The 107,627-nt window shown below is 33.3% G+C and overlaps 2 protein-coding genes across 7 annotated transcripts; one reads left to right on the plus strand and one right to left on the minus strand.

Annotated features, from left to right (window-relative positions):
- Positions 1-12,684: 12,684 nt before the first annotated feature.
- On the plus strand, positions 12,685-62,513 carry LOC143256945 (FAD synthase-like). Of its 6 annotated transcripts, XR_013031635.1 has the most exons (6): positions 12,685-13,245; positions 19,030-20,156; positions 34,916-35,179; positions 39,823-39,983; positions 46,871-46,961; positions 47,993-48,026. XR_013031635.1 is itself a non-coding variant. In XM_076514857.1 (5 exons), exons 2-4 carry the CDS (start codon positions 19,042-19,044, stop codon positions 39,953-39,955), a joined length of 1,512 nt encoding a protein of 503 aa, XP_076370972.1. In that variant the 5' UTR covers positions 12,685-13,245; positions 19,030-19,041; the 3' UTR covers positions 39,956-39,983; positions 57,915-62,513. The 6 variants fall into 6 exon arrangements, 5 of the variants coding, with proteins under 5 accessions (XP_076370972.1, XP_076370970.1, XP_076370971.1 ...); XM_076514857.1 differs by lacking the exons at positions 46,871-46,961; positions 47,993-48,026 and adding an exon at positions 57,915-62,513; XM_076514855.1 differs by lacking the exon at positions 46,871-46,961 and having other exon boundaries at positions 12,686-13,245; positions 47,993-48,130.
- Positions 59,658-106,260, minus strand: LOC143256946 (mitochondrial inner membrane protein OXA1L-like). The gene is made up of 9 exons (XM_076514858.1): positions 106,102-106,260; positions 101,235-101,444; positions 89,755-89,959; positions 77,745-77,888; positions 73,674-73,759; positions 67,968-68,132; positions 65,927-66,031; positions 64,165-64,330; positions 59,658-59,925 (listed from the first exon to the last, which is right to left on the minus strand). Exons 1-9 carry the CDS (start codon positions 106,213-106,215, stop codon positions 59,762-59,764), a joined length of 1,359 nt encoding a protein of 452 aa, XP_076370973.1. The 5' UTR covers positions 106,216-106,260; the 3' UTR covers positions 59,658-59,761.
- Between the last annotated feature and the right edge of the window lie 1,367 nt (positions 106,261-107,627).

Consider the following 107,627-nt stretch of genomic DNA (forward strand, 5'->3'; position numbering starts at 1 on the left):
TCTCTGTACAGAAATGACAGGTTGTGTGATGGTCGAGTACATGGAGGGGTGGCACTGTTGGTTGATCAACACGAGCCCACCCTGTCTTTGTCACTCAACACACCCTTGTAGGCTGTAGCCATCCGTGTTTCCTTGGGTCATACCATCACTGTTTGTTCTCTGTACCTGTCCCCTGGAGAGACATATGATCAATCAGATCTTGATGCTCTTGTTGAACAATTACCATCTCCATTTCTAATCCTAGGGGATTTTAATGGACATCATCCCCTCTGGGGAAGTGCTATTATTGATGGGAGGGGCTGATCTGTAGAGTGGATGTTCTCTGATCACAATCTTTCTCTTTTCAATACTGGTTCTTCCACTTACTTTCATGCACCTAGTCAGTCCTTTACCGCTATTGATCTCTCAGTTTGCTCCCCTTCATTATTCTCCCATTTTTCATGGAGGATTGACAGTAATCCACTAGGCAGTGATCATTTTCCGATCCTTTTGAGAGAGACTGGCCGTGGTCGATGCCACCCTACCCGCGTGCCCCGGTGGAAGCTGGATCAGGCAGACTGGTCCACTTTCACTGCTCTCGCAGAACTTGATCCTGCCATCATAAATCAGCCATCAATAGACGACTGTGTAGCAGCGGTAACTGACTGTGTTACACATGCAGCTGCTCAGTGTATTCCTAAAACCTCGACACGTTTTCCGCGATATCCTCGTCCGTGGTGGAATCCTGCTTGCCACTTAGCACGGAAGGCTCAAAAGCGGGCCTGGGATACTTTTCGTAGATATCCCACACTTTCAAACCGGGTTGCTTTCCAACGGGCCCGTGCACATGCTAGGTGGGTAAGACGTCAAAGCCAGAAGGAATCTTGGATTAAGTTCACAACCAGCATATCTTCTACCACCAGTTCCAAGATCATATGGGACAGGATTCGAAAGGTTAATGGAAACTACAATTCTATCCCCCTCTCGATCTTACTCTCTGTTTGTCAGGAGGTGACTGGTATTCGGAACATCGCTAACACTCTAGGTGAAAGCTTTTGCCGGGTATCTAGCACTTCTGCTTGTTCCTCCACCTTCCTGGCCATCAAGACTCGGGCAGAGCGATCACCTCTTTCCTTTCGAACTGACTGCTTCTTTGACTATAATTGTCCCTTTACCCTGGTGGAACTAAAAATGGCCCTTCATCGGTCTGCCAGTACGTCTGTTGGACCTGATGATATTCATTATGACATGCTGCACCATCTATCTCCTGCTTCTCTTGATGTCCTTCTGATTGTTTTCAACCGGATCTGACAAGAGAATGTTTTTCCTGATGCCTGGGGCCAGGCTATTACCTTACCTTTCTCTAAGCCAGGGAAAGATCCCAAGATTCCTTCACACTACCGTCGGATTGCTTTGACGAGCTGTCTCTGTGAGACATTAGAAAGGATGGTTAATGCTTGTCTTGTTTGGTTACTTGAATCAAACAACCTCCTCTCGCCCACCCAATGTGGATTCCGTCGACAGCACTCCACCACAGACCACCTAATTCTTCTCGAAACATCTATCAGAGAAGCCTTTCTCAACTGCCAACATCTTGTATCAATATTCTTTGACATAGAGAAGGCTTACGACACAACATGGAGGTATGGCGTTTTGCGAGACCTCCATACATATGGGTTACGTGGCCATCTACCCATGTTTATTAAAAAAATTTTAATGGACAGGAGATTCCAAGTTCGTGTGGGTTCGACACTTTCCCGTTCTTTTGTACAGGAACTTGGAGTCCCTCAAGGCTGTGTATTGAGTGTTACACTCTTCAGTATAAAGATAAATGCCATCACTGAACAACTCCCTCTCACTGTTGCGAATGGGCTGTATGTCGACGACTTTCACATCTCATGTCAGTCGTCAAACATGAGATATATTGAGCGGCAACTACAAACTGCCCTCAATTGCGTACGGAAGTGGACTCTGGCGAACGGCTTTAATTTCTCTCTCTCCCAAAACTGTATGCATGCACTTTTGCCGTTGACGGGGTATTCACCCTGATCCTGAACTTCATATCGCTGAAGTTTTGATGCCAGTGGTACAGGAGACCAAGTTCTTGGGGCTTATCTTTGATCGTAAACTGACCTTTATACCACACTTAAAGCAGCTTCGGGTCAATTGCACAAGAGCACTGAACATCCTCTTTGTTCTCTCTTCTACCAGTTGGGGGGGGCAGATCGCTGTTCAATGTTAAAGGTATATCGTGCTCTTATTAGATCGAAACTCAATTATGGATCAATGGTCTATGGCTCTGCCAGACCCTCGGCCTTAAAGATGCTGGACCCCATTCATCACCAAGGACTTCGACTCTGTACTGGGGCTTTCCGTACCTCTCCAGTTCAAAGTATATACATTGAATCTCATGAACCTTCTCTACACCTTTGCCGTTTGCAACTATCTTTACAATATACTTCGAAACTTCATTCCTTACCAAAGCATCCCACCTGGAAATGTGTTTTCCTTCTTCGGTGGGCAGTACTTTTTCAGAACAGATGATCTGTCATTGCTCCGTTTGGCCTTCGCATCCGGGCGCAATTGGATGAATTGGGTCTGTCCTTGGATAACATTGCAGATTCCACAGGTTGGCCCATCCCACCATGGCTTATTACAGCCCCCAAATGTGACCTTTCTTTCAGTCACCTAAAAAAGGCAGATACTCCAGATTAGAAGTACCGTCTTTTATTCAATGAATATCTTTCAAACAATCATTCAGTTCCCATACAGATGGTTCCAAATCAGGTAATTCAGTGGGCTCTGCTATGGGTCAGTAGTTGCGCGCAGAATCCCTTCTACAGCTTCTGTGTTCACTGCTGAACTGTATGCCATATCTCTTGCCCTGGATCATATTGCAGCTGAGCAGTACTCCAACTGCACTATTTATACTGAATCGCTTATTTCTATACTTGCCTTGGAATCACTACACATTAGCTCACATCCTATTCTCGCTGATATTCGAAACCGACTGGCCCATTTCTCATTAGCAGCTACTTCAATCCAATTTTTCTGGATACCAGGCCATGTTGGTATTTGCGGGAACGAGCTTGCAGACATGGCAGCTAAATATGTCTGCTTCAGCACCATCACTCCTATGCCTATTCCGTACATGGTGTTGTCTTCAAGGCTCGGCTCCGTGCCAGCTGGCAGTCCACTTGGAGCGAGCAACGTGACAACAAACTTTTTCAAATCAAACCCAAAATTGGACTTTGGCCATCTAGCTTCCGTAAAGTTCGGAAGGAGGAAGTTGTTCTCACTAGGCTACGCATTGGTCACAGTTTTTTAACTCATCATTTTCTTTTATCTGGAACTGATGCACCAATGTGTAGTTTGTGTAACACTCAAATCACTATCAGCCACGTTTTACTTTCTTGCCATCGTTACAATTCTCAACGATAATTTTACAACGAGCATTTTACAACCTGCAAAAAGGGATGGTAAATAAGATAAATAAACAAGATTGCAAATAACTGTATAAAGTTATTTACTAAAGCTACAAAACCTATTTTAGTTTCGAGCTGTAACTTAGAATTACTTTTGGTGGAGCCAAAATAGAGTTTTATAGTCAGAAAATAATGTATGCGGTATCGATAATATAAATGACAGAATGTTACATTATTCATTTTACATATGTTTAATGATAAGTCTGGATATATGAATCGGGAAAGGAGCTTTTTATACTATTTGTAAGTTGAGCGCAGTGTATAGGAAGTCATCAAAGAACATGTAGTAACCTGAAATAAAAACATGGTATAACATGCTCGATGCAACAAGAAATGGCATATTTCTTCTTACTAACCTTTATATGATTATTATTAGTTGTGGTAGGTAGTTACAAAGTTTATGAGGTCCATGATGAATGACATAAACTTAGGTACTTAAAAGATTTGAGGTACGAGAATATTCGGCATTTCCGTTTGATATCGATCGTAGTTTTCTGTTCTGGTTTCTCTAAACAACAACTGGAGATTTGAAACACAAACTCCATGTACCATCGCCTTGCCACTCCTCTAACTTGAGCTACTTATGTTTTGTATGTGGTTTATGCAGTATTTTTTTCAGTCACGACTCTTAGTGTTTTGCACACTATACATGCATTAAATGATATTGAACATGTCTACTTTCTGTCAATATTACTGACAGCTCATCGATCGTACAATTATTCACATTTTAGGTTTCGTATCGTTCGTGGTATATTTTCAGTTTCTATTTCCTTTTATAGTTGTTTCTTAATCCTGACAATAGTGTAACACGATTTTGAGTTTTCATTCCATATTATTTTGTTTCTCTCGTATAAAGGTATATGTTAATAACTTAAGGTAACGTGCATGGGCCGTTATTTAGTACAAGTTAATATGTGGAATGCATATTAACTTTAGTCTGTATTTTTTGTTTATTAACGTTTATTCTTACCATAGAACAACAGTTGTGACGTAGATGTATTTTACTCGGATCACTTCATGATATATCATAAGAATTTTGTGATATATATATATACACATACATACATACATTTAAATGCTTGGTGTCGAATATAATGTATATTCTTTATTTCTTATTATAAAAGCAATTAAAGTGTAAAAATTAAAAACTTGTTAGATTGTATAACGAATAATATTTATTCTCGAGGTATGATCGTGCGTTACGTCATTCAATACGGTAACGTAACTTACGTGTTTCGCAAAGTGGATTGCTGAAATTTTAGTTTAAAATGATTTAAAGGACAATAAAATTAAGTATAGATGAATGTATACCGTCACGGGATTGAAGCTACTTAGGATAAATAATTGTATTTTCTAGTTACAATTTGCAGTCATTCTACAAACACAAAAAAGGGTAATTTATTTTGTATATTTTTATAATTGTTACAAAGTCTGTCAAATCGACCAAGTACGTATAGAGTTATAATATTAAGTTTCTCTGAAAAAAGAAAATTTATTTAGAAGGTTTTAGAAATTACACGAATGAAATCTGAAAGTTTTCAGGTGAAGAAAAATGTTTAACATAAAAATCACTCCACACTCAGTGCAAACAACAATCTGACTCCATATTTTCACAGACAAACTTTAAAATACTTCAGTGAAAATTCTATTTTTTGTTTGTCTTCAAAAGACTTGTAATGTTTACTAGAAGTTTATAAGTTTTGTCAAGATACACCAAACATGTCAAATGTTATACAATGGAAATTTTGAGGGTCACTTTGAAGTTACATGGTAATATAATCCATTGAATCAGTAGAGAAAGAGTTTAGTAGTCAAGAGCAACAAAAATGTATCGATAACCTTTTGCAGTTTTTATGAGTTGACCAGTAATACCCGAGGGTATCCCCTGCTAAGGATACCCAAGAACTCTCTGTTGGACTTTATCCTTCTCAATTTTTTCTTCTGGATGGGATATACCTTACAGCACTCGCAATAACACTGAGCATTTTAACTCACTCACAGACATATGACTCACACTCGAAAGTTAATATAAGTTTGACTTACAGTTGATGACCTTCAGTCATTGTGTTGTGCAGAGTCTATACTCTATAGAATTTCTTGCACGTGTGCTAGATTATTGCTTTTTAGCTGTTTCTCACAGGGATCCTGAAACATTTATTTTAGCATACATCCTCAAGTCTAATATTATACCTCATTGCTTGCATTCTTTTTGTTTGAAATCACCATGGTCTTAACATAGGTCAGAACATTTCACAAATTGATAGTGTTTTAAGTTATGATGAAATAGTCCATTTATGATTCCATGTTTTGAAACAAGGAATTATAACAAAGTCAAACTTTTGTAACGTTGTTACCCAATGTACTGTCATTTCCATCTTAATTTCTTTAATTTACTATCTACTTAACTGAGAATGATCCAATCTAAATAGTAAAGTTTCCACAATTTTACAAAAATGACAATTGCAAGTAGATCTTTTTATATCATGCAGCATCTGTATATAAAAGTCATGAAAATACGACTAACATATGCAATTAAACATTAAACTGCAATAACACTGCTCTGGCTCTATTGTTGCTATCATTAATAGTTGTTTAACGATATCTCACAGTCTTTACTTGGATAAGCCAGCATTATAGAATACAGTTAAACAAGCTAAATGGAACTGAAGTTTGTTCATATTCCTTGCTTCATTCAAAGTGCAATTCTTCCATAAGAGATGAAAATGATATAGTCTTTAAGAGATTGCCCACATATTACAAATAATATGACACAAAAACAATATTTTTAGATGCAGAATTAAGTGTGGTCACATACCGAAATATGAGTGATATAACCAAGTATTGCCAGTTAATAACTCGTACATTACACACATCAAATGGCACAGCTCAAAATTCATCTTGTTCGAATTACAAGTATATAGATGTCAGATTCAAGGCCAAAGGAAACGTTTTTACATGTTCAGATGGTCATATATTTAAGTTAAAGGAAGGGTGTCCATTCGAATTACCACATTCATACATTTAAAATCAATATAGAACCGTGACGTATCTTCCTTTTTTCTGAAAATTACTCTTGGAGAAGACCAAGCACTATCAGAAGAAAGTGTACTCCATCTTGCAGCATCACTGTTTTTCTACAGTTGTGATATTTCTAGTGCTCCACAAAAGATTGCACATCAATTACTTTATCAGACATACATCACAACTATCTTTGTTGTGTTAAATCAATAATATTAACCCATTCAACTGTACATTCCTATAAATAAATTGGTATATGCACCCACCAAATCAATGTTTTAAGTCTAGTTTGTCATCACAACCCTCAACTAAATATCTCAAGAGTAGTGGCAACCCTGTATTTTATTTTGGTGGTGAAGTAATGGCTGAAAACCTAGTATTACTGCTTCTTTCAACTACATCTACGTTGTTGATAGCACTTAGAACCTTTCCAACATCCAACGTGACAGCCAATCGCCCATAGTTAAAAAATACTTCATTCCTTGTTGGATGAATAATTATGTAAGCTAATGGTGTCTTTGTTATGGACAGAAAACAGTTAATCTCGTATGGCTTCTATAGCTGTATTACATAGCACCGATGCATAATACTGTATTTGATTAAACTGCAGAGCGCTATCTCTGTACATGGAAATACTATTATCCCCTTTTCTATATACACTCATCCAATTCACTGTTCCTTGCAGGTTGGCATTGTATGATCTTTTAATAGAGCATCATTTCTGTTATTGCATAGGAAATATTGATGGACAAGCTCTGCAATACATCAAAGACCACAAATGACTACATTAATTCTGTGGCTGCCTTCTAACTAGACTATGCTGGAGACCAATATCTCCTCTAATGTCGTCTATCACCATTTGCCAGAACGAGGTTATGATCACTGGCTGTAGAATTGGTCTAAGTCAGAGGACTTAAAATTGCAAAGCTTACTCAGGTTCTCACAAATCCTGTGTCAACTAGGACAATCACTTCTACTTCTTCAGTATATTAGTTGGCAACATTCATTCTTCTTTAGAACAGAACTCTGTTGAGCTAAATATTAAGATGGCGAATTATAACTGTGAATAAGAACGTGTTTCAATTCGAAATGAAACTTTATATTCTTTCTTTTGTGAGGATGTCTTCACATGATTGTTGTTCTCTCACATCATTCATGGGATGTAACTTACAGATATAATTTACTTGACTAGCAAAGTACGTTGCAGTTATTGAGTTTTTACTATTTAAGCAGACAGGAACAACATCTCCTCAAAGTAAATATTACCTACCATAGAGAATAAAGAAATAAAACAACTAAACAAGTAATTTTGTCATGTGTTTATGATAGAATTGTATAGAAACTTAATATATGATTTTTTATTATTATGTTACTAAAATCAGTAAATAAAGGTATAATAATATATGCATACATAAACTTATAACATATTTCTATCTTTTTACGTTAATACAGTATTATTATGACTTTATAAAAGTGCGGTAATCATGAAACACATGATCAATAAAGTTATTAAGTTAATGTTTTTCTAGCTTCTATTGCTCCTTCTCGTTATATTGAAGATCTGTTTTGCTGATAGGAGCATTGGTTTAATGCTGAATGTTGTGCAAGAGTAGGACATCAGTGTGCCTTCAGTGGTATTTTAAGTGGTGTCTCAATGTTATATCTCCTCTATGCTTAAACAATAATAACTAATCATGTTATAATACAAGTCATTCTGAGAAAATCTGATGTTACCTGCAAATTACGAAACTTTGAAGTTAAATAATCTTATATACAATATCAAAGAAGTTAGTTTGAAGAGAATAACAAATCAGCCTGTTCATTTTTCTAAGAGCAGCTGGAAAACAAATGCACCAGCTCTTTGGACTCTCATCAGGGGGTGGGCTTGGGTTTGTGGGACAGACAGAAATTGGGTTAAGGGTGCTGCAAGATTTTACATAGAAAGATAATTTACCTACACAGATAGGTTTTCTTGAAGGCAAGTAATTTACCTATGCAGGCAGGGGCTCATCTAGACAAATAATTTACTTGGCTCAAGCCAGAGTGCCACCATCAACTACGTCAACGACTTCATCTCCAATAACATGAAGGCGTGCTACCCCTCATCTGTCCAAGACCTAGGTGAAGCTCAACCCTATTTCAAATGCTTTGGTTATTCAGGAAGTGTGATGACCTGGGTTGCAATCAATAGCGCTTTGTCCTACATCCACTCTTGGACTTTCAATACATATGTTCACCCAGTGATCCTGGCCTGTTTTGGAAAGAATTTTGATGAGTGTGGATGGGTCCCAACAGTGTTGCTGAAGTATCTCCAAGACAATAGGCTCTTGACTGACTGAAAGGTCACTGAGGTCATCATCTCCTTTAAAACAAAAGGAAGTGTGACTTTCTGTGGACAGGTACCAGAGGTGCAGCGTTATTGACAACTTTATGGTGCAAAAGCTGATGGTAAGCATTTTACCCACTGCCTGGTTACACATCCTAATAAACTTGGCTAACTCATGCACGATACCCATCAGGGTGGTACCTTTGTAAGCATACCTGAGAGGTGGACCCCGGCTCATATATATCTAACATATTATAATGGCTCTCAACCCGTGTACAATCACCTCTATGTCAGTATGTTGGCATATGTTCACATCAACATCCTCTCCATGCTGTAGCCTTTTGATTTTGTCCAGATAGTGACCCAAAACATCTATGTGAAAAAACTGCTCTCTACAAGCTTAATAATGTGGTAGGTTACCAAGGAAAGCCAAACTGTGGGTGTTGCATTTATGGGTCGTGTATCACATGCTACTATGATGGTACAAAATTTAAGCCAGTTCCTCTTATCCAGTGGTGCAACAGGGGAGAAATCCTTTACATATCACAGTACCATGCAGCACATTTTCCTTTGGCAAAATATTGGCAGCAGGCTAAAAACATTCCAGTTAGTACGGTGCTCCATAACGATGATCCCTTAGCAACTCACAGAATGTCCTATCTCAATGCTGATGGACGATCAGGCAAAACAACCCCTGCAATTGAGCTCTTTAATGCCAGAGACCCTCTGGTGTTTATCCTAGTCCATCCCTTGGCAAAGAAAATGCGAGAAAAGGGCATTAAGACTCATGCTTTCCACAGCTTCTTCTGATGGAATGGACAAAATGATTGGACACTGAAGTGCATGGGGCAGAAATCTTTCCCATGAATCATAATCTGGGACAAAGTTGCACAATACTCCATCCAATCTTTTAAATTTCAGTAGACTAGCTGGAACAGAAAGGGCTCCAAGTCATATGTTGTGGTAACTAAAGCTAGCCACCATTAATTGCAGACAAAATGCCACATGACTGGTTGAAGCAAGATGTGGATTAATACAAAGAAGTCGACGTCGACCACAAGCCAAATATGAGCCCTCCAAAAACTTAAGAAGTCTAACCACCTCAAGCAAGACCGGTTTCAGTGCCAAGAAATGTGAAAAAAACTCTTCCAAGTTGCTCTGGGTGAGTCCAGTTTGTGAGGCAGTGGGAGCCAGGTGACCACATTCTCACTAGCTCCAAAGCTATTCATGATCAAGCTCAAAATATCCTTCTGCTTTCCAGACGCCCCAATTCCTCTCTTCTGTTATCCCAAGGACAATAGGAAACAGAATATCCTGGTGATAGTCCCTGGGACTTGAAACAGAGAAGAACTTGTCACCAGTTATGTTGTTCAGAACACCATAGAAGCAGTTTAACTGGCCATCAAGACCAAGAACTAGTACCTTGGCTCTGCCCTCATAGTGCATTCTTCCAAGGATCTCACTATCAAAGCCCCTAGAATGTCTGGACAACTGATGACTACTTTAAGCAGTCTAAGCTGGCTTACCTAGCCGTATTTAGGGTTGAGTACATGAACCAACTCCAGCAGGTTACCTTTTCCCCAAAGAGCTCATAGAGTAGAACATGAAAATTTTTAGGAAAGCTATTCAGAAAAATAACAACCTCTTGTCTTACAAACGCCAGGACTAGGCCAAAGTATTCAAAAGGTTCAATCAGATGATCAACTACATTCTTCACCTGAAAGAAAGCCAGAAAAATTGCTGTGTTGCATGTAACATTGAAATGCTGTGGGTCTATGTGCCATAGGACATGCAGCAGTTCAGTGTAGGCCGACGAGTGTAACCAAAAAGAGGGACTACATCACTTAACACGTGAATAAACCATCAGGCAGCAACACCGTCTGACTAGAGACAACCAGCAGCTTCTCATGGACAAAATCACGAGCCAACCCACCTGGAAGATAGTACCAAACAAGGTCTTCAGGTTTTGTAACAGAATACACAAGCCTGTACACCAGGAGAGACTGGTACAGGTAGCAAACACTCACATCAGAAGGCAGATTTTATCTTTAAAATTAACAGAGCGCCTAGCAGAAGTAGTTGGCTTTTCTATTCTCTTGGTTGGTGTTTCCCTTACATGCAGTATCATTTCATGATACTTTTATCAAAGTGGGCATATTTGTGCCTGAAAGGTGTTCTTCTACCATGTGGTTAAAACTTTCTACAATCGCCTGTCTCTGGTGGGCTTCTCTTTCTTTATGCTTGACCTAAAGTTTGTGTCTTGCCAGAATTTAGGACACAGAACCCACGGACTTACACCCAAGGCCACACAAGATGTTGCCACCAAAAACTACTTAGACTCTTGAAAGCCATATATCACTGTCTGGGCAGGAGAGAATAGGTAAGGTAGTGATAATGCATGTGAGTGGTCCTTCAGCAATGGGTCAGATAACCATTCCAAGTGTGGTTACAATATAATGGATGCCACACCACTAGAGTTATGGGACCAAATCAACTTTCAGTCAGTTGTATCACTCCTAACCTATCAGCCTGAGGAAGTTTATTTCCTGCAAACCGGTATGACTGTCTAGATTGCTATTATTGCAACTCTAGTCATTATGGGCATGAAAGTAGTAGCTCTAGCCTTTGGGAACACGACATGGCTGGTAAATTTGTTAAAGCCAAAAAAAGTATGGCGAGATTTGGATGCTGGCAGCGGCAAAACTAGACATGATCACAGACCACGTGTCCACTGTTCTAGATGATGGGGAAATCACAGATCAAGATTTCTGGCTTATCATGGACAAGGTAGACAAGTATCACCAAAAAAGAACCAGGTCCGAGCTTGTGTGCATCAGGCTGTGCAGCTGGATGAGATAACGTTAAATGGGAGATGAACAAAGTCAGAGCATTGTTCATAAGAAAAGTTTTCTTCACAATATAATTCTATTGTTTGTTGTCCCAACCTGATTTGAGAGAGTCAGTATATAATAGCCCGTCCAAATACATCCTACAGTATACCTTCTCTTTGCCACCATACTTTGTAGTCTGACTTTAATAGGTAGAGGTGAGAAGAAGAGCAGGCTCGAAAAAACTTCACGGTACCGTCATATTTAAGTGAGCGTTTTAATTGGTATATTCAAGTTGGTAAGCATAATAGAGCCTGGGATAGTGATGAGGTGAGCATTCCCTGGGACTTTACATTGTATTTGTTGTTTGTTTGGGAAATGGTACTGAGAGGCGTGTCTCAAGAGGTGGTCTTCTACCCCTTCCCCCACTACGTCTTGAGCCAAGTAAATTATTTGTATTTGCGAAGTGCCACCATCCGTAGGTAACCAATCTGTCAACGTGGAATCTTTCAGCACCTTCCCTTAATATCTGTCTACCCCAAGAGTACCATCCAAGTCCCGGGGACAAATTCTAAGAGCTAGTACATTCGCTCCTCCCTTGCGGCTCTAAGCAAGATACAGATATTGTTTGAGGCTATAGTCACAATCAGGTTTTTGCTTGTTTTCAGCCTCCTTATTTAATCTCACAAACTTAATTATTCAGCGTTTTAGTACTATTTTTAATAAATATCTTGTCGAAAATTCTGATATTAAAGTAAACGGACCTATTTCATTGTTTTAAGGTTAACTAAGTTTACCTGAATATACCTCAGTTATAAGCTTACATGTGTTATGTGTGTTTTTTTTATAGCAAAGCCACATCGGGTCATTTGCTGTGTCCACTGAAGGGAATCGACCCCTGATTTTAACGTTGTAAATCCGAAGACTTACTGCCGTCCCAGCAGGAGATACAAGCTCGCAACCTTAATTATTACTCGTAATACACTCTAGCTTAACTCACGTTTTATAGTGTTTGAAGTGCTTCCTAAACTTTTAAGACATTTCCAGTCATTAAGCTATATCCGTCAGATGACGTCAAATCTCATTCGGCCAAACAATAAAACAAATGTCTAAATTTGTAAACAAAAAATAGCATACAGCTTAAGCCGTTGTGGTTCCGTTTAGATAAACTTAGAATATGGATATTGACCTTTCCTATTCGGGGGCAAACTGGGAGTGAGATATAAGTTGACTTAGATATAACTCCACTCCGTCGCTCCTACCTCGTTATAGGTACTTAAAAATGCAAGTGAAATAGGGCACAATTTCAGTATAACTCATGTACTACAAATGTGAAACGCTTTAAGCAGATGGTACTGGTTTACATTTTGCGATGTTTGAGAAGTACCAACTTGGTCTCATCGAGCATTCAAATTTTAAAAAAAGATGTTAAATCCACGCTAGTGAATAATGTTAAGCCTAATTAAGTATACGTGTATGTAGGACGACTCACCTTTAGGAAAGTGTTGTGTGAGTATAACAGTATAAACTCAAATAATTTGGATATGTAATTGTCATGCTGCTCTGTTTTTTTTTAAGGATGTCACTTCAAATTCTCATGATGTTAAAGGTGTGTATTTGTTTTATTAATATGCCATTGTTAAATATGCAAAAGGCTTTTAATAAGATGTTACGCAGACAACTCGTCGGGTTAGGTTTAGAGAAACTTAGAAAGATAGCTTGATTATATTTGTATTGTACTCTTTGTGTTATAATGTAACTGAATCGCGAATAAGAGAAAGTAGAAATTTATTTGTTGATCCATTAAAGTATTATTAGTAAATTAACATTTTCATGCATGAATGAATAAATTAAATAAACTTATTGAAAAAGATATTACTATTTCTTTATGCTTATTTGATACATTTTTATATTTATCATAGAATATTTTAATAATTTTATCAAATCTATTAAATATTGATTTTTATATCAGTGTTTCAAAATCAATAATAAAATATTGTAAGTTATTACAAATTTTACAAAGTCTGAATATGGTATGGTACATTACTATTAAAAAAGGATAAACCATATACTGGAAAACAAAATATTTTCTTTATGAAAAATATTTATATTGAGAGCATTATCAATTATTTTAATTTCTAAATCTAAAGGTATTGATTTAATCTATTAGGTATTGAAGAATTTTGAATTTCTATGCCTACCAGATAAACAGTGTTAATAACCTTATTTATTTCAGAATTATTTATACTAATTAAATCATCTACATACCTGTAAATTAAGCAAAAATATCTGGGTTTATGCAGTTTTTGATAAACCTGCTTCATAAAAATAAAAATATAAATCTGCAATACAAAAAGAATAGTAAGTTCTCATTGGAACTTCTATTACTTGCTTTAAAACCTGGTTATTGAAAAATATATAATTATAAAGTCAGAAACTTAATTTAGCTCCAAAAACATAAAATATATATTTTCTTTTTTCCAGTTCTATGAAAGAATAACAGAACTGTTCTATTAATTAATTTATAACAAAAATTAAATATTTCAATGGAATTGTGGTGTACAGTGTGGTGAAATCAAATGTTTGATTATTTTAAGTTATCCAAACTTATGTTTTTTATGATTAACACTTTTATTTTTAATTTTATTAAATAAAATATTAATTAATTTTAATTAATTAATTAATATTGATTAATTTATTTAATAAAATAGCCAGTTTAATAATTGTTTTTATTGAACTAACAATAAATCAAAATTTAATTGATGATTTATGGAGTTTAGGAAAACCATATAGGAAAGGTAAATCTATATAAGAATTTGGTTTAGGATAAAGTTTTTGTGAGGTTTAATGAAATTATTAATTACTGTACCATTAGGTTGGTTAATAGGTTTAAATATTTATGTACTAGTGATTTTTTTATCATAAATAATGCATAAAACTTTTCACAAATGATACCAAAATTACAGTTAGCCTTATCAATGGGAACTATAACACATTTTTCATCTAATTCTTGAATCTTAATTTTTAACTGATGAAACAATAAATCTATTAGGTATTTCTTTGATTTTATATGGGATAATTTAAATTTTATTTTTTTAAGTACATAAATCTTCAAAAACCATCTAGGTTGATATTCATCAGTATTGTTTTCAATAGATTTTAGAACATTTTGCATATTACATTTTTTGGCTTTTCTGTATTTAGATCCTTTTTTAAGTATTTCACGTAATAGTTTATCTCTTTTAATTTCCAAGTTACCAGTAACAAAATATTTATGAAAAATATCAATAAATAGTTTTCACGCTCACAATTAGTTAAAATATTTTATAGTAATATAATAGTGGACCAACTGGAACTTCATATTTATAACTAAAAATTATAAATTAGCATAGTGATATCATAGGATTTCACTATAATTTATTAAGTGTAGCAACTAAGATTTATTTAGATTTTACAAAAATATGAAACTTTGAATAGGCTAAAGACAACCTATATTCTTGAAAACTTGGATTAAAATAATGTGATACCTTTTTCAAAGATTGAAATGACTGAGAAAACTACTCTGGGGATATTCTAAAGTGTTGATTGGTTATTCACGTCATATACTGTAGTAAGAGTATGTAAGGGACCATTTCAAAAGTGGAAAGGTGTTGAACGGGGCCACCATGTTTGATTCTTTACATAAGCCATATCTCAGCAAAATAAAAAGATGCGAGGCTCTTGTTTTATATTTTAGCTTGCCAATAATAGTAACTTGAGTTTCTAAATTGTACAAAATTATAGTTTAAATATTTTGACATTACAAACATTTAATTGTAAACAGTGCTGCATTCAACGTACCACAAGACTCACTGAAATCTATATTTTAAATGTTCTTTTAATATTTACTTTTAAATTAAGAAATTAACTCGTGTATAATATTAAAGTTTTAATTATAATCTACAGTTTGCTTTTAAACTTATTGACATAAATTGATAAGATAATAGTTCAGTAAAATTTTGAATACAAGTCAACAAATTAGATGCCATGTCCTTTGAACCATGACCAGTTGTGAAAGGGTTAATAATAGCTTAATTATTAACTTAGTTGGCTTACATAAGTTAGGTTTGACCTAGGTGTTATTGATAATGTTTTCCAAAATATATTTTTTACCATTTTTTGTTTAATCTGTGTAATTTATTTGTTTCTGGTGGCCTTTTTTTTTCCATTGTCTTTATTACCTAGGTTTGAAACTTGTGTATTGTGGAGATGGATAATGTATCTTATTTGCACTTAGAAAAGTATGAGGTGGTCTTATTGAATTTTACAAGACTTCAGTAGATTGATTAAGCAAAGGCCTTTGCTTTCCTTGCACTATATTCCGAAGATAACACCATAAGAGGACCCAAGTTTTGGAAAAAACAATCTAGGTTCCAGTTATGATGGGCTTTCATTGTTGTTTTTTCTAATAGAATTAGAATTTGATAATAAATTGACAGTGTCTATAGGAGTTTAAGAATTGAATAAATTAATTCCTGAAAAATAAAGGGTGGGATTAAAATTTTTATTTTCACTTCTCTTGTAGGGTTGTGTATGTATGTTTTAGAGGACCAAATGACCATTTGTTGTTCATATTTTGTATCTATACAGATATTACTGTAGTTTACAGTATAGACTCTACTGTTATCGTTAGTAACAGTAATGATAGTGCCAAGTTACATGAGAAGTATTCAGTACTTTGTACTACTGTTGAAAGGAATATCAAACAATGGGGTCAATGGTGTATTGTTAAAACTGACAGACACATTATGAAGTTTATTTGAAATTATGCAGTAAATATAGGAAATTGTTATACAGAATGTTAAGTATGTAATACATTAAAACAATTTTGGGGCCTCACCATCTACAGTCCATCTCTATCTGATGGCTTGATTATATCTGTAAGACTGCCATGATCAAACACACCACTCTTTTATGCATGATTTTTGTAATCAATTTAGTTTGGAGAATGACAGATTCAGTTGCTTTTTCAACAATGAATTTATAAAAAAATATGTAAGTGCTGCATCCAGTGATTTGACTGGTATGTCTTTGTAGAAATGGCATGAATACTGCTTTCATTCTTTAGCTGTTTGAAGTATAAAACTGTTGAACAGGTGGTATGACAGGAAGCCTTATCTTGTTGAACCTGTACCCTTATGGCCTCAATGCCAGGTAGAGATCTTTCTTTATTATGCTGTTTATTGTTGTTTGGACTAGATGACTAGAAGATGGCTTCTGCCATTGACCTTTATACTTGTGAATTCTCACATGTTATAAGAAACCACTCCTTTTGATGGTTGGGGTATAACTTGTCTCTTCCTTGATGACCCTGGTGCCTCAAGTTGATCTATATACCTTTGTTTTACCATGTGATTAAGTATAAGGATATTACCACTTTAGAAATTATATATTCATAATCTGAACACATGGACATATCAATGCTTTGCATTGAAAAGAACTATTATGCATCCTTCCCAGAAATTAACAGTTTTTCATAGCCTCACTTTACCCACAAAATGTTCAAATATGTGACATTCCACTGTGTCTTTTTGTTGACTGTGAATGTCACATGAATTGTTGATTTGCATATATAGTATATTCAATCCTATAAAACTTCTTTAAGGTGTGTAAGAAGAATATGTAGTTTTGGTTCCGTATGATAGAAAAGCTATCAAGATGCTATAATAGGTATTAAAAAAATAATTTGAATGAGAAGTTGTTAAAAATATTAATTGTAGAGAAAGGCTCCAGTGCATTTATTGTTTCTCTAAAACCATATAAAAATAAGAAGTTATATAATTCTGTTTAAAATTATTACCAGTAGGGACTTGGAGAATATAATGATCTGTTTGAGTGGTAAAATGAAAATGTTTGGGATCACAGTATTGAAATTTAAGGGTAACAGGTGACAGACTAGATCTAGATTTGTTTTATAGAAAAAACTAATTCTTTCAGAATTAGAAACTTGAAAAGTCATTTGCCTAAGAAAAATGTGGTGTATTTTGTAAGTTTAAATGATTTTAAAGTTGTGTTAGATAGATTTACAAATGTATATATGAATAGCTACTTTTAGTTTTGGGTAGATCTGTTGTTTTGATGAGTGAAGAGGTGGACACCTGGCACCTTAATGTTTGTTTTTAACTCCAGCAGCTTTCAATAAAATTAACTGTAAGCAGTTATGCTTTATATGCAAACCGATGATTAATACTGGGCACCGTTTTGATTTTCACAAAAAAAGATTACAACAGTCTGTCAGTGTGTAAAGTTAGTGACCTTACTTTCTTATTGGGCAACTAGTTAATTGCTTTAGCCAGTATATAATTTTGTTAGGATTGAGTCTGGAGGTGAGTAAATGCAGATCTATTACCGTAATTAGTAATTAATAAAATAAATAATTTTTCTTCACTGTATTCACTATTTACTACTACATCAGAGATATCATTGGTTTTGATGAGTTTTTGTTTGTGAATTTTAAAAGAACATATGTCCAGAGTTGGCTGTAGATATTCTGCTGCTCTAGGTAACATTGTAAAATAAACATCTGTAACATTACTTCTTTATATTTGTAACTTGCATAGTTTTATGAATTTAATAGAAGCTTGTTTTCTGTTTATATTGAGTAATTTACTATTTCAATCAAAGTATGTAAAGTAAGTGTGAGATAGTCAATTCTATTGAAAGTCAAATTAAAACTTTTCTTTATTCTACTACCTTAGGCAGTTGCCTACCTGCTAAAAGCTGGTCTGTGTGAATTGAATGTTTATCTTTATTTAGAACCAGTGACTTGTTATTAAGAGTTATTCATGATTATTTATCAATTGAATTAATTTTAAGAACTGTAGATATAAATTATAAAGTGTAATATTATGTAAAAAGGTAATATTCGAGATTTACTCTCATGCAACGTTGAAAAATTGTGCTCAGTATTACTTAGCATTTCTTTTTTGCAGAATGTAAAATGTAGCATATCTAACTTCACTTGTTGAAAGGAGACATATCAAATGCATATTGTCATTAAAAAATAAGTTGTCATTGAAAATGTGCAGAAACCACAAAGTTTTGTAACTTTTTGCAACCCTGTATGTTTTTAGTGTTTTACAACAATATTTTTATCCTTTTATAAAGCCAAAGTAAGTTGAACTAGAAATGTTTTTTATATAAATGTTTAAAACAAAATTATTGATATAAATACAATTCCATCATATAGCAGTCTTTTTTTATTGATAGTGTCGATAAGAATTTACAAATATTTCTCCCTAAGACGTTACAGAATAAAATGATTCTATTGTTTCCTAAATTAGATACCCTACATACTGCTAATTTCAAATTGTTACGTACTAATCAAATTTAACCAGAGCTGTTATTATTACAGGACTTGAGGTAAATGGCTGCAGGTGAAGAGCGCATGTCTCGTGATACTGCATCTATTGTTATAGTAGGGGATGAGATTTTGAAAGGACACACTCGTGATACAAACTCGCATTTTTTGTGCCGTGGATTGTATGACATTGGAGTTAAAGTTCTAAGGATTGTTATTGTACCTGATGATTTACCAGCAATAGCTGCAGAAGTTTCTTTTTGTGCATCACATTATTCTTTTGTTTTGACTTCTGGTGGAATTGGGCCTACTCATGATGATGTTACTTATGCTGGAGTGGCTAAGGCATTTAATGAAGAACTTGTAGTAAATTCAGATTTAGGAAATATTTTGGGCCAGTGGTGTGAAGGTAATGGTTTGGGGAAAAATGTTGTTCATAAAATGTCATTGGTTCCTCAGTCTTCCAAACTTCATTATGTGTGGGATAATGAGCACCCTGATTTAATTTTCCCAATAGTTTCTGTTAGAAATGTTTTTATTTTTCCTGGGATACCAGCATATTTGGAACATTCATTTAGGTTTCTGAAAAACATATTTTCACCAACAGAAGCAAAACCATTTTTCAATAAAGTTTTGTATTTATCAACCACAGAATTCACAATTACAGAACCCCTGAGTCAGGCAGTGAGAAAATTTGAAGGCCGGGTAAGTTTTGGATCTTACCCTGAAGTAACCTTTGCATCCTATCAAAACAAAATTACTCTAGAAGGAGATACAGAAGAAATTGTTTTGGAAGCTGAAGGATTTCTTCGCAGTCTTCTACCAAAAAATTCTGTAGTATCTCCTTATGTTCCAAGTTCTGAAGATAGCAAGAAAAAGCTATTTTCACTGGCTGACACTAATGGGTCAGGAGAGGAAAAAACAAAAGTTCAGTTTGCTAGTTTGCTGAAAGATAGTATAAACAAACTTCAAGAATGTTTTAATCGTTATTCTCAAGAAGAAGTGTGTTTGAGCTTTAATGGAGGCAAAGACTGTACTGTTTTGCTTCATTTAGCATACACTGTACTGTTGGACTGGACAGTAAGAGAAAATATTCCAGTTAAACCTCTGAAAACATTGTACATTTGTCCAAGTGATCCATTTCCAGAACTTGAAGATTTCATTGAACAGTCTGTTAAAAGGTAATTTGTTTTTGTATCGAAACAGAGAACAGTGCAATAATATTAAAATAAGAGTTGGAGATTTAAAGAACTTCATTGTTATTTAGGTCATTTGACCCATCAGTGTTATACCATGACCTGTCAAAAAAAGAGTAAGAACTTAGAAGTCCACAATGAATGTAACCTCTATCAAGTCACATTTGTACAAGGCTTGTGCATAACTCCTTTTAAGGGAGTCAGCTGGGCCCCCCAAAACATGCATTTTTATGGAGTAATCTCATAGCTCATTGTAAATGTACTCTGTAGTGGAATTTGTCAGAAAATAATTGCTGAATGTAAATAGTAGATGTTATGTAAATTGAAAGGAAACTAAGGTTTTCAATATATCTTTACTTTGTTGTGAACTTGTATTTCATGAAAAAACATGAAAGTCAAATGATTTTTTTTCAGACCATTTAAAAGTTTTTATTTTGTGAATGATCTTTAATTTCTCTCTCAAGCATGGTATAACAGTAGCTTTTTGTTCCCTCTTAAGTTTTTTCGGATGATATACCATATGACTCCTCATTAGTATTGTACTGTGTATTAGTTCATTGTTTGAGGTCTCTAAAGAGATCATGAAAAGAAGAGTGACTGGAAATTTGGAATGCCCCATTTCTTTCCAATAAGAGGTTTCTGTCAATTGTTTGTCATGTATGTCATTATAAGAGATGTCACCATAAGCTGAAAGTGGTAAACAGATACATATGCACTTTACAAAATAACCAACCTATTGGACAGCTATGGAGCATTCATTTTATCATTTGATTCTAATGGAAAACACTTTTGTTGTTCATAAAAAAAGGTACAGCCAAAAAGAATCAAGTGTGCAAATTAAAAGAACAAAATCAAAATTGGTGGCCAGACTGGTAGCTACATTTTAAAGCATTGATAAGAATTTTACAGCAAATATTTATTCACTGTTTTGCTGATTCATGTATTTTGTTTGATTCATCATCATGGCTAAGTTGAAGAAAAAGTGTGACCTGCTAAGTAAATAATGAATATTTGCTGTAAACTTCTAATCAGTGCTATAAGTGTAGCTACCAGTTTGGCCACCAATTCTGATTTCTTTCTTTTATTTTGCACACTCAGTCATTTTTGTCTGTACCTTTTTTTTGAACACCCAAATTGTTTTTGATTAGATATTATGATTTTTTGTAAATATATGCCAACAAACCACAAAGTAAGAAAGTGACACTTGATAGTAACCAACATTAGCTTTAGGATTGTAATCATATTATTTGGAACAAATCTATATTTTACAGAACCAACTAGGTTATTTAAAATATATGGTGGTAGTTTTTCCTCTCTAAAAGTGTTAATAATTTCTTTTTTTGTAATGCCTAGAACCTCTATTAACAGCATTACCCACAAATGCTCTGTCCAGCCATATCAGGCATCATTATTTATGATAATTTCTTAAGCTAATATCACATGATGGGAAATGGTCTTTATTTTTTTTTTAAATAAAAAACTTAGCAGATTTGTGTTTAAACGTTGGTAATGAATAATGATTGTCAACTCTTGAGCAGGAAATTGCTAACATTTGGATTAGAAAGTGGTTTGGTTCCAAATATGTAGTGATAGCAAAAGTCTTGGAACTTATAGATGAAATGAATGATGAATTTAAACAATAAAACTCAAGCTCTCTCATAATGGTCACATAACATAATGTATTGATCACATGTTGGCCACAGGGTCAGTTCCAATTTTTATATATCACGCATACAAACAATATAAATGTTACATACAGTAAAGTTTTCTCCAAACAGCTTACAAGTTTGAAGTTTTTATTTGCCTGTTTTTGAAAATGTTGACAATAAATAACTTGTGTGCATCTTTCACTTGTAAGAGTCTTCATGCAGGCTTGGCATCATATATGAAAAGTTAAAAAGTAACTTTCTGATTGAAAACAGTCATCATCTTTATAAAATTTCATATGATCACTATATTTCAAATTTTATATATATCAGTTTCATAATGCTGATACAAGTGTTTGAGTATTGGAAAAATTGATGACATTCTCATTAATAATAGTGAATTTACTTTGAGAACACGTATGTTCATGTAATGATGTCTGTGGATTCTATCTGTAAGTGTTTGTAAATTTGGGAAAGTCCATTCATGGTTTGTCATGAGTTATGCTTGGTTAAGAAATGCTTAGATCAATATATGTGTAATTAAACTTCTAATGGCTGTTTTGATTTTAAGGGGCCATGCAATTTACTTGGCAGAAAATGTTTTACAGGCCCACTGAAAACTTGTGGGGAATTGACTCTCAAGCCCTCACTAATTTAAAGGCTTACTGTATGTTAATTCATGTAAATTTCAGGTAGTGTCATGTGCTGCTTTATTAGGTAGAAAACTTTTTTCTTAACTTCCAATATTAATTTTATTGACAAAAACCTGAATTTAACTTTAAACCCTATACCATACCCTACATATCCAGATATATTATTTGTAGTAGTAGGGAGGATCTTGTATTCATTATCTTTATACATTAAAGCTCTTCCACAGCCTCCTTTGCTGCTTCTTTTCTCAAACAGTACTCTTAACTATGCTGCATAGGTGTTTGGTGTTTTTTGTATCTGTATCCCTGGTCAAATCTTGGAGACTTGACAACTACGATGAGCTAATTTTTTATATTACTCCTTACGGGTGTGTTCAGAGATGTTTGATGGGATTAAGAAGTGGGTGGGCCATTTTAAAATGTATTGGTTGTTGATAAACAGGTATTGGCTGTGTATATGCCTTGGGGCAAAGTGCATTAACATTTTGACATACTGCCAACCAAAATGTCTACCATAGCTCTTGGAATGTATTAAGGTCTCTTGATATTTATGGCTAAGTAGACATTCAAAATACTTTATAGGTAGGACATACATCCAATGACAAGTAAAGTCTATAACATAAAATATTTTACCTCAGTGTTTCACACTTACAGTAGTGTTAACATTTTGGTAGATTCATTCACCTGCCTCTAGTTTCTTAATCACTCTTTATTTAAACTGAATGAAGTAGTTCATATCACTTCACAAAATATAAAACCAATCAAGTATTTTTGGGGATAGTGTACAAGTGTGTATGCTCCATTCTTTACAAATTACCCATATTTGTGGAAGGTACAAGGGAAAGATAATACCTCTTCACACTTTGGATTAGTAAGCTCATTGAGTTTATAATACAGGTAATTTCTACTGTATTAACAGGTTAGTGTATTTGCTACAGTTCCAATAATAAAATTGCCCATCTTGGATTTGTTTCATATAGTTAAGTACTTAATGTTATTGAATTGTTTCAAGTAATGTGGATGGTGTATGATCCAAGTACTGTTATTTCTTATATTATGTATTTATCTTCTTTCAAATTTACTTAGTTCACAGAATTTTGACATCTTGAATACATTTTATTTTTGTAAAGTATTCAAATTAAGTGAGATGAGTCATGGTAATTTTAATGAAGCAGTGTGCTTTCTTGTATTACCACAGATATTCATAACCCCATTTTCAACCTCATCATTTTAGTACTAAGTATTTTAAGTTTTCAAAGTTCTGGGCTCTACAGGAAAATTAGGACTAATTTTTGAAGTGTTTTTCAGTAACCTCAAGTTTCTTAAATGTTTACATTCAAGAATCATTCTAGCATTCAGTTATGAACAAGTTCTTTGTACCTTAAAAATGTGATGGTAATAAAGCTAAATACATATTAATATCATATGGTGTTCTAAATACACTGTATATTGTTCGTGAATATGGTAATATAATGAAACATACCTGTTTAACTTTATCCCAATAAAAGGATATCTTCTTTGCCTGTCTAAGCAATGGTATGAATTATATTTCACTTGCTTCAGTCTTCGTATCCCAATATATTGCCCTTAGTGATATTAATTTTGTGACTCTTTCCAGTTATGTCAATGTGCTCTCTATACCTGATACATGTATAAGCTTCTTGTTGTTCTTTTTTATTCACTTTCTATCGACAGCCCAAATTATGAAGATGGTCTTGCATGATTATTGCAGGTTTACCTTCAGCACTGTTTTTGCATTTGCAATATTTTATTTTTAATTTTTTTGTCTTTTTTATGGAGTTTGAGTTTGTTATTAATTTTCTTGATCATATGAGGACATACAGTTCTTTGTGTGTAGAGAGGTAGTCTTTAACTGTTGTCTGAGACCTATCATAGGCTCTATGCTCAAATTTTGGAGGATTGTTGTTATTTATTGGCTTCATTTAATCAGGTTATAGGCCTTTGCTCTCTCCTTGATATATTGGTGTGTTGCTGGGATCTTTTAGAGAGAGCTGGCTTATTGGAGGGAATTTGCCTTTATGTACTGGCCCTTAGGGTTCTAAGAGAAACTTCTTTTCTCAGCCTTTTTATGCAGGAATTCTAGCATCCATGTAATTTTGAGTAGGTGTGGCCTGCCTACATTCTTTATTTTCTATACTAACTGAATGCTTATTGCATCTTCTGTTTGTTTCCAGACCTCCTGCTTCAGTGCCATGAACTACTAGAACACAAGGATGATCTGGACCTTACTAGTAGGGACCCTGTTCCAGGATGGTGTGCATATTTCAGCATTGGCAAGGCTATCGTATGTTGTCTCCTCTCAAAAGGTTCTTGTCTGTATGGGAGACATACACTATAGATCATTAAACTTCTCAGAAGAAGACTGGGCATTTAGTCTACATCTTCTTCTCCTCTGTCTTTCATACCAGTTGGCTCTCCACTTCCTAAAGTCTCTCTTGCATCCAAACATCGAGCACAGGCTATTCGTGATTTTCTGCACAAAGAGGCCACATAGCTTATCACCTACTTTCTTGAGGATTTTTGTTCTTAGCTGTTTGTCGTACCAAACAAAATGATTGATTGGTAACTGGTCATTGGGTTTTTCATCTCGGTCACTTCCTCCAGCCTCTTTAATTTACAATGGTCATTTCTTTTCTTTCACTGGCAGTTTTCACCCAGACTATGAATGACAGAATTGATATTGTAGGTGCTTATCTTCTTCTCCTAATCTTCAAGACATTATCTCTGTTTCATGCAAATGCTCTGTATGTATTTTACCAGATAGTTGGAGCTTTTTTTACATCAATTTCACTCCCTCAACATTAATACTAATCATTATATAAATAACTGGCTTCTTCTTATCCTTTTATGCTATTTGGAAAAACTATAAGCTTGGCATTTGGTTTCAAAAAAAAGAAGTTTATTCTTACTCCTACACAGTACCTCATCTATTCACGGGTGTTTTTCAATTCCATACTCATTTAGGTTGTGAAACAGGTGGTTCTTCAAATACAGTTGTCTCCTTCCAAAGCATCACACACAATTTATTTATTTTAGGGATGTGGGAATCCTTGGAATCATTCATTCCTTTAGGTCAGGTCTACATAAGTGCTCTTCACTGGTTATTACAGGATTATTGGAACATTTGTTCAGATGTACTGGATTATCCAATGAGATTAATGGATTCCAGTATGCTGGTATCTTAGCAGGTGGTTGATCAGGGACAACACAGTTGTACGCATTCCTCTACTATCTTCATAGCCAGAGATACATCTGTTCACTGATACTTCTTTTCATGATTGGGGTGCTTGTATAAACAATATGGAATTCAAGGTGATAATACTTCATTCAAACAATTCTATAATAGTCTAATCCTTTTCAAAGTAAGGGTGCACTCATTCCATATCTGTTTTTAAACAGTAGATTTTCTCCTTTGAGCACACAAATAGCAGATTGTTCTAGCTTGTTATGTTTTGAAAGGTTATGAATCTAGTGACTGACTATATAGGAAAGAGTACATTAGAGGAGCTAATTAATAAGTACAAGGGATTTATAAAAGTATTTGAGTATAAAGACCATAAATTAATTGCATCATGGAAACTTCCAATAATTAATTACAGAGATGAAATTTCAAGTGAGTCACAAGGGTTAAATGCTAAGGATGAGCAAGTTCGCTTGTTGGACTTGTGGGATCAGTTCAGTGGGAGGAGGAAACTTTTTTAAGTGAATGGTTTACATGTAGATAGGAAATGGTCTGGTATGTTTGCAAGGGCTGTAAACACTTAGACTACATACTAGTGAGGGCAAAAATAACCTTAATGAAAAAAATTGAGATGTAGAGTAAATTTTGGCATAGGAAATTAGTATGAAAGTAGTTATATGAATAGGTTTAACTGTTACTATTGTAATGCTAGAAGTACATGAAACAAAACAGATGATATTAGGTCACTGATAGGCAAAGAAGATTTTGATATAATGGGAATAACTGAAACATGGTTAAATGTAAATGATTGTGATGACAGAAATTTGTTTCAAATATGTGGTTATAGGTTATTTACTAGGGACAGAGTGGTAAAGAGAAGGGGAGCAGTGGTTCTTTGTATAAAGTGCAAGTTACATCCTGTTGAAGTCAAGAATATTAATGACAATAACAAGGAGAGATTGAATCAATTTGGGTTTCTGTTAATGGATATCAAGGGAAAATGCTCTTAAAAGGAACTGTTACAGACCACCAGTGAAACTGATTAGATTAGTAACAAAAAAACTACAGTGAGATTAAGATTTCAGCTGTTAGTGAAGTCATAATTTTGGGTGATTTTAATTGCAGACATATTGATTGCAAAATGCTAGAGTCAAAACATGAAAGAAAAGTTTCTGGAAACTGTTCAAGATAGATTTCATCATCAATTGGTCAAGGAACCTGCTAGAACAATGCTATTTCAGGTTTAGTGTTAGCTTCTAATATAGAAATTGTTGAGGGTGGAAATTGGGGAATAACTAGGTACAAGTGATCATCGTTGTATTATATTTAATGTTTTACTCCATATAATGTTTTGATTACAAATTTCAAAAAACATTTTGATGTGATGCAACAAAAATTATCTGCTATGAATTGGGCAGCTGAGTCATTAAGAAACACTGAGCTAATGTGGAAAATGTTTAAATAGAAAAATTCATTGTTGCAAAACAAACATGTTCTTTATAGAACGAAAAGGGTAGCTGTAAGTAAAAAAACAAAAAACGTTGGCTTACAAAGGTATAAGAGATAAAGTTAAAGAAAAGCATCACAAACTTAAGAAATTCAAATTGGCTGATACTAAAAAAGATTTAGATGATTATAAAAAATTAACAGTAACATTTTTTTTTTTTTAAAGTACATTGAGGGTAAACAAAATGTTAGGATGGTGATAGGACCCTTGTAGGATGATAAAAGAAGGCTTATATCTGATGGTTTATGAAATGGTTAGGTCATTAAATTCTTTTTTTTTCAGCTTTTACTAATGAATACTTAAGAAGTATTCCTCATCCTGAGCAATTGATAGATGAAAACAAAATGGACAAGTAACAACAGATTGGTAATTAGCTAATGTCACTCCTATCTTCAAGGTAGGTAATAAACGTTCTTTCAGTAATTATAGGCCCATTAGTTTTACATCAGTTGTGGGAAAAATTTGGAAAGTCTGATAAAAGATGCTTTGCAAATACATTTAACAAAGTTTTAGATTTTCTCAGATAGTCAACATGGTTTCACATAGGGAAAAATCTTGCATAACAAATCTTTTGATGTGCTTTGAAAATGTTACTGCATATTTAGATGAGGGAAAAAATGTGGATTTGGTGAAACTGGGTTTTCAGAAAGCACTTGACATATGCCACATATATAAAAGGCTTATAAAAAAAAATTTATAGGTGTGGAGAATAAGCTATATAACTGGATAGAAGAATGGCTTGATGTAAAAAAACTTGTTATAAATGAAGTTAAGTCACACTGAATTACTGTTGCAAGTGGTGTACCTCAGAGCTTAGGAACCTTGCTGTTCTTGATTTTTGTTAATGACATAGATGAATGAATGATAAATAAAATACATTTATTGATGATTTCAAAGTCTTGCATATTGCTGGCTGTGAAGAAGATGCTGTTGCTGCTTTACAAAAGGATTTAGATAATTTAGTAAGTTGGTCAAATAAATGGTAGATGGGTTTTAGTTATAATAAATGCAAGATATTACGTGTGGAAATCATTATTTGACTTATAATTTGAATGGGGATAACCTTAAGAGTGTTATGAAATAAAATGATCTTAGTGAAGTGGTTGATTAGCTTCATAAGTTATTCAAGCAGTGTGCTGTTGCCAGTTGTAGGGCAAATAGGATTTTAGGTTATATCAACAGAAATATATAATACATGTCTAAAGAGGTTATAACTTCTTTGATAGATTGTTTAGGCAGAGTATTCATGATGAAACTTTGTAGAATGGACGGTATCTAGTTAGGCTACATTTGGAATACTGTGTTCAGTCTTGGGCTTAGGAAAAACATTGAATTGTTGGAAAGGGTTCAGAGGAGAGCTGCTAAAAGGGTACCTGGGATGGAGAGGGAGTTGTCACATGAGGAGATATTAAGATCCTTAAAATTGTTTTCCCTTGAGAAAAAGAGCTAGAGGAGATCTGATTGAAGTGTTTAAGATTGTAAAAGGAATTTGTAATATTGGTGCATTAACATTTTTCATACTTAACACCAAGAATTATAGAAAGAGGGTACACAAATATAGGTTTAGGTCAGGTAGAAGCTGTCATCAGCTAAGACAGTTTTATTTTTCAAATAGGGTGTCTTCCTGTAGAATGGGCTGCTTTCAGATGTTGTGGAGGTATTAAATTTGAAAGAGTTTAAAATAAAGTTTGATAGATATGTAACATAAGGACTGGCTTTCATTTTTACTTTAATGGTTTTAGTTTGGCTTGAAGGATGTGACAGCTGAGATGGACCAACAGGTCCCTTGTTGTCTCTAAACATTATTATGTTATAGGTTAATTAATGGATGACCAATTATTTCATTCCAATAGAACTTTTCCTAGAGAATGGATACTCCTCAAACTTTTTTTTTGATCTGCTCTCATCTTGGGATACCAGTGATTGAGGTTTTTGCAAAACATTGGAATGCTCAGCTTCCATTTTTTGATCTTCATTACCTCAACTTCTGGCTTTAGGAGTAGAAACTCTCAGCCAGGATTGTACTGCTGTTCCATCTTTATGAATTCCTCAGATTCATCTACTTTCATGGTTCTGGCACTGATTCTCTCCATGTCCTGTCAAATTCTTTTGGTGGTACAATATTGGCCAGGTAAGTCTTGATTTTCATTCAACCTCTTACCCATCCTATCTGGCCATTTCTGTTATGTCAGCCTTGGTCAGACTTTTTTGTCTAACAGTTGGTGTTATTCTATTTTGTGTTTGGCTTTTATGTTGTCTGTCATACATCATCATAGATTGACATCTCAAGTGGCATTCTTATTAACACATTCCATTTCACATTCTTTGGAATTTAATCAAAGGAAATGGTTTAATGATCATCAGTGGTCACTCAGACATGGGTATGACCCTTCATATCTCACTGTGCAGCATGTCTGAATTTTTGACATGGTTCTTTGACAGAAGTTTGGTTTTGACCTTTGTCTGTGGTCCTGTAAGGTCCATTATCAGATAAAAGTTTTTTGGTCCCAAGCATTGTCATTAGTTTTCAAATCATTTCATGTTATTTGTCTTTATTGGTCTTTTCAGGTTCCTTACTTGGATATCACAATAGTTTTTCATGCATAATCACATCCACCTTTTGAACCTTAGGGGTCATGTACACTATATCATCTTTCACTTAAAACTTGTTTTCTTCTGTTATTGGCTAGCTGAGTTGAAGTTCAGTTGTGTTTTTATTCCATATTCATATGACGTTGTCCCATTCGTAGTATGTTCTGCTGTATTCAGATAAGGTATTTTCTTCCTAAAAGTGCAATAGCCTGGAAGGGACACAAGGTTTCTTTCCTGTTCATCTTTCCTCCGTTTCCCAGTTATATAACCTTTTGGATTTGTATCATCTTCTGTGCTCCCGTTTGGGCTCTCTGATGTTATCGGACATTCGTTGAAGAATTTTGGGGGATGCATTACATTATCTCTTTATCTATCAGGATCTGTTAATTTTTTGCAGTTTATCTCCTGGCACTTTGACAAGTTTGATTCATGAGGCAATTTAAATAGCTTACTGTGGTATTTCAGTGGAAAAGCAGAGACTTCTTTGTGTCTCATCTCATCAAGTTTGACATATATCAATGTCCCTGGCAGCTTGGTTGTATTGCCCATCATAGAAAATTGTAGAAGCTGGTATGTTAACCATGTTTAATACCTTTATATCACTCTATTTACATGATTTAGGTAGTTTCATCAGGTTAGATTCTGAAGCTGTTATAACACTCCAGCATGATTGTGACAGAGGTAAATAACATATTTCTTTCCTTTTTGTGGACCTTCTTGTCATTCTCATTTGGATCACATTCATTTGTGAGTGTTGCCTAATAAGGTATGCTTTTTAAAATCAGCAGTAGCTACCACTAGACTGTTAACTAGACTCTTAGTAACAATGAGCTATGTTGAAATGGGGTATTCTGTGAGACCATCTTGGCACTTTTCCTGTGGTGAACTATTGTTCTATATCAAATATCACGTACAGTATTGGACTGCCTATCGTGGTCTTTCATGAGTAAAGCATAAGGGGACTTTACTTATCCTTGCTAACCTCTATATTGAACAAATAAAGGTTAGTTTGCTTTTTAAGATGAGGTATATTGTTCACCTAATGCACTGTCTCTGGATCCTTGTTTCTTAGGGCTCAGTACTACTTTCTCCCCCCTTTCTCTTCTAGTGGTGCAAAGGATCCCTTACCACTCTCATTTCCAGTTGTTGGAATGATGGACAGGGGTATATTCTTCCTGAGTTATGTTTGTACTCTTTATTCCATTAAAGGAAAGGATAGTGAAACTGGTTATCATTCCACATTAACCCTGGATGGTTTTTCTCAGGTGTTGAATGGGGAGTTGGTACAGCCTACACAGGAACCTTCTTGTAATTCCATTTTAGAGACACTTTAATATCTAGTTATGTGAGCATGGCCCTTCTATTTGGTCATTATCTTATTTTTCATGATTCTGGAAGAGGATTCTCATCCATCATGTCTATGAGCCATTGGTGGAAGTTTGTTTGTTCCACATCCTCCTCATAATTATTGGAGCAAGAGATGTTACCTTGTCTTCTAGGTTGAGGAGTTAGGATTTAGTTTGTAATCCTAAGACCTTTCATATCTGTTTCTTCAGCTTGGTGATGTGAGACTTTGCTCTGTAATTCCAAATTCTGTTTGCTGCATTCTGATTTTTTTGCATGTTTGAAGTTGGACTTGTCTTGTTGGATGTTGCTTGCCTTCCCTTTGTAATTCTAGTTGCTCACATGCGACATCCTGTTACTTTCAGGTTAGGTTTCCTTTATATCATATTTCTGTTATAATGATATATCATATTGCATTCCCCATGTCCTAGCCACTGCACCTTGAATCTGGCTTTGGGTCCACATCCCTGTAATTCTAGTGAGGAGATGTGGAACCTTGTCTGTGTGGTTGGGGCCTAGATGAATCTCGTGATAATGAACAATATTGGTGATGTGGTTGGTTGACCTTTACTGCCAATGTTTAGATTTCACTTGTTAGATATTATAATTTGTCTTAGGAGAGTCTCTGATTTATTTAGATTATGTTTTGGGGCTTCAAACAGCCAGAAATTTTAATTTTAATTTATAAGTTAATTAAATCTTTATGTATTAAATTTATGATATTTGCCGACAAGATTGATACATGGAACTTTCTTTCTTAACACAAATATACAAACAACAGTGCAGTTTATAGTAACATTTATTGCAAACAATGATCTATATATGTAAGTTTTGCAAACTTACATTCTTGACGGTTCATGAAGTGCAGATTATTTGTATGTACATAATAGATATACTTCATTGACAGTAATGCTAACTAGCTCTATTCTTCACATGCAACTTTCTTCCCGACAAAAATAGCCAATGTCCTTATATAAATACTAATATTCAAAGTTAATTCACTGAAATTTGTAATGCTCAAAACCTATAAATGTTCCTGGTCAAATATCTATTTTTTTTTCCAATTAATAAGCATTTGTCACAATTATAGCTTTTGAGGCATAGCATACTGACTGTTGAGACCCAACAGTATTAGATATAACTGTCTCTTTACATGTTGATTTATAAATATTTTTTTTTAAGGTGACATTCTCGAAAATTCACTTGGCAACAGTATTTGAAGATATGCTTGTGCTTTCACAAAATATATATCATTCATTTATCTCGAGAATCTTCTACAAATTTATAGAACAGGTGGGACTTGTGCAGTACACATTTAACAGTATACATTAAATGCATTTCTAATATATATTAAGCTGAAAAACATTGATATTTAAAATAAATATACATTAGTAAATCTTATCTGCTATCTAAGCAAAGAGCATACCTCCACCATTGTGCTTTATTATATTTCAATTTTGCACACGTTTTTCTACACAAACTCTTTTTGTGTGGATCTTGCCCTCACTGGCTCCTCAGTCTCATTATGTTGGATTCAAGCTAAAGTGTATTTCAGAAGTTTACACTGTACTATATAAAAAAAAATGTATTTCTGATAATATTTACTTTTAATGTTATGCCCCTCTTCCTCCCCATGATAGCTGATGTTTGAGTCTCATAATCCTGCCATTCTCAAAAAGTGAATAAGAAAGAATAATTGGGAGCTTATTCATAAATTGGGCTAAGAGGGTACATTGACACAAGTGGAGAGAGTTACAAAATTAAAATCACTGGAGGTGATGTAGTGAGGGTATAAAGACTGAAGCAAGTGAGATAAAATTCATATCATTACTTAGACAGGCAAAGAGAACCTTTTGTCAGGATAAAACAAATGTGTGAGTTATATCAGAAGTACATTTTCAGTATAGGAAAATGTAAACTTTTATATCTTGATGATTTTACACAAGTTTACTACTATTGGTTGATGTGAAATTTTACTTCAAAATCTGGAAGTGTGTATGGTTTTTGAAAATAAAAATCTTTAGCCTTACAATGCATGACATCACAATTAATAGTTGTAATGTCACTGACATATAATATGATATCAAAATAGTGAACACCTTTCGCTTCATACATGTGTCATGTATACAAATGTCCTTGAATAATAGCAGGTTCAAGATTCAGTTGTATTGAAGGTTAGCGTATAAACAAAGGTAGAAGAAAGGAAACAAATGTCTCAAGTCTGTTAAACACTTAGCATACAAAATGTTAAGTTTTTTAGCTTATATGTGAGCCTGTGAATTTTACTGTTCCTCCCAGTCATGTGCTAATGCTTTACTTATGGTCAACAATAGTCAATTTCCATCTTAACATTCTGGTAAAATACTGGGCTTTTTATATTTACGATCCTAATTCATGTTACAGTCATCTCACTTGATTAGAAAAATTGTCTTAATTGGAGCCTTGTCTTTCTTTTCCAAATACTTGAGCTTGTATCCTCTTGTCATATTGTCTTAAGAATTCATGATAAATAAACTGGAGGTATTAATCAATATACAAATAATCTTACAATCATTATTGAGACCACCTCTTACCCTTTCTCAAGTGAAAATGAGTTAGAGATCTTAATGTATCCTCATACCATACTCTAGAATCATAGTAATAATACTCCTTTAAGTCCTTTCCAATATGTGAGATATTTTCTTTGATAAGGAAACTAAAACTATTCTAAGTGAGGTCTGACTAGAAATTTCAAAAGAAAAATTACCCTTATCTTACAATCAATGTTTTTAAGTATTACCATAAAATCCTAATAGTTTTGCTACAAGTAACAGAGCATTTCCTTGATGACTTCAATGACTTCTCCCAAATGTATCCAGACTTTTTCCTTCTGCCATGCTATTAAGCTTCCACTTCTGTTAAATGTGAGATTCATATTATGATTACCTAAATGCATTTCTTTTCACTTATTAGAATGAAAGGTAATTTGTGATCTATCTTTCAAACTTATCAGCGAACCAAAGTCATTCCATAGTAGTGTAATGTTTTAAGTGCAACTTTACAAATACCCAACAGCCTAATGTGTTAATAATATTTCTAGTTTTATTGCTCTTACAATATCAATGTGATTATTGGAAATGAGGAAAACCAAAACCCCAAACAATGACTTCATAACTTCTTAAGTTGCACACCAAGCCACTATTCTATACAAACAGTATACCCCTAAGCCATACCAATGTGATTTCATTAGTAATCTTTGCACCAATTTATCAAAAGCCTTTTGAAAATTAGGTGCACCAAATATATATCATTTACATCTAGCATCCTAAAAAAAACAAAATGAATCAATAGAGCAAAATTTCTATTTGGTGAATTCATTTACAAGTTATTTGAGTCGAATCCATGAAACTAACAGTTATTATTTATGTGTAAATATTTCAGATTCATATGTATTACTGACTAACATGTGTGATTTTTAGAATACTATATTTTATAAAATAGATTGTATACATTTGAAAGAAAGTGGAATAGTTTAATAATTAATTCTTTACAGTAGCTAATTTATATTAAAAGTATAGAATCTGGTATCTTGAAGCTGTCAGTTTTAGATCCACTACATTTCACTACTTTGGTAAAATTTAATTTTAAATTTTAAACTTTTTCACAAATATTACAATGCAATATTTTTATTTGATTTTAAACTTCTCATTTTTCTATTTTAATATATCAAGAATATAGACAATATACCATTTGATATTTTGTTTCTCTGAACTTTCTTAGATCATCTATGTGACTATAACATAAGACATTTATGTGCTTCTCAGGTATAATCTTAATGTGATAAAGTTCTCGGGAAGCATAAAGGAATCACTGTGGAAACTTCACAAGGAACATTCTGAAATCAAAGCTGTTTTGATGGGGACAAGAGCAACTGATCCTTATTCCTCCCGTCTTAAAGCTTTTCAAGAAACTGATCATGATTGGCCCCCATTTATGAGAATTAGTCCCCTGTTGCATTGGGGATATCATGATGTTTGGGGATTTCTTCGTACCTTGCATATACCTTATTGTTCCTTGTATGACCGTGGGTAAGTTAAGAGTGTTGAATAGCATAGAAAATTAATTGAAGAAAGATTTAACCAACAGAAATCTCATCTGTGGGGATATCTTTATAATATTATTGTGGTTGGTGTGTAAAATTCTTCCAAAAATTTTAATAGCTCATTAATCTTTTCAACCTTCATTAAATATTTTCATAAAAACAGTTAATCATGGATGTGCGCACATGGAATTGGGCTTTCTTTTTTACACTTCAGTCTGATAATTAAAAAGTTGGAGCTTTCTAAACATACCATTTTCTGAATAATGTGCCAGAGACTTCCTGACAGACAAACAGTTTTAAAATGGGAAAATGTGTGAGCTATGTGACTACAAATACATTTTTATTATGTTATTGAAGTTGGAAAAGAAATTTGTGTTCTGTGGCTGTTGATGATTGTACAGGCATATCCTCTTGCTTCTCGTTGAGTGTGTAATTGTATATAGTATTAATTCTTTCACAACTGGACCTGATTCTTTTGTGTATGTCACAACTTTTTACAGTATTGCATTCAAAATTTGATATAATAACTTTATTATCAATGTATGTCAACAAAGTTTGTATTAAAATGTAGTTTACAATTCAAATTTCAATTTTTAAATTTCAAAAGAGACAGTTAAAAAATTGTAGCCTTCAATTTTCTGTATCATATGACATGTTTGAGCTTTAATTTCTCCTTACAGAATTATTTTTTCACTGAAAAAAGTTTTATATTAATTTAGGAGAGTCTAGTAAAAACTGTAAGATTAAAAAATTATATTAGAATGAAAATTACCATTCAGTCACATTGATTCAGAGAAGGTTTTAGAGAATCACAGACAAACCTTTAGTAGAAATGCTTTATTAATGTAATATTTACTAAAACTTGTCCATTTTTATGAAGAGAACATAAAATATAACGTAATGTTTAGGGACAACAAGAGACCTGTTGGTCCATCATGGCTGTTCCATCCTCTAAGAGAAACTTCAACTGTTTAAAACAAAAATAAACCCAGCCTTCATTATTCACGTATCTATCAAATTTTTTTTTAAACTCGCTCAAATTTACTGCCTCCATAACATATGAAGGCAATTAATGCCATAAGTCCAACCATCCTATTTGAAAAACAAAATAGTCTTAGCTGAAGATGACTTCTGCTTTGCCTAAATCTATATTTATGTCCCCTAGTTCTATGACACTCATTCATTATTAAGTATGAAAAATTTTGATGCATCAACATTATTAGTTTCTTTTATAATCTTTAACACTTCAATCAGATTTTAACTTTTCCTTCTTTCAAGAGAAATAATTTCAAGGATCAAAATATCTCCACATATGACAACTCCTCCATTGCAGGTACCACATTAGTAACCTTCCTCTGAACCCTTTCTAATAATTTAATGTCTTACCTAAGGTAAGGAGCCCAAACTGAACACTGTACTCCAAGTATGGTCTAACCAGTGATTTACACAATGAGATTATAATCTCTTTAGACTTGAATTCAGTATTTCTGTAGATGCAACCTAAAATCCTATTTGTCCTACCACTAGCAACAGCACACTGCTTGGATGGTTTAAGAAACTGATCAACCATTACACCAATATTCTTTTCTTTCAAGGCACTCTTAAGGTTATTTCTATTTAAATTATACTGCAAGTCAAATTTGATAACTTGCATACAAAATTTTCATTTATCACAATTAAAACCCATTTGCCATTTTTTTGCTCAGTTTACTAAATATTCTTTACAGCCAGCAACACCCATGACCTTGATATTATCAGTATTTAACAGATTCAGAATTCTAACTAATGTTTGTATTTTCTCGCAGTTACTCGATTAATTTGACAGTCATTAGATAAATGGTTGATTTGATACTGAAGATTGAAATAACTGTTTAATGTCCACTAATTCCTTAGCTCATCACAGCTTCTTGAAATTCATATTCACACCTTAAATTTTGATACAGACATCTTTAGATTAAAAACAATGGTAGTATTTCACAATCTGTAGTAACAATTTCCATATCCAATCAGTTTGTCTCTGGCCATTCCCATGACCTGTGTTTACTCAAGCTAAAACCTTTTATGATCTAATTACAATTTACTTGAAATATGTTGATTGGCATGTGCAGATGGATCTGAAATGACACAATCTTAGAGGGTTACATTACAGGACTTTCTAACACATATATGTAGATCACTTATTCTGTGTTTTTAAAATTATTCAAAGCATGAAATTTTTACATTTTGAAATATACTGGTTAAGAAGTGGGAAGAAATGGTTACAAAGTTAGTGAAAATAACTTCTAACCCAAGAAATCTGTAGGCTGTTTCAGATAAAATATGAAACTTCTGAAAACTGAGAATAAGTTAATTCATAAAAGTTTAAACCTACAAACATCAATCATTATCAAAGCTTCTTCTAAAGCACAACCGAACAGAAGATCAATTATATGAATGGTATCTGAAATGTTGCAAACAAAGTATATTTTCTTTAGCTTGGCAATTAGTTGTATTTGATAATCAGTTAATCATCAAGATCATTCATAGATTACACTCAATTAATTGTTTCTTTCTTACAATATGGCTTATAAAAAACAACAAGAAGGAACATTATTCCATCATTATCCAATCAGATGGCTAAAAAGAAATTATATCACTCTAAAAATCAGGTTTCAGTACCTGTTATTATAGAGTATGGATAACCTGTTATATAGCTTTATGCTTAACAACAAATAAACTTAATGGCAATATTTGATTACTTGGATAATTGAAATAAAGGGAACCTTATTTATGATTAGACTAATATTCTTGAGTCATGAAATTAATCATAATTCCAATTTTTGTGACTAACTGATGTAATTCATGCTGTTAGGTAATCAGATTATATTAAATGAATCACCAACTTTAATATTCCAACATTAGACAGAGTACATCTTAAGTTCTTAGGAAATTTGTTATGGTCTTGCTAGTGATATGACATTTGAAAAACTGTTCAAAACATTTTCTAAGTGATTTATTGTGATTGCAGGCTATAATTATAATAGTAGATCAAACATTCAAAGCTTTGATAAAAATCCCAAGATTAACCTTGCATCCTAACATTCTGGCATGCTGTCATCACTGTACTTTGAGGAAATACTACCTATGTACATTCACACATTGAAGTAAACATACTAGTTTCTCTATAAGTCATGGAATTTATTCTGTGCCTTACATAGACACTTGAAGTTTTAGGTCTTTGCTTTGATCAAATAGGTATTTGGAAGTTGTCTGCATGTTTGATAAATCGGAAAGTATACACAAAAGAGGGGACAAAGTTTCCTCTGTTAAGTGCTAAAGCATCTTTTAGAGGAAGTGTTGCAAAGCTATAGTCCATAGCAGAGCAATCACACAGGAAATTGTATGTGTTTGTAGTATTGAATTAAGCACTCGTTTATGTATCAATTTTGATGATCATGAACATCATTCTGTGTTAATTGTCTAACAACACAAAACTCAGTCTTTAATGTTACTGTCAGAGACAGGACTTTCATCCAAGTATGGGTATACTCTACCTTGAAAGCAAAATTGAACCACTGAATTTAAAAATTCTATGTAAAAAATAGCCTTGAAATTGTATATTTACAGGTTTAAAAAAATTCAAAGTTGAAATGTATTCAGTAAGAAAGTTTCATTTATTAATTTTTATATATTTACATAAAAATTACTAATTTGAATTTTGGGTTGATTTGTGTGAACTTTGAATTAAATAATTAGTGTTTGTAAGTTAGCATAATTTTTTGTAAGGATGAAAATCATGATACTTTTGAACAATATAGCACTGATTTAACCTAATCTATTGGTTTTTAGCTACTCACTGTTTTGGTGAGATATAACTACTTATATATCTGTCTTATGAGGTCACAGATTATTAATGTGAGCTCTTTTTTTCCATTTTCAACAGTATGTAAAAGAACAGTCTTGATATTAAGAGAGACTTTGCTTTTGCAGCTCGACAATTCTGCCACGTTCAAACTCTGTCAACTTTTTAGCCTTTGCTATGTTTTTACCCAATGTAACACAGGAGATTTCAGTGGGAGATGTTGACAATGCTAATGCTTGAACACAAATGACTAAATTTTGTTATGTTTACCGATTAACTATTTGTTTGGAGTATGGTCTTAAACTTTTGACCAGCTAGTATTTAGGCTAATTTCATAGTGTTCACATTTTCCCTATTAAATGCTGAAGTCTTTTATATTTATTTTCCCTTTTCTTATTTTTATCTTTTGAAGCTCTACTCCAATAAGTGGTTGAGTCTAACAATGCAAAATGCTTATTTTTTCTTTATGTTCATTGGCCTTAAGATTTTGACAAGCAGCATATATTAAGTCATAACAATTTCAGTTTTACACTGTTTTGAAGTAACTTTTGACAATTCGTTAATTTAACATTGCATGAGTGATGTAAAGCAAAGCTGAAATCACCATTTGTAAAAGGTATATATGTGAATCTTTAGTGAATTTAAAATTCAATGAACATTTAGGATCACTTTTATTTTTATGGTACCTATTAACAATAATGAACTTTTCAAGTTATGATTTATTGAAAATGGTTTTGCTTTTAGGAAAAGTATAATTTTTACTATATTTTTGTTTAATTTGTGGTCAGGTATACATCTCTTGGAAATCGAGCTAATACTCGTCCAAACTCTCGACTGTTAGTCCAGGAGGACAATCATTCTAGGTATCGTCCAGCATATATGTTAAAGGATCCCAGTGAAGAAAGAGAGGGGAGGAATTAAATATCACAGTTTGTTACAACTTTGACAGGTTTGTGTTATTTGGACTCAAAAAGTATTAACCAGCATAATTCTTAATGTCTAACTAAAGATGATCAAATGGAGATAGTCCAAAGTTATGTTTTATTTATATTAAAATCTCACTCAGTAAAACTTGTTAAGCCTATTTAGGTTTGGAGAGTACAGTAGGTGATGGCAAAGAACTCTGGTGATTGAAATCTTTATTTTCAAAACATACATACCATCCACTGACAATATGGCTATTTTTTTATCTCCAAGATTTTCACTTAAATATCGTAGGCAAATTCTAATTTGCAAAATTATCCACCAACTTCAATACACCCACTACCTGGGTACTGTATATATAAGACCTCATTCAGATAATGTAATCACTTTTTCTCAACAAAGCATTCAGCACAGGTTTCTATCATTAGGAGTGTTATGATTATACACTATTTACATTGTGATTTTGAAGGCAGTTGAAGTTTTTGTATTTATCATTTATATTTATAAATTACTTAACAAAGAAAACTGACCAATGGGTATATATTCCTAAGTTAATGTTTCTACTACAGAGCTCAGTTAGACCTCTTTTTTTTATACCTCTGCTATCTGATGTTTGTTAACAGTCAGGGAAGGGGCCACTCTCAGCCAAAGCTGTCTGAGATATGATCCTTTGCGAGATGGAGACATTTGTGGACCAAGGGTGTTTCTCCTCAGAGTTCTGAATTTACTTTTGCTAATGACTCAGGAATGACTGGTGAGAATTTAAACTCACTTTAGCTGGCTTCTTTTTTTTTCTTTTTTTTATGAACTGGGTTTCAAACGAGAATTGTTTTGATTAGCCACCTCCAGCTCGTTTTCTTCCATTGATTATTTGGGTTTATGAGGTAATAACAAGAGGGTCTCCTATTGCATTTGACTCTACTACTTTCTTGTTAGGAGAAATTATGGCAAGTGACTACTTGGTGTTTCCTCCTCCTTTTATCACTGTTCGTATGGGGAGATTTACTCTCACAATTATGCAACAGGATAGCTATGCTTTGTCTCCCATGTTTATCATATCAGCATACTTTGGCTTATCACTGCCAGGAGGAGGCCTATTTAGGTTCTTAACGAATGGCTCTTTATGGATCTAATGAGGTACTAGATTGGAATCTGCATTCACTTTAAACATATCACGGTTTTCTTGAATTTGTCTTACTGTTATGACTGTTCTGAGTATTTATCATGAATTCATCTTTTGTCTGAAGCCTATTAATGTTCCTCTCAGCAATGTGAGGATGAGTTGGGGGATTTTGTTAATGTCTACATCAGTCAGATTGTCTTCTTCAATTTTTTCTTTGATTTTCTGGCTGGTTTGTTGTTGGGATTTATTGGGTAGAAATGCTATGTTAGAAAGTGTTAATTTACCATCTTCTGGCCTCAGAGAGTTGCAGGAAGCTTCTTTTCTATGTCCCATGTTATTTGCAGAAGTTCTAGGGACTTTAAAATCCCAAATTGGTATAGCCTATATACACTCTTCTTTATTATTATTGGCTTTTCACTTTTCTGTAGTTAATTTGGAAATATCAGCTCACGGTGTTTCCTGACTCTTTCCTTCTTTTTCCTGGTCTATTGTTTTCAATATTAGGGTCTTATCAATATTCTTGATGACTATCCCATGAGTGACCAAGCAGTGAGAGTATAATTACATCACTACCTGAAGATCTGGTGTTTTTTTCACCAGGGATCCATGGGTACTTCATGTTCTGTCTTTAGAGTTGGTCATTCAATTTACATCATCCATACCATTGTCTGCTCAACTTGTTGTCTTTTCACTTCCAACAGATCTATGGCGAGTGGAGCTTTGCTTACAGGCCCTAAGAGAATTGTTAGTCAAAAGGATAGTAGAGAATTGATTCTCTTCATTTGGGATGTTATTCTTGTTTATTTGTTGTACCCATGAAGACAGGAGATTAGCAATCCATCTTTAATGTCCTAACTCAATCAGTTTTTAGATCCTCCTTCCTTTCCAATAAAATCTTTTTTTTTCAACCTGTGATTGCACTTTGTGCCAGGGCTCTGGATGACCAGATTCAATGTTAACAATGCTTATCTCCATATTTCCTTAGCAGAATCTTCCAAGAGGATTCTCAGGTTTGTGTTCAAGGGTCAGGTGCTGCAGTTCAGGTCTCTACCTTTTGGTCTTGCATCAGCACCTTACATCTTTTGCAGAGTTGTTCAAGATTTTTCTTGTCACTTGCATTCTTTGGGCTTGTGCACACATCATTATATTATGACTGGCTCCAATCCATCAATTAGCAGAACAACACTCTTATATTCTTCTTTCAGCAACCATAAAAGCAGGCTTCCTTATCAGAGTGAAGAAATCTATTTTGTCACCAATGCAATATCTCATCCATCTGGGTGTGTTTTCCAATACTCAAGTCATGCTTTACCAACCCCTATCAGGCTTCAAATCTTGGAGGAAAGAATCATTAGATATATAGATGGTTCTCTTTCTTTTGGGGATGTTGGCATCCCTTGAACTTCTCAATTTTTTTTTGGGACAAGTGCATTATTTAAATTATAAAGGGTCCCTTTAATGATTACTGTGTGATTGGTAGATCTTTTGAATAATCCTGTATCATTACATAGGAGAAACTTCATCAATTGTGAATGATGGTTGGATCACAACAACTATTCATTTTACTAATCAGTGATGTGGTTAGCTTCTGGTCAGTTACATCTTTCTTTCTTTGTGAACCTGATGATGACCGAAGAAGGTCGAAACGTTGTTTGCTTCTCTATGTAAAATATTTTCTCAACCCAAACAAGCCGTTTTTACATATATATTCATTCTACTACCTTGTATTGAGATCTATCTGTTCACAGACATCTCTTCAGGGTTGGGGCACTTATCTTCAAGTTCAGTAGTTCCAGGGTATGTAGACTAAAGACAAGTCTACCCTCCACATCAATGTTCTCAAAGTCCTTACAGTACACCAGACAGTGGTTCAAAGCTGGTTGCTCTTGAGGGAGAAAAACTGTCCTGATACATTCAGACAATTCCTTGGTGGTATCTGGGATTTCCCTTCAAATAGGCATACATTCTTGAGACCTATGTTTTCATAGCTTGAATTTTCTCTGCTGGGCTTCTTCCCATCTTATCAGTCTTTTGAGCTTGTCATGTTCCAGGGGTGATGAATTTCATTGCAGATCACTTGTCTTAACCTAACTGAATTTCTCTGACAGAATGGGTATTATATCATGAAGTATTTCAGTGGATTTTTTCTCAGTTTGATCTTCAACAAATGATGCTTTTGGGACTCACTAGAATTCTCAAATGTTTGCAGTAGATGTGTTCAGTCAGGGCTGGACAGGTTTACATCTGTATGCCTTTTCCCCAGTTCAGCTAGTGTCCTGGGTTCTGACTATGGTTTGTTATATTCCCTGTTGAGTTCTCTTAGTTGCACTTTATTAGCCAGCTCAAGTATGGATCTCATTTCTTCAGTATCTGCAGGAATGTCCACCTCTACCTCTTTCACATTGGAAGTCTCTGTTGCAACAACCTTGATCAGACATTCTCTACCCATATGTTTTTAAAACCCAGCATTCATGCCTGGAAATTATAAGGACCTTTACGTGGCATAAGGGTTTAACTTCTAAGGTTCCTCTGTGCTTAATTAAATCTCTCCATGGACCAACTACAATTGTTTATCAATGGAAAGGGAATATTTATCATCAGTGGTGTTATTAAGAGGAGGTTAAACCCTTTTCATCCAAAAGTATCTATTATATCCTGTTTTCTGACTTGGGTACTTGAGAAGGAACCTCCATCATCTGTGGTGGTTTTACATAAGACAGCTTTATACAATATTTTTAGGTATTTTAAATACTGGAAGGTCTTTGAATCCCTAATTCTATCAGATCTTCTCAAAGCCTTTCGTGTTATTCGACCCAAACAACCTTTTCAGTTACTGAATTGGGATTTTACAATTGTTTTGCATGCATTAACTCATCCTCACTTTGAACCTTAGCTATATGTTCTTTATTTCACCTCTCTTTTAAATTATATTTTTGTTGTTGTTAGCTTGTGGTTGTCATCAGAGTTGTTTGCAATCCACTTGCATAGGACTCTGTCTTTCCACATTTGTCCTGCTCTATCTTGATAGGTCTTTTCTTCCCAAGACTCTGGCAGGTAGGTAAGGGGAAATATATCTCACTAATGCATTTGCCAACCATTTCTCACCTTTATGACTGCTCTGGTTCTGATCAGTTATGCCTTGTCAGGGCCTTCAAAAATGATGTGGCTCATGCTAACTTCTCTTGAGGAATCAATTATTCTTTTATTGAAATCCTTCTCTTTTCTGTGACTTATCTTCCATTACTCTCATAAGTTGGCTGCATAAGTGTTTTACATAGTCCATAATGGATTATTGTTACAGGAGAGGAATCTTTTGCATGCCACATCTGTTTAGGCTTTAGCCAGAGGTGTTTTCTTAGTTATATACTCCTATTTCAAGGGTCCCTTTATTTTTCACTGGTCCTACTCTGTGACAAATATTATCCAGGCAAGTATGCTTTCTCTTCTCGATTCTGCACTAGCAACCACTTTCACTATAATAACTACAGGTGGTATTACTTCATTATGGACTGTAATTCATGGACAATCATGAGTAACACTAAAGGGGATATTGTATGTCCCTTCCAATCTTCAAATTGAATAAATCATGATCAGTTTGTTTTTAAAAATGTAGGAAACTTGGTTCACCTATTGCACAGTTTTCAGAGCACTTTTCCTCAAGATTCCCAAATGCATTTTTCCCCTTCAGATTACTAATGGAGCTGAGGAGTCTTTACCACTCCTAGTTTTCTGTCGTTGAGGTGGTGAACAGAGGCTTTTTCCTCCAGAATGTTTGAATGTGTTCCCCCATTCTTGGAGGAGAGGGTGAAGTTGGGGATCCTCCAACTGGATTCTCTGGATGTTTTTTCTTAGATGTCAGTAGGAGTGGCACAAACCTCCATGAGAGCCTGCTTGTAATTCTTGACACTTAGCTATCTGTTTGAGGAGTGCATGGGCCTTCTTTTTATTCAAGGTTATGTTTGTCTGTTGTTTATGAAAAGAGGTCCACTCTCTCCTCATAATTCTAAAAGCAAAGTGGTCCCATCTTAGGCCCTTGGATGAGCACAGGCTCCTTGTTCTCTTCTTAATTTCAGAGGCAAGTGAAATACTCCTTGTGCACATGGTTGAGAAGTGAGGATGAATGTCCATAATTCCAGACTGGTTGAGTCCTATTCCTTTGGTTGAGTACCCCATACATGAATCAGTTAATCCAAGGCTATAGTATTGCCTTTTGAACTTCTTTAGTTGCAGAAGAAAATTTGTCCCTCTAGGTATTGCTTATTTTATCATTGTAATTCTGGTGGTATGAAATGCATCGTTTCAAGATTACAGGTTAGGATCCTGTCAAAAGTATATATATATCAAAGACGTGTGTGTAGTCCAATGAAACAAAGGAAGCCGTGGTTCCCCAATATTTGTTTAAAAAACAAAGGAAGCCGTGGTTCCCCAATATTTGTTTAAAAGAAAATTTAACTTTTAAGTATTAGCTAAATATGATCTTATGAACCTGTAATTGAATCATGTTGAAGCACTCTACTACACCATACAAATCTATAATCACTTTGTACTGGTGAAAGAACTGTTGGGAATAACCTGGACTGCAACTGTCAAAATGCTTCGTTTTTTGTCTCTGCATGTTGATATATAAACTTAAGATGGGATTTTTCAGAAATTTAAGGGGCAAAAATATAAAACATTTTATTTTTACACTCAGTAATCTACAAGTTTAGAGAACAGGTGAGACTTGCACAACACATGATTAACAATATGCATGCAATAAACTGAAACAAATGTAGATATTAAAATAATATTAAAAATTACAATGTATAAAATAAAATGTTTTTTCTGATTTAATGTTTTTGTATTTTGAGTTGTATACAAAAAGAAACATATATAAAAAAAATTAGGAAAAAATATAAATTTATGCATTTTTGTTCTAGAACTACAGATTATAACTTAAACATAAATGTTTAGAGTAAATAATTAAATCTTATAACATTATACATTTACATATATTTATTTGTATTAGTGATTTTTCAGCCATTTCTGGTTAATAATGCAGAAGTTACAATGATGCAACATGCATGCATTCGTATTGCCATATCTAATAATAAAAAACTGACGTTTAGTCTTTACAAAGTGACCTGTCTTCGCTGTATCTTAATAGATTGGTATTTTGTAAAAGACGTTTACATTTCAATTATTTTACATTATATATGCATATAGATTTATTATTTACAAACAAGTTCTTAAACATATTTTTCTTAAAACATATAATAATAAATAAAAAAATACAAGTTAAAACTTTTGTACTCTGTTGCTGTTTGCCATTGCTTGCTAAGCCTCAAGAAATTTTGCACACAGAGGATATGAAACAAAATATTTTTATTAAGATTTAATATATAGGTTTGAATAACCAAAAAATAATAAATTACTATATTTATAGTATACAAATTTATTATAATCTATCAAGTTTAGTAATTAATCTGTATTTGAAGCTAAAAAAATATATTTTGAAGGCTAAGGACTTGACTTACTTGCATGAAAGGTTGTCTTGAAAGAAAAAGAGGGTAACATTATATTTTAAAATGGCTGAGAAAGCTACCAGGAGAATGTTCTGAGCTTTGGATTGGTTATTCACATGTCAGTAAATGTATATAAGGGACCATTTCCAAAAATGGAAAGATGTGAGCTAAGTCACTGCATGTGATTCACTACATGACTAATATCATGGCATATAGAAAATTTAGGAGGCTCTTATTTTATATTCTAGCTTGTCAGTATCAGTAATTTGAGTTTATTTTATACAGAACTATGGACTTTGTATTTTGACATCACGAACATCCAATTTAAACAGTTCTGCATTCAACATCCTCTGTGACACACAAAATCAGTATTTAGGTGTGTTTTTTAATATTTACTTTTAAATTTAGAAAGTAAATAGTATATAATTTGAAAAGTTTAATTATAATATACAGTTTGATACCTAACTTAAGGAGATATATTCATAAAATAGTAGTGCAATAAAGTTTTGAATGCATGTTAAGAAATGCAAAGACATGGCCTTTGACCCTTGAATTGTCTGTAAAGGGTTAAGTGTTAAAGATTGAACAATTTTGCAAAACAGTAGTAGGTTACAGACAGATTTTATGTTCTTTCATAACTAGCAACTAAATAAGCTCTAGTGAAATGTGCCACAAAGAAATATAGTTTACCCATGCACTAAATAGTGTACAACATGTGTTAGTTTTGATCAAAGCAAAGTGTGTGTTTGTGTGTAGTTCCCATATATACTATACCAATGTTGATGGTTTTAATGTATTCAAACTTTTTAGAAGGTTTGACTTATTTTAAACCCTGAAAATAAAACATAAACAACTTGCGCGATCAAATTATTACATGAAGGATGGCAAAAAATTGTGAATTTGTACAATATCCTTTTTCATACATCTGTAGTAATTTTGGGGCCTTTGGTTTATCTTTTTTACTGTTTTCTTTGCAAAAACTGATACACATTAAACCATTTAATTGGCTCCCCAGAGTTCCTTGTTTACTTCCAGTACAGTTAAATTTTGCATAAGAATGTATTTGCTTTGTAGAAAAAGTTATAGCTCTTTTATTTATCGAATATCTTCTGACTAAAATATGTAGTGAACTTACTGTTAAGTTCTTTAAGCTATAAATATTAGCATATCTTGTGAATTGCTTTTCAATTCATCTTTTCATAGTGAACATTAGTGGCACATCCTTTATTAACTGAAACTGAAGTTTGTAATTTTGGTATTGTTCAGTTGTTAAATAGTAAATGCAGACTAGCTTAATAGAGTAGGTGGTAAAATTGGTGATATGGTAATCAGTTTTGGGGGAAACTTGTGCTTTAAGTTTTATAGTGAATTTTTGTTAATAGTTAAAAACATTTTACATTTCTGTAGGAATAATGTCAGCAGTAACTGTGAAATTCATTAAGCATCTTGTTGATTACATTGGTTCTTTGATGGAAAAGTCGTATGGACCTTGTGGACGATCATCTCTCTGTGTATCAGCTGTAGGTCAGATTGAAATCTCTAGTAGTGGCATTTCCATCTTGGAAGCAGCTAGGATTAATCATCCAATAGCAAAAGTTATTCATTGTGCTGTTAAGAATCATCATGAAATTGTAGGTGATGGAACTAAAACTTTTGTCTTACTTTTGAAGGCCATTTTTAATGAACTCTCAAAGTACATAACTGAAATTAGCTATATCCCACAAAAGCAAGGAGCAAAGGAAATAAAAACAAAAATTAGACTGGAACTTAGTAACTTGTATTACATATTACCAGAATACTTTGGGCAACTCAGGGATAATAAAATGATACAACACCTTTTTCTCCATGAAAATAATTTATCTTTAGTTAAATCTTGTGTTCAGAATTTGCTGAAAACATTTTTGACAGGAAAGTTTGGACAACTTGTTACCCATTGGCTGGTGGAACTGTGCTATAACTTGATTTTTTTCAGTGTTTATAATATAAGCAAGTTCAGTGAAGTGATTCAGTATTTAATTACAAACTTTCACCTCTTGTGTTGTAGGATAAATGTCTTACCCATCCAACTTTCTAGGATTGTGGAAGGGTTTGTTCTGACTCGTGATTTTACTGTCCCATGGAAAGGCTACACAAGTAAGGAGGAAGAATTGAATTTCATTGTTATTCTTCCTTCTGATGACAAGCAGTCCATCTGTAATGAAGTTATTTTAAAGATAACACAGCCACAAGATGTTGAAATGTTTCTGTTGTCACCATCTTCATTTTATAAATCAGCCATAGAAACCTTGCAGCAGCATCAAATTCAGCTGATTTTATCTCATAACAGTTTACCTGAAAGTTTCAAAACTTTATGTTACGAGGAGGATATAGCTGTGATTGCAGGTGTTTTGAGGGAAGAGTTGTTACATCTAGTCTCTCTCTGTAGAATTCAGCCAGTAATATCTCTGCAGGAAACCTTGACTGCATCAAAGATTGGAAAGGCACAATTTGTAAGACCATTAGCACTAGAAGCTAAGTGGTATATTCAGATAGGAATAAAATTGTCTGACATAGATATGCTATTAGTTCCTCATTATCTGGTTTTGTGTGGTCCAACAGAAGGAATTTGCAAACAGTATTTTAGTGAAAGTTTTAATTCCCTTAAGGTAGTTGCTTCTTGGATAGACAATAACTGTCACCATACTTGTCATGGAGTACAGCCATTTTCTTCAACTTATTGTTGCCAAGAAGATTCTTCTGAGAATGATGTATCATCTAAGTCTATAAATTCTTGTGATATTTCAACAAAATTTAATGTTCCTAAAGAGAATAATAAAGTTAATCTATCCTTGTCAAATTTAAGACAGCAAAACAAGATAGGATGGTTTGAAGAAACTTTTATGAATGAAAACTGGAAAATTCGTGTTACGTCAAGTTCTGATGAGCATTCTTTACAAACTACTTTAAGGAAATCTGGCATTGAAGATTATCCAGTCACTTCAAGAGAGCATGGATATAAATTAACAAAAATGGTTGAACCATCTTTGTGGAACTATGATCAAGGGGTATGTTGTCCAGGAGGTTCATTCTGGGAGTTGGCACTCATTTCCTTACTTAGAAAGTCCCACAAAAGAGATACAGAAAGCAAGAATGCTATTGCCATGGAAGTTCTTACATCTTCTTTACTTTATATTCCAATCTTATTACATAAAATGTCTCTTAAAAGTAAACAGAATACTATTCACGTTTATCAAGAGTTGGAAGACAGTTTGCAAAAAAACTTGGTAGTATGTATGGATGGAGTTTCTGGTTGTGTTATTTCAGTGGAAGAATGTACAGCAAGAGAGTCTGTGGCATCTAAAGAATTGCTGCTATGTAGTGTGTTGAAATTGGTTATTCAGCTTCTAAAACTTGATTGTATTGTCAACATTCCAAAATTACCAAAAGCACTGGGTGAGGATTAAATATATTATACAACTCCTATTATAGAATTGTTGACTACATTTTAATTTTGGAAGTACCACTTAATTGCACTTTATAATGAATAATATACGCACTCACGCACAAATTTAGGCCATACACCTATGTCAAACCTTGTGTAATACTCTAGAAATGGAATATAGCTGGTTGCATGATAATTTTAGATATAGTTTGGGCTTCATAAATATATTTGTTTACAGTTATCTAGGTATTTGTCATTGCAGTGAAGGTGAAAGTTCCAAATTTATTTAACATTCAAAATAAAAGTACTTTTTAACAATTGTAGATCATATCAGTAATTAAAGAAAACATTGTCATTGTATCCTGTCTCACAGATAGTTTTGATAGTGATTGACTTTTGTTATTCTTTTCAAAGTATAGTTTTTTTATTTTATTGCAGGTTTAACTGGTCAATATAACACAAATTTGACCTTTACAATATGGTATTGTACTTGTAGTGAAATAATGATGAAAGGAATACAAGGATAACACACTAAATGAGTTAAATCTTTTAACTTTCAAATTAACTAACTTGTTTTAATAGCGTCTATCATTAGTGAGGTATTATACTATAATGATTCATTTCATGGTTTTACCTGTTAGAACATTATGGTTAAAGAACTGAACAAAAGAGTTTGGTAAAATCACTCAGTTTGTATGTAAACTATATAGGAAACTCCAGAAGCAATAGTAGGATTGGTTGCAGTACTGGTGATATATTTATGGTGTGTGTATTTATGTTTCTTATTTGTGAGATTTCTATATTATTAGGAACCCTGTAATTAATAAAGCAGAGGTTGTTTTAACACACTTTGTGTATGTTATCTTGTTTGTGTGTAGCAGTACTCTCTTTTTTTTTGTCACCTCTTAAAGTTTTTTTTACACTCAAAGAACTGCATTGTGCTCTTATTTTTTGGTAAAAAGTTTGCAATTTGAGATCCTTTAACTAGTTGCTGTATACAATGCTGATGTGAACTCACAGTTTATAGTGCATATTTGAATTTTTGCATTTGTGCTAATTACAGGAATTTTCTGTGAAAAAGGTTTTAATGCCTAAAACTACTTTTAAACTGCCAAGTGGGTTCATCTTACTGTAGACCATATGGGTAACCTGATGATAATTGCATTGGAATTTTTTGTCAGACTATGATCAGGCCATTGAAATCTACTATAACAGATAAGCCATCAAAAGTATTAGTGAACCTTCCAAACCTCAAATTGAATTTAGGGTAAATCAGTATTTCCCAAAGTGTGGTCTGCGACACAGTACCGGTCCATGAAAAAAAAAAACAGTCCACAGAAAACTAAAAAAAATTAATTAATTTTAACTCGCTACCAACTGCCATTTTTAAACTTTCTCCAGGCTTGTGTTTTATTTTAAAGAAAAATGTAATTAAACCATTTAATATAACTTGGATTTCTCAGTATTTCAACTAAGCTAATATAAGAGGAAGGAAAAGTGAACGTTTGTACTTAAGGCTATGAAACTATAGAATTCACAAGTTGATGGTCACCTTTATACCTTCCGTCCCTTGAGACTTAAAATGTTCTCAATTAGTGCAACTTAAAGAGCTTAAGATTAAGTCTCACCATGTTTATAACTTTGAGATTCTTGTGAAATGTTGTAAATTTAAACCACATGTTAACTAGTCACATATCCTGCTAAGTCCAAACCAGTCTTACCCTGTCTGCAGGTAAGATCAAAGAAAGGATTTTATATTGCATAAAAGGACCATTTGTTCATTCAAGTTAACTGATTCTTTGATACCAAATGTGTTAAATTTGCTTACTTTGTTAATGGAAACTGACAGGCATGTTAGACCTGAGTCTTTCATCTGGTAGTGCCAGGTGGCAGTTGCTGATGGCTGGTATTAGAAGTGTCAGTTTCTTCTGAGAAGAGAGAGACTTGTTTGTGACTTAGATGCACTAGTTAAGATTTTTTAAGTTGCTCATTTTTAAGAAAACTTCTCACCAAAATGGAAAGATGGCTGAAGAAACATGCATCACACAAGAAAGCCTCAAGTGATGCACAAATGCAGCCTGGTTTCAGTGAAAATAATATGCCTAATTGTAAATGTGTAAGTGGTATGCAGCTTGGTAGCAAAGAAAAGAAAACAAAGACCTACTGGACTCAGTAGTATTATGATGAATATTTGAAGTACGATTATATAAGTGGTGGTAGCAGTAATGACTTGCCTCTGTGTCCTTTGTTGTTCAACATTATCAAATGAGAACAATGAAACCATCAAAATCAAAACACCATTTGGATATCAGACATCCAGAATAATTGAGTAAGGCAATAAATTTTTTCATAAATAAGAAAAATGAAATACTTTTTTTTCCAAACAAATAATTTCACACACTTATTTCCACAAGATCTTCCAATGAAGACTTTGTTATTGCCTCATATAAAATTTTGAAACTAATAGCCAAGACAGATTATCTGCATACTATTGGGAAAACATTAATACTTTCTGCAGTAAAAATAATAACATTTCAAGTTTTTATAAAAAACAAGAAAATTAGTTAAACTTACTGCTGCTATCTAATATATTATGCAGTGAAGCATTGAATTGTGGAAGTGTCAAAAAATATTGAAGAAACTCTTATATGTCGAGTTCGCTGTAGTCTTTTTTTTTTTTTTCATTACAAGTGGATGAACACAGACATGGCAGATAACGACAATTTAATGGGCTTTGTAAGATATGATTATAAGGACACAACTCATGAATATTTATTGTTTTGTAAACTACTTTCAACAAGAATGATGGCTAATGAAATTTTCAATTTAATCAATATTATGATTTAGAGTGGTATTCAATGGAAAAAAATTGGTTGGATTGAATACCAATGGCAAGTTCCCATACAGGGGTTTTCCAGAGGATCTGAGCAGTGGCACCAGACTGTGAATGCTACAATGCTGGGAAGAAAATGCCCTTACTTTTGAATTCAACTATACAAGAATGTTTCGAATTCATAAAATATTTAAAATCTAGTTTGTTGAATTCCAGAATCTTTACTGCTTTGTGCAAAGAATTAGGAAGTGAACACAAGCATCTCCTATTACATTAAGCTCAATGGTTATCAAAAGGAAATGTCTTCAAAAGACTCATTAAAATGAAAAATGAAGTTATTTTGTTCATGAAGCAACATACCCATCAGCAAAGGATGCACTATTTGAACTTAGAGACAGGTTTCATAATTTGCATTGGTTAATTAAGGTGGCCTATTTATGTGACATTTTTGGCTTCTTAAGTGCATTAAATCAAAATTTACAAGGTGTTAACATAAATATTTTTAAAGTCCAGGAGAGGATAGAAGCAAGTATAAAAATTAATTTGTGGGTACATCAAGTTGAAAAGAGAAATTATAAGTTTTACTTTACTTTAACAGAATTACAAAACCAAGATGAAAAGGTAATATTCCAGATGAAATTTACTCAACAATTGAAGAGCATCTTTTGGTGCTACAATCAAGCTTGAAGGAATATTTTCTTTGAATTGACAGCAGTAAAATGTAGATCAGGAACTATTTTTATAGGGAAGAATGAGGAAGGATTAGAACTCGGTGAATTAGATTCTGTTATTGAACTGTCTTGTGATGTTGCACTGAAAGACCATTTTAGTCAAGCCTCGTTAATTAATTTTTGGCTGAGCTGTCGTGATGAGCATCCATATTTATCAGAAAAAGCAGTGAAATTTCTTATGTAGTTTGTCACAACTTATAAATGTAAATTGGGCTTCTCAATGATACTTTTATTAAAAGCAATAACAGGAACAGATTAGATGTTGAGCCAGACTTGAGAGTCAAACTGACTTCTTTTCCTTCTGAGTTGAAGTTTCTGTGTGATGAAAAACATCTTCCTTCTCATTAGGTACATTTATTTCTTAAAAGAGCATTAATAAATATACAGTAAATGTAAAGATTAAATTCCTTTTTTACACAGTAGTACTCTAAAACACCTATATATATTTTATAATTTATGATGTCTTGATAGAACTATTGCTTTCAGCTTGATGTTAAGACTTAAGTCATGTCTTAGTACGTTATTTAATTAGGTATTTGAGGAGGCCAGGCCTCATGAAAAAGTACAAAATTAAACTGGTCCCTACTTGGAAGTTTGGGAAACATTGGAGTAAATAAATAAACTGTGTTAAAATTTTCTCCTTTTTTTTTAAACCTTTCTCTGATAATTTTTAAGCATTATATATGTATGATTAACATGTCTGCAATTTTCTGTTGCTTATGTGTTCATGGTGCATATCCCTTAAAATCCTAGCACAATCTCTGATAAAGTCGTAGACACATTAGCAATTGGATGCATAAAATTTTAGAAAATGTCTTAAAATTTAAAAAGCCAGTTGGTTTATATAGATTTTGTTGGTAATTTCTGAGTTGGCAAAAGCTTTTAAAAAGTAAAAATGTACAACGTTTTATTTAGTATTTGTATGTGTGTGTTTTCTTATAGTAAAGCCACACTAGACTACCTGTTGAGTCCACAGAGGGGAATCAAACCTCTGATTTTAGTGTTGTAAATCTGTAGACTTACCATTGTACCAGCAGGGGACTATGTTGTATCTCTGTGAGAAATATTTAAATTTTTTGAAAACCAGTGTAGAAAATAATGATACATATCCAAAATATAAAAATGGTTTTGATAACATATCATGGCTACTCACTGATAGTTACTTTATAATGTAACAAAATACTCATGGACAGCATTAAAGAATATTATGACGAAAGTTTTATTATTCAATCTAGAATAGAAAATATCAGTGAAAATACAATTTTTTTATTCTGGAAAAACCTAAACATATTCTTTAAGCCCATATTTTAATCTCTTAGAGAAAAATAGAAAGTCTCAATCTATCATAAAATATAATAATGTGAACAGCTATTGAACCCATTTAGTCCCATGAACTCATTTGTTTAAATATTTAGATTTTGTAATGAGGTACAGTACATTACCACTTAGATGATTTCTAACAAGATTTTTTTATAGCAGTCACACTAAAGAGCAATTCCGGTGTAGCGCTACACACAAGATTAGTTATTCTCGTTTAGTGCTGCCCTCTATATGCGATTTTTTCTTTATGATTTCACAAGCCTTGTGCATTCCCATTGGAAGTACAATTCAACACATTTCACATGCAAATCATCATATATAATCTGTTAATCAATAGTAGCATTGTGTGCTCACATGTAACTCTACACTCTATCAAACCTTCAATTTTTGTTTAGCAGCTTTAAGTACCAATGGTTTCTCTGGTGTTTTGTGGTTTCACTTGTGACACACTTTCTTATATTCGATTATAGTTTTATTTTTGGTTGTACACAACCACTTTTCTCTCAGTCTGTCACTCTTCTGCACTGTTATTTTTGTGCAGTTTAGAAAATTATGAATTCAGAAGTCAACATTACTACTTCAGGGATTACACCAACTACAAGTCTTCTGTCTTAGGCCTCTTGTACGGGTGACTCGACAGTGGATCTTTCTGGTTTTGTCCATCAGGAGATTGAATGATACTTCGGTCATCGTTTATCCCCTGAAGTCATTCGAGCTCCTACTGATTCAACTGATGTTCTTAAACATGACAATCATATTGTCTTTTTTTTTCTCCTCCTGAGTATGCTGTTCCTTTTCAGTTCTAGTCTGAAGATTCCAGTAGGCCTTCCTTGGCTTTCACAGCTTTTGTATCTCAGGTTTGTGGCTTCATTCTGAACAGAAGTTGACTAATCACACTCATCAACTCCTTTCTGTGACAGCCTGAGGGGCATGGTTGATAAAATTGGAGAAGTTGGTCCTTTGGCCCAACCAACATTTAGTGCATTTAGGGATCTTCTATACCAACATCAGTCAAACTCTCCCTTTTTCTTAAAACTTCAATTATATGGAACATTTATTTCACCATGCCATCTCACCTCAGTCACTTATTGCTCAAAAAATTCTGTCAATTATGGAAATGTGGTCTTCTATTGCTGCATTAGCCTCCTTGGTTGTGCCCACATAAACTTTCTGCAAGAGGCACTTCACGGAGTCTTGTATGGGATCCTCTTTCTGCCACCATTTTCCTTCTGCCTTCCCAATAAACTCATTTGTTTATTGATGCATCTCTTCAGGGATGGAAATGTGGGTTGATAACCATGAAGCTTTGAGCCACTGGTCTCCAGATGAACTGGTACTGTATATCAATGTTCTAAAACTTCTGATGGTTCATAGGTCATTGTCTCACTTTCTTTCTCTCTTCCATCACTGTGTGATGAGGATTCCTTTTAAAAACTATCCAGTTGGCAGCGCATATCAATCACAAAGGGGCACCCAGTCCAGATATCTTTGTTTCCAGATTTAATATTTTCTATACAGAGCCCAGGAACATCATGTTCATCTTCTCCCATGTTGTGCTAGATGCTTTCAATCTGACAATGGATCGTCTTTCCTGTATGGACCAAATGTAACCCCACAGAGTGATCATTAGATCTGATCGTTTTCAAAGACTTTTGCTCCATTTGCATCCCCTCCAATGGGATGCATTTGCTGTAGGCCTCATTGCCCATCTTTTGTTCTCCTGTCCCACATACACAGGCTCTGGCTGTGAATTCCTTCAACCAGGATTGATCCCCAAATACTTTTATGTGTACCCTGACATCCATTTGTTTCATTGGATGATTTCCTTGGTACATTACACTCCATGTCAGGTCATTCTGATTGCACCCCATTGGCCAGCACAGCTCTGGTTTCTACTCCTCTCACCACTAGTCCCTCTTTTAAAATTAGATGTTTGTGATGTCAAGACACTAAATTTATAGTTTTGTACAAATCAGGAACTCAAATTACTAACATTATCAAGCTAGAATATAAAATAAGGACATCAAATATTTTTATTTTGCTGTGATATGGCTTATGTACTGAATCAAACACTGTGGCCATGTTCACCTCTTTTCATTTTTGGAAATTGTTCCTTATACACACTTATTTCGATATATGGCATGTGAATAACCAATAATCAGCTTAATATGTCCCAAGAGTAGTTTTCCCAGCCATTTTAGTCTTTGAAAAGGCTTCCACATTTTTCAATCCAAGATTTCAATGAAGTAGGTTGTGTCTTTAGTCTGCTTGAAGTTTTATATTTTTTAGAATCTAAATAAATCTTTATTGATAAGCATAATAAGTTATAGTAGAATTATATGGCATCAATGTAGTTACTTGTAATTTAACTGTACATATAAAACCTAAAAAGAAGTTTGTTTGATATCATCCATGTGAAATTTTAAAAGGCTTAACAACCTACATCCAGCAGCAACTGAGTACAAAGGTCATAGTGAAAAGAAATAACTTTGCTTTACTTTGCAACTTACTATTCTATATTTTGAGAAAAATGTTTAATAATTTATTTCTAAATAGTAATAACCTATATCCATATACATAATGTATAATAATTAAAATGTGACTGTGTATTACAAAATACTAGTTTACTAAACCTATCAACAAAAGAGAGAGGACTTAACTTAATAAAGGTCAGTTTTATATTATTTGATAAATGAGTGCACATGCACTGCATCAATGCAAGTTATATAAGTTATATATTCCAGGCATGACTGGAAGATCAACATAAAAGAAATTAATAATTATATAGTTATGAGACTTAAGCTACTTAGACTAAACATTTGTATTTTTGTGTTATAATATGTAGTCATTATAGCATGAAAAAGAGCATAATTTATATTTATTTCCCAATTTGTTTGTGGTGTTTATGAGGTTGGTCAAATGACAAAAGACATATAGTTAAGAGTATAGAAAATAAAATAGAGTCTTGCCAAAAACAAACAGTTGAAATGTATTTAGCAGGTTTTAAGACTACTTCTGTTACAGGTGCCAGTACAGAAGCAGCGAGTTTCACTGAGATGTGTACAAATTACAAATAGTGATCTACCCCACAAACAAGCCATTTCTCTGGACCTTATGCCCGTGTTGTGAAAAACGTGTTCAAAGACAGACGCATCTCTTTCCCCCATCATAATAAAAATGGACAGAAAAGCATTATGTTTGCATAAAGTTTTGTGTAAAAAAGGGTAAAGGAAGAACAGAAATCCTTGAAATGTTAAGAACTGCCTCTGGTGATGACTGTTTAAGTAAGACTGTTGTTTATCAGTGGATAAAATGCTTCCAAGATGGCTGGGAATCGGTCATGGATAACCTAGATTCTAGGCGACCGTCGACATCATCCACTGATAAAACTGTCGCTATGGTGAAAGAAAAAATTTGAAGAGATTGACAATTAACTATCCCTGAAATTACTGATGAATTAGACATTTCCTTTGGATTGTGTCAGATGATTTTAAATGATAAATTCTGCATGCTTCAAGTGTCTGAAAAGTTTGTTCCAAGGCTGTTGACGGATGACCAAAAGTTTCACCATCAACAAGTGTGCGAGGATCTGAAAAGATAACTAGAAATTGATTGTAATTTCATCAGTCATTATTACTGGTGGTGAGTCATGGGTATATGGTTATGACCCTGAAACGAAACTTCAGTCATTCCAGTGGAAGTCTCCCTCATCACCACGTCTGAAAAAAACACAACAGTCTCGAGCAAGTGTGAAGACCATGTTTTTTGATGTTTGAGGTATTGTTCATCATGAATTTGTACCTCATGGCCAGACAAATAACCAGGCCTTTTATAAAGAGGTCTTAATTCCCTTGAGAGATAAAGTTAGAAGAAAGCACTGCAAGCTGTGGGAGAATGGTCATGGTTTCTTCATAGTGCTGTGTCTGTTCAAGAACTTTTGGCAGGAAAAAAACATTCCTGCCCTGTGTGATTTTTTTCTGTTCCCAGAAATCAAAATTAAGATCTGATGACATTCCAACCATCCATAATAATGTGAAAGCAGAACTTAGTCGCATAACAGTTGAAGACTTCCAGCATTGCTTCCAAAAATGGCAGGAATGTTGGAACAAGTGCATATCAGTTGGGGGAGATTACTTTGAAGAGGATAGCATATAATACTGATGTGTGGACGTTATTCTTCAGAATAAAAGTGAAGTCTTAAATTTTTTTATCACACCTTATACCTTTCTGTAGAAGTACTTTTGTTTATCTTTATGGTTATAATCCTTTCACATAGAAGGGCACTGAATCTTTTATTCCAGAAATAACAAAATCATATTCTTTGTTCACCTTTGGATTTTCACTTCTTCACAATTACATGATAATGTACTATTCTCAAAGTGGACACAAACTCTGACCTCCTCTATAAGTATCCTAATGCTGAAACCATTCAGATTTCATGAAAAGCAAAGTGAAGAGATGAAAAAACCAACTGTAATACTGATATGGTAATATAATAGTATGAAGGGAAAAAAAGTATAATCTGAAACTGACTGGATACCAAAAGAACAACATAGAGTGGTAATTAGGGTTAACAGTGTGGTTAATTATAAACTATAACCTGCACATACTTTCATAACTTTCAAAAGATTTGCATTTTGAGTGGAATGAGTAGATTATCTAGGCAGAAGGTTAGATTCTAGAAGTTTTTAAATTCATCAGTTATGTTTAAGGAATTGATGGCTCACTTTAACAACAATGAAGTTGTCATTCAAACTACTTCAGAAATGTTTTTTCAATAGCAGACAAGATTTATTTTAATTTTTCTATTTACAGTAAATATTCTATAACAAATTAATCTATAATTTTTTATATTTTTCTTGACATAAATACTATCTTTTCTTGGCTGCTTGAGTGGCTCCACTAGTAGGGTTTGTAGTTGTAGGACCAACAGAAAAACTTTTATTGGTGGATGTTGGCCCTGTTTTACGTAATGTGATCTCATCAATTCTTTTACGATCTTCCAATTCCTGGGTTATTTTAGTATTTTTTATTGCTGTAAAAACAAAGTATAAATTATATGTTTTTTAATTTAAAAAATAAAAAGGGATTTCAAAGTCATTTGCACTATTAAATTTCAAATAACACATTTGTTCTTCTATTCTATATCACTGCTAAACAATAAATGTAATCTATTCAAGGTTTTTCATGACACAGTGTAACTGAAAAACAAAACATTCATTCAAATTATTACATGTTAAGAATTTTACATGATATTGGTAGTATTGAATAAAATTTACATATGCATATAAAATGACACGGATTTTGAAACCAGTTCCAATACACAGCTGAAACTACATAGTCTACCTGATAGAAAAAACAATGTAACATTCTTTAAGTGGTTGTAAAAGTTAAAACTATAAAAAACAACAACAACAACTTATATATGTATTCTACCACTCCTGCTGATAAAGGATCACTTATCAATTTCAAAGTTTTGTTAGCCATATACCAAAAATTATAGTCTTCCATTGACACATACAGTAAATAATGTAATAAAATAAACTTGGTCATGCAATACAGTTAAACAGTCAAGAGTATGTTCAGACATCAACAATGCAACAATTAACTTTTACAAAAGTGATTGTAGCAATTAGATAAAACTGAACAACACATACAGTTTAATATATGAAAACAAACACAAACACGTCTGTGTGTAGGTACTTCTATATTTTTTCAATACAGACTCTTAAAACTACTTATAGAAAACAAAGTTCATATAACTATAAAAGCACATTTTTCACATGCAGTTGTAGCCTTACACATTTTCCTTTTAAGTATTGCTACAGGAAGGTCAAAGTGAACATGTCATGACCTTTTACAGTTACATTCAAAATGTAATTAAACTACTTCATTATCATCATATACAAATAATCAAACTGTCAAACATAGATGATACTTTAAATTCTATTACAAGTTTTACATTTATATTTTTATAAGAAAATAATACTAAAATCCTCACAGTATGAAAATTCTGAAATTCACTCTATAAGTCTTCCCTCTTCTCCACTTTATTTACCACCCCTCTAAGAAGTACAGAATTTAATATAACTTACTTAACTTAATATAGTTATTACTCAAAGTATACTTTTATACCCTTCAATCTCACTTGGTTACAGAGCCATAAACTAATAAATCAGACCTACTTGCCATAATCACATCTTCTCTTTCACTAATTGACAATAGTTTTCTGGCACTTGATTATTTATAACCAATAGAAAATTAAGGTTTTTAATCTATTATGTTATATATTGTTTTTGTATAGAAAATTGTATATTTCACTTTCAGTTCAAACCCCATTCCCATGGGAAACACATTGATGAGCTTAGCTGGATTTTTAATTGCTCTTGCCATATAGTTAGAAAGCAAGAAAAACTGTAATAGATATGATACATTGTCTACCTTTTGCATATTATTAATCCATGTCCTTTATTGCATGATTCCATTGAATAAATAATTATTTATTGCAGTAGTACCATTGTATAAAAAAGGTAGCGTTAAGTGTCATCATTAGCCAGTAACAACAAAAAATATCCAAGTATTTTAATTGTTTTTTTTTCATGTGTATTTGTTATTTATTGTTATAAAAATAACTCAAGTGTAAAATTAGAAACTTTTTAGGTTAGATTACATAAAAGTAAAAAATAATAATACTTTTTCATGACGTACACCCTTTGAGTAGCCTGTGTTTTATAATAATTTGATAGAATAACATGAATTTCATAGGTTTCTTTCACTTTGTATCAAGATGTCTTGCTGTATGTTTCTCACCTCATGATTAAACTCCACGTTCAACAACAGATTCACATATTTTATAGTGGATATATTAATTCAGATGCAGTTCAAAGGGCAATAAAACAATACAATTTAAGAATAAACAGTTGTATACTGTTATGAGTTTAAAGCTATTTAAGATAAACAAATGTGATTTCTTGTTACAAAGGGGAAAAAGGGTAATTTATATTTATTTCAAATTATTTTGGTGGTTAGGGTTGAGAAACAAACAGACAAAATATAGTTTTGCTAGAAAATACTTTTTTGTAATTATTTATGATGTTTTAGCAGTTACACAATGAAATTTGAAATCTTTGAGATATGTAAAAGTATTTTTAATCTTAACATAAAAATCACTTTGAAAAATTACTTATTTGTATATAACCAATAGAAAATCAAAGTTTTTTAACAATCAAATAATGTATTATATTATTTTCTGTATAGAAAAATGTCTGTTTCACCCACTGTTTGAAACCTTTCTCACAGTATACAGTTAGAAAGTCAGTAAAATTATGATAGTTACAGGACATTATTTGTTTTGTGCATATTAATACTGTTTTTAAATGCATTATTTAATTATATAAAAGTTATTTAGTGCAGTAGTACCATTAGTATAAAATAGTAGTTATTTTCATTGACAATATAAAAACAAGATGACCCAGGTAGGTACTTTATTTCTTGTTTCTCACCTGTGTTCTTTGTTATTTATAAAAGTATCTAAAATGTAAAAATTACAAGTTATTGGGTTAAAAAAGGTTAATTTAAGTAAGATAATGAAAAAACAATAATAAAAATTCTTTATGAATTATGCTTATGAGCACATTGTGCATTATGTAATCTGATATGGCAATGCAAGCTACATGTTCACAAAGTAATTTACAATTTGTGTGGCAGGATTATTTATTAGTTCAATACAAATGAAAGGGCAATAAAACAATAAATTTATGTATAAGCAAACATATACAGTTTCAAGGTTTAAGCTACTTAGAATGAACAATTGTAATTTCATTACACTTCAAAGCCATTTTAGAAAGAAAGAAAATGAAATAATTTAGAGTTGTTTCATATTTTTATAGTGCTTTTGAGGTTAGTAAAAATTACCAAATGGGTATACAGTAAGGGTAAAGAAAACAACAAAGAAAATATAAAGTTTCACTGGAAGAAAGTTTGATATTTGTTTAGAATGTTTTAAAAGATTATGCAAATGAGATTTTAGTATTTTCAATTAAAAATATTTTAAATCTTAACATGAAAATCACTTTATATTCAAAGCAGTCAACATCCTGATTCCATATATTTATAGACAAATAATTAAAATATCTGATTGTTTGTGTACAAAAAGTCAATGTTTACTGAAAGTCTGAAATGTAACAAGAGAATTAAGTTTCTTTGCATCTCTGAAATTAATTTAATTTGCTATTACAGATATTGTATCACTTTATATAAAAACTTGCTTTAAGATGTTCTATTGCACAGCAGTTTATCTCACCTCATAAAAGTATTAGTGAATTAATAAGTAAATCTAAAGGAATACATACTAGACATTTAATTAACCGATGTTTCTGAAGTAGTTTCAACTAATAATTGTCATATAACAAATTATACATCCCAAAGAGAAACTCATTAACTCTCTAGATATGAGTATGAACAAATTAAAATTAGCCAAGTTCATAACTGCAAATTGACCTTCACAGTTTCCATACTAGAAATTCTAATGGAGTATTTTCACTAATGATTTTTCCAGGAATATATGGAATCAAAGTAATTTTCATGTTAAGATTAAAAATACTTTTCTGTATGTGAAAACTATCAAATTTCATTTGCATAACTTCTGAAATCTCCTAAATAAACTTCAATTTTTTTCCCAGTAAAACTTATTTCATCTGTTATTCTCTCTGCTCTTAATCCCACACAACGATGATCAATTTGTCACTGCAGAAACCACATTTGTCTCTTCCATCTCTCTTGTTGTAAGTGTTTTAACAGTTGATGATGTTTTATGTACTATATTCAAGTGTCCATAAGTCTACAGTTGTCACTGCAGAAACCACATTTGTCTCTTCCATCTCTCTTGTTGTAACTGTTTTAGTTAACAGTTGATGATGTTTTATGTACTATATTGCAGTGTTCATAAGTCTACAGTTGTTACTGCAGAAACCACATTTGTCTCTTAAAGTAAGCAAGCAAAAAGTTTTTTGTTTTTTTTTTACAGTTAGAATCTATTAGCTGTCCAGCCAGTTTTCCTTGATGTTATTTTATTCTATTTCAAATGCACTTGTCCTGAAAATGAGTTTCTCAACTTCATTTTCTTCTTTTGTCTTCATCTGCTGTTAAACCTTTTTCAAGATATTGAAGTTTTTTTTTAAAACCTCATTTTGAATTTTTCAAAATTTTAAGCCCTTATGAATCCTGGATAAATTAAAAAATCTAAACTGTATAAAGTTACAAAAGCAATACTTACATTCTTTAAATCCTTCAATAAATCCCTTTTGCTTTATGGGTAAATCAGCTGGATTATAGCGTACCAATTTGGGGATTTTAAACATCTTCCGAACTGGTTCAATCTTGAGCAATGTCACTTGTACCAGTGAAATAAAATTACTTGTAGTCCAGTAACATAAAATAGCCTGGAATACACATACATAAAAGGTAAAATAACTTTTTAGCTTCATAATTTTTATTTTGGAAAATAATGAAAACAAAAATTCATATTCTTTTTTTTCACATCGTAACATTAGTCTCTAACTTTGGTAAAACGATCATCAATATTTTAAGTCTCCTATCTCAATGCTACACAGTTAGTAAAACAAAACAACACTTATTAATAATTTTGAAAGCAGCAATGTGATCATGCATACTGAAAGTGTAGAAGGTATTGAACTGTTTTGATTAATTATGGAAAATGTTTGATACTGAAGAGTATTTTGCAATGTTTTTAATGATAAATTCAAATAATTACTTTATTTAAAATTCATTGAAATGTAACTCATTTATCTATGGTCTGTGTGACTTACAGTAATATTTACTGGTGCCAAGCAGGTTTAATATACTAACATTAAATTAAACCTACTTGGACAAGTTAGAATAGGATATAAAATTTATTGTAAAATAGACTAAACTTCTGTTGTTGCAGCTACTACAAGAAGAAAGTAATGTTCTACTCCTCATGTACATAAATTGTGCTGTTTTAATTAAACACTAATTCAATTTTCATTCTAACAAAGATTTTCTTAAAATTCCAGGCTGTGCAGCATAAGTGTACTAATGTTCATTATCAGTGCATTTGTACAATTATTATTCTTATTCACAAAAACACATAAACTGTCTAAGTAAAAATTAACTCGTTCTGCTGGTATCATTTCTGTTAAATTTTACACATTAAGTTTTACTTAGAAGTAGCTTGAGAGAGAAAGATCCTGAGAGACATGTTGATGGAAACCATACATACACATACATACCTTTGCATATTCAGTGTTTTAAAAATGTAAGAAACTGAGGTTTAATAATTTAAGATAAATATATCAGAAAAAGAAATTCTAAAGTGATATGGGATAGAAACTTTCCTCCCATGGTTTAAAGTGGCAATATTAAATAAACATACTTGTTTTATAAAAGTTAACTCTTTCTAAATGTGAAGTCTGGGACAGCATGTAATTTTATTATTTTTTACACAACTTTTGACCAGTGTTACAACCATAAACAATATGTGTATTTATTAAAATAATTATCTGTTTCAAGTTTTTTAATTCACAGATGTTTCTAACTACTAATGTATTTTTAGTTCAAAATATATCTCATTTAGATTTTTTCACATGCATACATCTTTTAATATTGTAACTCATAGAATAAAATTACAAAATTTCATCTCTTTTATTGCAATCTATGAAAAAACATCATTAGTATGTAATCTAAGTATATATGTAAAATCGGCTCATTTGGGTTGAGAAAATATTTTACGTAGAAGATCGAAACGTTGTTCGCTCTTCTATGTAAAATATTTTCTCAACTCAAACGAGCCAATTTTACATATATATTTCTCTACAAGTGGGTTTTCTCAACATCACTGAGTATATATTCTAAGTATGTTGCTGAAAACAACTATTGGATGTTTGGTAAAGACCATTCCTACAGTTTTAATTCAGATCATCTTATTGTTTCTTTTTACATTCCTTATTTACTTTGTTAAAATATGTTTTAAACCAAAACACAAAATCATCACTTACTGCTGGAAAATTTATAGCAAAAGGGAAAATTATCAGAGGCATGGCTCGCATAAAGTACCTCATAGCTTGTAAACTGTCACTTCTCATTCCTCCTTCAGCTCCAGTCTAGTCAAATCAACACAGTTAAAATAATGACAACAAATAACAGAAAATTATCAATATAAATGAATCATCTGCATCTGTAAAAATTACTGATAACTCTCTACCTATGTTATTCCTCATAAAATCCAACACTGAGGTATGTTACAATATTTAAATTTTTCTTCATAGTTTAGAAAGTAATACTGGTATACAGGCTCTATAATTTAAATACAGGTCTTTAACAGTTTATTAGAATATTTTCTCTGATAATCAGCAAATTTTTCTTCCCAAACTGATTCAACATGTTAGAAATTGCTGACACCTAAAAAGAGTACTGTTTCAAAGTAATGTTCAAACAAATTGAAATTTATGAGTTCACAGTGATAAAGATTCTTGAACATTTTAAATAACACTTTGAATTTAACAATTTCAGTAACTGTGTGGCAAAAATTTTAGTGACAGTTGTTTTTAATAGATTATATAGTCTGGTCTTTAGACAAAATCTCACCTGGAAACAAGTGGCAATTATATCACCCCCCTTCTTTCACTTCACGTCTATTAAAAATTAAAATGGGAAAGGAAAAAAAAATATATAAAATATATAACTACAGCTTTAAGTTCATACACTGAATCATACTGTACACACATAACACTCCTTGGAAATAACAAACTGTGTGCATAGCACATAGATACTGGATGCATATTTAATAATGGCCTACTTAGAAAACTTGGTCAGTGGTCCAGTAATTAAATAACACTAACAGGGTTAAATATATATCAAGTTCCACATCTTAAATTGTAATGTAGAGATGTTAAAAACAATACACGTCTCTTAAAAGCCCATCAGTAATGCACAAAGGCAATAATCACAGTGTAACAGTTGTGAATCAACCAAAACTTAGAAACAGTGACTTTCTTTCAGTCAAACATTGTGTTCTTTGGCTGAAATTCTGAAATTTCAAAGAAATTCCTAAAAAAGGTAAACATGTGCTTATAATAATTAAAAAAAGTACAAATAAATATTATTATTTTATATGAATTGACTTATACAACTGCAATTTAATGGTGTAACTTATATGACTGCAGTGCAACCTTCAGATAAAAGGTTTGAACACAATGTCAAATATTTTAATAGTGATTTTCACACTTAGACAAAACATTAACTAGTTTTAAAATTAACCACAAAGCTTAAAATGTTTTAATTATTATTATTTCTTTACTTTATTTTGTTTAATTTCTTACAAAGCTACTTGAGGTATATCTGTGTTAGCTGTCCCTGATCAGAAGGGAGATAACCAGTCAACACCACTCAGTCAGTTCTTGGGCTAGTCTTTACTGCTGAATAGTTGGATTAACTGTCATATTATAATGCTTCCATAGTTGAAAAGGCAAGCATGTTTGGTAATGGGATTCAAACATGTGACACTGAAGATTGCAAATTGAATGTCCTAACCATCAGACCATGCTGTTTGGTTGTTCTTTCACTAAATCTACCAGAATAAGGATGAATTACAGAGTAATATTTTGGGATTAATCTGAGCTTTTTTTAAAACAGTATACCTTATGCACAAATATGTTGTATTCATTTGTTTGGATAAATCAACTACAAAAGCAATATAAGTTCAGAGGAAGACAACAGTCCAGCAGAAGCTTTTACAGTAAAATGACCTGAACATGCTTCTGACTCAAGAATCTATGAGATTTTTAGATGAGATATGACTGTATTATCAATCTTGTAATCATACTTGTTCTTTTAGTGTGTATGAGTGAAATGCTTTGTGTTGTTGTTGTTGAGTGGACTTTTAATTTTTATCAACTATTATCTGGTAACGATCTGTTATTACAGTACCACTTTCCTCAAAATCGATATATGTTGCAGAAACACCTTTCCCAGCATTTATTATGTAACATTCATACAACAAACTGTAGCTTCAGAAAAATGTAATATGTGTTATTCTACCTCAATTATAACGAAAAGAGTTGCACAGGTTATAAGTGGTAACCCATAAAATGGGTCAGGGATGGTCAGATCTGTAAACCACATTGTTCCTCCAGTTTTCATGCTTTCCAAAGGAAGATTGGCCATTCCTCTTAGAGCCATAAAAAATGAAATAAATACTGGTGCCTGAAAAAAATAAAAGGAAAAATAATTAAAAAAAAACATTATTGAACAATAATTAGTGTGGCAGAACTCAACCATAAAAATACTATTTTTTTTCATAATATAATGTATTTTAATAACATTTTTAAGACTCCTCTCACAGTTATAGTTACAAATTACAAAATTTACATGTACCAGTCACAGTACTGTTATACTGTAAAAACACTGCACATCTTTCATGCTCTAGTCTTCTTTATTATAATTCAGAGTACAGCAAAACAGAAAATGCAGTAAAATTCAGTAGGAAAAAAACCAGCATTTATCAAAATATTAATGTAAGAACTAATCAACTAACTGTATAATGTTATACAAAATCATAAAACTATTATTAGCACAGTAAAAATGGCCCTCTATATATTCTGTAAAAAATACTTTTATGAATACGTTAAACCTTCAAACTCTTCTTACTCTTAAGTGACCAACTTGGTATCAAAACAAAATTTACAATTCAAATATTCATATTATTTACGGTCTTACTTTCAAAAGGAAATATTTAAATTCATTTTTCAATGTTCACTTCTCTGTGTCATATGATGCCTCCATTCTCTGAATTACCCATTATCTTTCTACTCCTATTTATATTTTTAAGTATTAACTTAATAAGAAGCACATACTAGAGGTATTGGTAAGCCAGAATATAAATTTAGAATAATCAATCTCCCTTGCTTTACTAAGATATATACATATATCAAACTCATACGACACTCCCCTCCCACATCCTTTTGTCTTTCACAAAATGTCAATAATTCTCATAGATATTGCTGTTGCATTACTTAGAACCTACAGAGAATACAATTTTTTCTTTAAAAGGTTTCTTGTACTATTATTTCATTTTTTGCACCATAAATAAGTATTTAGCCTCAATTTCATTATTTGTAATCATACCATTCAGCTACAAGTAGCTAAAGGAATTGTTTTGACGTTCATAGCTTAATTAGAAAGCTAGTTAAATTACAGTAGCTTTGGAAAATTCTATTCTAGTAGACAATATATTTTTTGCATTCAAAATGGAAAATCAAAATAGCACAAGAAAACCTGTGCTAAGGAAGTATGCTCTCAAGAACAAATTGCTGAAATAAGCTTCAACTTTAACAGAAGTCCAAAATTTCTTGTTTTGTATGTATATTTGTTATTAACCGTAACTAAAATGTAAAAATTAGAAACTTATTATGTTAAATAACACAATGTACATAAAAAAAAATTAAATTTAACAAGCCTAGCTCAAGCTAACAGCATTACATGATTAACTCCATCAGTTGTTTACAATAAGATCTTCTGCTGTGGTTAATTACCTGCCACTAACTTAAATGAGGTCTAAAGAATATTGTAAATAACAACATTAAAAGCAAACATGTGTAAAAATGTTACAAAGCTGAGCATTTTTTCAATAAATAATTGTAATTACCTGTTATAATCTACAGTCACTGAACAAAAAAAAGTATTATTGATTTTATTCCTTATTTTTTTCATTCTGTACAAAAATGATTTTGCTATATTTAGCATTAGGGTTCAGAAAATACGAGATAAAAAATAAAGTTTTACCAAAAAGCACATCTGATGTTCATTTAGGAGACTTTATAGGTTAAACAAATGAAATATGAAACTATTTTTTACTCTTATCATAAAAATTGTATCACATTCAGATTGACTTATTAAAAGCTACATAAATTCAGAGAAAAAATCCTTAGTGAAATATTTTACTAACCCATTGAATGTTGGTTTGAATGAGAGTGTGGTGCATACAGTGTATAGTTCACTAAAGTTCTGCATGCATTTTCACATTTTACTTATTTTTATATCAATAATATGCACAAAACAAACAATGTTTTATAATTATTATAACTTAACTGGATTTCTCACTAAAACAAGAGAGAAGCTTAAAATAATATACCTTTCTGCTTGACCTAAATACCATAACATAAACTTTTAAACTGAAGACAAAATTGACAACACTTTGTACTAAAAATTATGTAGCATTATATATTATTCAACAGATTAAAACTTTGCTTTCCTATTTCTTCTAAATAATACAAAACATCAAAAAGAATTACTGGTGATGTATAAAGAGAATATGACAGGTTGGCATGGCAAGTGAATCTCATTTTGTAGTTTATAACTGCATAAATAAATAAGATTGAAGGTTATAAAAATTAGATATTGCTTTAGTAATATCTCTATTATGATGAGTAATTTACAATAATTATGTACTTTAGACAGGGGTGGTAAATAAATGAGAGAAAGTGAGAAGATTTTATTTCTTAAAGGAATTGAACCTGAATTTTAGCATGGTGAGTTTAAAGGAAGAAGACCTAGAGAACAAATATCATGATTCTTATACTTGGAAAGATTGAGGATATTTTAAATATTTCTTTATATAAAGTAAGAACTTAAATCTTATATAATATTAAAACTTGATATATTAACTACATTTTGATGACAAGTTTTTTCATATACATTGGTCATACTGTATTTCAATATAAATTTAACTCCCTTAATACTGTACAATGAATAAGCATTAAAGTAACGTGAATTATAACACATGTTAATAATGTTTTAAAATATCTTTAAAGTAAATAGATATTAGTATACAAAGTGATTAAAAATTATGAACTCAAGTACTTATTTAAAAAAATAGAGATACAAACAACACTGATATGAAAAATATTCTAAAAGTGATAATTTATTAATCATTATGTAAATAGCATTTTGAAGCCTGTTACTTTATACATTTCATTTGTAGTTTTATAGTCTACCTGAAACCCTTATCACTTTATTAACTTTTACTTGACAGGGGTTAAAATTCTGATTAAAATAATGTTTTTGATCTATAATGGCTGAGCAATGAGAATGAGTAATTATTGTTACTTAATACTGGGGCTGCATTACTTGGTTTTATGTTGTCAAGCAAAAGCAACTATTCTCAATTCAATAGCTATGGCTAAGTTTTTTGAGTAAAACTTAAATTTTAACTTGAATTGCCATTAACTCATTCAAGATGTTCTGAAACTTACCAAGAATGTAAGTACATACTTTTGATAATTTAAAACTGGTGAATCATCACAATATACAAGAGTGGATTAATTTTTTTATGGGTAGAGTAGAGGTCCTCAGAACTAAACCTCATAAATAAGTCAAATACAATTAGTTTTATTCATTAACTACAGTTTGAGAAATTCATAAACACAAGTAAATAAATAATATGCAAAATATTAAATCTAATACCTGTAAACATAAAGTAATCACAATCAAATGTTTTATTATATTGCTAATCAAGTACTCACAGAAAAACAAGCTGCAGGAACATAGTTAATAAATATTTGCAAACTAACAGGTTTATATGAAATGATTAAAATTACTGTTGTCATAGTGACATAATTACGAACACACTTTTCAATGTGACATCCTATTTCTGAATAATTCATTTTCATTCTCTGTAATTCTTTAGTGATTTAAATAGAATTTTACCTAATGCAATTTCCTGATTAAATTTCATTAAAGACTAATAAACAGATGCCTGAACTTCATGATGTTACTTCTTTTTGTTAACCTGAAGATGACCTACATAGGTTGAAATGTTTTTCTCTACTTTATTTTAATACTCATACCAGCTGTCAAGAGATACATAGATTGTCTGTACTCAAGTTTCATTGCTTACATTGAATGACCATTTCTGTAGGATTATGGTAATGAAGTCAAACACACATATAAAGGGATTGTAATTCAAACATTTTGAAGGTAATATAACAGTTTTACTGTGTTAGCATCATTTTTAACCATTTAACTTAAATAAAAAATGCTGATAGTTTAATTATGTTTTATTAAGATCAAATAGAAAGTAATTCAAAGAAAAATTTGGACAGAATTCCAGTAATTGAACTATGAGAATATATAAATTCCTTGATTCAGGAAAAGTTTTGAGACTGCAACTCCTATTCCATAATGATGCATCATATTATTAATTTTATTCTAATAGAATATGTTTCATATGTCTTGCTTTTTTACAACTTTTACTTAAATTGTAGTCTTTCAATATATATGTTTTGTATCAACAGCTTGCACAACTGTAATATGAAGTTTCTTAACAACTAATAGCAAGGATTCCCAAACTGGGGGACACTGCAACATTTCAGCAAGGCTGTGAAAAATACACACAGTACTTTAAAGATATTCTGTATCCACACATTCAGTGGATAGGGGCATCAGTCAACTTACAGAATGTTCGTAGGAGCCTTGTACTGAGAAAGTTTAGGAACATCTGCTTTACGGTATTGTGAATGTTACACAGCATAGTCTCATGTACTGTCCCTTGCCTATCAACTACATATTGCTATTCAGCTAAAAGGTTGTCAAGCTAATCAGATTCAGTTCAGCAGTAAATTTCTTTGATTACAGTGCAATGAAAACTTTAAATCTTGAGAATACATTATCGCTACTGTTTATTGTGAAACCCTAACACAGTAGAAACTTAACAGTTTCTAATTCCTTAAACATACAGTGCAGGTTAAGTATGTAAAATGAATTTAAAAAACAAATATCAAATGTCTTTTAGTTAGAACTATACAAATGCAAAAATATTAAATGAAGAAGGCAGCTTTTAATGCATTTTTCAAATTAAAACTTTATAAAAGTAAAAACTATTAATAAACCACTCGACTTTCAATTATTTTAAATTTTCTGATTCCTTTCAAATAAATTTTAATTTCACACAACTTTAATACTAAAAATTACAACAACAACTAAAAAAATTGCTACAAAGTATTATTACCCAGAAATAAATACTTAAATTTTTATCACTGGAAAAGATCATGTACAAATTTACATACTGAGTAATCATTCCCTTCACCATTACAACAGCTTTACAACTTACACACCCTGACAACTTTTGCAACTCAGTTGCAAGTACTGACATTGCCTACAGCAGTTACAGAATGCAGGTCATTATTTTCTTTTTTTGGTGGTAACATGGAACAAATGATAGATACATTGTCCAATATATTAACAAATGGACAACTGTCCCTTTTTTTGCACATGAAACATATTGTAGTAGTATGAATTTAACTTTTATTATACACATTTATGTATTTAAAGAATTAAGCCTAAGTGACAATTATTTACAACTAAGAGAAGACTGATACACTCCACATTCCATTCATACATCTTTTTTAGATACAACCTTCTATTTTTATTTATAAGCTGACAAAGCAAAGTTTGCTTCCAAAGTTATAACACATAAAAACACAGTTTTTTTTTTGTTATTCATCATTTACTACAAGACAAACACGTTCAAAATGCACAGATTGCATTTAAGTACAGTCATAGAGATTCTACTCTCCTTATGAACTAAAAGAAACTGATAATAATAATATTGTGTGAAATTAAAACTTACAGCTAGTCACCTTGCAACAACAATATGTATTCTACCTTCTTTGCTCATAAACCAATCTTCTTTCAAAAGTTTTCTATTTTTATTAAATACAATTAATTACAAGTAGAGGAATTTCCTACCTGTACTAATGGGACTAGCAACCCCTTAAGAGGATTTACATCTTTTTCTTTCATGAAAACCATCAACTCATTTGCATATCTGGCAGCTAAGAAACACAGCAGAAAAGTTTCATTAAAAGTTTCTACTATAAATAAAGTAGATGTGATAAACTACGAAAGTTAATTGAATAAAAAATTCATGATAAGAATAAACAGGAAAATAAAACAATTCGGGTTGTCTTTTAACCCTTAAAAATGACTAAGGTAGTTTGGTTATTTTAAACTTTGAAATGACTTTAGACTAACACACCACGTTATCAGTAAACTACTGTTACCTTCTAACTTTTGCCTTAATGATAAATTGACTTTTCAACCACAGAATTTCTGGAGACACAACACTTAATAGCTCTATGACATTATGAGTCTTCAAGTACTCTTACATACAATTTTTAGCCATATTCTCTTCATGGCTATGAACAAGATATCCCTACTAACATCCTTTTTTTTATTAAATGTTTTTAAAAGATAAATGACTTTACAATTCCTTATATCTTAAAATTTTTCATCATTGGATGGATTTACAGTCAAGTCTCCTAAAACTACACTCTTTTAATACACATATATTTCTACTAACAGAATAACTAATTTGCCTCATCACATCCTTAATGATCAAACAGTACATACACAATACCACTAAGCACCTTAATCCTCCTTGCATTTGACCTCTCAACCCAACTATTATTTACATGCTTACTAACTGCCATAATAATATTACATTACTCATATGCATTCAACTTATTTCTCACAATCAAGATAACCTTCCTCTTTTAACTTGTGATATTCACAAAGGGAAAATAAGTTTATAAAAGCTTTAAAGTCACATACTAGTAATGCTCTTCAACCAAAATCCAAAAAATCCAATCTATATGTTTACTTCACAGACCACTAAAAACCAAAGCTCATTTCAAATAACTTTTTACAAATATGTCTAATACTAATGAGAATGTACTTGAGTTTGTTACTTTTGACTTCTACTGATTTATTAATACGTTTAAACATCTTTTTGAATAATATGAAGAAAAATTAAAATCATATAGAGAAAAAGTGGAATATTAGAAATAAAAATAAACATGAAACAAAATAATCAATAACAGTTTAATTCTATAATAACATTAAAGAGCTTAATAACCTGTACTACAATACTTGCAGTATTCTCAAATAAAACGTAAACCAGCAAATTATTCAATTTACAAGACTAGAAGCACAGAAAAAATAAACACAGATAACAAAGGAAAGACACAAGAAAACAAAGAGATACACACTGGCTTCTCCTTATCATTGTAAGAATACATATATATGCTTTATTATGACTTTGTATTCAATTATTTCACTATATATATACACACACACACACACCCATACATATTTCTTCTATTTTTTGTTTACCAGTAGGTACAAAATATTTTTTATTTTTGGTAAGCTCGTTTAAAAATCAAATACATTTATAAGGCCTTACAAAGAAGTCAAAGCTAACCAAATATCAGGTCATTCCATAAGTAATGTCCAAAAATTTAATACAGAAAGTGCATCATCATTTTTGTCTTTCTAGAAGGCTTTAATGACTAAAATATGTAGTAGAACGTGTAAAAATGTTCAGACAAATAAAAAAAACTAACCCAACTCCACTTTTTTAGATCATTAATCAAATAAGTCCTCATGAAGAGAGATGTGTCTGAGGAGCACATTAAGCATATAATGCTTTACGAGTTTAAAAAAAAGGCTATAATGCAGCAGAAACTACACGAAACATTCAAGGTGTTTATGGTGTGGAGTCTCTCAATGAAAGAAAATGTTGAAGGTGGTTTCAGAAGTTCATATCAGGTGACTACAGCTTAAGTGATGCGTCACATTCAGGTTGTACTGTTGAGTTTAATGATGACTTGCTGCTGGCTGCACTTGATGAAGATTGTGCTGTAACAGTCGAAGAACCAGCAGAGAAGTTTAATTCAACCCATTCAACAGTTCACCGTCATCTGCAACAGCTTGGAAAGGTGTCAAAACTTAGTAAATGGGTCCCCCATAATTTGACAGAAGCTATTCTAAGAGCAAGAGTGGACATTTGCACTTCTCTGCACTCTCGTGAATGTAACTCACCTTTTTTGGACAGGTTGGTGACTGGAGATGAAAAATAGATATTTTACAAAAATGAAAAGCACCGTATACAATGGCACAGTGCAGGTAAACTGGCTAAAGCATGGCCCAAAATAGACCTCCACCCTAGGAAAGTCTTGTTAAGAGTTTGGTGGGATATTGTTAGTGTGATCCACTTTGAGTTGCTGCCACATAACTTAACAATAACATCAGACTTCTATTGCCAACAGTTAGATCGCTTGAATGTTGCAATGAAAGAAGAGAGGCCTGCTTTGATCAATCATAAAGGTGTTTTATTACACCAGGATAATACATGGCCCCATACAACAAGGATCACATCTGCAAAGATTGAAGAGCTAGACTGGAGAAAACTTCCACATCCTCCTTATTCTCCAGACCTTACTCCATCCGATTACCATCTATTCCGAAGCTTGCAGAATTATCTTGATGAAAAAGAACTTGAAACACAGGAAGATGTCAAAACTACCCTCTCTACATTCTTTTCCTCCAAACCCCAAGAATTTTATAGAAGTGGCATTCAGAAGCTTGTGAATCGTTGGCAGGAAGTAATTAATAATAATGGAACATATATTATTGATTAATTAGCATTAAAAGCATTTGAAATCCTTTCTCTTTTTCTGAACCTAAAATCGGACATTACTTAAGGGATGACCTGATACATATATTCTAACCTTATGTTCATGAACGAGGGCCAAAGTATACATGCTATGACCTTTTACAAAGTATGATATTATGTATGTAATGTCAAGGTTATCAACCTTCATTTTTACCCTAAATTGCTGATTTAGTAACTAGTGTAGAGTAAATTCCAGATACAATATAACAGAATACTGAAAAAAAAAAGAGGCAGATATGCATTCTGGAGGTTCTAGAGGTTGCACAAATATAACATGTGAACTGTACAATGGACAAAACTAATTTTATTCTTTACATAAACACCATAATGCACTCAAATTTCAAAGTCCAAGTCAGACTGACGTTATCATTTCATAGATATATCATGAGTACAAATACTCATTTAACACATTTTAATTTTTGAGTACAACAGTCTTGCACACTTTACTACAAGTATGCCATATTCTGTACAGATGCAGATAATAGTTTCGAAATTATAGTCAACATATGGGAAACCATACCCAGTTTGCCTGTGAAGAAGAAAGGTCCACCTTTCAGAATCACTCGGGTTATAGGGTTTTTATTCATTTCTATGAAGTCTTGAACCTATATGTTTCTCTATCACAACGTGAATGTTTTAAAGGTCATTTTTACTATGTTATGGGAAACCATACCTAGTTTGCCTGTGAAGAAGAAAGGTCCACCTTTCAGAATCACTCGGGTTATAGGGTTTTTATTCATTTCTATGAAGTCTTGAACCTATATGTTTCTCTATCACAACGTGAATGTTTTAAAGGTCATTTTTACTATGTTGTCTAGGTACACTGATAAATGAAGAATCTATCACAATGTTTCACATACAAATGAAAAGGATTTTGAGGATATACCAATAGCAAGTAATGTTTTTTTTTCCATTACTGATAAAACAATGTTTTTTTATTTTTATCACCTGAAAAAAAAATCTTTATGAATTTATAACCAGCAATAAATAGGATGATAATAAACAGTAAATTAGTTGTGTAATAAAATCAATACATTAAAGCTTACAAGCATTTATTTCTTAATATGTCAAATGAATGTTCATGTTTAAATTTCATTCATAGATGAATTATGCAGCAAAACAAAAACAACCTAAATCAGTACCTTGTGGCTGTACCTTCTAATACTTTTCGATAGTAAAAAACTCATTCTCACACAAAGTAAACACTTTTTTAGATTTTTTTTTTTCCCCCATTGACAATACCAGGGTAAATAAAGTACTTCAAAAATTCCCAATCTCATACAGTTACTCCAATCTACTCTTACCTTCCATAGAATTACCACTTTTTCTAGCCTCAGTAAGCTTCAACTGCAGAATCTGCATTTGGGGAAGATTATTATTCAACTTGGCAGCATTCTGCTGGGCTTTAATCATCAAAGGGAACATCAAAGTTCGAACAACCAAGGTACCTAACAATATAATAGTAATTAATATAATTTTACATCAAGAAATATATTCAAACAAGATATATATTATATTGACAAATAATAATAACAATCAATTCTAAAAACACAAATAGGACATGCTCTCAAAAAAAAAGGCAATAATTAAAATTTATAATAAACAGGAAAGAATAATAAAAGTTATGCACAGATATCAAAATATTCTATCCTGCAGATGCAGTAAAAAATCACATTTTTAAAAATATATTTATACCTCAAACATATATTCAGTAAAATGCTAGCTCAAGAAAAGTCACATTCAAATTATTTGGTTAAGGAACCATAAACTATGAAATCACACTTCACCTATCACATCTTTTTCACAAATTACCAACTGTGATCTTTGATGTATTATACTACATTATTTAAAACAAATAAAAAGCCAGTTTTAATCTATCATATGACATGTTATGTTGTTTACTATTCAGGGTATTTAAATTTTTTTTCTCACAGAAATCAATTGAAAAGCTTAGTTGAGTGGTTAAGAGCTCTTATTGCATAATTAGAAATCCAGTAAAATTATAAAAGTTATAAGATACTGGGTGTTTTGTATGTTTTTAATTAGACAAAACATTAATTAAAGTAGTAGTATCATTAGTATAAAAAAATGGTTTGAGCTTCATTGACAATTGAAAATAAAGATAAAATAGACCCAAGAACTTTATTATTTTCTTATGCATATTGTTATTTTCTATTATAAAAGTAACTAAAATGTAAAACTTCAATCTTAGAAAAGATAATGGAAAAAACAAATTATGAGGTATGGTTGCAAGCAGTTTGTGTGTTGTGTCATTCAATATAGTAATCTGAACTGAGTGTTCATTGAGTGATTTTCAACTTATATGGCACGATAAATTATTCAGACATGCTTCAAATGTCAAGAAAAAATATACATGTATTTTACAAGCTTTATGATACTTTAAATAAATAATTGTGGTTTCTTGTTACAATACACAATCATTCTAGAAAGAAAAATTGATAATTTAGATTTATTTCCTAATGTTTATAGTGGTTACAAGGTTGGTCAAACCAATTGATCCCATATATTGTTATGGCAATAAAGAAAATAACAAAACATAAAAGTCTTTCTAAAACAATTACTTCATATTTATTTAAGAGGTTTTAGGAATTACACAATAGAAAATGTTTGGATTATGAAAAGTATTAATAATATTAATGTAAACATAAATTAGCACTTGAAGTAGTCAGTACTCTCACTCTATGTATTTACAGACAAATGTTTAGCAAAAATATTTTAAAATTTGATTTTTTGTTTACTAAAAATCTGAAATGTTTATTGAAAGCTTTCCAACTTTTGTGATGATACAATAAGTACTTTTATATCATTATGGTATTTGGTGGTTACAAGATTGTGTGAAATACACATCAGTCGTAAAATGGTTAATCAAGACATACATTTAAAGTTAACATTTACCTTACCTGAAAATATATTTCCAATACACATTCACTCTTTCACACAATTTAGCTGTTTTTCTCATGTATTTAGTGAAAGATATTTGCATTTTACCAGCTGTGTGAATACTCTCACCTAATTTCATGTAAATATGCACTACTGTATGTTGATATGATCATGCAACAAAAGTCCTCTACCTATAGAAGTGCAGCATACATTCATGCACAGTAACTATCCTTACACTTGTGAATCCTCATTCACTGATGAAGCAAGTAAAAAAAGTGGGGACGACAGGGTTGGGAATGTGTGTATGTGTATATATGAGTATCCATTGGAAATATACTTTCAGGTAAGAAGATAATTCATCTCTGCACACAGTTTAGTTAGAAACCTGTGGCAAGACTATGGAGGGACTGGTGCAGAATTTACTTAAATTAGCCCCATTCAGAAAGTATCTAAAGGAAGTCAACTGGGTGTGACATCTAATGGCAGGGGAACACCTGTGGGAAACTGGATCTCATCTCATCAAGAGTATACTCTGTGCTTGTATAGGAAAAGGCAAAGAAGCCAGAGTCCTATTGCAGGAACAGTTGAAATTGATGTATAACCAAGTGAGTACTTGAACAGAAGTTGTCAGACAGCCAATATATTGGAACAGAGCACTTATGGTAAGCCAGACTCTATTGGCCTAACAGGAGAAGGATATGTTAGAGATACATCACAGGTATGTAAGGAATGCTAAATTTAACTTCTAAACAGACTATTTCCAGGAGAAGGGCACAACAACTTATTGTATGTTTACCTTAACTCTACTGGACAAGACTAATGCTAAAGTAAGAGGGCATGTATTGCATGAATTATGTATCTGGGTTGTATGTGGAAGGATTTGCATTACACAAAAGGTATCATCACTGCCACACTTTTCACTGTATTGATACCCCTTGTTCCAGTGGTTAAGTTTCAGTTGATAAGAGCTCTCTATGGTCCACCACTGCATAGTTAGGAACTGGTAAATGGGAAGGGTCTTTGTACCCCATTCAATGAACAAAGGTGAATAATTTATATTAGGAGACCTTGTAAAGGTGTCCAGATCTGTATTGGTCCTACAGTCCATCAAGGATTTCTTTTTACTGGAAACAGTGCAAATAACTGCAAAACCTTATTTTCATTATTTGTATATATATATCACAATAACATCTTGTAGAATACCCTATCTCACAGTCGGCACGTACAGAGCCATGGCAGATACTATGAGTGCTTTGCATTTTGCATTATTCTGGTTTAAAGCAGACTTTAGATAAATATACCCTGGGAGTCACTGAGTGGGATCCTATATACAGGAAATAAAATGTGTATCCACCTGTATAAAGACAGTCAATAGGTTATAAAATGGCTAAGGATGGAAATCGAAAGCCTTCCAGAGATAAGACAGCTAGATGATGAAGATAGTGGATGACAAAGGAATATGGGGAAGTTCACATGCCAGCCTGGAAGATTTTATCATCAGGTTGGTGAAATTGTGTGGCAGGTGAATGTCTAAGATGTCAAATCTGATCTGAGAGATGTTAAAGAACCTACTAGTGTCCACTTGTATATCAGACAGAGGAGTTGGTGGATCCATCCTGTGAAAGTGGAAGGAGAAAAATATCAGGAAAAGAATGGGTCTTACAGTATAAAGAGGTGATTACAGGAACTCCAAAAATTATAATTTACCTATACTGAAAATGTATTTCTGATAGTTACTTACCTCTGCTCACAAGATTAGCAATTCTTCTTCAGTGTTGCTCTTTATACGCAATCTTTGTCTTTATGCATGCTACGAGCCTTCTGCTCCCCCTATTGGAAATTAATGATTTCAACATATCTCTCATATATATCATGCATCACTTCTCCACCAACAGCAATACAATTATTCATATCATGCATGTGTCTCCCTCTATACTCCTCTACCAAACTATCACTTCAAAATTTGGCAGGAAACACAAGTACCAGAGGAAAGTGAGGAGAAAAGGGGAGGAGTGTTAGAGGTGTCCTGGATGAGGAGGATGCAGTGGGATGCTCACTGATGTATGGGCCATGTCCAAGCAACAAGTCACTTTGTTTATCAGGGTATGAGGATGGTTAATAGAAGCTGCCAAGAAATCCTATACAAGGTTCCATTGATTGTGAAGAGCCTACTAAAGGGATCACTTATGTGCATGACTGAGAGGGACCACTGACATCAATGAAGACCCCATCATCAAGAGTGATAGAACTGTGTGAGCAGAAAGTAGGAAAGCTGAAAGGTTATGGTGAACTAAGAATTCCATAGAACAAAATCACAGGAGAGAAAGTTAAGCTCGACCAAGATAAGTGTCAAAAAAAGGAATTCAAATGAACAAGATACTGGGCAGGACATAAGAAGAACATCCCAAATTTGATTAATCAGCCAACCCTAGCAACCACTTGAAGAAGATGACAAGTATGGCTGACTGACTCCAGTGTGGGATGAGCCAGAAGAAGCCAATAATGCATATAATGATGGAATCACAGCCCCAGAGCCTGAAGATGACAAGTAAAAGCTCTGATCACCCAACAAAATGAAAAATTATTCCATGGTAAAATGGGGCAGTGGAACAAATTTACTGAGGCATGACAACTCAAGGAAAGGTCTCCTGTCCATATTTTTGGAGTTATGAGGGTAAGACAAATGCAAGAAGTTAGACATGGGTTATATTTACAGGAGATTTAGGGGGCTGTACTCCAAACAGGCAAAATTAAATCTAATAATTGTTGGACTATAAAAATGACAGTCTGCACAATGATATGCAAACTGATCCAAAGCCCATGGGGCATGCTAATTCTATCACTTAATTGTGACACAAAATGGTCAAGATGTATCTGAATATCAGGGAAAGGGGGAAAAACACACAGGGATAGGAAGAATGGTCATGTGGTAAAGAAAGAAATGGTTCATGGGAAATAGAGGTAAGGGATAAAACATCATGTAACCCAAAAAGTCAGTAGTAACCAAAATGACTCCTCAGGTGGGGTATAGGAAAGCGTAGCAAAACAAAGAGGTGGAAACAGGCAATCCAAGTCTATGTTTACCTGATTAGGCTCTGAATTTTCATGAGAAAGTGGGGCAGGGCCTGGTGGCAGAGATTGATCCATGTAATGTTGAATCTCTTAGCAAATAAATGCAAAGAAATCCCCCACCAGCCAGCTATGCCTGGGGCCTATGACAGAATGCTAGTCTCAGGTGTGCCCCCCCAAAGTGGTAATATGAACTTCTGAATTCATAAGTAAGAATAGTCAACCAAAAACTGAAAGTATAAATAAAAATTAAACTCCAATAAACTGACTTTAAATTAAAATGAAGAAACTTCAACGCAATATAACTGAACATCAATTTGTGAGCACATCAGAGATGAATGTGAACTTGAAACAAACAAAAGAATACATTGAAGCACAAGTGCTGCCAAATGAGAATGTATGAGTTCCATGAAAGAATATTGGAGACATGCATCCAATAAACATGTTGCACTCCTGTTGGTGGAGAAGTTATGCATGATGATTTGCAGAACAGACATGTTGGAATAATTCAATTCCAATGGAAGGGAGGAAGTACAGAGGGCTTCTGGTATGCATAAAGAAAAAGTCTGCATACAGAGGACAGCACTAAACAAGATTAGTTTGTGGAAGTAAGTACTGTATCAGAAATTAGAAATACAGGGTAAATAACCTTAAACTATCTGGATTGAGCATAGTAGTCCATCTGTGTTGAAATGATCATAAAGACAGAAGATAAAATGATAGGAAGATAAGAGAAAATGAGAAGGCACCTTCTATAGTGACAGAAGAGTTAAGAATGAATGACAGTCTGAACAGAGAAAAAAGTAAGTATGATGGAAGTGGAAGGAGAAGAATTGGTGGTACCAATGTCTGAATGACAATAACTGAGATAAGTAGAAGGAAACATGATTTTCAGAGAAAGGCAGTACTTTGAACAAGATGCCAAAGGTTCAAAAAGGTCTTGGATAAGAGCATGTAAAACCACAGTAAGATCCCAGTTAGGCAAATAAGCTGGATGAAGAACAGAGGTCTATGAATAAGGAAGGAATGGAACAGGATAAAAAGTAGAAACAACAGGAAAAAATATATCCTGCAATATCAGGAAAGGCAAAATGTGGTAGACAATATTGCCCAATAATCAGAGATGGTAAATATGGTGTGACAGATTTACTATTATATGTGTATTTTAATAACAACACTTGTTTCAGTTAATCCTTAAACAGCAGGAATTTTGTAGGAAGCAGCATCAATGATGATACCTACCATTTACGGGTTAAATATATATTGTGAAATTCTTGCCTGTTCACTAAAATTGTAGAAGTTTTTTGAGTGTAAGACTCAAGAATATACATTATAGAAAGCAAGTGTATCATTAGTATTGTTATGCAAACTGAAATTTCCAGAAACGTTCCTTATGCTTAGAAACAAACATGATGCATTGAGAGACAGTATATATTATTTGGTTTGTTACAGTTAGTATACTATAAAACTCAGAGGCTATATTTGTGATTAAATACTTATTAATTGGAAAATCAAAGATATTTGACCAGAAAAGTTTATACATTTCAAACATTACAAACCACCTAACTTCAGTGGTTTAATATGAGACACATTTTACAGATAATATATTATGTAACTTCAGCTGTGATAAATTCACATTTGATCAGCAAAGACCAAATCGAGGAACCAAACAAGACGAGCAGTAACCATCCTCTCTAAGGTCTTACAGAGACAGCTCGTCAAAGCAATCAAGATGGTAGTGTGAAGGAACCTTGGAATCTTTCCCAGGTTTAGAGAAAGGTAAGATAATAGCATGGCGCCAGGCATCAGGAAAAACATTCTCTTGCCAGATCCGGTTAAAAACAATTAGAAGAATATCAAGAGAAGCAGCAGAGAGATAGCACAGCATGTCATAGTGTACATTATCAGGTCCTACAGATGTATTGCCTGACCAATGAAGGGCCATTTTCAGTTCCACCAGTGTAAAGGGAAAATTATAGTAAAAAAGACAGTCAGTTCGAAAGGAAAGAGGTGAACGCTCTGCCCAAATCTTGATGGCCAAGAAGGTGGGGGAACAAGCAGAAGTGCTAGATATCCGGCAAAAGCTTTCACCTAGAGTATCGGCGATGCTCCGGACATCAGCTACCTCTTGGTCATCAGATAGTAAGATGGAGAGGGGGACAAAATTGTAGTGCCCACTGACCTTTTAAATCCTGTCCCATGTGACCTTGGAACTGGTGGTAGAAGATATGCTAGTTGTGAACTTAATCCAAGATTCCTTCTGGCTTTGACGTCTTACCCACCTAGCATGTGCACGGGCCTGTGGGAAAGTGATGCGGTTCAAAAGTGTGGGATATCTACAGAAAGTATCCCAGGCCCATTTTGGGCCTTCCGTGCCAAGTGACAAGCAGGATTCCACCACAGACGAAGATATCGTGGAAACGTGTCGAGGTTTTAGGAATACACTTAGCAACTGCTTGTACCGCTGCCACACAGTTGTCTATTGATGGCTGATTCACGATGGCAGGATCAAGTTCTGCGAGAGCAGTGAAAGTGGACCAGTCTACCTGATACAGCTTCCACCAGGGCACGCGGGTAGGGTGGCATCGACCACGGACAGTCTATCTCAAAAGTATAGGAAAATGATCACTGCCTAGTGGATTAGTGTCAACCCTCCATGGAAAATGGGAAAATAATGAAAGGGAGCAAACTGAAAGATCAATAGCAGTAAAGGACTGACTAGATGCATGAAAATAAGTGGAAGAATCAGTATTAAAAAGAAAGAGATTGTGATCAGAGAGCATACGCTCTACAAAGCGACCCCTCCTATCAATAACAGCACTTTCCCAGAAGGGATGATGTCCATTAAAGTCCTCCGGATTAGAAATGGAGATGGAAACTGTTCAACGAGAGCATCAAGGTCTGATTGATCATATGTTTCTCCAGGGGACAGGTAGAGAGAACAAACAGTGATGGTATGACCCAAAGAAACACGGATGGCTACAGCCTCCAAGGGTGTGTTAACTGACAAAGACTGGGTTGACACATGCTGACCAATCAAGGGTGCCATCCCTCCATGTACTTGTAAATCACACAGCCTGTCATTTCTGTACAGAAAAACTGCCGAATGGTGACTGTATCAGCAGGTTTTAGAAATGTTTCTTGTAAGGAAAGACATACAGAATGGTAGGAAGCAATCAGTGTTTTGATATCATCCAAATTAGAACGTAAGCTTCAACAGTTCCATTGTATCAAGGTGGCCATTTTTAACGATGGGTAGGTGAAGTGGCTGGTGAACCCTTCTGTTTACAACCACGTCTTTTTTCCTCACTGTCCTTAGTCGGAGGAGGTCTATCAACCTCCATGGAGCCTGCCCTGGGTCGATTGGGCAGGTCTTTGTTATTGGAAGGGGATTCCAGTGATTAAGGACGCGAACAAATGATTGTTTTGCATCTTGGAGTGGGAGAAAAAGATGTATCAGAAGAAATGCCTGTATCTGAAACTGAAGGATGTGGATCTTGAGGTTTCTTGGAATGTATGGGAGGAACAGAGATGGGTGTGGAAGTCGATTCATCGACCTTTTTAACCACGGAGGTCAAAAGGCTTTTCATTTGTTTTGAAAACGATTCTCTTGGAGGCACAGAGAGATCTGTCTGCACTCCCACTGTAGTTGTGGAATGAAGTGCAGCAGCATATGTCCGAGATGGAGTGGTGGACAGCAATTTCCAAGCCTCAGAAAAACTAATGTTATGTGTCATTTTCAAATGCTGCACCTATTTTTTCTCCAACTATTTTGGGCAAGAACAAAAGTAGGAAGGGTGAGAACCATTGCAGTTGACACAATGTGAATCCATGTCACACTCATAGGCATCGTGGTCCTTGCCACCACAATGAGCACGTCAGGGAACCACAACATGATGTTTAGAGTGGCCAAACCTCCAACACTGTAAACATATCGGAGAGGATTTGGAATGTATGGCCGTACTCTGCAAATTAGATAACCTGCCTTGATGGTGGCAGATGCACGTGGTGATGTAAATGTCAAAACGAGGTTATTTGTTGGCAGTGTAACTCCATCTTTGCGAGTGGAGATGCGCCTCACTGCAGAAACTCCTCGAGCGGAAAGACCAGCGAGAATCTCTGACTCAGGGACGTTCTTCAAATCCCTCTCAACAATAACTCCTCACGATGAATTCAAGGTAGCATGAGGAGTAACCTCAATAGATATATCTCCAATTGCAGCAGTCTTCAACATGTGGTCGTTTACCTATTGACTGTTTTCATATTTTATTTACATTTTTTGAAGGAGGATCCATAAGAAAAAGGATGCCCTATGAGGGCACGCACTGCAATGTCATGCAAGGACATTGCAGCAATGCCAGGGTTTCGTGAACACTATACCCAAACACCAGCATCAGACACAATGTCCACAACACCTGTTGAGAACTTCCAACACTGGTACTTGGTTGACTCTAACCCAAGTGGACCAGCTGATTGACCCAAGGGAGGCCACCCAAAGGCCCGCCCGTCTACAGGATTTCAAGGCCAAAGTGGTGTGTTAGGGTTGGACCCCTCAACCACCAGGATCCTCTCCTCCCCTTCATGGGTCACCACGCACAGCAAACACGTGGGTGGATGTTTAGATCCCAGAGGAAGTAAACTGAAAAAAACAGAACCTTACCTGGGACGTCCCCTCACCACGTACATGAATCCACACCAAGGGGACAACTTTGAACTTATTCAATGTGTTATAGTTTCACCATTCAAAAAAAATGAAGTTGATAAATATTTACAATATATTGAGAAGGTTGTCCAAACTATGGAATGGCCCACTGAGAAATGGATATTATTATTATTATTACAAAGTGTTTTAACTGGTAAAGCACAAGAAGGTTATTCTGCCCTTCTCTAGAAGATTGTGCAAAATATGGTAAGGTTAAACAGCTATTCTCAAAGTATACAAGTTAGTACCAGAAGCTTATCATTAAAAGTGTTGAGGTTATAACACATAAGATAAACAAATGTATATATTATTTGCTTACAAAAAAGAAGTTTATTTTGATTGATGGTGTAACTCAAGCATATTGAAAACAGTTTCTTCAAACTAAGACAATTACGTTAATTGAGAAATTTAAACATTGTGCAAGCAATGACCTTAAATCTTACTTGGATGAAACGAAAGTTGAAACAATACAGGAAGGAGCTGCTCTTTCTGATGATTACACTTTAATACATAAAACTACTTTTCATATGAAGAAGTTCCTGTCATCTCAGCAAAAACATGTATCTGTTCAATCCATTAAAGTTGAGGATTCTTCAAATAAAATTCAGCTTCTCTAGCTCGAAATTTTCTTGAAGACAGGATATATCTTTATCAAAATCATCAAGGCATGTTTGCCATTTTTGTAAAATCCTGGTCATGTTGTATCCAATTGTTGGTATTTGAAGAAAAAAAAAAAAGGAGGCAATTCTCAGTACATTTATGTTCATACATGGATGTAGTTCCACCAGATCATCCCAATCTCGTTGATTTGGCCACTGATTAAAGGAATATGTATTGCTTTTAAATTCAAGTTCTGCCACTGGTGAATCTTTTATTGCTAAAGGTACTGAGGGTGGCTTTGTTAATATTCCTCTTCATAACATTTATTTAACATCAGACCTAGTTTCTGGGACTAGTTGTGGTTGGAGTGAGACCTAGTCTGTCAATTAAGGGTGTATCATTATTGTTGGGAGACAGTTTGGCTTGGAAAAAGTTGTTGCTGAACCCAAAATGGTTAGAGAGCCAATAACTATTTCAACTAAGAATGATATTTTCACTAACGAGAATCCCAATGTGTTTCCCTTCATGTGCTGTGACTCAAGTTCAGGTTAAGAAATTAAGCCAAAAACGTAATCGAAGGATGATATTATATATTTGCCTCATATATTTTTTTGAACTGACAGGGACATTGTAAATAGATGCCCTACTGGCAATTCCTTGATGAGTCATAATGATGGACGTGAGGTATCTAGTTCACCTGCTGAAGTTCCGTTTGATAAAAGTAACTGATTGTTGAGCAAGAACAGGATCAGCAGATCTCTTCACTATTTAAACATGTATTCCCAAACGATGAACTAGAGAAAGTTCCAAGTGTTTTTTTTTCAAAAAATGATGTCCTTTATGAGAAAATGAAGAACATCAAATGTGCCAACTTCAGAGGGCTGGGCTGCAATTTGTCAGAGCGTTGTTCCCAGAGTATATTGTTTTGAAATATTAAAAGTTGCCCATGAATTCCCATAGGAGGTCATTTAAGTGTCAACAAAACATATGACAAAATTATGACATTTCTTTTGTCCAAAAATTAGGCAATATGTTTCTCCATTTTGTAAAACTTGCCATATCTGTCAACTGGCTTGAAAACCTCACCAGAAAATTCCTGTTGTTCCTTTGAAACCTATTCCAGTTCACAAAGAACCCCCCCCCCAATCATATGATTGTTGTACTGGGTTTTTACCAAATGGTCTTGAAGTGGGTACCTTCTTGATGTAGAACATGATCTGTGATATTGTCTGAATGGAAAAAAAAATCTAAAAGAAGTGGCAGGAAATGTCTGCATGCCTAATAGGAAGAAAGAAATCTTAGAGTTATGATATGTAAAGAACAATCTTCCAAGAACTAGGTGCCTCAGGTCAGATTATCATTTAGAAAAACTTTACAACCTGAAGATGGGAAAGTCTGGCCTAGAGAACTTTAAAGAAACACTAGACGTAGCATTGGATCAGTCTAGCCACCAAGTTAGTTCTTCAAGAAATAAAGGAGGTGGCTAAAAAGAGAGATGAAATTAATTGCTAGTAGTAAAAGATATTTTGTAGGTATGAGAAGAGAGTTGCAAACATTTATAAGCTACCCCAAACAAAAAGCCTTGTGTGGAAGAAGGAAAGTGTGTTGGGAGGATTCTACCTGGAAATGAGCAAGGAGAAGTCAGTTGTCTACACCACAAATGAGTTGGGAGGAGGAGCACCTCCTCTTAAGTGGTCTGCAAATTCCCCATCGAAAATGTTTGGAAAACGGAGGTCTCCTCTGAATGGTTTGATGCTCCCTTGCAGTACTGTATTCAATAAAACAATTATAAAATTCATTGGTGCACATGCAACATCAGAATAAATTGCACTCAGAATCTATTTAGTGAGGCATGGTCTCATAGTATCCCCTCCCATTTCTTGTACATATGGTGCACAAAATACTTTTGGTATTTGGATAATTAGAATTATTTGCTAAATGTCTGGTTAGTTAAACAATTATGTTCAATTAAACATATCTATTAATCAAACCTCTTAATGAACAGTTGTAGTGTTATATGGTAAACCAAATATTTATCTTACCTAATACTATTGATAACCACCAAGGGACACCTGCAGTAACATGAAGATAATCAAGGCAGTTTTGAACAAGACCAACTGGTGTCCAACCTCCAAGTCCAATATTTTCAAGGGTTGATTCTACCTCTTCAAGTCCATATTCAATATCAATGTCCTGTTTTGGTAGTGAAGGAGGATCAGGAATATATCCAGGCAAACCATCACCTCCCTTATGCAACAAAGAAAAAAAGATGTTCTAATTAACCTTAGTTACTTAAAAAAAAAAAAAAAAACTGGGAACTATAAGATGTAATAGTTAAACTCATAGAATCATCTATAACGCCAATGTATATACTATGGGCTTTTTTAACTCTTTGTTTTTAAAATTATTTTTGCACCAAATTTCTTGCGGGTCCATGACTTTCTTGGTTACAAAGTCCAAAAATACAATCAATATAATTAGGTAATTAGATCTATTTGCTAATTGATTGGCTCATTAATCAGTTATGTTCAATTAACCCTTTTGCAACAGGCTACAGGTCAAAGCCCATGTCATCATGTTTGGAATCAAACTGTAAATTATAATTCCAGCTTTAATATTATATACGAGTTAATTTCTTATTTTAAAAGTAATTATTAAAAGAATACACCTAAGTATAGATTTTTAGTCAGTCATGTGGTGTGCTGAATGCAGTACTGTTTAAAATTAGATGTATGTGAAGTCAAAATACTAAGTATATAGTTTCATTCAAATTAGGAACTCAAATTACTAACACTGACAAGCTAGAATATAAAATAAGAACTTCATTTTTTTTCTTCTGAGATATGGCTTATGTACTGAATCAAACACAGTGGCCCTGTTCAACTATGTTAATAATGAAGTATATGTATACATATACACACATGCACACAGATATCCTATTCATATTTATAAATCTCCTGTCACAATTTTTTAATATTTTTGAGTATCAAACTCTTTTAAGTAAAAATGCTTCAACTCTCACTAAAGTTAAAAGCTGCTTGATTTGAGTGTAAACTAGTCTACTTAGACTACAAGCACATGAATCAACAAATCCACAGTATGTCACTACTGACAGCCATCTTGTATTCAAAGTTCACATTTTCCTTACCTAAAAATTGATTTCTGATAAATACCTCTCTACAGAATAAAAAGTTATAGATTTGGAGCTAATGGAAGTGGGGAAGTAGAATGATTGGTTCTGAGGAGACATTATCTATTTGAAATACATTTTCAGGTAAATAAAATCTTGACTTCAAACTATATCGTTCACCTTTCCACAGAACAAACAGCTAGAATCAAAAACTAAAATGATGGAAGAGGAATCAATGAGAAGTACGATATTTCAGAAATGAGCTCCTTCCTAAGGCTGTAGCAACAAAAAGGAAAAAGTCAGTGTGTGTCTTCTACAAACTGGAAGAGATCTAGTGGGAGCAGCACTCAACAAAACACTGCACCCATCTAAAGCAGGAAATACTCTTTGCTCAATCCAAGTGATTGTTTAGAAAAGTTCTGTCAAAATAACTTTCTGCTTGTTACTAAACTATTACAAAGGTGGGCAAAATCTGAAGGCTTCTCAACTATCATATATATCCCAAGTGGTCAACAGACTGGATATGTTGTGTGGCTAGAGTAATATGCCAAGCATGCAGTTAAGAAAATGTTCATGAAATACTTAAGAATAACACAGGTTCAAGGATGAAATATCCCAGACATGCATCCTAAGGAGAATTGAATGTCAAGCTGGCTGGTCATAATTACTTAAAATCCAGTACTGTAATATTAAGAGGTAGACTGTACTACTCTGCCAGGCTGACATCCCTGTTCTACTTGTGATCAAAGGATGCATCCACCTGGTCTCACACTAGTGTGAATGCATAACCTCAAGGGGAACTTTCCTTATTGACCCCCTTTCTCTGTAGTTTGGTACAAGGGAAGCAAAGTTTCTCCTGCTCACTAGAAGAAATTGAAAGGGAGGAATTTGCATTACGGAAAACACCTGAAAGGTACATAGACTGTGTAACAAGTCACTGTAAATAGGAATGACATGACTTGTCCAGCTGAATATATGTATAGCCACTCTTTTTTGTTGTTTGTCTGTTACAGGTTGGAAGAAAAAAACAACATACACTCACACATATATACAGCACTAAAACAGCCTTGTGGAAACCCCATCTCAACAGCAGATATTGCACAGGAGCAAATGCACTAAACACTTTGTTATAACCTACTTGATGGACAGTTTGGGATAGAGAAGAATTCCCTGTAAGGCTACACTGGCTACTGAGGAGATGGGAAGTTCCTATGTCCTTTTATTTTACACTGAAGACCAACACACCTACTTAATGTCTCTGGGAAGATTGGAGAATAATGACTGGTGAGAGAAAAGTCCTAGATGTTGATGAAATTACAATATGATGTAAATAATGGGATACAAAGGCATCTGGAATAATCTACATTCCTGCTTGTAAGATTTTGTCCAAGGGCTAGAGGGTTATCATTTACCAGGGATAAGAAGCTGTGAGATGATGAACATGATTTGAGATGACATTAAAAAATATTAAAGTGCCATCTCCAATGAAGAACAGGCAAGTTGGATGAGTTGATCAACCTACCTAGTCAAAGTTGAAGGAAACAAATCAAAAGAAGTAAAAAAACCCAAGGCAGAAAAAGATTGTTGTGCTGCCTCTACATGAAGATGTGATAGTGATATAATTTTATCAGCATGTACAGAACAAAGGAGACATTTAGAGTCTGAACAATTAAAGCAAGAATAAATCAAAAGAAGAATGTGTGAAGAAACATCTTATCACAATCTCAAGCAATACAAGTCTTGGGAAGGATGGAGCACTCAGGAAATAGCATCAACAACTCCCTGTGAAAAACAATGAGGGAAGTGTCTCATGCAAAAAAATTAGTGCAATGTCTCCCATCAGTAAGAAAATGAAGATATGTTCTAAGAGAAAGATGATGGTCAAAGGTTCAAACAGAGGGTCTGTGAAAACCATAAGAGAACTGAATAAATGTTTCAATTGTAAAGATGATCCAGATGGAAACAATTGATTAGAAAGGCCTGAAAGAGGCCAATGAATAGAAAAGGAGAATGACTAGGGAAAAAAACAAATGACTGTTGGCAAAGTCACTCTGTATTCACTGGTTATAAACATGGATTAACTGCTCTTGAAAAGTTTGGAGCCCAATAAAAGAGAAAAAAAGAAGAAGAAGAGTACGATGAATTGAATGAAAGGTGTGACAGAGAGATTTATAACTATAAATTACATGGATGGATGGCTAACAAGAGTAAAAAGGAAAAACAGACTATTATATCAGAAAAGTCCCATTTGCAAAGAAGCAGACAAAAGCTACACTTAATGGTGATGAAGATGTGACATACTATGACAGAGATGGATGTCTACTACTGGCATAAAAGAAACCTTCAAGTTGGAACAGGTACAATTTCTTTGGTTGCTAAGAGATGAAGGAGTAGAAATTACAACTGAATTTATCAATGGAAAGAACTTGACAAGGAGTACTGCAAGTTACAGACAACATCCTAGAAAGAACTAAAAATGGAGGACAGGCATATAGAGAAATGGACTAATTTTACCTCAAAATATCCACCAAGAGTCACAAAATATTTATATGAGTGCTACTAAGTAGCTCTATACTGATTGATGAAAAGAAATAAGAGTGGATTTGTTTAAATAGACCATAAGATGTCCTGATGGAAATAAAAGAAGAGAGAATATTCCACGCTGAACTGCCAGTATCTGTAAGATGTTGATATGCAAAGACCTCCTTCTGGAGACCAAACACCTGCAACACTGAAGATGTCCAGAACTGCACCACACCTAAATAAAGGTGGCATTTGTAAACAGAAACAAGTCTGGATAAGGTGGTGAAAGAGAAATGTCTGGTGTTGTATTAGATCAATCAAGCTACCATGACAAGAAAATGTGTAGAGAAAAATGAAAGAAGTCAACTGATTACTGGACATTTTCAACTGATATGCCAGAGACAACTTAAGTGAACACAAATAGGCATGACAAATTTTTAGAGGTGAATTGACCATTTTGGATTTTCTTTCTACCCCTATATTATTGGAGTTGTCTCACAACAACACAATGTAAATTTATAGCCTTCAAGCTATTTGCTTTACAGTGATATAAACAAATCAAACCCATATAACGTGCCCTTTCAGACCATCCTGTCTTTGAAAAAAAAATGTTCATAATTCATGAGATTTGCTATTGAATTATTTATAGCAAGCAGAAAGAGCAAATATTACTTTATTAGATTCATAATACTACATCACTTAAGAACCAGATGAGGAAAAAGTCTCGGTTTCATTGTTTGTTTTTGTGATGTTTAGTTTGACTAGCAAAATGAATCTTATCTACTTAATGCTTACTTGGAAAACAAGTTAAACTCTACTTGTCATAGGACATTTTATATTAAGTGAGTATGATAATGTTTTATGTTCTAAAATACATATTTGAAATAAAATAATTATAATTTAGAACCACAAAATTGTTATAAAAATGGCCTTACAATGCTTCATTCATTGACTGCAAAATGCAAGAATCCAGGCATAAATAATAAATTTGTCTCTGATAACAGGTATGTTGGTGAGGTTATCATCATAGATTTATAGGGTGTATTTGGAGAGACAGAATGCTATTTTGATCAGCAGCCTGTTGTTGAATCTTTTCATATATTGTATCATCAAAAAAAAAAAAAACAACTAACACTGGGGCATTGATGTTTATAGAGAAAGTTGGTGTAAGCTTTGTAGATTTTGATGATGGAATAGCTATTGCATCTTTTGTTTATACCACCAATTCAGAGGAGTTTCAACTTGGTGCTGGTTTTTTTGAGGATGTTGTTACAGTGAGTGATCTATGACAGGCATGATATCATGTGATACCTAAACATCTGCAGCAGTCTTAAGGGTGAATGGAGTGTATATTGTAAGTTCGAGTTTGTTGATTTTTTTAATTGTATTCCTAATTTTCTCTAAAATTCTATTGCATGTGTTTTGACTGTGTTGAGAAGAGATCTCCATTTGTTACACCACATAACTAATTGATTTAATGCATCTTGGGCCATGGATGCAGCAGTGAGCAGGTCACATAGTGTGCTCCAGACAGCAATATCACTGACAAACTGAGAGATAAGTGTACATTGGTGGGCTTAGGATGGAGCCTTGGAGGGCTCCTGCTTTTAGTGTGAATGTATTGGACATGCAATTGTTAACTTCAAATTGAGCTTGTTCTGTGGGTGATAAAGCTGGAGAACCAAGTAATTTAAATGGAATAGAAATTCTGTTTTATTAGATAGCTTATACTTTAGGGCACTATGCCAGACAGTGTGGAATGCTTGTTTTACATCCGTAAAAGCTGCAACTATGGAATGGTTATGATTAAACCCTTATAGTTTCAATTAATCGCACTAGGTGGTAGGTTGTCTCTCTGCCCTTTCTACTCACATTTTGGTTACCGTTGAGAATGTTCTTGATATGCAGGTAATATAGTAATCTGTTAGATATAACCTTTTCCATAAGTTTTCTCAAGGTGTTCAACAGACTTGGGACCCTCAAGTTGTTTGGTAGGCTAAGTATTGAGTCTTTCTTGGTGATGACTTTTTATTATTGCAGATTCCCATATTGATGTACAGTTGGTGTTGTTTAAAATTAAGCAAAACAAAGCTATACAATGGGATATCTGTGCTCTATCCACCACAGGTACTGAAACCCAGTTTTTAGCACTGTAAGTTTGCAGACATATCACTGTGCCAATATGGGAAGAATCAGACACAACAACACTGGTATCTGGTTGACCTAGCCCAAGTGGACCAGCCAATTGACTGGGGGAAGAGAGGCTACTCCAAGGCCACCTGTCTACAAGTATTCAAGACCAAACTTGTGTGTTAGGGTTGGACCCCTCAACTACCAGGATCTCTCCTCCCCTTCACAGGTTGCCATGCAAACATGTGGATGGATGTTTAGATTGCAGAGGAGGTAAACTGAAAGTACAGAACTTTCTCTGGGAGATCCCATCACCACAGATAAGAATCCACACTGAGAGGTGGAGAAAATGAACATTTGATAAACTTAGTTGATAATGCTAATTCCGTGGCCTGTGTAAGAAAAAAAGTATTAAAAACAGCAGTGATTGTGTTGGGAAGCACAAGAAATATGAAATGTAGAAAACACAATAAAGTATGTGAAACAGAAAATCAGAGTCTACAACATGTTATGTTTTATAATTTAACCTGGATTAGTCTCCAATTTATTATGTTACATATGTTACATATTACGATTTTAAAGACCAGCAATTTGAATTTAGAAGTTAATTAAGTGTTGATATGCATTAAATTTAAGATACTTGCCAACAAGCTTGATAAACATAATTTTCTTTCCTAACTCAAATATATTTTAATATACAAACAATAATACGGTTTATAATAACAGTTATTTCAATTAGTAATTAAAAATATTGATTTATATACAAGTTTTATAAACTTACAAACTATACTGAGTCTTCTATCTGGTCTAGAACTGAATATTTCACTGACCATCCAAGTCCATGATAAGCAAATTAATTTTGAATTGATATTATTACACCTCGCTCAAGCTAACTAGCTTGTTTAGCCTCATGCCATTCATAGGTTGCCTTTTTACTAATGAAGATATTTACTGTTTTTGTAGAAATACTAATGTCTGAAGCTGAACAGTTTGTAATGTTTGAAATTATAAACATTTCTGATCAAATTCTGTGGTTTTCTGAATAATAAGCATTAACCATAATTATAGCTTTTAAGGCTATGGTATATTAACTGTAGCTGACAAACAATATTAATTTATTACTATCTCTTGATGCATTGATTTGTAAACATTTAGGTGAGGTTCTAGAAAATTCAATTGGCAACAATACTGCCAATCACATGTAGAAATGTCAACAGCATTCTGGTGTATCTTCATAAAGCAAATATTTTTGTTTCTTACTCTCAAAAACAGGAGAGACTTGCACAAAACACATTTAACAATATGCATCAAACTGAAACAAATGCACGTATTTAAATAAATGTATAACTATAATTCTATTACAAACATGACAATGCACTACAGACTGAATGCACACACATTAAAAAAAAAACATGTATAGTCACTACTTAAAACTGAAAGTAAGCAGAGAAACATATTTAACTCATTTGGTGCCAATCAAGAAGGTGAGATGCGTGAAATGTAATACAGATGAAGCCATCTGCTCCAGGAGTGTGTCAAGCTCCTATTAGTGGAGAGTTGTATTTGCAATACCTGTTATATCAGCAGTTTGAAATAAGGGGGTACATTGACTAGTGAATCAAGCAAGATTGAATTTTTTATTGCATTAGAGAACAGATGAAGATTGGGAAAAGCTTTTGTGTAAGTGGATGCATGTTACTGTATAGGTAGCTTCTTTTTGCTCTTTTATTTACTAACTTTCTAGAAGCATTCTTTCATTTTAGAAAAATCATTAAAAATAGGTAAAGAAAATGTTGAATTTGCTGTTATCTCTTGTAAATTCTTTTTAATGTCTTTTTTGTCTGTATGTAAGTGCATGGTAACAATGAAAACTTTGCTGAAGTAGAGGGTGCCACTATTTAAAATTTGGTAAACACTGTCTGTATACCCTCTGGGAGCCAACCTGGTTTTTATTTGCAGCCACCCTTTTCATTCTATAACGAATATGTTTATCAAATTTTCCATATGATCATTATCTCCAAATAACTCAGCTTCCTACTTCAAAACAGATAATTCTTGTTGCATCCTTCCAAAAGATTTTTTTTGAAATCTGTTACCAAAATATTATTCCTCACCTCCATATGCAGTAAAACATCAGATCTAATAGAGCAATAATTATTTGCACCCAGATGCTTTCCAATTTCCACCCTATCAATTATTTCTATATTAAAAGTTAACAATAAAGTTAAAATAACATTACTTCTAATAGATTCCTTAACTAACTGGTGAAGATATCATCTCAAACAGTTTTCAAAAACCTTTCACTCATGGTTTGACTCTTAACATTTCTCAATCTATATGCTAAAATTTAAAAGCACCAATAATTATGACCTCTTTAACAGCTAAAATCTTAATCTCCTTATAAAGATTCTCATTAATTTCATCAATATCATCTGGTGGTCTGTAATAAATTCCAATTAAATGCCTTTTCCCTTGACATCTGCTAACAGAAACCCAAATGGATTCAATCTCTTTGCTGTTCTATTATCTTTGATATCCTCATCTTCAACAGGATGCAACTCACATTTTACATATAAACTCACTCCTCCCCTCTCTTTAATATTCTACCCACATTAAATACCTTATAACCCTTATTTCAAAGACATTTCTGTTACCAAAATAATCTACATCTAACCACAGTTGTTCCCACAATATCAAAATCTTCCATTCCTGTCAGTGTTCTAAAGTCATCAATTTTATTTCTTACATTTCTAGCATCACAACAGTAACAATTAAACCTATACTCATTTCCTGTGCTAAAATGTACCCTAAATTTTATTTTTAATGCATTTAATATATCCAGACCTTCACCCTTGTCTACAACTAGTTAACATCTCTTGCAAACAAGCCAGCCACTACCTTATTTAAATGTCAACCACACATTCCAAAAAACTTCTTTTTTCCATTTAACTGATCCCACAAGTTAACTAGCCAACCTACTCATCCTTACATATTAACTTAAGTCTGATGTTTTGCCTTAGCAACCTATTTACAGTTTTATCCCTACAATTCTTGTCAGTATTTCTGACACAATTAAGTTATGGTCCTTTTATTTAAGTACTTTTATCAACCCCTTGCACTTATCAATTAGTTCCTCTGACCTACCTCCAGAAGTGCAAAAACTCTATCACTACTAGCTCCTTTTATTATCTCTTTTACTCTGTCATTTATAACCTCTTCCAGTGCCTCTGGGCAGCTATACAACTTCTTTCTTTTCTCCCTATTTACTTCATAGACTATCCTACCGACACAACTTATCAAGGCATTACCTATAAGCTCTAAGTTTATCATTCACACATCCTTCTCTGTCCCTTTTGTTTTACTGTCCTCCAGTGATTCCTCATCTGCACAAACCAAGGACTGAAATCTGTTGCTCAACAGATCATGCTCATTACAATTAAATCCACTATTTTGTTAGCTTTGTTTGTTTGTTTTTAAATTTCGTGCAAAGCTACTCGAGAGCTATCTGCACTAGCCATCCTTAAATTAGTAGTGTAAGACTAGAGGGAAGGCAGCTAGTCATCACCACCCACTGCCAATTCTTGAGCTACTCTTTTACCAATGAATAGTGGGATTGACCGTCACATTATAATGCCCACACGGCTGAAAAGATGAGCATGGTTTGTGTGATGGGGATGCGAACCTGCGACCCTCAGATTATGAGTCGCATGCTTTAACCCACCTGACTATGCCAGGCCCCTTTGTTAGCTAATGTAATAAATACTCAACACTAAATACTAGCAGCAATGGACAACACTGTTAAGCTCCATATTTGAGAATAAAATATATTACAGTATTTCATCACTAATTTATCTTCAAACTAAAGTAATTAAGTTTATTTTTAATTATACAGAAGTGACAAGTAAGTAGTCTTTCATTAGTTGAAATTTATGTAATAATACAATGTAATTAGTCTGATTTATAACAAAACTATAAGAAAAATATAAATTAATAAAACTGAAATCAAAGCATTTGTTTAATAAAACAATGTATTTGACCTTTTCTTTATTATTCACTAACAAGTTGAATTATAGTAAAGCTTACTGTTACACATCTTAAGTCCAATTTAATGTTGTAGTCCAGGTTAAACCTACTATTTTTATTTACCTATTTTCTTAAATATAGATATTTGTTTGTTATTTAACCTGAATTAATATAAGTGATAATATTAAATAATTCTTTAAAATATCCAAGAGATTGGCTTTCTAATATCTTCTCTCTGCCATAGCAGATACTTCCGAATCATTTGAAAAGTTTATTTATAAAGATGTGTTGCATTTGAATCTCAATGTGCTTGACTTTTAATATAAAGGACTTGTTTTGTTTTTATCTGATGATATGCTAAGATGTTAAAAATAAATGTGAGATACTAGAAAAATAAAAGTGTAGAAATCCTAATAATGTATTAGATTTAAAATGTGAAAAATGCTGAAAAATAAATGTTCTTACTCTATTACATCTGAACTGTGCGACTGAATCATTGTTAAAAAATTAATTTTCTTGTTTGTTTATCTTACATGTTACTTTGATTTGACATTGACTGTCCTTATTATGATGCAACAGTGATAAAGGAAATTTTGCTTTACTGCAGCCATTGTAACATCATTAGTCTTTATGTAATTGTTATTGTAATATCATTATTAAAGAGTTTCAAGCTAGTTTCTTTTTTGTTCAAGGATTTTTGGTGCAACTTTATTTCCATCTTAAAAGGTTGTTATCTTTAATATATACAAGTGTTTACAGGAACAAGAGAAAGTTATAGTATTCTTTGACCAATGTACATTTGTAAATTTGAATGATTTTACAGTTCACATCTTACCAATTTGAGGATAAGCCTAAAAGGGAGGGGAGTGTGGTAAGAAATTATAACATATTTTATACTACCACTCTTTTTTTTAATGTAAAATTTTAAAAAATTGTGTCACATATGTGCAGTGTTTGTATACCACATGGTCAAGAGTCATTAAGTTAATTTGTTCTAGTTAATTTTACTTTTGTTAGTTCCTTGAAAATGACACCTAGTCTGTCCATGAGAGGTGAAGCTGTAAAGCTGGATCTTGTACATGAAAGTTTACAACAGTGACATCCAATGATATGTCACTAAGATTAAAGCCTTTATGTCTGAATGGGAATCATCAGTCATTTGGGAAGCACTAGCTGATCTTGGAAGTTTGAGATCACAAATTCAAAGTAAGGTAAGTGAGATTTAGCCATTTTGGAACATCATCTTGATTGAGTCAGTCAGTTCAGAAGAAAGTCTTGAAGGAGATAAGCCAGCCTGATAAATTCACTATTTCATTAAATTTCATTTCTGCCATCCATAAGCTAAAGTCAACATGCTGTTAATTTGTGTTAAATCATGACCATTTTCACTGTGTATCACATATGCACCCAGGATATGTAATTCTTAACAAAAGCTGTTAATTTTAGCAAAACTCTGCATTATTTCTCAATTTATCTTGTCAAACCTCCTATTATATATAACTACCCATCTTTCAAGAAATCTTTTTACTTGAAAAGACCAAAACAGTACAGAAATATAAGAACAAATATAATTTATAACCAACTGTTCTTTTCATGCTTACTTCAAGAATGGTCATATGCTGAAAAAATAGTTTTGTGATATATCAATGCACAACATTAATAAAACGAATAAAATACAATTTTCAGATTTAAAATTATCAGCCTGTGAAAGTGTACCTGAGCAAGACTAGATGATGTCTCTTGATGGTAAACTGTTGCTGTTGATAAACAAGCATGTTGAGCTTCTAGTGTACTGTTCACTAAAGGGTGACGCTTCAACTTGATATGTAATATAGAGTTCGAGAATGGACTCTTTTGTGAATTTATATAAAAACCTGGAAAATAGTTTCCACGTTGAGACACAGGAATGTATCGAAGAGTTTGGCCCTGAAATAAAAAAAAAATAAAGATATTATTCAGTAAGTCAGGAATGCAGTTTATTCAGAATTTTAAAATATAATATATTCCTATACCGAATATATATTTCTAAAATATATAACTCACAGTTACAGCTATTTGGAACTTGACTGCTCTCTACTGCACAAGTGTTTGCTTGCCACTAGCCTTGATGTCCCACCATATTTCATGTGTATACTATGAGGTTCAGTTGCATTTAAGCATGCCAATTAGCATGTGAAAACCCTCCACTGACAGAAGTGTAACTCACCCTCCTATTGCAGCTGAGTCCAATCTTCACTTCAAGATTAAGCAGAAAAAATGACACAAGGAGTAGGAAGAGCAGAGTGGAAGTATTTATCAGAAATATACTTTCAGTATACCAAAATATTAGCTTCCAATATGATTACTTACCTCCACTAACAATTACAGCTAAAATCCCACACTTAACAGGTGAAAGGATCTGTGTAAAATTCCTAGACAAGCATCCTTCAAATGCATCTGAAGAAAACCCATGCCACCTCAATGTAAATACACTTGTAGGAGACTGCATCACATCTAAACCAGGCATATTCTTCACCTAAGCAGAGCCAAGTAGTGTTTTGTTGCGACCTCGTGGCAGAACAAGTGATTCACCAGAAACATAAAAAAAAGATGAATGTATGTATAGTGGCTAGAGTACAACAGACCCTTATCAGAAGGCTAACTCCAGTCCAAACCAGCAGCGCTAGGAGAAAGAGGGTTTTCAACCATTCATCACAAGTGAAAAAACTAGAAAGGAAGAGGAGCCTAAACCAATACAACCTAGAACAATAAACCCCAGAAATCTACATCTGGATCACAACATGAAGATGGAAATGCAAAATTAAGGTTCAAAATCTAATTGGCATTGGGAATGTAACATCTGTCTGTGGTAAAAGACAGTTCTCAGCCAACTCATATGTGAGGACTTATGTTGGCTGGCTCAGCTCCAACAAGAATCAGTTTTCAGGAACCACCATCCAGGCACAGTAAGAGGAAGGGATCCCAACCAGAGGGGGAAACTGCACAACAGACAGAAAAGTCCAATCCAGACCAGCAGCATCTGGAATAAAACCTTAAACCTGTGTCATGCTTTTCACACAGGCAGAATGCCAATGCTCTATTCTTGACTGAGTGGACATTAGCACATTCAGGAGGATTTCTTATGATCTACAATCCCAGTGGCTAAGACATGCATACTACACTGAAAGAAGGTGGGATGAAATGTGTTCATGAGTCCAGAGAAAGTGCAATGGGAGACCATGAAACCAGATTTTGAAAAGCAGATCATTCTAGTTTCCTGTAATCTAATGAATGATGGAAATGTGTATAGCACTCTTCTGCTTTATTCATATTTGTCCATAAGTGTACAGCCAGATCAAACATACTTATGATGCATTACAGTGATCTTGTGAAACACCCCATCTCAAAAGTAAGTGTGATAAACCTTACAGATCTCATAATGCAGATTTCTGATATCACTACACATGGATAGACACCACTGAGCACATAACAGGATACAAAAATATTAAGTAGGCCCTTGTCAAAAATTTAGCAAAAACTTATTAATTCAAAGTTGTACCAATGTATGGAGAACAGCTGGAAGGAGAAAATATCTTATTAAATGGTATAAAAAGTGTAATACCAAGATGTGGAGAGTGGTTCACAAGTCAGTCTGGATGGTCTTCTTCAAAAAACTACAGAGATGAGCAGAAAAGGGCATTGGAAAGTGATACATCAGATGAAATAAAACAATTGCCAAGACTTAGAAAAAAGGAAGGAATACAAAATAAGGATACTTGGAGGAATCCAATCAATAAGAGTGATAGAAAAATACCATGAGAAGTGGGTGGATTCCACTGAATAAACAAATGAGAGCAAGAGTCAAGGAAGCATGCTATGATGACACATAACACCCAAGGTTGATTGGAAGTTATTGGCACAAAGCAACTAGGCTATCTGCACCAAACAACTGGTAAGAAATTAAAAATAAAAGTAAAATTATTAAAATATCTAAAAAGATGTAATGTTAAAACAAAGTCAAATTTTTGAATTAAAAACTTGTGAGTTAAAAAGGCCAATGGCCCTTAAAAATTTAAAAACACAACTGAAATGGACAATGTCACCATTGCCAATGGCATTGTCCAATGTCAAGGAGAGAACCCATAGTAAATATATGTCTAAAAATGGTGCCATTGCTCATGGCTGTAATGATGGCATGGGAGTAAAATGTGGGTTATTGTTACTTGAGTATCAAACAGACCATACATTACTGCATCAGTCCAAAGAGCAACAGAAGGTTTGATCTGAAAAAGCTTGTTTTTATGTTGCTCAATCCAAGTTCACTTCCAACTGGCATGAAGTCAAGCCTTGAATAAAGGACTGAAGTTTACGTATGGAACAGGCACGACTGTGATAGCACCAAAGGAGACAGACTTAGATCCAGGGCAAGAGAAATGTCATACAGTTTGGCAGTGAATACAGAAACAGTAGAGGAAATCCTATGTGCAATTACTGAACCACATCAAAACATGGCATAGTCCACAGAGCCACCTGATTTCAAACCACCTGCATAAATAGGAAGAGAGAAATGATGTGAAAGATGTTTGGTATATAGAAAATGGTACTTCCAATCAGAAGTATTTGCCTTCTTCAGATGATTCAAAAAAGGTTACATTTGAGAATAGTAATAAGCCATGATGGGATGGGTTGACAAATGGATACAGGAAGGTCAACCAAGAATAGACCCAATTCATTCAACTGTGTCCAAATACAAAGGCAAAAAGGAAAAATGACAAACCATCTATTCTGAAAAAGCATAGCCTACTGAGAAAAGAAAACAACCCTAAGTGGGATGTTGTGGAAAGGATCAACGTTTTGGAGCACACAGTAAAGACAGTCGCAAACAGCAGATGGTAAATGGGGTCCAACATTTTCAAGGTTAAGGTTCTGGCACAGCCATTGACCAGAGACCCATGGTCCAGCTTTAATCAAATGAGGGTAAAATAGATCTTCACTATAGAACATCAATCCATGGGTAGCTGCTTGATGTATGGAATAAAAGTCAGTGTATGGTCAAAAATAAGCCCCAAGAATTTTACCTCAGGGACCACAGAAGCACAACTTCCCTTTCAAAGAAAGTCTCAAAGATTCCAAGATGATAAAGCTGTCTTCCATTCAACAAGGCCAGAACAATCACATCAGCAATTAACTATACCTATGCCAATGAGTTATTGTTTAGAAGAAACCAGAGATTACTGTAACTCACAAGTGTATATTAGTAATAATTTGTCCTTGTCATTATATTTTTCAAAGGCAAATCAAAGAGGAACTAGCACAATTAAAAGGTATCTTACACATTTGTCAAGTGAGAAGAAATCTGTATCCAGTTTAAAACTAAATTTATTGGCCACAAGAAAATGTTTCTGTTCTCTTGAAAAGAAGAGTTATAGAAGATTCAACTGATGTTAAGGGAATTGATACATCTGATGGCATAATCTTTTCTCATTCTTGGAAACAGGGGCCAAAAATAAACTGTAGCAAGGTAGAAGCCATCTTCAGCTGAGTCTGTTTTATTTTACTAACAGAATGGTTAACCTGAAGGTACCCTATTCCAAAGATTAACCACTCTGTTAGTTTTAAAGTTGGATTTATATAATGGGACAATCTAGATAGATCAACACGTCCCTTGTTGTTCTTAAACTATATATAATGTTAGTTTAAAACTACCTGCTATGCTAGCAAGCAAAATTAAAAAATCATAAGTGCCCTTAACAAATATAACTGGTTAGTCTGTGAATTTCCAGGATGCATTATGTTTTAGATTTCATAGTTTTATATTCTACTGAATTTATTTGCTATCTATAGTTGTGTAAAAAATAAATACAATTCCTCGTATGAAAATGAAAAGTTATAATAAATGAAAACTGAAATAATACTTGAACATACTATTTTAAGTTGCTATTGTAAGCTTTGGATATTCCAATAAAAGATATGTCAACAAAATTTACAATAAGCAACCCAAGAGACTCATCAATCAATGGATTATTGTACTCGTTTTTCATAAGTGTTGTGCTTGCAGCTAACTTTTTTAAAACATAATTTTGACTGTTATTTACAATTTGTCTAAATTATAAAACACTCATAATCATGCCCCTTGATCACATGACAAGACACTAAAAGTAAAACCTACCTGTTCCCCCCCCCCATTGGTTGGTAATTTCATACATGCTAGGAATAATTGTATTATCCAAACTTCAACATGATATAATATGCTGGAAAAAGTAAAATTACATTGTTCAGAACTTAACATTATTAAGATATGGTCAACAAGGGAATATTTGTTTATACAATATTACAAGTTGAAAACATTTGGCTCCTACCAAATAGTTGTAATTTATGTTAACTAGTTTTAACGTTGGTATGAACTAATTAAGACTGAGATTAGTAAATATTAGCAGCGTACTAATCATAAAACGTGTAAAATTATGCCACACAACTCGCAAATATAACCGTAAAAACACAGCAAAAAACATTTTACTTTGAGAAAGTTCACTTCCAATGCTTTACTGTTCTTTGTATTTCCAATATTTTCATTAACTAATTAAGGAGTATTATCATTACTCACGTGAAAACATCTTGAACCTGACTTTTTAAAAAATTCTAAAAAAATTACTTTTAGAACATCTCTACGACCAATTAATCTATTTTCTCGCAAAAGTGAAATACCGGTTACTGCCATTTTATAAAATTTATTTCGCCTACGACATCTGCTGAGCCAAACACCATAACACTGTATTAAAAACATATATTGAAGAATTTTAACTTATATTTTGTGAGATAAATACGATAGAAATATTTTACAAACTTTTATAAACTAAGAAAATGAAGTTTAAGTTATGCACAAACTATCTGCATGAAAACATCTTTAGATTTATTGTACTATGATATATTAAGTATTAAATGATCAAATACTTTCTATTTTGAAGATGCACGATATTTCACCAATATTACACTGCTGGCTAAAATCTTAAGGCCAATGAACATAAAGAAAAAATATGCATTTTGCGTTGTTAGACTTAACCACTTATTGAAGTAGAGCTTCAAAGATGAAAATTAGAAAAGGGAAAATAAAATTAAAATTTTTAGCATTTAATAGGGAAAATGTGAACACTATGAAATTAGCCTAAATACTAGCTGTTCAATGTTTAAAACCATACCAAAGAGAAGTCCTAAACAGAGTAGAAAATGCCCAACAAGAGATCTCAGTAGTAAGTTGCATGGCCGTCATTGCGAATGACTGCAAACATTCGCTTTGGCATGGTCGATATAAGCGTTTGCAGAATGTTGGCTGGAATGTTATTCCAAGTGGTGAAGATGGCTTCACTAAAACCATGCACTGTTTGGAATTGACTCCATTTCTATAGACTTCCCTTGCCATCCACCCACAAACATTTTCAATGGGGTTCAGTTCGGGCGAACACGCTGGATGGTCCAAAAGAATAACATTATTCGCCATGAAACAGTCCTTTGTCCTGCAGGCATTGTGAATAGTAGCGTTATCTTGCTGAAAGATCCAGCCATTTCCACACAAGCGAGGGCCTTCAGTCAATAAGAATGCTCTCTCCAACATGCCAATGTAGCCAGCTGCTGTTTGACCCCCATGTATAACCTGAAGCTCCATTGTTCCATGGAAGGAGAAAGCACCCCAGATCAAGATGGAAACCTCCTCCATTGTGTCGTGTAGAACGTGTCTCCGGTAGGATATCCTTATCGTTCCAGTAATGTTGGAAGCCATCTGAACCATCCAGGTTAATTTTTTCTCATCAGAGAACAAAACCTTTGTCCACTTTCCTACGTTCCATGTTTGATGCTTCTCAGCAAAGTTTAATCGAGCTGTTTCATAGTCTGGAAGGAGGGGTGGCCTACGAAGACGTTTACAGTTTTTTTCGTAGATACCGCCTTATTGTTCTTGAGCTGCATTTGGCGTCTGTAAAGGCCTTAATCTGGTTCAACGATCGGCTGATGTCTTGCCGGACAACCATCGAATCCTTCTGCTCAACGCTGGCGAAATTTTCTTGGGCCGACCACTTGAAATTCTCGTTCCGTATGCCTCAGGGTCTTTTAAGAAATTTTCAACAACAGTTTTACAAC

The sequence above is a fragment of the Tachypleus tridentatus genome, chromosome 7 (genome assembly GCF_004210375.1).
Source record: "Tachypleus tridentatus isolate NWPU-2018 chromosome 7, ASM421037v1, whole genome shotgun sequence".
NCBI classification, from domain to species: Eukaryota; Metazoa; Arthropoda; class Merostomata; order Xiphosura; family Limulidae; genus Tachypleus; species Tachypleus tridentatus.

Excerpts from the sequence above, each read along its gene's own strand:
- LOC143256945 (XM_076514853.1), top strand. The coding sequence starts at position 47,998 with ATGTCAGCAGTAACTGTGAAATTCATTAAGCATCTTGTTGATTACATT.
- LOC143256946 (XM_076514858.1), bottom strand. The coding sequence starts at position 106,215 with ATGGCAGTAACCGGTATTTCACTTTTGCGAGAAAATAGATTAATTGGT. Across the intron at positions 101,445-106,101 it reads CAGGTTCAAGATGTTTTCAC|GGCCAAACTCTTCGATACAT; the intron begins GTGAGTAATGAT and ends TTTTTATTTCAG. Across the intron at positions 73,760-77,744 it reads AAGTGGTAATTCTATGGAAG|CTGCCAGATATGCAAATGAG; the intron begins GTAAGAGTAGAT and ends TGTGTTTCTTAG.